A 118,993-nucleotide genomic window follows, 5' to 3' on the forward strand; every position below is an offset into this window, starting at 1 on the left:
TACCTCTTGATAAAACTGGATAGTGGTATCTCTCAATCTTTCCGTTGGAATGGAAATGGACCATGGTAGGCAGATCATATCAGAAGATGAGGGGAAGTAAGTTTTAAACTTACATTTTCTGAAAAAGGAAACCAAATCTCCGCAAAGTGAAGCAGAGTTTATACTGGTCTTGCTATGTATACTGAAATAGGAAGATAGCCTCAAAATTTCATTCTCCCAAAGGAAACTGCTCCTCATTCCTACACAGGAAGGTTTTGTATGGCTGTGCTTGAAAGATGTGGCTCATGTTTCTGCAGTGTGCACAAGTCCTTGGCTTTACCTGTGAGTGGCACGTTTTCCCTGATCTAACAAGCACAGCACCCTGCCAGCTGCATTTCCACTTACACCTGGACGTGTCTCCTTGTGGTCACTCGGCACAAAGCTGCCCTGCCACAGTCTGCTGCTGGCGTGGCACCTGTTTGCAGCCACCACCCACAGCTGTGTGCCTGTGCTCCCGTGCGACCCTGCAAGAACCATGAGAGCAGACACCAGGGTGGTTTTACCACTGGGTCTTTTCCCTCAGCACAACGCATGATCTGTTTTGTGTAAACATAGGCCAAATGCGTTGTACTGTGCTTTGAGAAATGTTTCCCTGCTGCAGTTGGTGAGTTTGTGGTTTTACTGCCAGTTACACTGGCCAGCTGTTAATTCTGGGCTTTGCAATACCTGCCACAAGGCAAAGTTGCTGTGATGTAAGAAGTATGTGTGAGTGGGTTGAGGATAAAAGCTTTGAGTTTGGCCTTTCATAGGGTCTCCAAATACAAAGAAAAAAAATCAAGGAGCCTGGGTCCTGTGTTTTCATGCTCTTTACGTATGAGCATCCCTGAGCACTATGCTACCTTTAGGCTACCTTTTACCACTACATGATTCTACCTTGAATACTGATAGCGTTTCCACTTCTTGAGCTGATCCAAACCCATTATTTTTAAAAGAAATTTTCAGCTGATTATGAGCTGTGCAATCAAATTCAGAATAAAAACCATGCAAGGAATGTTGCTTGAAACAGTGGGACATGGCAAAAAGCAACTTTGGGCCATTGTATTCAAACTTTAAAATTACTTTAGGTAGTATGCCTTAAAGTTACATCATTTGTGCATCAAAGAGAAGCTGTATTGGTTGATTTTTTATGGGTGTTTTTCCTCTCCTTTAAACCTTGAATTAGTGAGACTCTCCAACCAGAAACTTGGAAAGGTTGCCTAACAAATATAAAGCAACCTAATGTAGGAAATGTTTATGCAACACAAAACAGCATCTAAGAAATGTCTGTCTTCTTTTTAATTCATGTGTAAAGCTTACTTTCCCTTTCAGTAAGTGGAAATTCGCCAAACCGCATCTTTCTCCTGTCATTCAAACCTTCAGATTCCCGCAGAAGATCAGAATTTTTGCGTTCAGGAAAAAAGGATTTCTCTACAGACATAAAAAACAGTATCTAGCATGTGATTCACACTCCCTGGGACCTATCACTGGGCATTTACTGGATACCATCACCATTTGGCAAGTTCTTGCAGCAACATGCTTTCAAGTCCATTACTGTAGCACTTAACTGCAGGGGTCAGATACAGAGAGAATCCTGAGCGTTGTACCACACTTTAAATCTGCTTGTCTGTGAGCCTGCAAGCATGTTGCAATATAATGTATTGACAGTCACTGCTGTGCGCTGCTGTGGCCGTTTTACAAGCTCTTGGGTATAAGCCCGTCTGTTGTGCATAACGCATTTACGCCCTGAGAGCTGGTGATTTCATGAGCATTCAGAGGAAGTGTTTGTGTGCTTCCCAGTTTGTAAGCACACTGTCAGCGCTGCGTGCACCAATTCATGTCAATGGGTACTGGCTGACTTAAATAGTCTTTGGAAGGTTAAAGGTTCATGCCAGAATGTCTGGAAAGGTGCAATACAGTGCACTTCATGTGATTCAGAAGGCTTTTGTTTTATCAGAGCCAGCAAACATTTTAGAGCATGGTACAACCCATCCCTGTGGGAGATGAATTTGCATCTTTCTCTATAGGAGAACACGTTGCTGCTGCTGCTGTTGTGAAGAGCCACACATCTCTATGTGTTGAGGGAGAAGGAATTTAGTGCTCTGTGAAGAGCCCTCTCTAGAGGCATTTTCCCAAATCTGCTGAGAAATCAGCAGACTGAAATCCAACCAAGCCTTGTCCTCAACAGGTAAATATAGGAACCAATAGGAACACATTTTTTGTGAGAGTGATTGCCACCAGCATTCAAAGCAGCCAGGTGATGCTGTTAGTCGCTCCGGCATCCCTCAGGCTTTTCTCCACAGAGTGAACTAGTAAAACATTGGTGTGTCCTGCAAGGGAGGAGCACACCCACATCCAACAGTGTCTGTGTCCTCTGCCACCCCTTAATGAAACGCTGCCCATTAGTCAGCACTCAGCATGTCTGCTTCCCCAGCTCCTTCTCTCCTGATTCTTTCACTTCTTATGCATCACAATTTGACTAGGAAAACAGGCCCTATCTTCCCTTCTCCTCTAGTTTCAAATACAGACGATATGCAGTCAGTTTTCTCAGGGATTTTTTTTCAATTTTTCCATTCTCTTACTTAGCTTTATTTTGAATAATCCCCTTGTAGTTTTGCTCTCAGGCCTGTTTACCTGCTGTTGATAAGTTCTGGGTATCTGCAGCTCGCCACCTTGCTTTTTGAACTGCCTCAGTCATTCTCCTCTCTGGGCCTAATTTAACAGGATTCCACATCTGAATATGTGTGTTTATGTGAAACCTGCACATCTCTTCTGACACTGACAATGTGAGCACTGACAATATGTGAGCACCTCATGCCAATGGTTTAAACAAGCTGTAAGGAGTGATACCTCTTAAACTTGTCCCTGATACATTTAATATTGTATTGGGGAATACACAAGTGGAGCAAGAACATGGACAGTGGCAAAATTGGCGTGTATAAGCAAAAGCAATCATTTTTACATGCAAGGGGTGTGAGGAAGAATTAATTCAAAATTAAGTGAAACTGTAATAAAAAATGAGACTTCCCAAGGTGATCTGACACTCTGAAAGCACTGTGATGTAGTTAGAAATTCAGAAGGACACATAGTAATTTTTTCTCTCCTATCCTTTCTCCATTCTCCAGTACATGGCAATTTGAATGTATGTCAGGTCTCTGCTGTATTTAAGACACAGTAAAACATCAGAAAAGGTTATAAAAGACTGTCTGCTGAAGTGTGACTCTCCCTCCTCCATTCTAGTGCACTACAAAGCCTCCAGAGATTTGTAGTTGCTGAGGCAAAAGACAAAGCAAAAGCACTGCATTGTAAACCCAGCTTCTGAAATCTGAGACTAATCAGAAATTTCTTCACATAGGAAAAAAATGTTAAGAAATAATTCAATAACTTTATCCACATCAAATAATTGATTGTCTATCTTTGTGCACACACGCACGTGTGCACACATGCACACATGGACAGAAATCTGCCTTCAGATTTAGCTATTTTGGAAACCCTGCTTGCAGAGCTTATGGGATTTGAGATTGAGGCAACCAGGGATCACTGAAGAAGATAACCCCTGATAACCCCTGAGCTGGTGAGCTGTCAGGAGCCAAAGCCTGGTTTGTTTCTGTAGACTGCAGACTTGTTACTTGCTGCAGTATGAGATTACTTGCTTTTGAAGGGAAAGCAAAGCTGCAGAGCAAGAATTAATTGGAGAAAGAAGCTGCTTGTTAGTTTCCCCCAGAGCCTTGCACTCAAAGCTTGCACGGTTTAGTAGCAGTATCTGCATCCCTCTTTCTCTACACAGGGTTGTACAGAGATGTAACTAGTTATTCCTACTTGAGAAAGCCCTGGCTTTAGAGTTGTGTTTGTGCACTCATCCAGGCACGTTCTTTCAGAGCTGCAGCCATAAACTGGGGTCACTGAGCATGAACCCCATATGTGCTGCTGATTAGAACACATCATGGGATGCTGACCCAAGGTAAGTTTTTCATTCAGTTGAAATGAACTGGTTAAAATGTGAATGAAAACAAATAAAAACTCTAGGAAAACTTCCAAAACCACTTAAGCAGATGGACTGATTCTGATAGTATTAGTGTCTGAAACTTCCTCGAAATGTCAGCAGACTCCACAAGATAGAGTAATAGCAGTCATCGAGTCTTCAGAGCAGGCGCTGAGAGAACGAGCCACATCAGGGCTCAGCTGAAGCAACATCTTTTCATGACACATGGAAACTAGCCATAATCTCCCATCCCTACAATTTTACCCACTAATCTTACTTATCTTTTACCCTCCTTCAATCCCACTTTCTTTCTTATCTCTCTCCTGCTCTTCCTGACAGCCTTAGCTATTTTTTGGAGAGGTAATGAACAGGGAACCCAGTGATACTAGGTTTTTCCAGATTTAATGATGACTGGAGCAGTAAACAGACATTGTCATTGCCCCTATCAAGGAAACTGCCTGTTGTGTAAGCTAACTCCCTATCAGGTGCCAAAGCATCCCATCCAGAAACATGTGCAAAACAACCAAATGTTTGCATCTTGGTTACCAGGGAATCTAGCACCTCCTCCCTGCAACTACAAGAAATCAGACTGTCCCTTTTCCTGCTTAGCTGCTGCTTCTCCATGACATTAATACATTATACTCAGCATGCAGGTGATGAATGCAACTCCCTCCAGTCCTCCTTGCTTGCCTGATATGCCTAGTGCTATAGGGCTTTCTTTATTCACATTGTCTTTATCCGACTGAGAATTTCTCAGGCTGCAGAAATCCTCTCTTCCTGTGTCCCTGCAAGCAATGGTGATGAAAAATTACAACCATGAAGTAGGAAATGTAGCTGCATTCTTCCATGACACATGACTTTACTAAAATAACATTCCTAAAATATCCTAGTAAAGCATTTTTTTATCTTCATAGACTTCTTGCCTCACATCTTTCCCTTCCCTAAGCCAAAACCTTCATTTTTAAGTTATTTACCTGCAGGTGCCAGATGTTCAATGATACTGCCTTTATTTACCTTAGGCCTAGGTATTTTTTACTAGCTAAACACTACACTGTGTTAAAAAATACCAAAACATAACATAAGCACTTCTTGTTTCAGAAACCATCTTCTTCTCTGGCACTTCCTCTTGCAATTGTTTCCAGGACAGAGATCTTTATATGTTGCTTTTCACTGTAGGGAATTGCTGTGCTGTACCAAGCCAGCATCACAAGCCTGCTCATCTTAATGCTCTGACGCTCTTCAACTGTCTGAGCTAAGAAAGCAAAGAGTGAGGGAGGCTGGCAGGCGTTGAGGGTGTGCTTGCTAGCTGAAGTGTGCATTTTGTCAAATTTCACGCTGGATAGCCAAGTCATCGCCAAGAGAAAAGCTGAAACTATGCAAGGAGCCTTAATAAGATGTGTTAGTGGCTGCAGGGAGGTCAGGAAAACAAGACACTGTCAGCTGCTAAATTATCCAAAGCAAAAGTGTCTTTGAGGGGGGAAGAAACAGCAACTTAGCTGTCTTTAGTCACCTAGGGTAATTAATCAGCCTCATCAAGCCCTGGCATCAGCAAATTCTGAAAAAGGTTTTCAAGTGTTTATAGTTTCAGGATAAATCTCTTCCAGTGCTGTGCACCTAGAATGTCTTGCTCTGATAGCTTTATCACAGAGTAACAGCCTGCCATACAGACCTACCCATTTCCTCCCCTGTGGAAAAAGTCTAGCTGCTCCTTCATGGGTCAGTCATCACAGCAGGACCCTCTCTCCTCCATGACCTAAATCAACTAGCTCTTCAAGAGCATTGCTTTTGGGGTTTTCCCAGCTTGCTTCTGCAATGGCAGAGTGGTGTGTTTTCTCAGGAGGGAAGCTGTCAGCTGTTGCCTGCCCTGTGAAGGAGCAAAGAGGATCAGAGGGAACTTGACCTGCCTGAATGGTCACAGGAGGCCAAGCCTGGTGCAGTGTCACCCAAGGGAAGTAAGATGCTGGGACAGACTATCTGCATTACCATATTGCAATTACCTGTGTTCACACCTGACCACTGCAGCCAGGCCAAGAAAACAGTGCCAGACAGAAAAACTGAACCATCTAGGTTTTCCAGAGTTTCCTTTCTTTATATGGCTGGATCTCTTGCTTCCCCCACCCAACTGAGCCAATTACGATGTCTCATGGATTTCTAAGGTCTAATAAGGTAGAATTTTGCTTTAGTGTTTCTCTTATGCCAACTGTGGTCTCCTTCAGTGTTGCGTAGCACCTACTCACACACCCAGGCGAGGTATTTCTACCTCTTATTCTGGTTTGTGCAAAGGAGGGAGCAGGGTGGTAGCCCACGAAAGACTGGCTCCCCAGTCATCAAAACTTTACACGATTTGTACATTTTAATAAACAAACATCAGCATTCATTGCTTACAGATTACGTGACTTTCATTAATTAGTGCTCAACCCCCTATTTGCCATGCTAATTAGTCTGCCGGTGCAGTTCTTCCCTCTGTCTGACTCCGGGGTCTGGTTGGAGTAGGTGGTCACTGAGTTGGTGGCCACTGCTGGAACTACCTCTCCCCCAGTTACTGCTCAGTCCTGAGCTTACTCCTGGTGGCTCTCATCCAGACAGGCCATTCATCTTGGGACTGCCTTTCCTTCTCCCTAAAACAAGCACTAGCCAAGCATATAATGTTCACAATGCAATTGCTTAATCAGAGCTGTCTAGTTATGATCTACATCTACTGATTGACAACAACAACAAAAAATTGTGACATTTGATTCAGCTCTTGAGACGCCCAAATCTTGAGGGGCTCAATATCACTTCCAGCCTTTCATAGGTCCTCTCTACCTTACTCAGCCACCTGTCTGCTCAACTCATGCAACATTGTTGCCTCTCTGCATGCTTCTTTGTACTTGATAAGGGGAATAAAGTGTTAAGATGGACTGACAGTGCCGCACAGAGACATTATAAGCCTGTAAATCCTATTTCTAGAGGAAATAAGTCAAGAACTCCTTACATCTAATTGCAGGCTGTTAACCTTATCTGCACAAGTAAACTGAAAAAGTTTCCTTGTCTGAACTTTTTCTTTTTCATTTCCAAGACAGCTTCTGGCATATCCATCAAATGAGACAAAGCTTAAGCAGGATTTCTTTCTAACTTAGGCTGTTCTCAGTGCCTGTGTTCTCAAAATGTAGATAGAGAATGAGACTTGGGTCTGAGCAACACTGGAACCAGCTGAGCTTTTGGAAGATGTTCAAAGATAACCAGGGCTCCTGACAGTAGAAAAAGAAAAAAACCCAGTAGTTTTGTGTTCATTTTAATAAACTTTGAAAGCTTTCAATGATCACAAGAATTACTATAACCAAGAATCAAAAACTGTCAAGAAGATGAGATTTCTTTCTATTCAGCCCTTAGTAAGAAAGGTTTTCCGCTCCTTGAATGCTTGTGTTATTAGGACAGGTGTCTGCGTATCCTCTTTTATTGAAGTAGGAGTCCTCCTTACACACTCTATTTTAAACTGCAGACTCTGCTGTGAGTTTAATTATCAACATAGGCAGAACACCAAAACCACACAGTGTAATAGGTACAATACCAGGTATAGATTTTTTTTTGGTTTTTTTCCCCCTTCTGGTTTGTTTTTGGAGGAGTCTTTTTGTATTATTTTGCTTGTGACAGTGATTAAGCTCAGTCCCAAAAACCCTACAAGAAAGAATGAACAATGAAAAATCACATCTCTTTTTTTCAAGAAAATGGCACAGGGAAATAGATGAAGGGGCCACATATCATTTTTGTATCGTCTTACATGCTGGCTTCCTTAAACCAGTCACAATCCATGTTGTTGTTATTTGGGCTTCTTAGGTTGTCCAAGAGGATGAATTACAATTACTAGGAAGCTGTGAATTTCCACTGTCAGCATATTGAGGATCCCTTGTTCACATACCAGAATGTCATGTCATCCAGCTTATCTCCTCTCACTCTCAGCAGGTTTTTCATCTCCCTGCACTGGTAACTTTGTCGAGAAAACTGTCACCACACTTTGGCCCGTTTTGGCTGTGCTGCACCCACCTAGGTTATAGTTTCTCACACTGGCCCTCATTTCAATGTTGCAAGTGGCCAGCGCTGCCCGCAATGTTTGGAGAAGGCCTCAGTAGGTCCCAAGTGACCCTGAGAGTCTCTTTCCTCTCTGCTGGCAGTGGCCATGATATATCTGAAGATCTTCTCCCAGCTGTGCCCCACCAGTTCTCTGATCATTTTGTGACTGGCATGCTGTCATGCATTTTGTTCCACCACATGACCTCTGATGTATTTCCAGCTGAACACAAAGATTCTAAGTGCTGGTTCTCAGGACCATAATCTTATCACTTGGGATTCCTGAAGCTCTTGTTGTATCATTGCTCTCATCTCCTTAAATGATCCAGTTCTAATTCTTGTGCCAAAAATCACTAGTAAAAATGTAAACAAGTTACTATCCACAGGACAGCACAGATCAGTCCTGTCTCTAAATGGGCTATTGCAGTCAGCACCTACCACCCCTGGCTTCTATTAATCAGCTATTCCTCAGAATCCCAAGAGGAGTACCTATAAATCTGTCTCCCTCATTTTGTTGTGTTAACACGACTTTACTGAATAGACACATTCTTTGCTTCTGACGCTCATCATTTTCCTTACTAAATGAGGAACTTAATTCTTTCCACCCAAGAACAGGTTTCACTGCCACTATGGATGGCATCCTTCCCCAGATATTTCTGTCCATTGTGCTACCCTGTTTTTATCTGGTTCTGGGTCCCCTTCCTGAGCACTGAATGCAACAAGAAAAATTATTCTTTAGCTTTTTGTCAAACCATAGCAGTAACAATCTTAGTAGTTATTAACAGTTTAAAAGTCCCTTACCAGCTTGAAATTCTGTCTGGAAAAAAATGTATCAAAGTCACCTTGGTTTTCCTATAAGTAGTTGAAGTGTGACTTAACAATGGAAGCAGTCATAAAAAAAGACATTAAAAAAAAGGAAAAAAACATAAACACCCTTGACAGTATAAGTATGGGAATCTGGAGCTGCAAAGAAGGATGGCAGGCTATGAGTATGATGCTTTAGGATATGCCACCTAGCCAAGTAGAGCAGGGCCTTGCTGTCAGCTTCTGGCTGCCTGCAATACTTGAAGAACTTTCTAAGGCAAGAGAGGAGACCTGTCTAGGAAGAAGGGGCTCCTGGAGAGCAGAGAATTGTGGAACACTGACATTCAAAAAGAATGAAGCCATTTCTGAGGGGGAGACTGTAAAAGCAATAAGAAATAAATAATCCCATCATCAAGCTGTGGTTCCTAGGAAGCAGTCCCTTCCTTGTGTATGGAGAGAATCTGTAGCATTTCTTCAAGACTACATTGCATATGAACTTTATAAAAAGCAGACAAGAAATAATCATATTAAATGACCAAACAGTGCCATCTGGGGACTACTCTCATAAGAATAGCATGAGTAAAAGGCAGTAAAGTTAATGAAGGACATGCTTTTTCACTCAGAATGAGCAGAACTTTATTCTGTGGGAAGTTCTGATTATTTGCATGGGGCCAGTCTTGGGGTCAGGCACTGAGTGGCACACAATGCTCTGTTAAGTCAGGACTGCTTGAGGAAAGGAACACCAACACATCTCTAAATTCAAGAGCTGTGGTCAAGCAGCAGCTTTCTTGTATGTTCTTGATAGAAAAAAATTCTTAATTTGAAGTTTGTAGGAAACAGGAGACTACGTGGAAATCAAGGAAAGGACAATATGCTGTAGCACCAATGGGGAAATGCTTTCAGAGCTTCTTGTTTTACTATGCTATACAACAGAAGTTTATTTCACAAAGACTCCAGGGCAGTGATCCCCCATTTAAGGCAGTTCTTTTCACATGAGTGCCTGAGATTTTGCTTAAGGATTGAAGTAAAAACACAGAATCATTTCATCAGAATGGTTTGGATTGAAAGAGACCAGAAAGATCATCTGGCTCCAGGACTGCCATGGGATGCAGTAAGCACTACCATATAGCTGTTTTTACAAGCAGTGGGAATATTTATGGCTTTCCAGGCTGGTGCAGATGATACAAATGGAAGCAGAGATCTCTTGTAAGGACAGCTGTGTCATTTCAGAAGTGGCATGAGGGAAAGTAGGCTGCGAGAACAAAGCACCTGCTGCTGCCTTCAGGCAGGCAGATTCAGTCTGGGCTCCTGCAGGAATGCAAGCTTGATGGTTGCCTAGAAAATGAGGATTTTCAGCAGAATATAGAAAACCCAGAGATGGACCAAATCTGCTGATTTGGGTGTTGTGCAAACAAAAACTAAGAGCAGCTGCTTTTAATCCCAAGCTGCATATACAAAAAGGGAAGTAGGAAAGTAGCAAAGGCAATAAATTTTTGCATTTCTTTCAGAGTCTTAGATTTCTTTGAAGGATTATGAGTATTATGTTAAGACCTTCAGTTTAAGCTGGATCAAAGAGGAAAGAGGAACCAGAGAATATGGTCTTCAGTAAGAAGCTATGGAAGTAATGCAGCCTTTTTTTTTGTTGTTGTTATTGCCCTCAAACTGCCTACAATCCAGACTAGCACTTGTAAAACCAAAGTAAAAAAAATTGAGCTGCATCAGAAGTCTCTGCAATGTTTGGCTACCCATCTGTGGTATTTTAACATTTTCAAGATTTCAAAATGTTCAGTACACAAGTATTCCCTTCTGTTATATTTATAGGATTTAAATCACATGCTATTTATTCTATTTATTATTTATAATGCATTCATTTCAGTTCACCTGCTGCAATGCACAGTTCATTTTTAATACATAGTTTCTAAGTTCAGTTTCTTTGCAAAGTCTGCCTTCTCTTGAGCTAACCCCTGGAACTGAGTTCTTATCCAGAGACCAGTGCCTGGGAAATCTGCTAAAACAGCAGCACATGATCTGCATCCTCATGAAACTGCCTGACATATAGGGTCACCACCATGTTGATATTAAGCCTGCTGAGACTGGAGCGGGAGCAATAGGCACTAACCTCTCTCGTTCTTTCCTATGCAAGGGAAGCAGAGTAAGTCATCCAGCCACTAGGGTGGAGTGACCCGCATTTTTCCACCTTCCTGCTCAGCCTGAACAATCATAAGTGATGTTTTGACCATCTCTCTGTTGTGGCTACCCTCGCTATGGTGTGTGAAGATACCATGAACCTTGCTGGGGACAGATTTTTGTCGGAACAGGCACTGAACAACCTGCTCTGGAGGAAACTCATAATCAGATTAACAGAAATCAAGGCATAGTAAATGAATTCCCTCCAGCTTGTAGCAGTTTCCAGGCAGGATAGTTAGTTCTATGGCACACATGTCATACCAGCACTAACTCCATTCAGCCTCAGCCAGAGTCTCCAAAGGTCCTTAAGAAGGTTTCACTCAGCATCCTTTCTAAGGCACAGCTGTGGGTATGTTCACAGGGGCTCTCAAGCCCATGCTTGAGCCCTCTTGCACTCCCCACTGCTCCTCCTTCTTTCACCAACTCCTTGGACAGTTTGACACCCCTTCCCTCCAGCACAGTGATGCTACCTCCTCCTTTTCACAAAGGAGTGTTGTTTAAAAAGTGTGTTAACCATGGACAAAACAGATGCTATACACCAGTTGACAAAAGATGCTTTTTGCTGGTAGAACTTCTTTGCAGTTATGCCAGGGGAACTAGAATAACAAGAAAGTTTTAGATTGTCCCCAATATACAGTCTCAAAAATCACCCTCTGTTTTATTCAGTTCTTCAGATACAAAAGAAGTATGTATTCAGCTCCTTTAGGAATTGAACTATTGACCTTTCTGAATGCCAGAAAGCCTAGAAGTAGGGTAGAGAGAGAATGATTATCATATTGTTGAGACAGAAGAACTCCCATTCCTACTAACTGTTAGACCTGACACTACCTGAGAAAAAGGAGGAAGACAGGGTGCAGTTGTTAAAGCAGGATCTGTTGGGGGTTGCTTGCACAGATAATACAGGATGGCAAAGGTTTCTCTGATGTTTTGGAGGGCACTTGACTTGTTTCAGGTGGTACACACAAATAAGTCACATCCTTACAATAGATGTTTGCAAGATGCAGAAAGCAGCATTGACCCAAATCAGGGAGGGTCTCTCCTCAGGGGAACCCTCAGAAATGTGTTTCTGGTAGAGGTGCTCAGGCGCATTTTCCTTCCAGGTGCTGAAAGTCCCTGTGATGGTGGGACAGTGGGAGGGGGACATGTACACTTTGTCTCAGGGGGTTGCCTCATCTCCAGGCCAGAGAGTGCATAGCCTCGCTCCAAAAAACCCCAAGTGTCACAGACATCTTTTCATAAAAATCCTTTCTTTAGGATTTTTCTCCCTTCTGAGAAGCTGTGGCCTCAGCAACAAATGTAAACAATGGTTAACTGCTGCTGTGGAATGCAACAGGTGGATCCGTGATTGGTCTCCCGTGGATGTTTGGATTTACTGACCACTCATGGCAGAGCTGTTCTTGCTTTCTGCCTGGACACAGAACTTTTTTATTCATTCCTTTTCTATTCTTAGCTTAGCTAGCCTTCTGAGAACTTTCCTTCTATTTCTTTTTAGTGTAGTTATAATGTAAAATATATCATAAAATAATAAATCAAGCCTTCTGAACATGAGGTCAACATTCTCGTCTCTCTCTTCACCCTGAAGACCTTTGCAAGCTCTGTAACACCCAAGAACCTGTGTTTATACCCAGTGAGGCAACCCAATTCCTTTAGCAGCAATGGTGGGATGTACATATATTTGAAAGAAACTAGAGTGCCTGAATACATTCTTGGCTGTTTCTGTGCTTCCAGGAAGCAGAATGCAGTGTTTTCACCGTGCTTCCTAGGACTTCTGTGAGCACAACTCCCTGTCCAAGCTGCAGCAGGTAATTTGACAGCAGGTGGATGTTCACAATAGGGAGCTGCATTGTCACACTCAAAGGGGCAGAGCTAAGGTTGAATAAATATTCAGACTCCCCCACGTCTGGTTTAACAACTGACTCTTGCTTTGAAAGGAGTTCTCTGAAATACCAGATCCCCTAGAGGAGTCCCTCCAGGTAACAGCTGCCGAATGCCAGGGTTCAAAATGCCTGAACCCCTGGTGTCCAGATTCATTGTCAAGCAGCTTCTCTCTTTCTGAAAGTTGCTTTGATTAGGATTCAGTGACTCTTGCAGTATCACATACACTAAGTGCTCAAACACCAACATAAAGCAGAGATCTGAGAATAGCTTTTGCACTCCTGGGAGAGTTTCTGTGAATCTACTGAGGAGCCACTGTGTCTCACAGCACTGCAATTTGTCTTTATCTCATCTTCTCATTGCCCTCTATTTCCAAGGGAAAAAAAACAAAACCAAGGTAAGTTTGTGATGCAGTCACAAGGGAGAGGTTATCCAGATAATCAGTAAGGTTGCATTTGGGTTGCCAAAGCTGAGGGAATGATGTTCCCACATCCCAGGGTTCATGCAAAAAGCACTCTGCATTTGAGAGCTGTGGTTCAGGCACTTCTGTACATTAACAGAGCAGCTTAAGGAAGGATTGGTGATTACCCTGAGAAGTCTGTTTCCTAAATGAATATCCCTCATTTCTGAGGTCCAGTGGCAGCAACAGCTGAGGGTAAACATCTACCAAGGCATGCTTCAAGGCAGGTTTATGTCTCTGTGCAGCTATAGTGCCTGAGGATGCCCAGGGAGCCTTTACACCTCCCTCCCTCCCTCCTTCCCTCCCTCCTTCCCTCCCTCCTTCCCTCCTCCCAGCTGCGTTTTGCTGAGCCACTCTGTGCTGCAGCTGCCCAGGGAGAGCGTGGGGCGGGTACTGCCTCCTACACCAAAATCAGGCCAGGAAATTGTGTAATTTTTGTTTCTGCACAACTAACTCCTACCCAGAAACCTGCTGAAAAGGGGGAAAAACAAATGCTCTTTATTCCCATCAGCAGAAAGGAGATTTTGTGAGCTAAGTAACAGGTGTGAGGGGATGGTAAGGGGTTACTACCTGCATACAATTATTCTTTTTACAGATGTGTGCTTGTGGCATTGCATAAAACAATCGAACGTGTATGAGCTCTGCCCACTGGGACTCTCAGTGGTTAATCCACAATACAGGGATCCAGAGCACTGCTAAAGATTTGAAGAATGACTTTAGGCTTTTCTTATATGAAGAACAGAACCTATTAGAAAATTCACCTCAGGGGCTACTATGCTACTGGTACAGCTCTAGACAATTTGAGACATGCAAACAGACCTCCACAGCAAGCATCAGAACACCAATTGTGCACACTGGGGGCTCAGAGGAAATGGGCCAAGCTGAGGAGGAACAAGCCTCAATGTTTGTTGGTACTGCTGTCCAGCTCTCCACTGTCCTCCTTTTAGGAATCCCTTCCCAAGAAGAACTGGGTTGTGTTTGATGGATGCAGCAGCTTCTCTTGCCTCAAGCACCATCTCAGATGCTGTGTTTGTGCAGGTCCTCTGCCATTCTGCAACAGCGTTTGAGGCGCGTGGAGAGAAGCTTGCTGCCTTAAGTTAGTCACAGGGAGCAGTCTCCTGTTTGGCTGTAAAGCAAACCCAGGTCCCTGGGACTAATCTTTCATCATACAAGGAAGAGGAGGAATCATTAGATCTCATTGGAGGTTTTTGCTCTGCAGCCTGAGCAGAAACTAGTTCCTAACAGTGCAGGAGCTGGGTCAGGTGCGCTTGAGAGAGAAACATTGCTCTGTAATGTTAATTAGCATAATACTAAAAAATTATACCCTGCCTTCCTTTCCAGCTGAGCTAGACTGAGATACAGCTGATGGAGAAGGGGTACACAGCTCCTAGTGAACCTCTCTGAATGACAGAGGCCCTAGCCCAAGTCATCCAAGGCCCATCATCTCCTTCTATGTACGTGGTGGGGCTGCAAGTGCCACAGATCCAGTGCAGAGGCTGACAGTGGAGCACTTTGAAGACTAGGCCAGGTGGGAGACCCCCTTTCATCACTCTGAGAGCATTTAGAAGAAGAGATTTGGCTCCCAGACTGGTGAGTTTTCAATTAAAGACTCTCACAGTGATGAACTTGGTTTCCTCACTTTCCCAGCCACCCCCCTGTTGTGTCATTTTTGTATGTTCTGTTTATCTGAGAGGGGATGGAGCTGTGAAAGGGAAGGACAAGGACAGCAAAGCAGAGGATCAAGTAACAGGATACTGAGCTATGCAGTCAGGGCTGTCCAAGGACAGCTTCCACACAGCTGCGCACCTAAGCACCACAGCCAAAACATAAAGCAAACCTGAGCAGAAAAATACACCAAGCTTTCTCTCTCATACCACTGTGACTGACTGCAGCCAAGAGGGTGAGGTGGAGTGCAGGGAGCAAGGGAGCCCTCAGGACAGACAGAACAATCATCACCAGACCCATTCCAGACCTGATGGCTTCAATATCTTCCTAATACCAAATAGAGTCCTAGTTTTATCATCTTAAATTTCCATTTTCTTGTGTGGGCACATCTGCAGAAATGCACACATGCTTTACACCTCCCCACAAACACAGAATCCCTTGGCAGCTTCAAATGCATCTGTAGGGAAGAAGGAAGGCCTTCACAGTGTGAGACACTCTTTAGAGATCTCTGGTTAGGTTGATCATGTCAAATGTTGCATTTAAAACCATTTGTCTCAGGTGTAACTTCAAACTGATACTCTAAAAGCAGGTTCAAAAACAAGCAGCCACTGTTATCAACCTCATCAGGAAAGCTGAAGCACAGAGAGGGGAGATTAGCTTGCATTAACCAGGAACAGAAAGAGCAGATGACCAAAAGGAGAGTCAAAACTAGTTGATGAGAGAGGAGAGTGATTATTAAGTCTTTCTTGGATCAAAATACAAGCTGAAACGTTAGCAGCAGCAAGCGCCTCTTTAAGTCAGTATGAAATGTTCCTATTTTCATACACAATTAGCCTCACTAGAGCAGTAAGAGCTGCCTCAAGTCTCCTTAATGTATTCATTGCTAGTGGAAAATTTCCTCTTGCATCTTTGTTACAGTTTCTCCCACAACATATCTCTCTGAATAGGTGATCATTTCAGTCAGAGTGTGAGGAAACATCTGGGCCCATCTGGCTCAATTAAAGTGCCTTGTTCTAAAAGCATAACCCGTCATTTTCTGCTCATCTTGTTGTATTTTTATTTTTGTCTGAAATTAGGACACACTTGGAAACGCTAATTATTTTATGAATCATCTAACATCAGACTCGATACATCTTTTTTTTGTTGTTGCTGTTATGCAGAGCCCTTACTTTCAGTTCTTTTGTCCACTGATACCAACACAACGCTGTCTGGCTTATCTCATTTCACAGGCTCTAAATAAAGCCTTCCTAGCGCTGAAGCTGGCCATGCGTATGGCAACGTGCTCTGCATCCCCAAGGCTTCCTGCTGCTCTCCGGCAGGCTGGGGCTGTGCCCTCTGGAGGAGGCAGAGCCCCGCGCTGTGCGATGGCAGGACCAGGACAGGCTGCGGCCGCCGCCTCCCCTGGCAGCGGCAGCGACCCGGGCTCGGCACCGCCTGCAGCCCGGCGAGCCTTGCGCACAGACACGCTCCAGGACCCCAAGGACACACGCCAAACCTGTCCCGGGGCCAGTGCGCAACCAGCGCTCACTGCTAGGCACAAACCCTGCGGCCAAAGCCCAGCGCCAGGGCAGCTCCTCAGCAGAGGGTGAGAAGCTGTAAGAGGTGTGGTGCCCGGCAGCTCAGCAAGGCTGTCACAGGCTAGGCAGCAGGAGGGAAGCCTGTGGGAAGTGCCTGTCCCTCTGTGGTACCAAGGAAAAAACAGGGTGAGCAGCAGGGCCTCTTGTGCTGTTATTTGACACAGAGGGGGGTCTGTTGCAAAAGGTGTGTAGAAGACTTGAGAAGTGCAACTTTGGACTATAAGGAGAACATTGTGTCCCTTGCCTTGTAGCTGCTGTGACAGAAAGAAGAGCAGGGGCAGGCCTCTCCAAGGCATTTGGACAGGATTTCCTGTCCAGGACTGGAAAGGCAGGTTCCTTTGCCTCCTGGCCAAGCATGAAGTATATCAGGGGGAAACAGCGGGAGAGCATAGAGGGCTGGTTGAAGGCATCCAGTTCCTTTTATTCAGTTCATTGTCCCATGGTACAAAAGGGTTTGTTAGCATGACACCAGTCCCTGCAGAAGGACAGATACCCTCTCTGATGCTGGACTGTTAGACCTCCATTCAGCTGTTCCAATGCTTCAGGCTCCCAACACCACGGACACTGTATGAAGCTTTCCAGAAAATCCAGGATATGATAGCCCTGGAGCCAAAAGAATAACCATTCAAAGACTGACTTCCAGGGGTCTAGACCATATGAGGGAGGGTGGATCTCTTTCAGGATCCCTGAGGAAGCAGTGTGCAGATTCCCAGCTATCGTGTGCGCCTTGTTTCCAAAAGATTTGCTCTGAAGTCAGAGGTCCAAGACCACAGCAGGGGTATCCAGAACCCCGGAGCTGTCCTTCTTCCCGCAGCAGCCTCTGTTAGCCCTGGATGAAGCTCCTGCACACAGTTCCCCTGCAGCAATGCAGAGCCAGCTCCCTTGTCAGCTCCTGGTGTTGAGGCTGCAGCAGCAGGAGCAGCACCAGTTCTGCCTAGCGAGGTATTTCTGCCAGACGTCAGTCCCTGGCCTGGGTAGCTGCATGCTGCCCATGCAGAGCCTCAGGGCTCAACTGGCCAGCAGGGGCTCCCACTGCTCCTGGTCCTGGTGGCTTTGCAAACTACGATATTACAAGTCGAGGAGCAGGGAATGGCTTGTGCCATCTCATCCTCCATGTCCCCAGGGCTGAAATGTCCATATTGAAAGCAAGAAAGATTCTAACTGCATGTGTTATTTGCTAGAGATCAATTACACATCAGTGTAAACAGCTGATCTCCTACTGAAATCACTTCTTTATTGTACAATTTATTAGAGGATTATTCAGACAGCTCAGCTGGACCTTACTAGCATATCAATATTTATTCTGCCCTTTAGCAGGAAGCAGAAATGGAAAGCATAATTTTCTTACTAAACTCTCCTGCTGGGAAGGCTGCACTTTGCTAATGCCACAGAAATCCTCTGTGTCCTCAGTGAAGGCTTGTGGCCTCATGCAGACCCACTCCTGGGCCTGGCTTGGGAGCAGAGCCCAGGCAGCACCAGCAACACGGTGTCCACATGTCCCCAGAGACACCTCTGCCCAAACCAGGGATGCCACAGCACTGGCCAGTCACTGCTGTGGAAACCTGAGTTAAAGCTAAAGAGATAAGTGGAGGCATGACTGCAGCAGTACTTAATGCTAGGGGAACACCTTCAGAATTCAAACAATTCCATTGTGAGAAAAATAGATAAATCAGCACTATTTTGGATTACTCTGACCCTGGAGTTGCAGAGATAGGTAAGCAGATAATTCTGCAAAAGCCACATACCTGAAAACAAAGCTCTGCCTCAGCACACATTTGCCTACAGTGCCAGGCTGCTTTCTTGTTCATGCTCACTGCTCCAAAAATAAATTGCTTCAGCATCGATAACTGGATGTGTAAAACAAGGGCAAACATTACTTCAGACACAGTCAAATATCAGGAAATATGAAATACATAGGCCCGTAGCACCTGTACTAAAAGGTACTAAAATCTGAAAACCTTGGATTTTTTAGAAGCTGCCTAAGTTATCAGAAGTACTGACCTCCCATTGCAAAGACCACAGTACCATAGGTTGTTTCAAGGACTTAACTCCTCATAACTCTTGGAAATTCCTTATAGAATGAAGCGTATGTTTGCTCTCCACAAACAAATCACTGAAAACAGAATTTCTGACATTTCATACCTTTCATATCAAAGAGGCCTTGGATTTGTCTTTTCTCACCTAGAAATTGTAACCTTGTAGTTCAGCCACACTAACAGCAGATCTTGAGCTTCAAAACATTGCTTTATTAGACCTCAAGTTGTCAGGCCTTAAATCTATCTTTGCTTGATTTTGGCCATCCGTGCAAAATGCACGTTGAGATACATCATTTGTAATTTACCTTAGACACTTATTGCCTAGCTTGTCTTAGCTGCAACAGCAAAATTGTCTGATGGTCAGTGCCTGCTCTTGTCCTGTGGCTTAGGGCTTTTTTTTTTTTTTGAGATATTGCCTCAAATGCCTTTTAGTGTAAGTTTTGTTTAGCTTGTGCTAATCGTGTTGTTCTTCCTTCCTAAGAAATTGTGCCTTTTACAAAGAAACAGCAGACCTGAATAATCATGGTATAATTAACCCTCTGGACCCAGAGCAGACAAGAACGTATAACCTACGAGTATGTGCAAGGTTGATATATACAAAGCCTCCTTGGAACTCACTCCCACAGGTCCATATCCTTATGCTGAGGGCTACAGAGATGGACTCAGTCCTACAGGTGCCATCCCAGGAGAGCAATATAGGCGGAAAACTCAAAAGGTAAGGAAAACTTGCTTGATTTTCTTTACCTTGAACTTGAGTGACTTCCTGGAAGAAAATGCAGGGTGGGTCTGGAGGACAAAGCTGGCACAGTAGGCAGGTGTGTGCCTTCTCCTGTGCATTGTCCAGTGGCAGACATTAAAACAGATGCAGCCTTTTTCCTGTTAGGGAATACAGAGGTACACCCCCGCTCTGCAGAACTGGAGCTGCATCTCACAATTCTGGATAAGAGCGTGGTCTTCTAACATCTCCTTCTGTGGATGCTTCTGCAGAAACTGCAAACACTGCCAGGAGACATGTCTTTGGGAAATGTATTTGCATTTCTGTCTGTCTTTGGAAAAGGACATGAAGTATTAAATGCCACCATGTTGCTGTTTCAGCAGATCTTTAGCACAGACTGGAATTCCTGTTGCTGTGACCCAGCCACAGGAATTCCAGTCTGTCCTAAAGATCTGCTGAATTTTTCAGCAGATTGTGATCTTCCAGCATCTGGAGTAATCTTCTAATACTATTTGCATAGCACTGAAACTAAAGAACAGCATTTATAATTTTTCATTTGAAGCAGACACATTACACTTCACAGCAATGGAATTAAAAGTTGAAACTCATCTGATATTATTTACCTTACACAAGATGCTTGATCATATTAAAGATGCAGTTTCCAGTCATTCATCCAGGTAAAACTCAAACTTTGTTTTTGAGGTCTTGTTGGTATTAAATCCTATTGAATTGCTGTCATTTGGGCTGAGTTTTATACCATCCTGCACTGGGATTAATAAATGCATGTAAATTTTCCTTTGAAGCTGTGAACATTTTTTTCAGACAGGAAATATTCCAGGCAGAACTTGATTCAGGAGCTGAGTTTGAGTATTCAAGATACTGACCAGATGAATTTTGTGGCATTCATGGTGGGGCACAGGAACACTGGTGAGAGATGGCCTTTCTATGAGAGCACTTGTGAAAGGTGCTAACCCTGGTCTAGTGCTGGGCCCTGCAGGCAGGTATCCTTTGAGTCACCTGGGAACCTCACACCCAGTCACCTCAACAACCTCCCCACGGGGGAAGCAGCCTGGGAGCTGTCAGGGCCTCATTTTACAGCCTCCTTTACTCAGAGCAGGTGTTAGGACAGTACAGCTGTTTGCACTGTCTAGAATCTTTGGGTTCTTCCTCCTCCCACTGCAGCTGTCTGAGTACCTGCACTCTAAAATACTGTGTGTCTGAGGTCACACCTACCCACCAGAGGCTGAGCACATGCAGGGCACAGCCCTGGGATCCACCTGGATGCTTACTGCCCAGCCCCTTGCTCTCCTACGCTGTTTCCAGTCTGTGTGTCCATCCCCACCTGAAGTTCCAAGACTCCTGTGGTGCATGTCTCCTCTTCATCATTCTCCAGCATGGATTACTTGTTTCTGTCCACTTAGTGGAGCATCTACTCTCATGGGTTGCGAGCTCTGCCCCCGGCATTGTCAGCCTGTGAATTCAGACATCCAAAAGCAGCTCTTTATTGCAACATGCGCAAACTACACAAACACATTCAAAATGCTCAGTATTAAAAAAACCTCTGTGTGCCATGCGTGTGAAATGGTGATGAACACACCATTCTGCCAGCAGATGGCAATCAAAATAAAGAAACATGATTACTGGTGGTAAATAATTCCACATGAAATCAGGTGCATTTTACTCAGGGGAGCAATGCAGCTGCCACCCACCACAAGGCAGCTGGCAGAGAATTATGTCCCTTCTGCCTCTCCCCCTTGCATTAGTTCCTAGAAAGGTTTTATAAGAAACCCCCAAACATCCTTTTATACATCTGGAGATGGTAAGCAATTGCAGTTCAACCCTCCACAGGAGATGTAGTCTTCATTAAGTCCCACACATGGAAAAAGAAATAGAGATCTGACAGAGGCTCATACTTTGCACACGTGGGGCAGCAGCTGCAGCGTGTGCACAGAAGCAGGTGAGGAATTTCCAGGTCTAATAGGTGTTAGGCTCATGGTGGTAGGAGCAGCAGAAAAGCCTAGTGAGAAGTGAGTGAGGGGAGAAAAAGGGAGGGCAGCTCCCACAGTGAAGATAGCTGAGAAAAAACCCCAAATATTGGTAATAAAATGAAAACTAAAAAAACCTTGCATTCATCCCTGGTTCCATGATGAGTCAGTAAAGGCATGAGAGGCAAATTTAGCCACAGTATATAAAAATATCTCAGTGTGAAATGAGATAGAATATACACTGGGTTCAACAGCCTTAATTCAATCAATTGAAAAAACATGAAGGGGTCCAGTTATTGTGGTTCATACATCCCTAGAGCAGAACCTGGCACCTCATCTGCCTCTACGGTGAGCCACCACTAGGATGTGGACGGAGCAGGTGTGCAGCAAGAAAGGGAGAGCTAACTGCTGCAGGTCTGGTTTCTAGTTATAGAACAGTTTCTGGCTCTGCTTTGCTGGAGACCAGTTTCCACATGAAGTCTAGTGAATCCATTGCTTTAGAAACTCCAGAAAGATGACATTTTGGAGCTGTCAACAAGAGAGAAGTGTTCTTCTTTCTCTAACAGCTTCTAGGAATGCTGTCAGCAGTATTTTGGAACTTCATAATGAGACTGACAGTACTAGGCTAGCAGGGATCAGGAGAGGAGCAGACCCAGCAGGAGTACCAAATTCAACCCTTATGGAACACTCAGTGCTTCACAGCACACACAGCAACATCCCTGCAATGCAAACCAAGGCTTGTAATTTAAATCAGCTTCCTGAGCAAGCTGGATGAGCTTTCTTCACATTTCTTCTGGCACGTTAGAAGCATGCAGGACACATTGCATGTGGTCAGAGCTGCAGTGCACTGACAATCCCATCTCCTGCAGAGCAGTTGTGCTGTCCTGCTCCTCACCAGAGCCATGCACAAAGAAACAAGCATTGCAGTTCACCAGTTAATAATGGCTGGGTCTGCCAGCACCATTTTATCCCAGAAAACTTCACAGCCACTATTTTGTGTGTGTGTCCAGAGCTTTGACTAGGAGCTGAAGCCACTCCAGGAGAACAGCCAGCAGCTTTACCGATTAAGGATGAGGAGTTCCTTGTAAGTTTGTACTAGAAGGGATCCTTCTAGATCAAGTCTTCACCTACCTACAGGCTTCATTTTCCCATTTTCAGTGTTTTTGCCCAAAAATCTACCAGAAGTCTTTCTCTTAAGAGAGGCAGTGCTGAGGCAGGGCAAATCATATCCTCTCCAGCATTATAGTAACCAGGTGAGGTATCTACAATTGCAGACTTGGAAGGCTTTGATTGCTACAGGCTGCTCTGCACACTACAGTTCACAGAGCATTTCTGCTGCCTTCTTTTAATCCTCATTCACTTTCTTTTGTGTGCTCTGCTTGATATTGAATTTATGGCCATGCTAACTCTTTGTAATGCATTCTGCTTACCTAGTGTAATTACTGATGCTTGGTAGGTTGACTCTTCAGGATTTCTATTTGCTGGGTTCTCCCAACTCAAGTCTTTCTAAACTCGCATCAGAGTAGCCAGAAGCCTTGCATACGGCATAGAAAGATGCACTTGACTAAAATTATCCTCCTTTGCTGCAGAGGTGAATGACCAGAAGTAGGTATCAATACATTTTCAGCAACTTGCATGTTTGGAATAAACCGATTAGCAGCAGAAGTTGTAGCATGTTTTGTAAGTGATACAAAGAGAAAGGTCTTTAAGCATCTTGGCACTGAGTAATCTATCATAAAGTCTTGTAAACCCATCAGATTATTCAAAGTAGTAAGCAGAATATGAAAAACATTATCCAGTAGCAATGGCCTCTGCCTAAGAGGCCATTGCTACTGGATAATTTGGTCATGCCTGTCCATTCTCTTATTTCCTCCAGTGTTTACCCTTCTCCTTGGGGAGCACCAATGGTATTCCTATACTTTTATGGTTTTAACTTTTAAAGAAACTTTCTCAATGTCACCGAGTGGCTTGTTCCCACCTATGAAAGATCCTGCTGGCCCATTCTTGTTGCAGAGTATGAAGTCAAGATGCTTCTGGACACCTTGTCAGTATGCTCCCAGCAGAAGCTCACCCTTTGCCATGTCACATTCCCTCAGATTCCTGCCATCTGCAGTTCTTCATTACCAGATGTGTCCCTCCACCATCCCTACAGGCTGCTCATATTCCCCTCTCCTGCCCCAGTCGTGTCCATGTGCTCCTGTTCTCTTCCCTTTTGATCACTGCTACACACTTAGGCCAGCGCTTCCCTTGGGCAATGGAAAAGCACTGCAGCAGCTCCTGTGCAAGAACCCCCTCAACCCAACACTGCAACTGGAAAATGCAGCTGCCAAACCCCAGGGCACAGTGCAGCGACCCTCTCCAGCAGAAGAGACACTTCTCAAGAGCCACTCAGCTCCTAACACGTTCAGTCAACCTGAATACAACGAGAACCACTTCTCTAACATTTGCATACTGTTCTGGAAGACACAGTGGAAATACTTCAGGTGTTCAGGCCATTTCTCTCTCGGTAAAGAAGGAAATAGACAAAGTTATTTTGTTTGTTTTAATTGATCATTGGTTAAATTGTAATACATTTCAAAGCAAAATATTCTGTTCAAGGACACTGTACTAAACATTAAATCTACTTTTAAACAAGGCTTAATTTGACTATTTTACCTTATATACATACAGGTATAAGTTTCATTTCACTAGTAGCAAAATTACACATTACATTGCATTTCCTGAAAGATGGCAAAACCAGGAATTGAGTGTCTATTCTGTCCTTCCACACACTCCAAATCAGAAAAAAACACAGATATTGAAAGTACAATCACAACGACAGGTAGATACAATAAGGACCTCAGAGCAAGCCAAGACCTTATGAGAGATGACAATCACTTCTAGAAATCTACATTGCAAATATACAGTACATTCGACTAGAGTTTTGGGAGCTCCCACAATGCCTCTTAATCCCCTTTTGGTAATAAAAGCTTCTATGACAACACGAATCCTTCATAAAAAGTACTGAATTCGTATTTTTGGAGCATATGTTGGAAGCTTAATGCAGTCTAAGCTGCAGTCCACAATAAGCTCACCCAAAGAGAGAGTAAGCAAGCATTGCAAGATTCATCAAGTTCAGAACCAGAGCTCAGCTCCTCATCATCGAGCTTCTGGGTGCAAGAGCTGCTCTGCACCAGGGATAGGCTCAAAGGGTGGGAAATTATACACTCCTTTTACAGCTTTCGCAGGTCAATCATCTGCAAGTTCTTGACAGAAAATGTCAACTGAGTCATACAAGATTAATTTGAACTTATTTACAAAGCAGCTGTTACATTGCAATTGTTAGACAATTAAGGACACAGCTAAGGAGCAAAAAGGTTTCCACATTTATGTTATTCCTGAAAACACTTCTGTGAGCAGCAGTGAGTGCAGAGGCCAGCGAGTATGCAAACACACTGCCACTGCTGGGAAAACCACAGTCTGGCCTCGGGAAGTGGAATGGCGCACAGAACTCAGCAGCCCCAAAGGCCTGATGTGGTTTCTGTAATGCTCAAACTCCTTTGCTTTGGTTTGTGCAAAAAATTGACCTTGTGCATGTAGCTTTCACAAACCAACTGCTGCTCTGTGCTTGGCAAGATAAAATGGGAGGAATTGTCCAGAACTACCAATGAAGGTAAACGAGGCATTTTTCATGAGCACTAATTACCCTCACAAGTACAACACCAAAGACTCTGCCACCATTCCAAGAAAATGTACTTCCTCAGCACTTCTGGAGGTTTTCTGTTCTGTACTTGATGGAGAAGCTACCACTAATTAGCAAAATAGCTGAACTTGACCCAACTAACAATGCTGAGGAAGTTTTCCTTCCAGGCTTTATGTCTAATTAACCACAAACACTCTTTGCTGCTCCTAAGGAACTCTGACAGCACTAGGAAACACCAAAAAGGCAAGCCTGAGGTTGAAGACACCAACTGACTTCGTTCCAGTTAAAATACATCACTTGCTTCTATTAGGCAGACTCCAGCCACACACTCTTAACACCAATTCTCCTTCACAGATATCTGTTTTAAAAGTTATTTTGCTGGACTCCAGATCCAACAGCAATGTAACACAAGTAATTTGTAATTAAAAAAAAACTAGTGGAAACCTGCCCAAACATTTTAAAAACCTGCTTTATATGAACTTTGGGGGGGTGGGGGGGGTGTGGGGAAGCTAAGGACTTGGTACTCCAACTTGTTACAGTCAGTCAGCAGTGTTCTAAAAGGGATGGAAAGGAGGCTGCAAACCAGATTCTCTCTGCTAGTCTACACCTGTTTTTAGCAGAGGTAGGTAGCAATAGGTCAGTGGAGAGAGAATTAGAAAACAATATTTCAGAATTTCAGATGTACTTTAGAGCCCAGGTGTTTTTCTCTACTCTTCCTTTAATCTCTCTTGTGCTGTTTTCTTTTTCTTGCACTAACCATCTCAGCCTACTTAGTTTTGTAAAGTGAGCCCTGGTAGGCTGCAAACAAGATATGACATTAGTCAGATGTTGCTACGAGACAGAAGAACAACCAACACAGGCCAGCAGGTGCCATCACTTGCTGCAAGAGTCAAGGAGGTGCTTCATAAGAGAACCTCAAGTGCCTCATGCATATCCTTGGAGCACATGCATGCATGCAGAGTATCAACCTGCAGGTAACACCTGGTGACCTCATCTTCAAGCTTCACAGCCAGCAGAAGCAGATATAAAATTCAGCTTTCAGGTTGGGGTGTGGCTTCAACATTTCAAAACTTAACTGTGCAATGAACAATTAACATGAATGGAAAATAAACATTTTCAGCAAAGAGAGAATCCAGCTAAGTCTCTGATTAATAATTTTTTTCTGAAGCCTGCTCTATAAAAGCTTTTCAATTTGTGGACACTAAGAATACAACTACAGTGAAATATGTGTGTTCTCATTTGAGTGCACTCCTAGTTCATACAGCAGACAGACAATTAACAACCAAGTACAAATAAAAGGTTGAAAAGCCCTAATTCCCAGATTGTCTACCATTCTTTATTACTGTTTTAAGATGAATTCATAAAAGTGGTGGACTTTTTTCTTCCAAATTACCATCTCGTATAAAAGCAACATTAATACTCAATAACATTTATATGAAATATACTTTAACTTCTCTCTTCCCAGGTTCTTGTACTTAATATATACACCTTACACTAAGAAACACCTTTGGTGGTCATCATGCTGCTTTGTGTTGCACAGAAAACAAAACTTCCATTTATTATGTTCATATTCACCACTTGAATTTCTTTTAATTTCCAAATAACAGTTTGCTTACAGAATCTTAATGAAATCCCCATTGTTTGCACATTCTTGTACGTAACACAGAGAAATGACACAATTACAAAAAACAAAACCAAAATTGAAACATCCCACCCAAAATAGTTTCATTGTCAAGATTTATCAGTTTCCCAAACCAAGCTTCTCCCAGATTCTTAGCAGCAAAATTGAATTACGTAGAAAGGAGCAGGGCAGATAAATCAGCCAGTTCCCCCACAGAACGAGAGCTGACTAAGCCATAAAATAAGCTGAGCAGCTCTGTCAACCCAACTGAAGTTTCAGTAATTATGTAATGGCTCTTGGAAGAATCCACAGCCAAATTTCTTGAATTTCCATAATTTTTAAAAGAGAGAGCTAATTTCAAGAGATCTTCAGTTCCAGGTAAAATACTTGCACTCATGTTTTCCCTGCTAACTTAAAATCACATCTAAGGTTCTTCTCTGGTGTTCCAAGAAAATTTTGCAAGCAAGAGTAGAGAAATTTTAAAAAGCTTAATGTAGACATCATCCAGAAAATGCTACCAGATACACAAAGCAGAGGAAGATATTTTCCTCCCAACTTTCGTGTTTTAATTTTTAAACATATATTTCGAGAAAAGAGCAATTAAAAATGTATGCTTTAAAATAAGTTGCCTATACATGCTGAATGAACATGGGTTTTTAAAGCAGTCCTTCCTTATTCTAAGCAGCCCCCTTAGAAATGCTTTATCTCTCAATTGTATATCGCACTACAGTCAAAGTCATATATATCTGTGTTTGTCTTTTGAAACCTATTCCTAGATAACATTTGCCCTAGAACTGTAAAAAGGTCTCCCACAAACCTATCCTACCAGCACAAGCCTTTAATTTCCATGGTTGCAGAACACATACACAAGGAATTAATGAAGTATCCAAAGGAAAAAAGATTAACTCTTACTTTAAATCAGACAGCAAGTTACATACATTTATGAAGAAATCTACTGAGATTTAAGACTGCTTCAAAGCAGTAACTGAAATACAACAGCAGCTATGAATAATATATAACCTTCCTGATTCATAACTGATCCCAGCTTCACCTTAACAAAAAAAAAAAAAAAAAGAAAAATCACAGCAGCTAAATATATATGCAAATATACACAAACAAAACCTTTGATCAGAGGTTAATAAGTAACTGTGTTATATCAGAGCTAGAGACTAGACATTGCAAGTGTTCAGCAGTCTCTAACCCACCAGCTCTTGGGCTGGTGCAGCAGTGGAAAATCTCATCCAATGCACCTTTCAGGTGGCATTAGAATCTCATGTTTCCTGTTCAGATGTTGCTCAGCTGAACAGTTACCTCTGCTAATAATACGGCTTCCCTCTCAGTTAAGCATGCAAAATGTATAAAAAGGCAAGTGGTCAAAATATCCCCTTGAATGCCCAACTGTCCGGTTTCAGGAGACTGCTGCTGAAGATTTAATAGCTAATTTTCAACATTTTCAAACTTGATATGAAAATTGCATTTTGTTATTTCACAGAGTATAACAGTCATTAGTTGTTTGCATCATCCACCCCAGCACTACTGAAAAAGTGCCTTCTGAACAGGGAATGAGAAAACATGGTAAGTTTTGTTACCAAGCTGTGTCTCTACTCATCTTGCACTAAGCAGCGCATGGAAATAGGTGAGCGGAAAATCAGCAGTATACCAAGACACACCATGTTTTCACATGCACTGATGCCACGCATATCTCAAAAATACACAAGTTCAAACATGCAACAAAATGTTTGTTAATGCACTTTAAATGCTCACCAGATGAAAATGAGTGATTTAATACTCAGACAAATCAAAGTACAGTTAAAAGGTTTGTGTTTACGCTTCAAGTTTCAGAGTAAAATTGTTTCTATCAGAGTATTTGAAGTGCAATGAAAGGAACGTTCCACTGAACTCAGAAACAAAAGACACCATTTAAAGAACTAGGAAAATAAGCACAGGTCAGACTACTGCAATAAATAAACAAAACAGCAGGAACATGCAGACCTCAGAGTCAAAATTTCTTTTTAGATTCATGATATGTTAAAAAAAAAAGTGAAAAGAAAAAAAAATCAAGAACAACCCTGTCTGACTTTCTCACATGTGCTGTCTTTTTGGCTAAACAACTGTTACTCTATTGTAAAGATATTACCAGAAAACATTATTTACAGAATGATTATCAGATTGATTATATAAAATAAAGAAGAAAATATACACCCTTAGGTTTGAGATAAGCCAAGCAAATTCACTGCTGCTAACTAAAGCACTTTGAAGAAGGCGACAGGCACCAAATATCAAAATTGAATCACAAAACTACTCAAAGTAACAGACAAATTTGGGACGGTAGAGGTACAGCAAAGATCATTTAAGTTGGAATGATTTATAACTAATACTAGCCTATCACTTATTACTTAGCTTCATTCAAATTCTATTTTTCTTATACAAAACTGAAGAGAAATCTTTACTCCCTGTGATTTCTTCAATAGATTGTGATTTCTTCAGCAGCTTTTTTCTTAATGCATCTATGTAATGCTTTGTACTCTACATCTTACAAAATACATCCCCACATTTAAGTGCATAACTAGAAACTGTGCTGAAATTGTGGAAAAGCGCTTCATAAATCTCAGGCGCAATAAAGTCATAACAATGATCAGCTCCAGTTCCTGGAAGCAGTTCTGTGAAAGGTGAAGTTTCAGAAAAGGGACTTCGATCCCTGGTTTTCAAACTCTGACCATGCATCATTCAATTCCATGAAGATCATTTTGGCATATTGCTCGTAGGGCTGTCCTGTGGCCTGGAAACAAAGAGAATGCATCATAAGCATAAAAGCATTAGAAATTGGGTCTTTAGAAAAGATCTCATCCCTTTTATATTTGCTGTCTTATTCAACAGCTACAGACTGCTCTGTGAATATAATTTTACAGAGAACTCTCTCTAACCTTATCCATGAGTATTTTTTAAATAAATCCAAATCCTTGGTTTCCTTGTGTTACTTTCAAGCTTTCAGTTCAATTCATAAGTAATTAAAATTTAGCTAAAAACAATTTTCAAAGCTGTTCTTTTCATAAAAAGTTTCACGTACTATTATTTACTGATAAAATTAAGTCATTTTTGGAATTGCTTCCTGAAAGATCCTGCAGTAGTCTACAGGAATAAAATCTGAGTCCTCTTTAAGACAACTTCTTTTGAATGAAATTCCCTGGAAAAAAATCTGTTGCTGGTTGTGAATGGCACTAAGACTCAGCATGACTGGCATAGCTCTTCCTGTGTGTTTGCTTCCATACTCAAGGATACTCCTGATTCCCTGCCTGTTTCACAGCTGCCCTGACTCTGGGCCAACACAATCCAACCCTTGTGGTTAATAAAGTCCAAAAATCCAGTACCAAAAGATGGTTGTCTCCAATAAAAAAGAGAAGCCCCAGAGCCCCCTCCAGGATTCTTCCCCTTCTCCTGCTGCTTAGCTTTTGGCACCTGCAGTACTTTATCAACGCATAACAGGTAAGTGGCAAAATAAAAGAACAAGGAAGACAAATATGCCCTAAACAGAGCTGTGTTCTGACACTGATGCATTAAGGGCCTTACAGATAACACCTAAAATACCACCACAAAGGTGGAAGAAGTCACATACCCAAGAACCCTGAAGGAGAGGGGAAACTAAAAAACCAAAAATTGTCATGTTTGTTATGGACACAAGACAACATAGGATTTAGACTTGCTCCCTAAACCACCAGACAATGCAAACCTGAAAATTCAAACCAGGTATATCCAGTGCTTCTCTTTCTATCTAATACAAGAGCTCAGAACAAGAAGTTATCTTGATACATTGGGATGCATTAAGCATTTTAAAAAAGACAAATGCAATGTAATACTCATTACATATTTTTCATCTGATAACTTGTTTATTCTACAAAGTTTTCTTTTTTTAGTAAAAATGGTTTAGTAAATGGTTTAGTAAATGGTTCAGCAGGTTTTTCCTACCAGTTTTGCTGTGGCAGCCTCTGAGTCTCCACACTAGTTCTAAAAGACTTGAAGTACCAGATCACAGAAATGAAACACATTCCACTAATCAGCATTAAATCTGCCATCTGTCAGTCAGAACCCAGCATGACTGACTCTGGTGCTCAGTACAGCCCTCACTGGATCTTTCATTTGTTAACCCTTCTCTGTTGAATTTTCTGCTGTGTCAGGACAACAAGAATAACCCTGTACTACCTGAATGCAGTAGGACACCATATCCAGAAGACAATGGAAGCACAGTGAAGAACATCTAGGGTGCTGATTGTGAAGCAAGGCATTTGACAGTAACCTGTATGGTATGGTAAAAGCAGTTTGCATTCCTCTTATAATAAAGAAGATCAGAGGAAAACACTCACCTTATCAGGATGAACCACAAGCACTGCTTTCCTGTAGTACTTCTTTACTTGTTCAGGAGTTACTAAATCTGCCATGCTGACTGGTTTCCACTTATTTTCCCCTTCCCAAAGCACTGTATGTAGAGTGGATATTAATGCTCTGATATTTCTCTCCTTTCCTTCAATCCATTCAAGAATCTGGGAAAATCAGAATACATAGAACTGAATGCAGCACTGTAAGCATTCTCAGCCTCCAGAGACACAATCTTCACTCCCTGCAAGACCATATAATCATGACTCAAGTGCAGCTGTCCTATTGCACTCAGTCTCCAAATTCAACTGCCTTAGCCACTCAAAAAGGGATACTTTGCATCTATTACTGGAGACTAGCTCATTGTTACTAGTTTACTGCAGAAATTCAGTCATTGCAAGAGAAATGGTTAAAAACATATGTTATATTAATCTTATCCCTGTCAGGGCCCACGGACAAATTATTATTTGATTTGTACAAAAGCGTAAATATATTTTAAAACTTCCATTACAAGCTTTGTACAACAGATAGTGTCTAATAGTAATTCACGTTTACTTAAGCAACCTGCAGAAGTGCATAGACAAAAGTGCTCTTTGAGATGTCCCCAAAGTCAATTGGGGGATGTTGCTCAGACTTTAACAGAAATATTCAAGCCATAACATAGGGATACAGTGTTTCCCTTGAACCCTTACTATCACCAGTGAGAATGGTAACTAAATATCTGTACTTGTTTCCATTTGTGGTAATTTCTGTTAAAATGTGCCGGGGCACTCTCTCTTCAGCAAGGGCACTTTGTGAAAACAAATTTCAGCATTCCTTCAAAGCTCATTTGCTAACTTTTCTGAAGCACCATGAAGACTAAAGATCTGGAAGTGTATTAATATGTGAAGTTATCATTGACTAACGGGTCAAAAGAATCTGAACAACAAGGAACATATCCCAGACTAGTTATACATCCTGTCTCTGGAACTGCACCTTCTAGTAATTTCTTAGGACAGCAGCAGCACTTGTTAATCAGAAAATGAAAGTACATGATCACCCTGAAGACAGCTATTAATATTTAAGGTGTATTTTTGTATTATCAGCTACATCCATATTTTCTAAACCACGAGCCTTTAGTTTCTCTGTTGGTCATTGTATCCTTCTGCTCTGTTATCAGCAGTTCTAAGCATAAGATCAGATCTTCACTTGAATTAAAATCACTGTTAAACAAACCTTGAGTTTCAAGGGGTCCATATCTTTAGACATCTCTTGTTTTCTCATCTCAGCAATTGTCTTTGGTCCCTTTTTATCAGATTTTGCTGAAAATCCTTGATTAGATAAGAGATCCTCAAAGTCATTTTCTGAAACTTTTGGCTTTTGACCTATGAAAAGAGAAAAAACATTAAATGAGAAGTCTCACTGGAGAATACATTAACAGGGGAAATATACTGCCCTTAGATACACCTGGATGGCATTTATCACTGCCATGATAAATATCCTTCAGTGACACCAAAAGCCACAAAACTAAAAAGGATAAAAATAAAAGGGATCTCTAACAAACTTTCAGTCCAGCAGAGCAGAAAACCTAACATGCTAACCTCTGCCTAATACTTGCATGTCATCCTTTTAGAAAAATGGAGTAGATTTGAGGGAACGCACATCTATCTACAATTTTGGAAATTACTCCATTTTTCCATTGTAAGTTAGTTTCAAATGCCACGCAGCAGTTTTTCAAATAACCATATACTCAACAGTATCACTGAAAGCACGTAGTCAACACCTAAGCATGTTGAAACTTATCCAGAATAATGACCTGATAAAATAGCAACATGAATATTCATTACATAACCAACAAATTTCAGAGAACTCTGAAGAGGCCTCTGGATGTTGTCTAGTCCAATCCTCACTCAAAGCAGGGACAACCAGGTACATTTGTTAGGCCTCTGTCAGGCTGAAGTCCATCTGTTTTTAAGCGAGAGGAATTACAACAACCTGTTTCAGCATTTCATCATGCCAATTGATTTTTTTGCCTTGTTCTACAGATTTTCCTGTGCTGCAACCTACACTCATTGCCTCTGCATCCTGACACCTTTTTCCAGATATGGACCAACAGAATAATTCCAACTTTAAAAAGTACCTGCTGTTCACTTATATGTCAATTTAAGGGAAGAACAATCCTAATATCAACACACCAGAAAATAAAATTTTACAATAAAGTTCATACAGAAGAGACCAAGCCTAACCCTATAACTCCAGGTTTGCCTACTCAGTTGGAATACATTAAAGAACTGTATGATTCCACCTGGTCTGGTCCCCATGTCTCTTTCAAGCACAAGAATTTTCAGTAATTTTACCTTGTCTTTCTCAAGACAAGCTACTCTTCTTCAGTTAGGAAAAACAGTGTATCCCTTTATCTTTGTATCACAAACAGACTAACATGAAGCAACATTATCAACCATCTCTCCTCAGATGGATCAAATTTACCTTTCTAAACTCACTGATACTAAACCAGTTCCCATGTGGGTGAGTAATCACAGCCTTGAGACCTTATGCCCAAACTCATGTACACCTTTGCTATCATCAGCTTGTCTGTTATGTACTGGGATAGGTTTGGAAAGGCAGGATACCAGATTTGGCAAGTGTTTTTCTGTTTTCTATTAGACACAACTTAAATGTGAAGAAAAATATGAAGGTAGAAGAGCTTCTGCAGGTAACAGCACACCCAACTAATTTCACATGGGACATTATAAATAATACACATTCAAAAAACTTACCAAAGCTTGGGGCTCTGACTCCTCTTTCTTCTCGTCCCCCAATAACACTGAAGTTTACTGTGTAGTTGGGCTTAGCTGCTGTGCTGGACTTAGTCTGGGACTGCCATGAAGTAGTTTGTGGTTTGGAGGATTTCTGCCACTGATTTCCTAGCTTCTGAGATGGAGCAGTCTTCTGACTAAATCCACTACCCAAGAGTCCACCAGCAGATGAACCTAACAAAAAAAAATACTCACTTAGTTGCTCAGTTAAGTACCTGTCACCTGTTTAATACAAGTAAGACAGTTTGGTCCTGACATATAACCACACAGCTCACAGTGTAACAGGAAAGCGTGGGTAAAATGGAGTTAAGAGTCTCATTAAGAAGTAACTTGGATAGCAGGAGCTGGAGGCTTTACTGAAAGTCTTTTCTTACAACTCAAGATTTCAAATGTCAGTTTTAGCAAAAACATGCACCCTTATCTGAAGGGTCAGGCACATGTCAGGCTAGGAGATAATATGGCTGAGACAGTAGTTCTGCTTCCCACTTCCGCTAATATGCAGTGCATAATAAACAACTAATTACAAAAAATGGTAACAGACTGAGATGGTTTTCCAATGAATGCTTTCAAAGTCTCTAGTGGTTCCTTGCACTACTGTTTAAGGAAGATGAGGAGACCATTGTTCTATAGAAGCATTACCAGGGAATATACTGCACATGAGTAAGAAAAGCACTGCAGCCTGCAGGAGATCCTGTAACCAGCCTCCTGTGGCATAGGCCAAGCCTGTCTGGGTAAACATAGCAATGCAAACTTGATTTGCTCTTTCAAAAATGGCTCCTCACACTTCAGCTCTCCTGATGCCTCCCTTTGGAAGTGGCTGCTCAGACCTCTAACTCACACAAGAGAATGTCTCCCCAGGGCTGTGACAGGATACCATACTATATCTTGAAATATCACACCTGATAAAACCCAGTAATGCAATATAAGACCCAGTAAAATCTAGGAATGCACTGCTTTTTCATTAAATCACTCAACTGCAGTCAACTCAGTTTTCAGTCATTGACAACTTGTGAAATTTACAGAAAAAAAATTGTTACTAGTCAGAGCAAATCTGCATATTGAAAAATTATTTCTTTCACCTATTCTTTCAAAGCATTCCACGTTTACTATTGCAGTTTTCAAGGCCAACAAATTCTTCCTGTAGGACAAGTCAATGCCTCACTGCTCACAAAAACTTTTCAACACCACACTCCTACTTTCTGACAGAGGACCACTCCTAAAGAAGAGTGTGATAACACCAACCAGCACAGAAAACTATTGGTATCCTACCAGTATGCTAATACACCAGTATTCATTACTTTAGCTGCTATTTTGGGGGGTTTATATAGCATTCATATTTAAGCAGCTTGCACTCTCATAAATTGTCTTTCAGAACAGCATCTTGTATGTGAAAGCCAAAAAACTCCTATGAAAAATACAACAGAATGTGGTATTCCAGTTGTATTCCAGAACTGAATTCCAGTTCTTGTGATGCCTTGAAAATTCATTTCAAGCCTGGGAACATTAACTAGGACAGTGACATCTGGCTACTTCTTAATGCAGTCATTTTTCCTATTGAAAGAGTAATGAATTGACCCAAGTACTGCTAAAATTAGTTTGATTTCTTTAATCTGATTCAGTGTGGGCTATACCTACATCTTCAAGTCAAGAATAAAGTGACTTTTTTTACTGTCACATTATCTGTGCATTTAATAATCCGTGTTAACCTGAATTATTAAACTAGAAAATTTTTAACAATTTTTTTACATCAAAGCAGCCTCATTGGTACTGCTTCAACACCAGAATTTTGCAGTGCTTATGCCCAAGCAACATCAAGAAGTCAAACATTGCATGCTATCTGGTACTTCTACAAGAATTCCACTCAATTCAATACACAGTGCTAACTGCCAAGGCAACAGGGTAAAACCTCCATCAGCTCCAAGCTAAGGGAAAAGCAGGTTTGCTCAATTCAGTGACACTAGACTGTTCTGAATCATTCTGTGTACTCTGGGCAGCTGGTCACATTTGTTATGGCAGTGTGGGTTCTGAAATGCGAGGACTGCAGCTCTCTTGTGAGTGCTACAGGACTGAATTCCTGAGTTTCAGGCCAATAAAACACCTGGGAACAAAAGTTATTCTGCAATGTTTCTTATCTTCCAGAACTCCTTGTGCCCTTCACTGCAAACTGAATGCAAGCATTTATAGTGTTTTTGGTACTGGTTTGCAAAGTATGGCCCTTGATTTGTGCTTATCTTACAAACGGGGTAGATGTGAGTAGCAGAGCTATGAAAGTCTATTGAATTCAAAGGAAAGTACTGAATTAACTGTTACTTTGGAAATAAAAATAATTAACTAATTCAATCCTCCTTTCATTTTAAATCCTTCAAGAACAGTATTAATCAATGCTAGGTAAGAAACCTCATGCTCGGTTACTAAATCAGAGACTCCTGGTTTCTCTTACCATCTCGACTCTATTCTCAAGCATTAATTACTTTTACTGTTTTTATATCACAGCTGTAGTTATCTTCTGAAATACTACTCTGGATGTTTAAAAATATCTGGAAGATTCAATCTTTTCTTGTTACTCACCAGCTCTCAGCAAATATCTCAAGCTTGATGTTGACAGTTAAAAAGAAACACTTCCTTTGATAGGCTGTCAAAACCATTTATAGGTACAAGAAGCAAATCAAACACTAGAGGCCCTAAAAAACATAGCCTATCAAAAGTAAGGTCTTACCTGGAAGACCAGATCCCAGACTGGCAAGATCAGCAAAAGGATCAAAGTTCTGAGCTTTCGCCTGGCTAAAAGACAGACCTGAAGACACACTGGACTGGCTTCCGGTGGTAAAAGCTTGGCCTGTATAATAAGAAGACACATCACATACCTAGTCTGTTTGGAAATTGAGTCAAAGAATAAAAATAGTATCGACACAACACCTCATGCAAACTTCCCCAAAACTCTACTTCACAACACCTTTTCCCATTACAAGAATCACCATTACTGTAGAGAACTGAAACAATTTAATTCCTGTGTCTTGAACTTTAATTACAAGTGTCTTACTAAAGGAGCATTTAAGCAGCAAAGCAAAAATGCACGAAGACACGTTCAGCAGTTTCAGGTGATTAAACTGACCCAGTCTGGAGTATTCCTCTAATGGAAAAAGTTAATATCATAATACCTTCACAAACAGGCTTCAGCTGTGGTGATGCTACACTGCTGGTTGTTGAGGAATCTGCCCAAGAATCCCACCCACTTAAGAGATCTGGGTGGCTTGTAGATGATGATATTTTAGGTGGTTCTGGTGTCAAATTGCCTACAGAAGAAAAAAGAAATGTTTTCATGTTTAAGAAAACCATAATAATAGTATATATATTTGCCAATACCAACAGAATGTGCATCACATTGTCAGCTACACAGCTTGCTTAAATCTCTTGGTAACAATCTCAAACAGGACTCAGAAGGGTTGTATCACTGGAATTCTTCCATTTCTATTTTAAAACATCCCACGCACTGCATAGATAAGATATTTTCATGCACAGGCAATGCTATGAATTCAACAGCTTAGGTCCCCTGACCGAAAGGACTAGCTCAGGTACAGATCTAAGGCATACTGCTGTTCCTGACAACACAGCTGGTAAGCAGAAAGCAGCAGTGCTCCATGAATGGTGCTCTTTATCACTCAGCAGTCTGGGTGCTACACAGGTGAAGCCAGGTCACTTCAAAATGCAGGTTTACCTAACTCAGCCTGCTTGTGACAAAGGGGCCTCTTGGCCAACTAATACACTCTTTGAGGTGTAACACACAAATGAATGCACACAATCGAAGAGCAGGATACAGGAAGAGTGATTTTTTTCTGGGAAGAGGTTAAGAATCTCTAGCTGCATGGATAAAAACCACTTTTCTATACACCATGACATCTAAATGAAATTGTCGTATTTAAAAGCATGCAAGAGTGCTGCCACCAACTCCTGGAAAATGTCATATCCCATTTAAAGGTATTATAACTGACATCCCTGACACTTGCGAATTATTCCCCACTTACACAATCACACAAACTATGAGGTGAGCTATCCTCAGAATGAGAAATGCTATGCATGGAACACTCAAAACTGCATGCCAGCTCGGAGCATTCTCCTTAGCAGAGCTTGTGGATACTCATAGTGAAGCAGGACAGCTTTTGAATGTAACTACTTTAATGCTATAACAACTGTCAGTGCAACAGGGAGAGGGGATATTTCAGTAAAGCACATTTAGTGGTGTTCTAAGACATTTCACAGACATAGGGTCGACCCAGCCATCCTTACAAAAGCAGTAACATTCTGAGGTTTTGAAAATCTCAGCTACTACAGGACAGCCTTTCACTTGTCTCAGCACCTCAGCTTTACATTCTAAATATTAGCATCAAATCCTCTTAATTAAGGAAATAATTAGAAGCAAATTAAACACCCCTATAGTACCTCAAGCTACTAATAAAATTTATAATTAGATCTTACAGCTGCAAAGTGAGCACATCAAATACTGTGCAACAAATATCTGCTGAAAGCCTGTATTACAGCACTACTCTCTGCTGCATGTGAGGGAAAACATCAGAATACAACACAAGAAGTACCCACCATTTCCAGCCCTTTCTCCACACCCAAGCTTCATCTCCCTGCCTCTGAAACCATGGAAGAAACAATACATATTGGTGGCAATACTCGGGACCCCAGCTATCCACTAAACCACAGTGTCGCTGGCTACAAATCAGCACCTGTTCATCGGCTTAGAACTTTGTTGTATCATATTCCACTCCCAAAAGTTAAGCGGGCCTTCAATTACTACCAATATTGATTTTTAGGCCAGAAATTATTTTGTTCTACAGTCTCTGCTATTAAAGGTCTTTTTACAGGAGCATAATAAAATTAACACTATCATATGAAATTAACTACTATGAAAACAAATTGAGAGAAACAAGAACAAATTAAATTACAGATGAATGCATTTGAAGGATTGAGAACATACTATGGGAATGAGCTGTTTTATAACAGTTGGCTTAAGAGAAGTCAAGTTCATTGCCTCCCCCACGCTGAACTAAGCAGGAAGTAGCCTACTGCTACATACACCGGTAAATTCACTATTAATAGTAAAAGCTCATATACAACCACTACACTTAACAGAAAAATCTGAAACAATGCAATGTACAATATACTGAACAGATAACCCATTCCTCCTGAAACTTATGCTATCTTCTTTTTAATTCTACAATGTGGGCATTTTGTTGGATTTTAACATCAAGAAAAAGCATTATCAACTTTTTGACTTTGATATTTTGACTTCTACATATTCTGAAAAGGTATGATAAAACCATGCTGAATCTCTATTTTTGTAGCTGACACACTGCAATTCATACAAGCACACTAAGAGAAAGGAGCAGAACTCCTAAAGAAATGGTAAAACATGAACTATAGCTCAATATTCCAAAAATGGAAGCAATTAAGATGATGAACATGCAGACCCAAACCTGGTTGTCTCATATTAAAAATCCCTAGCCATACAGCAATGAACCACTGGAGGTCTCGGCAAAGAACGCTGTCCTTTACTAGCACTGCTCAAACCAAGCCAGGATGCAAGAATAAGTTCGTGGTAATCAGATCATACTTTCCAGCTTCCCAAAATAAGAGACCTGCATTTTACTACACACAGCTTCACATAAGGTTTTCTTTATTTAACTTGTCATGTCTACAGGAAATCTTTTAATCACAGACAACAGGATTTTCTGTGAACCAAGAGGCTGGTTTAGTATGACGCAAGGTTTTTTTAACCTTATCTAAAGTCTGTCTGAGAACTCAAGTTCACAGAAACTAACTTCTCCTCAGGAGAAAACTACACTGATCACTCAGGTTTCTTTTGACCACCTTCCAAATCTCCTGCTATCTTTGAGGGAAGTATATCTTGACTCAGCCTGTATTAAAGATGATCTGCTACTTAAAAATACAGAAGAAAATTAAGTTACATCGTTAAAACACAGCTGTATAGCAGCAACAGTACAACATTTTCCTATTACAGGATAGAATGACTTAAAAGACCAGATACTGTGTAAGAACTATCTTTCATTTTAAAACTGCTATGATTTTAAATTTTAAGCCAACATCTGAGAAATACAAGGTTAAAGTTCCACGTCTTGAATTTCTGTTCACTGAAACATCTTTTCTCCTGGTACCTATAGTAGTTTAGTAATCATTTACTGACAAATAAACTTATCCATCACTAAAATTTCATTCTAGACACTTACAAGTGCTCCAACAGTAGAGTCATCAAATTTCATTACTGCAGCTTATTTTGAATGGTCACTGCCATTACTACTAATTTATTTTTAGTTTAAGAATTTTCTCCCTTTTAATGATCTTATGTTTTCACATAAGATCACTTCTGCTCACTTAACACAGTTCTTCTGAATATGTCAGTTGAGAACATGTTCTTATTTTTCCTTTTTTCTCCAGTTACTAGTGATCCTGTCCTTTCAGTAGTCAAAAAATCACATTAAGTGCAACATAATCATTAATATGCCTTACTTACTTGATAAAATTGATACCTGTAACTGGATAGAATGCTAAAGGCTCAAATACATACATCCTTCAGCTACACACACATAGCAGCTCTCATTTGAAAGATAAACATAAAGGAGTATGAAATGTTACCCCAGTTCCTCCACTTCCATACAGTTTTTAAAGACTGCATTTCAATAGAGAAATATAGGGAAATCAACGTAAAAGAGCAGGCTGAAGAGAAAATGGGTACATTTTAAGTATCTTTTCCTATGTTGACAGAAAGCTTCGGAAATTACATTAAAATAGCAGGTATCCTAATAAAGTTACCAGGCTGCAAGTTATCAAATAAAATTAGGAGTAAGAACAAAACAATAAGCATTGAAGTCAGATGTAAAAATATTCCTTTTTTTCCTCTACTTGCTCAAATGTTGTTAACAGCTGACTATTGATGGTGATCTCCTTAAGGCTGCAGATAAACATTTAGTGAACAGAAATCCATATTTTATTTTTCCCACTTTAATTTAATACATAAGAGGTTTTTCTGTGTCCTCTCTGATAATAGGGTGTGGTACTATTCAACTTGGAGAAAAGAACCAGGAACATTCTTATAAATATGTAAAAATATTTCATGTGAAGAAACAAAAAAAGACTGAGACACACTCTTCTCTGTGCTGCCCACTGGAAGGACAAGAGGCAATAGGGCACAAACTTAAACACAGGGAACTCCATTAAAAAATACTTTCTTTCCTCTAAGATCTCCCCAAACCTGGCATAGGTTGCCCAGCTGTGGAGTCTATAGTGTTGGAAATGCTAAAAACCAGAAAGGACATGACACAGTCCTGAACAGCCCACTCTACATGACATGCTTTGAGCACATCAGCTAGAGAATCTCCTCTTGAGAGGTCTCGCCCCTCCAGTGAGGCAGATTTTGGCTAAGGTCATAAAATATGCTGAGCTACCAGGGAACCACAAGGATCACAGTGTCTAGCTTCTGGCTCTGCAAAGGACAGCCCCAAGAATCACACCATGTGCCTGAGTGTGTTTTTCAAACATTTCTGGAACTCTTGTCAGGCTGGTGCTGTGAACACTTCCCACTGTTCCAGTGCTCAGCCAGCCTCTGGGTCCTTTTCCTAATATCCAACCTAAATGTTCCCTAACACAACTACCGGCCATTCCCTTGGGTCCTGTCACTGGTCACCACAGAGATCAGATCATTGCAGACCCCTCCTCTTTCCCTCACAAGGAAGTTGATGACTGCAATGAGGTTTGCCCACAGTTTCTTCTTCTCCAGGAGAAACAGACCAAGTGACCTCAGCTGCTCCTCATTAGCCTTCCCCTTAAGGCTCTTCACCATACTCATGGCCCTTCTTTGGACAGTCTCTAATGGCTTAGTGTCTATTTTTATATTGGGGCACCCAAAACTGCCCCCAGCACTCGAGGTGAGGCAGCCCCAGCACAGAGCAGAGTGGGACAATCCCCTCTCTAGCCTAGCTGCTGATGCTGTGCCTGATGCACCTAAGGACATGCTTGGCCCTCCTGGCTGCCGGGGAACTGCTGATTCATTCAAGCTGCCATCAACCAGAACCCCCAGGTTCCTTTCCATGGTGCTCCTCCCCAGCATTTCATTCCCCAGTCTGCCTGCATCCAGGTTTCCCCATCCCAGGTGCAGAATCTGGTGGAAATAATGCTCCACAGATCAGTATTGATCAAATCTACTTTTAAGCAAAATATTTATCTTTGGTAACCTTACACAGGGACAGCAATAGTGGCATAAAGCTGACATTATACAAGTACACAACTGAAACACATGGCTCTTTCTATCTACAGGAAAGAACAAAAACATTGCAAAGGAGGCAGCAAGTGAAATCTCAGCAGAATCAATCACAGCTGGAATATAATGATTAATAATATGATAGAGAGGGCAAGCAGCTGAGTAGCCTTTTATTTCAAAGAGGAAGCCCTTCTCTCAGTCAGACAAATGATGCATTTTTTTCTGTATAGTTTATCTGTATCTAACACTCAGACTGCATCACTCAGATGCAGGGTCAACTAGAGCAACTGCTAAACAAAGAGGGGCAAGTCAAAGCTGCACGCAATAAGCCCTGGGAAGAAATCACTAGATTCAGGAAAAGGTGTGTGATACCACCATTCCTAGCTACTTGCTCATTGTAAGTAGGTGTCTGCATGAGAAGAGACCTGGGCTTTTCTGTGGGACACAGCTAGCTCCAACAGACTGACCACAAGCCACAGCTGAGCTTCCCAAACTAGATGTCTTTGGGAAAACATGTTTTCCCAAAAAATACAGCCCAGTAGCTGTAAGAGAAGGGACAGATATGACAGAAACAGCTCTGCAGACGTTAAGGTAGGTGGAGAAGGAGGGGGAAGAGGTGCTCCAGATGCCAGAGCAGAGATCGCCCTGCAACACATATAAAAAACCATAGAAGAACAAATATTCACACTGCAGCCTGTGGAGTACCCTACACAGGTGGATATGTCCTCAATGAAGCCACAACCATGGAGAGCAGCCCACACAGCAGCAGGTTCCTGGCAGGACCTGCAGTGCCTGGGAGAACCATATCCCTATAGCAATCTCTTCCTAAAGGACTGCATCCTACACAGAGCTGTGCTCTTAAAAGACTGTATCCTATGGGAAGCACCTATACAGAAAGTGGGACTGAGAGTACAGCAGAGAAGAGCCCTCAGACTGATCACAACCCATACCCCTATTAACCCCTATGGAGAGAACCCACACTTTTCTTTGAAAGTCATATTTTTAAAAACTTAAACACTAGTAGCTCTACCACTCCACCATTTCTGCAAATGTCTGTTTCTCCTTAAAGAATGATGGGAACACTGAATATATCACAAAGATTTTTGTTTAAAGATTAACAGATTTTAAAATAAATGCATGAGGAAAAGGCTTCGCCAAGAATATATCAGAGAAATGAAACAAATAAGATTAGAGTATTACATAATGTACTTTGTAAGTATATTAGCAGAATACATTCAGGTCAGGAAGGTGCACATTAGCCTCAGCCTGCACTTTAGAACTGGCTATATTATAACTTGACTTGCTTCCAAGGTTTCCAGAAAATCTTTAAAACCTAAATACAGTCAACACAGCACACTATCCTCTACAAATTAAGTTTCCAGATATTTGGGTATCCTCAGTTATTAGATCATTGAGAGGACACTCCAACTCCTAACATATGGTTAGCAATTCTAGAAATCCTGTCACATCATAAATAATAGCATGACATTATACAGCAAACACCTGCTTCTTGGTGCATTTACATCTGTACTTCCAGAGTACAAAGCTAATTAAAACAGCAATCACAACAAGTGGATCTATCAAGACACTAATCCACTAAGCTGAAAGACAAATGCACAGAAGAGAAGAAACTGTTGAGAAACAGAACACCAGAAGCACACTTACCTAAATTTAAGAAATCTGAGCTGGAAGAAGGTGGAAGTGAACTTTGTGTGGAAGGAACTGTATTAGCTGTAGATGTTGAGGTTGGATGAAGGAAGTCCCCAAAGAGGTCTGGACCAGACAGGGCTTGATTCTCTGAGCTTGATGACATTGTGAATGGATCAAATGGATCGGCTAAAAAATAAGCAGAAAACAAAATTATCTCATGACAAACTGTAGAATAAATGAAGTTGAAAAAGCCTTACTCCTCAGATGGCACAGACAAGAAGCAAAGCTCATGCTAGTACCTGCAGCAGCCTTCAGTCAATTTTGTGTGGCAAAGACTAACCACCCATTCCTTTCTCTAGACAAATGAACTTTCACGTGGTACAAAAAGGGTCCCTCAGCCATACATAATATGAACAGCTACGTCTTCTAAAGCATCAAGACTCCATACAATTCAACAACATTGTTAATTTCATCCATTTAAGACACATCTTAAGTTTGTGTGACCAGTTGACACGCAGAAGAATTACATTCATTAAATACTCAGTTTGAAGAATACTAGGTTTGAAGAAAACGGACTATTACACTATTAAAAAGAATATGAAGTAAAATGTTCATACTACCATTCAGACTTGAAGGCATTGGCGATTCTGGGGCAGAAAACACGTCAACCCAAGAATGAAAACCAACAGAAGTAAGACTTCCGCAGGTCTCTAGTGATCCCAGTGAAGAAAAAACTAACTGGAAGAGTATTTATAGTCAGCATGGAGTAACATGTGACAGTCAGCTGGAATCAGGGCTTTAGATATTCCTGTTTCTGCTGCCCTCTAGGGTCAAAACCCCTGAAGAGCCCAGGGAGTCCTGCCAGATTCACTCAGAAGCTGAAGAGAAGGAATAATCCTGCTGTAATACCCCAACACATCCTCAGCTAATGACCACATTGTACAGGACTCAACAACATTTCAAGCAAATTTACTACAGCATCATACATAAACAAAACCTCAAGTTTGTTGTGCAAGCCAAAATACAACAGTGGCCAAATATTCTCACTTCTGCAAGTATCTCTCTTAATACAATTCAATGAAATACACTGAATGAGAATGACTACAAGAATGCAATATACACATGACTACTGATAAAATGTTTCACACAACACCCGTGGCTAAAGAAAGATAACGTAATCAAGGTTTTGTTTGATAGAATTCTACCTATGTAAAAACGGTAAATTACAATTATTCTTCCCTGACCACAGTAACAAAGTTCAATAGTGAAGTGCCTCAAAATAAAAAAACATCTTGAACCATCTAAATGCTCTGTGGAAAATACTTCTAGTTGTCTATAGATTAAAGCTTTTAGTACCTATGAATTATCTTTGTGCAAACAAACAAAACCTTGTAATGGTTTCCTAGATTATGTGAGTAATATTCCCAGAAATCTCACCATTAACTTTAGGCAGAGAATTGTTATTCCCAAAAAGTGACAAAGAGATGAGCATCCACTGGTGAGAGGAACAGAATCTCTGAACTAAAGCACCCTGCTTAAATACCAAATAGACAGCACTACATAGCATTCTCTTTAAGAATACAGACTTGCCAACAACATCATTAAAACCAGCAAGAAAATGTCTTTTAGCAGTATCATTATCCTACTGATTTGAACAATAATCTACAGGATTTACAGTTGCTCAGCAGTCTCATGTGATTAACGCTTAAAAATCCCACGCAGACATTTGACCTAAGCAGCATAGTTCTGTACATCTAATGCCATTGCTTTACATAAAGTTCAAGTTATGAGAAGTCTATGCCTTAATAAGGAAAGTTATGGATTTAGAAAAGGATCGAGCATGCAACATTCATATGGGAAAGCTAAGAATTCCTTAAGATACTGAGTTCCTTTGAAATGGAAAATTCATTAGTTTTCCATTTACAAAAGTTTAAAGTTAACAGGATACTGGCAACATAACAGAATATCTGGGTAACGTACAGGAACTTCTTCATGCAGAAGTAACACCTGTTCTATTCATAGTCTTGCTACAGACTGACATGTCTTCACCATTCACCATCTTGAAACACAGTACTTATTTTCTAAGCACAATGCAAGCAGCAGTTTTCATGTGTTGCCCATGTGACAAGTGCTGTTATTAAACTCACATACCTGAAGACACAGCTGCTGCTGAAGATGAACCCTGAGTAGCAGCTGGACGCTGACTGCTGAAAAAGAAATCTGTTCCTTGTCCAAGAAGATCTCCAGTGGGCTCATTTGAAACCTGTGACACACTGCTCACAAACAGATTGTTCAACAAGTCAGCATTACTTGATGAAGAGTTTATTTCTGAGATAGGTTGTTTCTGTTCTGCTGAAATGTCAGAATCTAGTCCCAGCAAGTCTACATTCTCTTCAGGAAGAGATTTTTGTAATGGTGCAGATGGAGATTCAAAACTGGCTTCAAAAAGCAACTCTCCTTCTGGAGTAGAGTCTTTCTCATCAACTGCACTTCCTTCATCTGGAAATGTTGGGAACTCCTCATCTGAAGGATCACTCTCTTCCCTGTCATCAGACAGCTGAACACAATCATTTTTAGATGAGCTGTCTTCTATTCCACTTTCTGGAGTTTTTCCTTCTTGAATAGGAAAAAAAAAAAAAAGAGTAACATCTTTAAATAACCAGCATTATTCTTTTGACTCAGGTAAGAGAAACTTTCATGGTGACAGCATACGAAGTTAATTCCTAACTAACCAAAACTCATATAAGAACTGATGAAAAAGGAACTACATGCTCCTGCTACCTCTTTGTACAGGACAGACAAAGGAGCAGCTGACTACCATATCTGACACTCCACAGATAGGTATTACAAATTTTTTCAAAAAAAGACTGACTTGGACATTCACCTCAGATCACTATGTCTCTTAGAGCTGACAAGATTTCTCAGTAACTGATGAACTCAATAAAAGCATAAGGAGCTGCTGACATTTTTAACAACAAAGCAGCAACCAGAAAAGAGAGTTACACGTGTGCGATAAAATTACATTTTCTTAGTCCTACTTACTGATATGGACCCCACTGGCTAATCTACTTTGTTTCCTCTGTTCCTCAGCCAAAGTGGAGCTGTGTGAGTGAAAAGCTTCCTTGCAGATCTTTAAGGTTAAGATTTTTACAGAAAAAGAAAAATTTAGCTCACCAAACCCCTTTACTTGGTGTTTATCCAAAGGAAGGAGAATAACCGCTTGTTACTCTATAGAGCTCACTCTTTAAATAGCTCTCCTTGTGGTTAGTGAATTAGAGACTTTTACTGCCTAAGAAGGCTTAAGCATTCACTGGAAGGCATACAAGACAAACATAAACCACACAGTACTTCAGAGGAAAACCTGTACCTTTCCAGTCCAGAGAGTGAAAGAAGTTGTTTGCATCAGTACTACCGCTGTGAGGGGATTCTGTATCAGTAGGTGCACTTTCTGAAGACTGCTCCAACTGGGATGCCTCTGCTTCATACTGTGCAGTTGAACCTGGCTGTCTAGGCAACTCTGGTTTCCCTATAAAACAGAATTTAAGGCAGAGCCCATAGAGAGAAACTTCTCAATCCTCCACATGGCAGCTGATACTTGTCTTTCAAGCTGACTGCTGTAGGAAGACAATTATTATCTCCAATCTATTGCTCGGCAATTGCAAATTCCTGCCCCCACCATCTCTGAAATTAGCATTAACTTCTTTTCAGCTGCAAAAACTGGTAAAACCCAGTTTTGAACTAGGACATTAAATCAGAATCATAAAATAAATCTCAAGCATTCTATTTACATTTGTAGGAAAATGTAATTAACACCTCACTTGTACCAAGCATCCCCTAGAACATTCAAGAGCTATGAACAGTATCTGCAATAAGAGACAGAAAAACACAAATGCAGCTATGGAAAAACCCAGAATATGCAAAGCCAGTGAAGAACATGGACTAAAGACAACTAAAGAAGAATATGGATAAAAAAGGGGCGGTACACTGTATGATGCTATTAACTGCTTCTTATATTTCTTATTTTACTGAAATCAGGTATCAAGTGATTCTTGTGTAATATTCAGTTGTGCTGTTACCTACTGCTGTATGACCTCTAAAAACCCCAAGTTTCTTCAAGACAAATGAAGAAGACTTCCTAAATTAGTTAATATTCATCCACTGTTTGAAAAAAATGGATGGACAGCTGGGATAAACCTATTTGTCTAAATTTAAATACACAACTGGGAGAGCACTTTTTCACTCTCCTTCTACATTCTCAGCAGTAGCTTAGAGATACTGAAAACATATATGAAAGATCATAATTAATGGAAGAGTAAATTCAATTTTAATGGCAAGTATATTTAAAATCAGTTCACAGCACTTACTTTTGTCCTATTCCCTTTCCACCAATCTTAAGAAATACTTTCAGTGTAATTTGAAATCCTTACATTTCCTGTATCAATCAGAAAATGGAAGCGACTTAAGAAAATAAGAGTAACTTTACAGAACCCCATCATCAATGATGATGTAAAGTTAAACACCTTAGCTTTAGAGATCTGATAATTGTGTTCACAGTAGGATTAAGCTAAGTTAAATAGAAAATTGCCTAAATCATAATACAAACAACACATATCCTGCTTGAAAGAAATAAAGGCCAGCAGCAACTATCTTGTATGAAAAAAATGTACTTGAGATGTACCATATTAACAGCACAGGGTGAGATCTCGTATCACTAAAATCACCACAGTAATCTTTGTCATGCTTCTTTATCCTCAAAACACAGAGAAGGCTTAAGAGCCTGAATGAAAATGTCAAAGCTAATCACTGATACCAGAAGAAGAAGAAAGATACTGAACAGCATTAACTGCAACTAATGCAGGCGTCTACAGATAAAGACAAATACAGATAATAAAATAGTGTCTGCTGGAACATATTAGGAAAAGTGCAGGAAACTAATTACAACATTACATGGCTATGCATAAGAATGTTGATAAAAACATTCTTACCTAAAACCATTTGTGAGGAATGCTCACATAATTTTAAGTGAAATGATACTGGTGCCAGTTTAGCCAAATAAACCCTCTTCAAGACATTGTGCCTACAAATACTGACTGTTACAATCCCATTTGCTAAAAGTCCCTCCTGCAAATGGCCTATTCATAGCTCTGTAAGCTATGAAACCAAGCACATGTAAGCACAGTAGAATTAAGACAAGCATAATTACAATCCTCATTACTGGAGGATAACTTAAGCTCCTCCATACAATGCATATTTTTAACTGATATTTACAAAAAAAACCCTTTCTGATTTCTTTCAATTAATGGATCATCAAAAATTAAACAAAAGCTTCAAACACTAAGTACATTGAAAACCTTCTCACATTCTCTAGTTTTTCAATGGATTCATTACCAAATTTTGATAAAATCTCTTGCTGTTCCTCTCGGGTGGAGAAGAGGATCTTGGGATTCAGTCCTTTTATATTCATGTTATCCCAAGGTGGCTGTTCACAGCTGGGCCTATCTCTGGGCTCCACCTCTACTTCCAGATTGACTTGAAACAAATCAGGGTATTTCTCTTGTATGTCACAGGCATCCAGATCATATCTGTAAAGACACAGACAAGAAGTTTCTTGACACTGAAGGCTAACTGGATTAGATCTACTACAGTCCAAAACAAAACTCCAAAGCAATTAATATAAGACATTAAAAATGCTGTGTTTGTTTACTTTTCCCATCTTAAACAGGTGGTATTTTTGTACATTGTTTGTATAATGAACAATACATCTCGTTTCCTTAAGGTGAGTAAAAAAAGACTCTTATTGCAATCAAAGTCATCTACTTCCTCAACTGACTATATTTCCTCTCCCAGTATATGTTGATGTTTGGCAGGTTAAGCAGTTTCAAAGACAATTTCTTCCAGTCTCCTACAAAAAGATGTCAACATACTTGGCAAATTTCACTGTAGTGGCATTTCGGGGCACAAAGCCTGTATGGAACTGAATCTGAAACATCTTCATTGAAGCCATCTGTTGAAAACAAGAAACAGGAAACTGTATAAATCCACACGAACAGTATGTACAGTGTTCTGCCTTTAACATAATGCAAAGTATTATCAGTATTAAAATATTTTGACGTACTTGCTTTGCTACAAAAAATTCCATTTAATTACAAGTATACTTTATCTTGAAAGATTTAAATGCATTTGAGATAGAACATAAATAGATCTATTACCAGCATTAACAAACCAAAAGACCTTCAGTCAGGTATGTCTCATCACTAACCTCAAAACAGACTATCAAAGTCTAAAGTATTTACAGATCCTGTTGTGGAGGCTAAAACTGTATAATCCTTGTTCCTTTTCTGAACAGCATATGCTCAGGAAAATCCATTGTGCAATATGCCAGCCAAGAAATACATGTACATCACATACAAAGGAATAGATTTAAAACAGTTTTAAATGTACCACATTTAAAAGGACACTTCAGAAAGCATTCAAGGAGGTTTTTTTGTACAACTTCAAGTCAGCCATTCATTCCAGACAGAATTGTAGGGCTTTTGTCAACTGACTCATTTTAATCACTCAACTGTTTACAGATAAACCACTTTCCCATGCCTGATGGGAATATGAGTGTCCAGAAATATGCTACTATAGAATATTCAGGTAGCTCCTGATCTTGCACAAATCCAAATTACAGCTCACTGATCAATGCAGCCTGTATTTGTTTCCTAGCCTTAGTCGCGACATCTGTGATATAGCATTGCCAGTCCTTACAAAGAAGTCACGCAGTAGTAGTCCAGAAAATGTTATAACAATACTGAATTATGAAAGCTTTCCTCATAAATGAGTATTTCCTGAACATCATAACCAGAAACGAAATAATAGAAAAAGCATTGCCACAGATTAAGGACGATGATTCTTCCCCTCTATTCAGAACCAGTGAAGCCTCAGCTGTAATTGCAATGCCCAGTTCTGGGCTCCTTAGTACAGGAGAGACATGGACATACTGGAGAGAGCTCCTCTGATTCATCCATCCCTACCATCACTTTCCTAGAAGTTAAACTGAACTCTCTCTCTCTCTCTAATTAGCTGTGAGAAAGTAGAAGACATTCATAACACCCAACTCTAAATATAGTAGAAATCTTGAAATGTGGTGGTTAATCTCTGAAAGAGATCGGCAGAGAACTTTAGGGGGCGACTTACGGCACATAAAACTAAGGACACATTGAATATTGTTCCATCAAACCTCCAAACCCAGATCATCACACACACTGTTGATGCATCATTTGTTACAGCTGACAGCTGAGAAAATTCTAGTCTTTTCTATCAGCGAATAAATGCCAGAGAAACCACATCAAAGAAACTCTATCATGAATAAAAGTGAGATGGTACAAGAAGTATAACCTAGCCTTGGCTAAATTTGGTCAGTTTTATGCCTTTCTCCTGATGACCTTGAACAATACAGTAGTTATTTTTGCGCATTAAGGAATCATTTCACTGATTTTAAGTCAGTGAAAGTCATTAATAATAATTTCATTTTAGTTTTAAGGTATTTTGGAAGATCTTGTTGAACATGACAAGATTCGATACCTTCCTACTCACAAAGCAGACAGAAAAAACCAGGAGGAAACCAATTTCAGTGAACACTAACTATGTATGAATACACATGTATGTCCCACATGTACCAAAACTGGCTGAAAAATTGTCTTGTCAATTTCCAGAAACCTCCAAGCTCTAAACTTTGTGCTATCTGTCCTTATCTTTTACATGGATTTCTAAGTTTAATTGGTTACTTATCTGGAAAAAAAAGAACATGGTTGTCTTTTAAAAAATTTGAAGACAGGCTTCATTAACAAGATTTTTGTGATCTTGCAATACAGTTGCATCCATAGTTGAATTAAAAAAGGAAATATGCATTCTCCCTAGTAGAACAAAGACAAGTAAGAAAATCAGCTACAAAAATGGAACCTGACTTTAGAAATAGCCTATAAAACCACATGGATTTTTCTGCCTGTTCTGTACCGGCAGTCTCTGGAATCCCACTTTTCTGCTGAGTGGTATATTTCCTTTGTTTGCAGTTTGTGTGCACAGAATTAAAAAGTTCTGGCTTGTTGTGCAACTTAACAGATAATAATTCCTGCCTCAAAAAAAACTGGCTGGGGAGTTTCCCTAGAAATATAACAATTATCAGTATTGAAGTACTTTCTGGAAATGCTTATAAAAGCATCTACATGTACAACATTGGGAGTGGACAGTCTCAGAAGGCTTGAAAAGGTTGAATTCACAAGTGAATGAAAACCTCAAACATTTTTCTGAACAAAGAATAGTAAATAAAGCAAAGTACTCAGTAGATAACTAGTAGGTTACAAAACTGCAACCAAAAAAACCCCACATCTTCCATTCAGGCTCTTAAATTCATCATTACCTTGGCTTGTAGTCGTCCTCCTAGAGTTGACCTGGCGTGATAGATCACAATGAGAACATCTCCTTGGACTGTTATACCCAATGGGATTACCGCTTTCCCATCTTCAATTTTAAACTCCCTAAAGGAGAAAAAAACCATAATCATAGCCAATTTAGTTTAAAAAGAGATTAAATAGTGTATTGCTTTAGCCTGCTTTCTCTAAGGCCTTCAGTAGGTGGAAAGCTACAAGGACTTCAGTATTCTCTCATTTTTCTTGTCTATGATTACCCACATCCAGCAGTGTTAGTACGATTTACAACTGTGCAGACACCAGAGCTGTACAGGGGCTTATAAGCAGTCACCTTGCAGCTGACATGCCTGGGGGATCCTTAAAGTTTCCATGACTGAGACATGATGTTATGCTCAGCACAAGTACATTACGGATCAATGTTCCCAGTCTTGCATCACATGGAGTGAGAAGAGAGTCTGGCTCAGTGCCTTGCAGTGCCCAGTGTGCCACCCCAGCATCAGCCCCACTGTTCTGCAGGACCAGCTGCTCTAAAAAGCACATTCATGATTCACTTTCGAGACCAGCTAAAAGGGTACACGGGAATCTAGAAACACGTAAATGCTAGAATCCAGAAAAACATAACTTGCTGTTTCAGAGCAAGTCATAGCCTGTACTTACTTCATTTTGTCATATTCCTGGGAGGTAGTGGCTACTCTCTCATCTCCCACATAAACCTCACAAAAAGGCCTGCAGCCATTACGCTGCTTACTGAAAAGCGGAACGGGAGTCATGACAATTGATCTGACAAGGATGGGCTTGCTGTGAGGAATAATGGGTTCTTCAGCCATCATGTCACACATGTACTCAATGTATCTGCCAAAACCAGAGGATACTCATTTAGTCAGAGCACAAAATTCTAAGAAATGGGTGAACACATAAGCAAGTTACATCTTACTCAGCCACTAAGCATTGTTAACAGTGAAACAGTGGTAACATTCACCACCACCTCCAGCAAACAGATTTTCAAATCTGAAAAAGGTTCTGTAGCTTTACATATAATGACTTGTAAAATAAACTAGTCACTATTTCAAAAGGTCTTAAAATGCTAATCTAGGAGAACTATTTATTTTGTATCTTATACATAATAGATCACTTAAATCTCCCTAAAGGGTTTAAATTTGTCCTGATTATTATATCTTATTTTGTGGAGAACCCCTTAAGTATACATTAAGTAAATGTGTACAAAAACATAAGCTGTCCTTTATACTGAATTAATACTTTATTTCCCATCCTTCAAAATCTAATTGTTTTTTTTAGGAAACAACCTTACTACCACTGTCACTTGTTATTCATACTTTACAGTTATAAGATCTATCAAATTAAGTAAAATAAACAGTTTAAAACATTTGCCAAAGTATGTGCAAGTTGCCTCTGCATGCACTCCCAAAAAAAAGGCACACTAGGCATTTTTACTGCATTGACAAAAATAATTTCTGGTATTCCCTCAGAGCTTGCAGTGCTGTGACATAATAAAACCTATTGTAATAAACTAGGAAACATGAAATAAGTCTTACACATGTGGAAGAGGATTTTATAATTAAGAAAGCATTCAAAAGCTCTGCACACCCATGTTTTCACTCTTAACATTTCTTCTCCACAGGGTATATTTGACCTATTTCTGATGGGTACTTACAGGCTAAGAAAATTCAGAACTCCCTTTAATTCATGATACAGCAAAGTACTTGGAAACACGTTTGAACACAGACATTATTGAAATAATTTATCTTTCTAAAGACATCCTATACCATATTCAGAATTGAATAACTACTTGCTTCATGAGTCTCTTACAGTACCTTTTATGAGAAGGCCAAATGCCAGGTGGACAGCGTTTCATACTGAACATATAAACAGCAGCTTCAGCAGTAGTGAAGAGACGACAAAAACACAGAAAAGAACAGACTACAACAGCAGATGCTGCTCTTCCATCCTAGTAAAAAAAAAAAAAGTAGCTTTGTTAGTAAATCTAGTGGAAAAAGCATTATCCAAGTTACTGAAGAACATCCCACTATGTATCCCATATCCTATCATTATTCAATGTCATGATGTCCTAAGTCTAGTGCTGTTATTTGATTTGAAGTTTGTAGCTGAGTGTGAAAGGTTTTCATTTAACTTCCACACCATACAAAAGATGTTATGTAATACTTTCTTGTTCAAATGTGAATAACTACTTTAGCTTAACACTATTTGAAATTTTCAGTTTATATTCTTTACCCTACTGTCACTAATACCCATTTTTTAGGTTTGTTTCCTGGCTGCTATCTGAAATCCCAGAACACTGCTATTTTTGACTGATAGACATGGACTACTGCTACAAGAAAAGTACAAAGGCTCAGAAGAACTAAACCACACTAAACTCTTTAGACTGCTGTCTAAAATTGTTAAGAAACAAAGAGAAAGAGATTAAAACTAGCTTCTTTCTGCAGGAATCCCCGCTACACACATATCCCAGATACATCCCTGTATTATAAAAGGCAGAAGATTTTTGGAAGAGATAATGGTTGACAGAAGAGGCCTTCTCCAGGTTCGTTGGCTAGCATCATGGAACAGAATTTTTATCATTCATTTCTTAAAGTTCTGGTGTACACTTTACATCACATCTGGCACAAAGCCATGTATATATATAAAAGTTTGCCTCACATGTGAGGAAAAGAAATGAGTTAAGTACCTTGAACAAAACAACTCAAGGGAAAGATGTTACAGAAACTGGTGCTAGATCATCACACTTCTTCTTATCTACTCGACCAGCAATCGTGTGACACCGAGGTATCACATTACTACAGAATTAGATGCCTAACCTCACAGCAGCACTGAAAATTATACTGACTTTCAGGAGCTGACATCAACTGGCTTTTTACTTTCAGAACACTAGAAAACTCACAAATATGGTTTGTCAGATTAACAAATCCTGGGTTTGACTCTGATAGTGATATTCCCTATTGATGGCTATACAGAATCACAGAATTTCTAGGTTGGAAGAGACCTTCAAGATCATTGAGTCCAACCCATGTTCTAACACCTCAACTAGATCATGGCACCAAGTGCCCCATCTAGTCTTTTTTTAAACACATCGAGGGATGGTGACTCCACCACCTCCCTGGGTAGATGATTCCAGCATTTGGCCACTCTTTCTGTAAAATACTTCCTCCTTAATTCTACCCTGTATCTCCCTTGGCACAGCTTGAGACTGTGTCCTCTTGTTCTGTCTGTTGTTGCCCAGAGAAAGAGACCGACCCCCAGCTCACCACAGCCACCCTTCAGGAAGTTCAAGAGGGTGATAAGGTCACCTCTGAGTCTCCTTTTCTCCAAGCTGAACAACCCTACCTTCCTCAGTCGTTGCTCATATGGCTTGTGCTCCAAGCCCCTCACCAGCCTCGTTGCCTCCTCTGGACACGCTCAAGCATCTCAGCATCCCTCCTAAACTGAGGGCCCAGAGCTGGACACAGCACTCAGGGTGTGCCCTCACCAGTGCTGAGAACAGGGGCAGAATGACCTCCCTGCTCCTGCTGGCCACACCGTTCCTGACACTGGCCAGGATGCCCTTGGCCTTCTTGGCCCCCAGGGCACACTGCTGGCTCATGTCCAGCTGGCTGTGGACCAGCACCCCCAGGTCCCTTTCCACCTGAGCACTGTCCAGCCACACCGTTCCTAGCTTATATCGTTGCAGGGGGTTATTGTGGCCAAAGTGCAGGACTCGGCACTTGGACTTATTGAACTTCATCCCATTAGATTCTGCCCATCCATCCAACGATTCCAAGTCCCTCTGCAAAGCCCTCTGTCCCTCTAACAGATCAACACACACTCCCAACTTAGTGTCATCTGCAAATTTGCTAATAAAGGACTCTAAACCCTCATCCATGTCATCAATAAAAATATTAAACAGAACTGGCCCCAGCACAGACCCCTGAGGGATACCACTGGTGACTGGCTGCCAGCTGGATGCAGCACCATTCACCAGCACTCTCTGGGCCCGGCCATGCAGCCAGAGAGGTTTTGAATGCTTTTCAGCAGCATTGCAAGTATTGCCACATAGCCACATTTTGTTTTTTACTCTGCAGCAAAAGAAGAAGGTCAAAATTTCACCTGCAATTCTCTTAAACAAATGCAAGAGTGACCTAATTTTCAAATTCTGAGCAAAGCATTCTTTAAATTTATTCCTCCCCCTACCATGTTTAACATGAGAAGGCTCTATAGACAGTTTTATTGCTTTTTTTAGTTATATCAAAATTAATAATATTTTGGAGAATAGTGAAATCTACAGAGCAATCTGCTGCCAGCAAAAGCAGGTAGACCAGAAGTCTTACAGTCAGTTTCTGAAATTCTGTAGGTACAGATTACATTCTAAATGGACAATAATGGGATATGCAGTGTACACCCATCTATCACACAGAAAACAAAAAATGGAGCAAATACTGAAACACATAGAGTGGATTTTTTTTTTCTTCCAAAGGATACTTTCCCTTAATACTGCCTGTATACTGCCTTCCACTCTAAATGCAAGTAAGCAATGGCTACATTAACATACCAATTTCCCTAAGGAGAAAATTGACGCAAGTAACTTCCCTACGAACACAGCAGGAAGGAGTTGACCCTGGGGCATCCAGTAAAGAAAGCCAGTAGCAATCACAAACTGAATGAATACCAGGATCCTTCTTCACAATTTAAAGCTCTATTGAATAAAGCACTTCAGACATAAACCAATTTCTTACAAGGCAATGCACAATGCAAACATTTTTCTGGTCTTGTTTCAGCCATAAATGCATGTTCTTGCATATGCTATAGAGATTCTGAAGATTTGGTGCTCGTCTTGCTGGCCAGCCACATTCAGAAACCTGCAGTGAGAGAGACAAGAGATGTGAGAAACAGTATAATATTGACACATATACAGAACCTGGGTTATGCAAATGTCTACAAGGCAATTTTACACTTGAATGCCACCTTCATGATGAAATTAAGAAAGACACTCGAGAAAAGCAGTGTTACAAAGTGTAAACATCACAAAGAAGTGCAATAAAACTTCAGTTCCGTCTACAAATCTGCTGCACAAGAAGTATAAAGAACTCAGATCACTACCTGAAATATTCTCAGAGCAAGGAGTAAAATAAAACAGCTTTCAACTTAATTTGTGCACATACACTTAAGCAAATAAAAAGCAAAAAAAACCAACCAGCCAACCAAAACAAAAACAAAAAAAAAAAAAAAACCAAAACCAAAAATCCCACCAAACCAACAACGAAAAAAACCACCAAAGACCAAAAAAAAACCCAACAACAGAAAGATTAGGCTTCTTTTAATATTTGTCCTTTGTTCAAAGAGCTTGAGTGGTTCATTAATATTCCATTTACAATTACTGCTTCAAAACACTAATAAAAAATCAGCTTCACTGCTAAGAATCTATATCCTTAAAACCAACTGTCCAGTAAGGATATAGGATATGAAACTTGATTCTTGGGGCACTTGAAACACCTAAAGAGTTAGATATATTAAGAATTGAAAAGCAAGTTACAAATGAAGCCTTTTGTATTTGTTTTTAGTCTCAACCGCAATTGTCAGATATTGAAGACCAAGTTTTCCTATCAGCAGTATGTCTTCCTATCTAGATAAAGAGTTCAAGGGTTATTCTGATATAAATTACCTGAACTGATTATCACAAAAAACTGTGTTTGTGCCAAGCACAGGAAAAAGGACTGCAATAAACAGTGTAAGTGTCTTCATTGTACCCTTGTATTTAAATTTAAAAATAAGGCCATTTCAGAAAGAATCCCTTTGCAACTGATTTAAATTGCACATTCCTTTTTTAGTGCAAGTTTATGCAAAGTCACCAGTAAACAAAGAAAAGCTAAGGCAAAAAGTCCTTTATATCCCTGTTCACCACAGGATTCAATGTGGGCTTCAGTACATCTCAAATATTACAACAGTAGTGTGTGCAGGTTTCAGCTGGAGTAATTTTGTCCATAGCAACTAAATGAGGCTGTGTTTTGCGAGGGAACCAATTTGTATTTGTGACGGAACCTAGTGTTGATAACACAGGGATTTTTTTTTTTATTGGTAAGCACAGCTTAGATAGAGCTAATGTCGTGTCTGCCTCTCACATCAGCTCACCAACAAGCAGGCTTGGCATGCACAAGAGGGAGGGGACACAGCCAGGACAAGTGACCCCAGCTAACCAAAGGAATATTCCATAACATAGGACATCATGCTCAACCCATAAATCTGTGGGAAAAAGAATGGAAGGGGAAACATTCAGAGTGACGGCATTTGTCTTCTGAAGGAATTATAATGCATGATGGAGCCCTGTGTTCCTGTACACCTGCCTGCCCATGGAAAAAGGTGGATAAATTCCTTGTTTTGCTTTGCTTGTACCTGAGGGTTTTGCTTTACTTTTAAACTGCTTTTATTTCAACCCATGAGTTCTTACTTTCACCTTGTGATTCCCTCCCCATTTCTACCAGGGAGGAATAAGCAAGCAGCTTGGTTGCTGGCTCAAGTTAAATCACAACACTCCAAAAGAATCAAATTGAAGTGTTGCAGCTTCAGATCAGAACACAGCCTAAAATAAGTGTATTCAAAATGCAAAAAGTACTGACTTTTTTCCTTGTAATCTACCATTTACTTTCCACTCAAACACTAGGTTTCCTACAAGATGTAACAAAAACAACATTACCTTCTGTTTTTTAGCTGTGTTTACAGCTCTAAATGTCCTGACAATTAGCAGAATTATGGATAGTGCCCAAACTCTCAGAGCAATCCATTCCAAAAAGGACTCAAAACTATCAGAGAAGCTAGTTTCAAAAGTACCATTAATTTTAACTAAGATTAAAGAAAATTGTAGAAGATCCATACAGATAGAAAACAGCAAGAAACTAGTAATATGTAATTTCATAAATACCTTCTAAGCAAAGTGTCATAATTAAGAATTTTAGAAGCTGCTCTCCTCTGATCACGTTTAAAGGCTTGCCATAATCATCTTTTGCCAGCATTAAAGTAAACCTAAGCTTCTTTAGGTTCCTACATGGCTGCTATCATCCAGCATTGAACAATTAAGTTAGTCAGCGTTGCTAAACATCTCGATTTCAATAGGCAGGTAATAGTTCCAAATACAATTAGAGTTTGTTTCCAAGTAAAATAACTGCCTTCCTAAATACTCCTAGACAATAAAGTGATCATGAACCTGTAATCTTTCAACTAATTATGACCTACTATGACTTCTGAACAAAACCAAGATCATATTACCATTCTTAGTATCAACACATCAGAAATACCAGGTGTACAGACACCTCAGACTTGCATAACTAAAAAAATCCATTGGTAAGCAAATTCCCAGTCACAGAATTTATCATTCCATAAGCAGAGACTGATCACTTTGCAGGATGTGGAATAAATCAGTTCACCACACCAGTTCTCTGACTTTCCAGCAATCTAGTGCTAAAAAGAATTGCTGTACATTTTGCTTTGAGGTACCTGCTACAAAAAATCATGCAGTAGATTTCCTGTGTAATCAAGTTTTTTTGCCTTCCATCTTGAATAGCCTCTACCTGAACTTCATATTGAACCAGATACACATAAAGAAAATGATTGCATTCATCCAAAGAGGCAGTAATGGTTTCTTTCAGGTGTGACAATACTTTATCTTGTTTACAAGGAAACAAAAGAAAGTGATAGCACTAGGAAGAATACTTTAAATATACCTCACCCCAACATTTTAAGTCAGCTCTGGTAATTGAAACAATGCTAAGGATGGCTCTGTATAATAAGGCCCAAAAAGCTTTATTACTCTGTAACTAATAATGGTTCTAGACTCTCTTCTTGGCAGACAGTATTGTGTGGAAGGGGCATGATCACTACAGACAGTTAAGGCACTGGACAACTCCCTACACAGTAACAGTCCCAACTGTTGAGCCAGGACAGTCAAGTTTTACTTAGGGGCAAACACTGAAGCCCAGAATCTTGGCACCAGACAAGATGTTCTCAATACCTTGTTGCTGAATGAGGCAAATGCCTTCATATTAGTATCAGAGAAATTGCCAGGAAGGATAATGGAGGCTCAGCTAAATTACAATACTGAAGATGGTGGGAATAATCAGTCAGCTATGTCTGAGTCATATGGGAGTCAAATAGTATGTAATGGGGCAAAGAGAAACTCCAGTGAACAGGTTATGCAAATCACTATGTCCTTGACAGAGGAAAATGGTAGAATATAGGAGAGATTGAAATTTTAGTAAGACTTTCATTACTTTAAGTATTCTCTACTTAAAGTACTTAAATGTGAAACACATAATGTACATGAGGCATGTTTTCAAAGATATTACTATCCTAGAAAAAACAGACTTTAGTCTGTTTAAGATTAGTAAGATTTTTTAAGATTAAAGATTAGTCTGCTATCAGTTAAGTTTGGTTTTAAAGCAAGGACAAGGAAAACACAGGTAACTCTTTGACCTTGTGTTTGTACTTACTCTTTTGTCATCTTTTTGATTAACCTACTTTAACCTATTTTACAATAAAAATCTAAAGGTATAATGAAAACATTATGTTTCAAGGCCTTTTAGAGAAATACACAAAACTATACAAACCCTGTTATGGAATCTTGAAGGTCTGTATGTTCTTGGAGAGAGATTGTACACAGCATAATGGCCAGGATGTTTAGAGTCCAGACACAACCGCACATCTTCTATATTATTTTTGATGGCAGATTCCACACCTTCAGCTGGAAAGGACATCACTGAAGACAGAACAAACAGCGAGTGAATTTTTTCATGTATTAAGAGCAAAGAAAAATTATGTTTAACAAAGATATAGATATCATACCAGCAATTCTGGAAGTGATATATGATATATCCAAGTCTCCTTTTGCATAACTGAAAGAAAACACATTGGTTTTAATACCGGGACATATAACCATTCAAGCCGAAAGTTAAAAGTCAGAGCTCTCCAGTGGCACCCACCACTATGAACAATGTTTCAATTCTTCCATCTGAGGCTCCTTACATTCACATTTCTAGAGTTTCATAACAGAGCTTTCAGAACAGATACTGTGTTTAAGCAGTTGCTCATTTAAATTAGTTGCACCAAAACCATCTGTGGGTTTTCGTACAGATACCCTTAATCTTTAACTCACTCCTCTAGCCCCTGCTCTCACTGATAAAAATGCACTGAAGGATGTCAGTTTGAAAACCTAATGATACATTCATGTCTTTAATGAAGAATATCTCAACACCTAAAAGAAAGACTACTAGCTGAACATCTAAGTTTAAATTACATAATGCTGGCATGTTACTATCTATCACAGATGGCCATGCTGCCCAATATCCAAATTCCATATGGGCAGTGTTAAGAACACTTCCCTGTCTAGCCATTCAGGAAGGACTCTGGCAGTCACACTTCAGCCACCACCAGACCTGTCACTGCCAGGACTGAAGCCCCTTTGCAGCTGGAGAGCCAATGGGTGTCCCGCTGGACTCCCTGCACACCCCGCACTCACACAGGCAGACCAGGTCTCCTTACCAGTCGGACCCCAGGCTTCCCATAGCAGAGTCCCAGATCTATGGCTGCCTAAAGTCATTTAATGCTCCTGCAGCAACAGAGTAAGAGCTGGAGCTGCTGCCTCCCAGGAGGAACTCCCAAGAAAGGAAATACTGAGCGTTTACACTCTCACAGTTTATGGGTGCCAAAGTCTGGGCTCTTCCTGCTGAGTCCTTGGCTCCTGCAGTGCCTCAGTGTCCGGTCACCCGTCTGGGTCACAGGCCCCTGTGTCCTTTGCCTTTCCAAACATTGGCAATTCCTGACCTCTTGCCTCAGACTCCCAGCCAGAGCTCAACCTGCAGCTCCCACTGCAGCTGCATCCCGAGCTACCTGCACTCAACACAAAGAGTACAGAATCTCTTTCCTTGTTTAAATAATTCTTACAAAAATTCACTTCCAGAGCTCCCATAAGTGAGCAAGGCATTAGTCATTACTCATCTCTCTCTCATACAACTGTGCACCATTTAAAAGTGCAGGCTTTTCAAAAAAAACCTCCCAGTATACTTAGGTCAATTCCCTGCACCTTTACTTAATCATCCACACTATATCAACAATTAACTAATTTAAGACCACTATTACATTTGTTTCCATGGTATCTGCTATGTAGCAGAATGAAATAGCAAGAGAAAAAAACTGAAGAGAGTCAGTGTAGGCCAACAACCTCGAGTATAACTACACAAGTCTGCACTCCTGGACTGGAAAAAAAAAGAACAAAACTCATCAACAGAATTTGATTTAGACTAATGGATGAATTTGATTTACATTACCTTAAATATCTCAGTAGCCTATTAACTCCAGAATATTAAAATGTCATTAAAACACTGTGATGCATATTTAATTAATTCAGAGGCACTAACAAAACTTCTGTATCACAACAAAATTTCAAGACACTGCTTAGAAGAGCAAACCTAGGATACTACACCCAAATTTTGAAATATCAAGAAAGAACACGAAGTTTTGATTCTTTACTGCTTGTTAGCAATGGTGGAGGTTAGAGGTACTGATTAAAAATACATATTGTATATATAAATATATATTTAATATTCAAGGATTGTAAGGAAGATTTTGAGATTGGAGAAGAAAAATCTTCTGTATGCAATGCCATTTAACAGTATTTATGCAGAATGGCATAATCAGTGTCCTAGCAATGATAACAACTCACTGTCTCAAACTAAAACCACAAGGGAGTTTGAGTCTCACTAGACATAGCACTAAAAAAAAAAATCAACAAAACCCTCAGCCTTGAGAAACCTTGCATAAGGACGTAGACAAATGGGCACAATTTCAAAATTTTTTGCACCTTTGGAAGGACATATTTCATCATGTAAGCTCAGGTGGTAATCCTGCTGCAGCCAAACCAATTAAGGCAGAAATTTACATTCAGAGCTAATAACGACTGCTTACTAAAATTTGTGATGGCTGTAGCCCTTTACAGAGATGAGAAGAGTCAAATGCTATTTCTGGATTACATCCAACAGTTTCAAGTAAGAAAACATGTAATCATTCTAATATCAATTTTTTTTGGCATCAAGGTAAAGGGCCAACTAATACTGCAGCTGTAGAACACAGAACAATTATCCCTTCAACACTGTAACACCAAGGTTAAGCAGCAACTTGTAACATGGGCACAAAATTATTCAGAGCAAAAAACCAACAGTACTGACACCCATTCCCTTGGGAAGACTTTCAGATAATGACTTCTTACTAACAACACCACTCAACTGAGCTTTGGTTTTCACATTTGTCTAAATTAAAAAGCAACATTAGGAGCATAGATCTCATCATACACACATAGATGTAAGAGTGCAATTTAGTATGTCAACAACAGAGCACAGTATAGTCAACTTAAGCTCTATATTTAGCAGGAGTATTCCAAGTATGTGACTATTACACTGAAAAAGCTTCAGAATTTCTGCATAATTTTAATTAAAATGAAGCTTCTTAACTGTAAAATTAACACAAGTCTCAAAAAAATCACTATATCCTTGAATTCACTGAACTTTATTCTGAAGATTTCACAGCTATTTCCGTAGTAAGACCTGAACACAAGGTACTCCGTTTTCAGCAGAGTGTTGTATGTCATAATGGTAACTGAGATTTCTTTAAACAGTAAGAAGGTGAAAAAAGCATGTATTCTTCACATTGTTTAAACATTCCTATGCATTTCAAGATAAAATTCTCTGACTAAAAATCACAAATAAGGTCTTTCCTTTCATATCCTTAACAGCAAAAATTTCATTTAGATAGCAGTTTTGCTGGCAGGTTATAACAGAAGAAAAGCATGCAAACATAGACATACATGAAGTGTTTTCAGCCTGTGGTTCAATATGGGAAAACTCTCTGTGTTTTTAAGGGTCTAATTAAACTCAAAAAAAAAAAAGTATGATATGACTCCAACATTTAGTACTTATTTGATGATACAGACTTCTTCAAAACTGGGTGTACTTCACTGTGGGACAGGACTAGACTAGTCTAGTCTCTGTAGGGAGGCAGGGGGTTATGTCCTTACCAATAAATGATAGAGGCCTCCAAGAAAGCTGGAGAGGGACTTTTTGCAAGGGCATGTAATGACAGCAGGATATGAAGGAATGGCATTAAACTGAAAGAGAGCAGATGGATACTAGTCTGGTCTAGTTGAAGGTGTGCTTCCCCACTGCTCAGGGGTTAGAATCAGATGCTGCTTTCACTCAAAACTACTGTTTGATTCTATGAAATGAAGCAAGTAAGACATGAATTCTGATTTTGCAGAATAAATATCAAAGCAAAAATAACAAGTTCTAACCACATGTTAAAAACTTCTCACTGTGTAAATGGTTGGCATTATCATTCTTGCCAGAGACTAGATGCACCTAAAGACCATAAGTAATAAACAAAAGACCATATTCCAACAAATTAAAAACAATGGAAATAAATTAGCAACTAAATTTACAAAATAAACAAGATAACATACAGAACAAAATTCTACAATAGTACCATCTCTTTACTAACAACTGAAGATGATACTGAATTAATCATGCAACTACCTAGTGCAATGCAAATATCCATGAAATAAAATATTAAACAAGAAACAAAATCACCTTAAAAGCCAAGAAAGCAAGCATAAAAGGCAGCTAATTGTTCCTAGATTGCTACATTATAATCTTTCCAGCAAAAGAGATTGTTCTGACAAAGGAAATGAATACTGATCACAAGTTTTGCCTGCTGTTTTCAATACCAGTGAAGATTTGATCCTTAAAACATTTAGCTATATTTTTGTAACCTGTATGGATGCAGACCTCAATAAGCATAAAAACTGGTACCCAAAAAAAGAGCACAGAAGCTCCACAAGTGAGGAAAAAAAGTTCTCTGAACTTAACAGAGAAATGCTGTGGCTGCACAGCTGCAGGCTGAGCTTTCAGGCACATATGGGCACATCAGCTGGATCGAGGCTCCTGTCTGTGCAGATGCTGCCACTTCACAAAGAAATGCATATCTTCTCCATCTCCACCCTGGTGCTTGCTTTTAAGGCAGTTTGTAACAAGAGGGCTGAACCTCCATTGCTCTTTGTCCTCTCGCCTGTATCTATAAGCTGCTGCATCTGCCTGACCTGAACCTGCAACAGAGGTTGTGACACTTGCAACTGAGGTGGACTATGGGACAGTGAAGATAGTCCTTATTTACTCTCCTGTTCCAAGCACCCTGTAATGTGTTTCAGTTCTCAGATTTTATCATTTATTAGGACTAATAAGAGACCAAAATCAGAATCAAGCTAAAGACAGCTACAGAAAAGAAAAAAATAAGTTTTTTTCTCACACCAACAAAATACTTAAATCTTACACTGTAGTTTGGATTCAGCAAGATAGAAGTCTGTCTGCAGACAAAGGAAGTAACCCTGTAATTCAAAAAAGCAATGATAAGTAGGAAGGAGAGAGCCTACCTAATGAATGATAGAATCCAAAAGTGAGTAAGTGGGATGAGGAAAATGCATGACAAAGAAGAGACATTTTAATTTTTCCAGAATGTCTGCTTCTTATGTTGGTTGAAGAGTTTTGGAAAGGCAGTCAAAGATGCAACAGCAGAAGAAGTATTCTCACATCGCCGATTGTATCAGCTATATCCGCAACACAAGTTTGTGAAGGCAGAGAATGAATATGACAGAAACAGACATGCCCTATAGCAGATGCAAACAAAGAATTAACAATTCAGCTTGATTAACACACAGTTTAAAAATGCACAAGCCCAGTGGTGGGACTCTCAGTAGAACAGTGAATGTCAAATGCTAGCAATGTTAAAATACTAAAGGACTTAAGTCTACCTTAGGCTCTACAGAACAGTAAGTATTGGTCATGTTAGTTCATATTTTACCATTTCACTGTTAAATACAGCAAGGATTCAAAATAAAAGGCAATACAAAGAAGGAAAACTACACAACTCAAGGCTGTTAAATAATATTGGTAAATTACAAGTGGAGAGAGTTTGTCTTTCAGTCACTGGAAAAATAAGTATTAAAGTAACTGATTCTCACTAGCAGAACTACATGCTTGGAGCATTTCCTCTTTTCTTCCCATTCCTCAGCCCAATGACTAAATCCACTCAGATAACACAGGAAAAGAACCGAGTTGTATGGAGACAGAGGGTGCTCCACAAAACCAAGATTTGCTTATGATAGTACAGAACTTAAACAAAAATTTGACCGTTTCACATATTGTGTCAAAGGTGATGGTCAATAGTCACCTAAACAAAACCCTAATTCAACCGAGTCCAAAACATCTGAGAGGGACTGACCTCCTCATGATCAATCTTGGGACATAGCTTACGCTGTCTGACAGCCCTCTGTCAACCCACCATAGTCCACGCAAATGTGTATTCCTCAGTAGCTTGAAAAGGTCTCTGGCTAATTGATCTTATTTGGATATGACAAAAGGCTATGTACCCTCCCATTAAAAGCTACAAACTAGTATGAGATCAAACAATTACATTTTCAAGATATTCAGTTCTAGTAAACGTCCATATGTGACTTACTGTAATTTCAACAAATGAGGTAAAAGTAGTGAGTTCTCCTTTCACTAATATTTAGTAAGTTCCACAAGCCATGCAGTAAGCTGTTGTGTTCAGCCACAGAACACTAACTAGCAACTGAGAAGAGGCATACTAAGTCTCAACAATAAGACAGATGCAAGACTTATTTTGGGCAGTCACCATAATCTAAACAAACAGTTGTAGAGAAGAGTATGAAAACTGAACAGAATGTTTTCAGACAGCAAGTACTCACTGTCCAGTACTTCAGAAGTTGCTAGATGAGCTCTGCAGATGTGGCTGGATGTACAGTTACTGTTTTATTCCTTGCCCACTACACTTACTATGGAAGCAAAGGAAATCACACAAAGCAAAAAGCTACACACATCTGTAAGGTAAGAGAAATAAAAATAAGGTGTAGGCACAGCATAAGCCACTCCACATTAAAAAGACAATTTTAGACAGTCCTAATCCATTGCTAGAAAAGGGAAAAACTGCACAGGATGAAATTCAAAAAAGTGACTAAACTTACAGCCTTTAAGGAAGAAACCACTTGCAAGAGCAGGAAGAGAAAACTGCTTCAAACATAACTAAGTGATGAAGGTGCACCCAGAAAGTCATGTGGAGGCAAGAGAATAAGAAAGTGAAGTGTAGTAGTACTTCAGATGGATGTAGTGTACAATAAAAATACAGTAAGATCTAACAGACAGCCATGGGAAAGTAAGGCTTGTAACTTTGTCAAAACTGCTTTTCATCATGCAACAGCTTGTTCTCCTTGTACACCTCCCTGCCCTGTGTCTGTCCATGTGGTTTTTCCAGGGAGAAAAGTTTAATGCCACTGTCCCAGTTACTTCTATAGAATGCTTAAGGACAAACCAAAGCAGTGCAGCTTTTGCAACTTTTACAAAATAGAGGACCTGGCCTTCCTAAGCCATATTTAGAAGTTTTAACAGACTAAGCATAAGAGCCAACAGCTAAAAACACACTTGAAGTGGATACAGAGGTGCAGTATCTACAAATCTAACTTACCTGACCATTATAAATACTTTAGTGCAGTATTATGCACAAGTAACACTTGAATTCTGAAAAAAACCTACATATGTAATCATATGAATAATGAATAATATATGAAGAAACATATTTCACAAGCTGTAACACAATATCTAAAGGAATACAAAGCCTACAGTGAGACTTAGCGTTCAGTATTCTTTTGGAGGGTCTAATTCAAAGTATTCAGTAGTGACTTACCTGCTCTTACTTAGAATTCTTAGTTTCTTAAAACTAAGAAAATTTAGCTCTTAATTTCTTAGAACTAAGAAAACTCTTTAACACTGCATAGAATTTTATTATGAGCTAAAATGTATAAATTGTACAGACTGGTTAATATTGGTCATAAGGAGGTAATAGAATTACTTGAAATGGGACTGATAACCTGATCAGAAAAAAAAAAAATCACACAATACGAATCTGAAAACATATACCTCTAAACATGAGAGTATTCATACATGCAATACAGGGCACAGGAGACAAAGAGTGCCTCTCACACTGTCTTGAAGACATAGAATTCCACCTGGAAACCAAACTGATGAGCTTATTTCCCTGCAGGTATTTTCCCCTTCTCACATCTATTCTCTTAATTTGTACATTTCACCATTCCATCTTTTTAATTCCTCTTTTATTCATGAAGGCCCTATCTAATAATTCAATTCTCCATGCTGCTTCAGCCCCCACCTGCTAATGTTTCAAAAGTTTTCAGTATTTACAGTAGGGCAAGTAGTACTTACAGACAGGCTCTTTACTGCAACATTCTCAATTCTAGTACATGACTGTTGAAGTAACTTTTGTATTAATATCATACATAAAATCTCAGGGGGTAGCTATCAGTTATAACAGCTCAAACTTGGACAAATATGCTGAATATACCATTTCTGGAGTAAACTCCGTGCCTTCATTTAGAACTCTTATCAGCACAATTTTTTATTTTTTGTATTTTTTTTTACTCACTTGGCCACAGACTGGATAACTTTAGAAGATGTATCCTTAATATTAGTGAAAAATCGCTCTGTTCCACCCCTCAGAATATCAAAGAACCCTCCATAAGTCTGGTCACATTCCGCAACGGTCAGGCCTAGAGTAGTTGAATAAAAATAATTGTACTTTATTATGGAGCCCATTTCAGGATATGACTTAAACTATGTTGCCTATAAAGCTGGAAGGAAGTGAATGCACATACAGGCTACACCTTGCTGTAAGGCTCGCAGTTCTGAAGTTCTCCTTAACTATGACCTATGCAAAAAAACAGTACTTCCAGCAGTCAGGAAGTACCAGTGATATACCTAACACATTGCTTAATTTGCTGTCTGTAGTTATGAGAAAACATGGTAGAAAATTCTGGAAGTAAGGCATATGTTCCATAGCGTCAATGCAAACATTGCCTTTCTTTAGTACCAGTTTCTAAAGTGCAGCTTATCATAAGCAGATCTACTTAATCTTCTCCAGTAGACACATTTTAATACAGGGCTGCAGAAGCAGCTGGCAGAGTTAAGCTTAAGTTTTAAGCACAACATCCCAGATAGCACAACATCACAGCACAATATACCTATTAATATGATTGTATACAACAAACAGTAGGCATTCTTGCACAAAACAGATGACCAGACAGACTTCTGATTTTAATTGCATTAGGATGTTGGATTCTATCCCAGAAATTGATATACATGTAACTAGTGCAACAAAGGCTACCCAATTTTAACATTTCCCCTGGAAAATTAATATCCCTTGTCTCATTGACAGTTCATCATAATTAATATCAAGTAAGAAATATGAAGCTAGAAGGAAAACTGAATACAATATAGTTCCTTGATATCTTCTACACTAATTGAAGTGCTCCATATTCAGATATAATAGTTAATACGGGTGCAGAAAAAATAGTACAAAACCAGATCTAAATAAGACTATTAAGCTTATTTTCTTTACTGTATTAAGTATTTTCAACTGAACATACTCTAGATTACCTATTTCTACAGACTAAGTATGACAGCTTTGAATTGTATCATTTTGGAGACCTTTTTTTGATTCCATTTAGTTATGCTAATCCAACAACTGTTTTTCTCAGATGGAACCCCATCTCTTCCTCTTCACCACTGACATCCTACAGTGCAACCCTCTCCTGAAGTCTGGCCTGGATAGTATTTCCATAATTAGCTGGATTCACGGCAGCACCAGCTACAGCTGTTCCTGAAAGTACTGACTGGATACCCATTAGACTAAATGCTGCCTTTTTCCTTTGAGGCTGTCATACATGGTTCTTCTGGAAGTGAAAAACTAAATAGCTTTAGACTACTGTCACTGTCAGATGCACTTCAAAATATCATGGGGGCTTCAAGGTCTTTTTGGGCAGGAGAGAAAACAAGACAGGTAGACCCAGGTACTTATGGAAGTATTTCTTCCTCATACAGGCTTTTTGCAGCCTAAAATAAAGACATACGAGGTCAGCAAGTTCCAAGCATTACTGAACTACTATGGTCCATAGCCAGAATATCCCTACAATTTCTTCTGCATTTCCTTATTAAGCTCTCTGTATTCAGCCACACATTAAGCCCATTTTAACATAAAGTGATAAGAACACACCGCAAATAGCTGCTATCTTTTTATGTTATAACACGTCTGATGTTAAATAGTTCCTCTTGAAAAGCAGAGGCAACTGTCGCTTTTTTTACCTCAGAAATTCAGTGTAAAACACAAACTCAGGCTATGTCCTGATTTCAGTACCTTCTGCCACAAGGTAACAACATTTCAATTAAAATACAGAACCAAAGGATTTTTAACAGTTTAAATTCAAACTCCTATTAAACGCGGCTCTTTAGAGAATGCACTTTCAAATATCTTTACCTCATTTAATAAAAAAATTTCAGGGTATAAAATAAGCTATTTTCGCCTGTTTGTCATAACCTGAAGACTCTTCCTCTACAGCTCTTATTTGTTAGATCATTACTGCTTCTCCTAACCACACTTTCATCAAGTTTTAGTTCGCTTATGTCAACATTCCTGCCTCTACGGGTCAATAGTGCACTTTAAATTGTTTTCCATAGGAAACATAATTTTTATATTGCACAGCAATGAACTTGAGAAATTCATACTTGCATATCAACATAAAACAAACCTTGAAAAAAAAATACAAGGCTAGAAGCAATGATATAAATACCAAATAGCTAGAACTAGAGCAAAATATCTAAAATCCCCAAATTACTTTTTTTCCCCCATGGAAGATATGCAATTGTCTTTATACTAAAATGACATCTCTTTTTGAACATACCTGCATTGTACATATTGTTGAGCTGCCCTGCAGGCTTGGAGCTCTGCGAAACAGATGTCACGGATGTCCGAGGCTGAGCATTGTTTCCATAGCCTCCATTCTGCTCCAGGAGCTGAGGAGAATAACACTCCAGATGAGAATTTTCTTGCTAATTTAGCCATCTTGCTATGCTTGGCAAATTACTGCTCCTTGGCGAGAACAAGCAAACTAAACCTCAGGACAAAGCCAAAGAAAGTTAAGATACACTAATTAATGCAAATTAAGCATTAAACAGGAAAGGCCTAAGTGGTTTCAAGTTAGTGTAAGAGGAGTCCTCATATACAAAACTTTTCTGTGCAAGTTAATTATGATAGAACACAGCATGTCAAACAGAATGCTAGCGTACTAAAGATTAAACCAAGAGGATGAAAAGATTTTCAAAAAGCAGTAAGAAATACTAAATTTCTTTTAAGGTCTCTGTGCTTTAAAGGGCATATTTTCAAAGATCCTACAAGTGATACTGACCAATTCAAGTGAACTTCAAAATAAATCAGTGCAAAATTTTCAAAATATGAACAAACAGGGGACCTGCTTGAAATCTTTTACTAAATGCACATACACTGCAGAGGACAAAAAGGAGGCCTAATCAATTATACTCCTTAGACATTTTACCTCTGTGATGGGGGATTTAGGATTGACATTCCTAGCTGCTGCAATCTCCTGCAGTTGGTTCACAAGTTCAGTGATTGACAATCTCTCCTCTGGATTCACTTTCAGAGTAGAGCCTAAAAAAAGGAGATCCAGACAATGTATCAGACCATGAAAAGCTTTTCTCTCAGCTAATAATAATTTTCAATACATTCCAGTGCAATAAGCAAACACCTGAACAGAGTGGAGAAACTACCAAATCAATATCCAAATGTATTTCTCATAATAGTATTCATGAGAAAAAAAACAACACTACATAGAATCAATAATATTTCAAAGAATACACTTTGGGATCAGTTAATAAAGAACATCAGAGGTAACTTAGTGTCTAATACTATTGCAGTCAGATACATTTCTGGAACAATAATTAATATTTCCAGTAACCTATCTGAAACCTGAAGCAAACAATTTTCTAATCAAGTTCAAAGAAACCAAATCAAAACACCAGTTGTTTCAATAGACTAATTCAGATATCAGGCAAGACACTTAAAGGAAACTAAAAAATAACTTTCATATAAAATTTCATAATTTTTCTATAATCAATTAGGATTATTAGTAAAATAAGAAGTTGATGCAGTTTACCTTTTTCATCTTCACATATCAATAACATTTAACTATCAGTAAAACAACTGTTAATAACAACATGTATCCACAAAGACAATGAATAAAGTAACACTGTAAACTTACGAATGAGATCATGAAACACAGAGTAGCGGGTGTCATTTTGTGGGATGACATATTTCCCATTGACTATGCGAAGTTTAGCTCCATCTTCAAATGGATGTTGCCTAAAGCATAGCAAGTACAGGATACAGCCCAGAGCCTACAGAGGTAAATAGAAATACTGCATAGGATCATGGGGACCTTTAGGCTGGAGAATATCTTTACAATCCTCAATTGCAGAGGTTAACTCAGCACTGCCAAATCCACCACTGAACCATGTCTCTCAGTACCTTATCTACACATCTTTTAAATGCCTCCATGGATGGCAACTCAACCACTCAACCACTGCACTGGACAGCCTCTTCCAGTGCACAATAACCCTTACAGTAAAGAAATCTTTTCTAACATCCGACCTCAACATCCCCTTTGCAACTTGAGGCCATTTCCTCTTGTCCTATCACTTGTCATTTGGGAAAACTATTCTTGTCAATTTTTAAAAAATCATTTAGAAATCATTACAAGAAATTCATTTTATGAATTTCAAAGCATACAAAAATGAGTAGTCTTGCCATACTGAACATGTTCAAGAGCAGGATTATTCTTTCAAAAAAAGTTTCACCAGTTTTATTTCCTATCTCCATCCTGTGCTGCAAGGAGACACATTTTATTTGTCAAGACAGAATTTATTCTAACTTAGACATGTTGTTATGCAATACAGCCAGATGTAAAAAAGCTAGATGATTATGTAAGTGTTAAGCAAATTGCTTAAATAACTCTAGGGAGACACACAACACTCTCTCTAAAACGCATCTTCTGATAAAGGTCTGAGGAAAATAAGCCAAAATGACAGTCCCTTTATTCCCTACAGTCAGATGGCTATTCAACTCTTGGAACAAATAAAATTTAAGATCATTTTATGACAAGTTTATTTAAGCCTCAAAAATCACAAAACCTGGACTACTACATCCTGGGGACTTCCAAGTTCCTTCCTGTGTCCAACTTGAGATTTTTTTGTAACCTGAGAAGACAACAACTAACAAAGACAGAAGTCAGCTCTGAATTTTAATCTCTGAAAAATCCAGGTGTTAAGAATTGGCTAGCGTAACTGAAACTGTTACTGAAGTAAGTGTAAATTGATACATGTGTTTTCAGATCAATTAGAATCAAATCAATTAGATATTTAAGATATTAAATATGCTGGCAGAATTGTAATATCATAACAGAAACATGTTCCATTTGACCTATAAAAGTTTGATTATAAAGCACCCAATGCCTCCACGTAACTGTTGGCACAATGAGTTGAAAAATTCCTCCTCTAAGTTTCTTCTGAACCTCAGTATGAATAGTTACTTAAGCATTTGAGCCTTTATAGCCCTCACAAATGAAGCAATCCATTGAAGATGTTCCCTAAGAAAACTGCCCAGTACCTCTAGCCCTCTGTGTGCACCATCTCCAACTGCCTTTGGTTCTCAATTTATCCCAAGAGCTTCTAAGGTCTGAAAGTTATTGAAGTCTCTGAGGTGTAGGGATTTAGTTAATCCAAAATACTTTGAGGACCAGGACCAGAAATAAATTACATATGTTAATTCTGTATATTCTTGCACATTTCTGTCAGGCTGTGGAAAAAAACTCTGTAATGTGTAGCATCATACAGTCCACACTAACTAATCAAGCAGGGCAGTACAGAACATACCATCTACTCTTCCACAAAACACTTGCTCACAAAGTAGATCATCATTCAGGTATAGGAATGAAAGTACTCCCTGTACAGTCAAAGACACTCTGCACATCAGGAGAGAGCACCCACAGCCACACAGGAGAGAAAAGCTCCAAGGCAACCAGCTGAACACACAGGAAACAGGCCACTCAGATTTGATTTTTGCTTCAATTGCTGGAGAATGTTTTTCATTTCCTCTGTTCTACCTGTAACTTAGGATTGTAACTGTGATAAATTTTGGCTGTTTTAAACACTGTCATTCAATTTGGATAGAAGGTAATCTCAGTTACAGCATTACAAGTCCTCAAAGCCAACATCATCCACACAGCCTCAGCACTGCTACACTTGACATAAGAGCCCATCCCCTTGGAACGTTGTCCCAAAGCTGCATAGTCCTTCTACAGAAGTTACCCAGATCCATCTGAACACTCATATGCCAGAAGGTAAAAAAGCAGAACAAGAAAGCAATCAAAAATAGCTAGGAGTAATTTTTTGACCTGCTACTGGTCCTTTACCAGCAACTAATTTCAATCTTCCTTAAGGTGAGAGTGGGGTTTTTAAAAATTTCAGATAGTGTTTGGGGATTGAGGGGACAAGGAAGGGGTGGGATTGTTTGGAACAAATGAAAATATTGTTATTTTTCCCCTGACTAGCTTCAGGCAACAAGCAGCACACTAAAGTTCTACAGTACAGCTGCAGGATGACACAGATATTAGACCAAAGTAAAATTAAGTCAAATTAAACTAAATGAAACCTGAAGAGATTGTTCAGCTCACATTGAATTAAAAGCTGCAGGATGCCTCGCATGGACCATTAAAAATTTTTAATTAGATATTGGTTAGGAGAACCCAGCTTTGAAATTTTGCTCCTTAACAAACATTTCCAAAGTCCACTCCTTTGCTTTTTCAGAAATCTTTGAGAGTGAGAGGATATGAAGGGCCTTCTAGCATGGAGAAAAATCACTTGACAAGAAACAGCCTGTCACTTAGTTGAATTTGAGTTTAGGAATTCACATTAATTTTGAAAACAAGTAGCTAAAACATTTGGATTTAGTGTTTATTTTCTGATCTTTAGACTTGGGTGGGAAATGTACAGAAACCAGTCAGCCAAGTCTAAGAAAGTCTGGACTTATAATGACACCTCATCACATTCCCATTGTGGAGTCAGTGTTGTTGATAATAACTTTTCATCAGTGCTGCTGTTTTAAGACAGCATTACTTCCTTTGTTTTTAAGCTCACGCAGTGATAAACACACAGACTCAAGAGTGTTAATCACTCTACTTGCTTTCTTTGAAAAAAATACAAATCATTTATGCTTCCACAGACAGGACCATATTCTACTGCCAAATACTTTTATATTTTTATTGAATCCAAAGCATAAAGGAAAAAATACAGAACAGTACGTTCCAACTCAGGTATGGTAAATGAAACAGGTCTTGCCAAAACAGGAGACCACCATGTTAACACTAACATATACAGAGTTATTTTAAACAAAAAATAAACTGCAATTACCCTTTTGAGTGAGGCTTTTATTAAACACATTTCTAGTTTTGTTTTTGACTGGACATTAGTAAGACAAACCTGAATGGACAACAAGGTTTGGAAGGAACTTATGAATGAAAAGAGGATGTATCATCTTTGGAAGGAGGGTCAGGTGTCTCAGCAAGTATTTTAGGGTGTTGCTAGAGCATGTAGAAAAAAAGTTAGGGAGGGAAAAGTTCAGTTCGAAATTAGTTTGGCAACCACTACAAAGGATAATAAAAAATGTTTTTATAAATATATTAATGGCAAAAGGAAGGGTAAGATCAATCTTTGTTATCTACTGGATGTGGGAGGGAACTCAGTAACTGCAGATGAGGAGAAGGTGGAAGTGCTTAACACCCTCCTTGCTTCCATCTTTACAGGGAATATGGCTTGTCCTCAGGACAACTGTCCCCCTGGGTTGGCAGATGGTGTCAGGGAGCAGAATGGTCCCCCTGTTGTCCATGAGAGAACTGCTGAGCCACTGATGTTCATAAATCTATGGGCCCAGATGGGCCATCCCAGGGTGAGGAAGGAGCTGGCAGATGGGTTTGCAAAGCCAGTCTCCATCATTTACCATCAGTCCTGGCTCACTGGGGAGGTTCCAGATGGCTGGAAGCTGGCCAGTGTGACGCCCAATCACAAAAAAGGGTGGGAAGGAGGATCCTGGTAATTATAGGCCAGTTAGCCTGACCTCAGTACCTGGCAAGGTAATGGAACAGTTTATACTGAGTGTCATCGTGCAGCATCTACAGGATGGCCAGGATATCAGACCCAGCCACATGTAGGGGTCATGTTTGACCAGCCTGGTCTCCTTTTATGACCAGGTGACCTGCCTGGTGGATGCAGGGAAAGCTGTGGATGTTGTCTGTTTGAACTTCAGCAAGGCCTTTGACACTGTGTCCCAGAGCACACTCCTGGGACAGCTGGCAGCCCAGGGCTTGGACAGGAGCACTCCTTGCTGGGTTAGGAACTGGCTGGATGGCCGGGCCCAGAGAGTGCTGGGGAATGGTGCTGCATCCAGCTGGGGCCAGTCACCAGGGGTGTCCCTCAGGGGTCTGTGCTGGGGCCAGTTCTGTTCAATACTTTTATTGACAACATGGATGAGGGTGTTGAGTCTTTCATTAGCAAATTTGCAGATGACACTAAGCTGGGAGTGTGTGTGTATCCACTGGAAGGTGGGAGGGCTCTGCAGAGAGACCTGGAATGGTTGGATGGATGGGCAGAGTCCAATAACACAAAGTTCAATAAGTCCAAGTGCCAAGTCCTGCACTTTGGCCACAATAACCCCCTGCACCATTATAGGCTGGGGATGGTGTGGCTGGACAGGGCCCAGGCAGAAAGGGACCTGGGGGTGCTGGTCCACAGCCAGCTGGACATGAGCCAGCAGTGTGCCCTGGGGGCCAAGAAGGCCAATGGCTCCTGGCCTGTGACAGGAATAGTGTGGCCAGCAGGAGCAGGGAGGTCATTCTGCCCCTGTACTCAGCACTGGTGAGGCCACACCTCGAGTGCTGTGTCCAGGTCTGGGCCCTCAGTTTGGGAGGGACCTTGAGACACTTGAGCGTGTCCAGAGGAGGCAACAAGGCTGGTGTGGGGCCTGGAACAGGCCTATGAAGAATGGCTGAGGGAGCTGGGGTTATTTCATCTGGAGAAAAGGAGATTCAGAGATGACCTTACAACTTCTCTACAACTCCCTGAAAGGTGGCTGTAGGCAGGTGGGGGTTGGTCTCTTTCTCCTGGCAGGAGCTGACAGAATCAGAGGACACAGTCTCAAGCTGCACCAAGCGCAGAAATGGTCTGCCCAGGGAGGTGGTGGAGTCACAATCCCTGGATGTGTTTAAAAAAAACTGGATGTGGCACTCAGTGCCATGGTTTAGTTGAGGTGTTAGGGCATGGGTTAGTTTTGATGATCTTGAAGGTCTCTTCCAGCCTAGTGATTCTGTAATCCTGGCTCAGGCTGACAGTATTTAATGCACATTAAGAGACCAAACAGTCAGAAAAAATGTGTTTTATTTTTGTTTCTTCACATACCACAAGGACATCACCAACAGCTGTAGAAACTGAACAAGAGTTTCCACAACATCTTGCAACCAATTTAATATACTGAATGAAGTTCCAAGATTCCATAAATTTTTTTTTAAAGCACAAGAATTACATTTTCTCAATTTGTCTTTTGATACATTGCTGATACAGGTAAGAACTGAACAGCTTGACATCTGCCTCTGCAAACTGAGTTGTTAAGCACAGCAGTACTGGGGAGTACTTCAGTACTGCAACATTATGCAGCTGAGGATTTAACATTTGCCTCTAATTCTCACAACAGATTTTTTAGTGAATGTGAACAGCTTATCATCCATTCTGCAGAAAGCATGAATGATGCTTTCTGCAGAATGGATGATTGTTCTCATTCTTGATATCTGTCAGTATTTTAGCTACCTTCCATACCTGGACATAACCATTTTGAACTCAGCCATAGGCTGTCCCAGGATTATATGCATGGCAGGGCACAAAAGGCAATTTGAATCTAAGGACCCTAAGTATTCTGGATTTATGGCGGCAAGCTCCACCTAGGCAACAGTTCTACCAAATGGGAGAGAGTTCAGCATTGTCTCTCAAATAGAAGTCAAGTTTGATCCGGGAAAAATCCTTGCACAGTACATCTCATTCGTTTAACATTTAAATACAGAATCCATACTAAAGTTTATTTTGATCTAAGACATCTAATCAACAAACTAACAAACTAACAGAATGCCTGCAAAATCAGTTTCACTGTGACATGAGCAACTATGATGAAGCAAGAAAAAAGACTTCTTACCCAAATGTCCTGCTTTTCACCAATTGGGAAATTTGAATACAAGTCTATCATTTCTGGTGTCCTGTACATTGGTGTTGTATTCCTTGTGATCTGGAGAAGACAGAATTTATTGAAACAATATTGAACAATGAGCTTTAACTGCATTCAACCAAGGAAACACCCCTCCATGTAGAATGGACAGTACATTTTTAAAAATTATGTAAATGGACATCATTTTTAAAACTCATTTCAGAAACACTTGTCATGGAAAAAACCATCAATTGAATCCCTCAATAGCCGCAACAGCTTTGACATAAGGTCACATGAAGAGTAGGACTCAAATAACATTGCAATCATCAAGAGTCTTTCCAAACAGCAAAGCACATAAAGTGACTGTTCTACATGAGGCAAAAATGGACAGGAACATTAATGCCAAAAATAACAATAAGTCAATAAGTGAATTCACACTCCAGCGCATCTTTCTCACTTTCTCTGCACACTTAATCACAGTGCAGACACATCCAAAGAGAAACTCTGGTCATAAAAATATCTGGGAAGACCTTTTCTACCATCTTTTTGCACAGACTATACAAGACAGTGGTACGACATCATCATTTCATCAGTGCAATGCTTTCCAAGAATACCAAATTGCAAAACAGGGGCTTGTGATGTCAGAAGCTGTACATATGAACTTAAGTGCATTTCTCCCGCTGACGTACTACACCAGATTTACTAGCATTACTCTCAAGTCTAAACTAACAACAAGTGCACTTTGCAAAAGCACATTGCAAGCTAGATTTGGTTACTGTAGTCCAAGGCACTGTAATACTGCCCATTGCTATTCTGCAGAGCAGACTTGCCTCTCATTTACAGATCATTCAACTGAGGAAAAACAGATCAGAAGATGGACATCAGTGTGGCACAACCAATTTCTTGTCCAGTGCCATTAGAAGAAGCCCTAGCAACCATTTTAACTTTCACAGCAGATTGCAGAATGGGCACTGACTGTGCTGAAGTGTTTCCACATGTAGCTACTGAACACAAGCTATGACTGTAACTGCAGAGGGCTTTTGAACTCTTGCAAAACAAATACAAAACCAAAACTTAATAAAAACACTCTAACTGAAAAAATCTTCAGTTGTCTTAGATGTCTCATGTATTGATACTAGATTAATAGTAACAGTTAAATTATTCCACTGTTGATATTAGAATTAAATCACATTAAAATAGTCTCACCTCTTCTTCAACCACTGCTCTCTTCTGTGCAGACCAGTTGTAGTCAGGATAGTAAGCTATAGTTGTAGCACTACCAAAGTCACAAAGTTTAATTGTCCCCTGATTGCTAATAAGCAAATTTTCCACCTTCAAAAAGATGTAGAGAAATAGATTAAAATACATGTCTTTTTTGCCCTAACACACATGCTTTTATACATATCATCTTACTTGTGCGTACATATAAAAACTAATGACCTCAGCCCAAAAAATCAGTTACAGGAAAACAAAGATTTCAGACATTACTGTAGTTTTATATGGTAGCAATATAGTCAAGTTTTGAAAGGAAGCACCAAGCACACCATGAACAAGAAACATTCCAGAGATCAAAAAATAAACCCCAGGGGAAAAAAAAACAAGTAATTTCATTAGAGTCTAAGAAAAGGCCAGTTTTTCAGATGAAAACTTGTAGAAATGGTGTCTTAGAATCCAAACGTTTTCAGGCATAAAACCAAGTACTGTTAGCTCAGCTGCAGTGGGATGAAGGCTAGGACTCCTACAGGCAAAAACAAGGAGGTTCTAGTAGAGAAGGAGGCTGCCAGGAGACACCCATAAAGAAGCAGCTGTGACCCTGTGCAGAGAGAGAAAACAGCTACTTGAGAAACATGTGCTCCCTGGATAGCTCATCATCCATTATCCCTGCCTTTTTCTTCTTCATAAATTCCAACTGTCCTATATTGTTAACTGAAATGTGGAAGAAACTTGAGGAAAGAGTAGAAGTATTGGGAAGATGTACTTGGAGTCTTAATCACAAAAGGACCAAAAATAAAATTGGTACGTCTGTATAAAGTTACGAAAAGGTGTCAAAGTTAATTGGCCCAAAACTCTGACTTACAGTTTTGTATGCTGCTGACCTTAGCTTAGACTGCTAAAAAGGGTAGCACAGTTAAATGATCCCTACTTGGCTCCTGGCTGTAGTAAGGCCACTGCCCCCTGCAGCACAACAATCATTTAATCTTGTTCTTCAGCCTCTGCAACATGAGACCAGCATAAACCAAATTCCTGTCTTTTCCCATGTTTTAGCTCTGTCAGGAAGATACATTCCTCGAGAATAAAAAAAGTGGTTCTGAACTACAGCATCAGCTCAATGTCTATGCAGCTGGCTATGAAAGAAATGGTGTATTTATTTGTAAATAGGTTTTTTACTTTTTTTTTTCAGAAGAGAGATGCACCTTTTCTACAAAAGCTAGGGGCTGGCATATAGAAATTTCAGTGAAGAATGGTTAACATGTCTTTGACAGAACCTAAAAGCCTGTTCAATGGTACCAAGTGAAAAAAACAGAAAGGGAGTGCTGTCACCAACGCCAGGTTTATATTTATGAGCTATACTAATAGCTAACATCAAAGCGTTCATCAAGAGTGTTGAAAATAATTAACACACTTACTTCTAGAAGCGGTCTTATTTTCCTTTCCCCAAAGTAATTGAGTACATGAAAAAATTTTCCTATTTTTATATCAAATGAAATCACATCAGGCTGGATAGACATGTGTGAAATTTAGACACTATTCCAAGAATAAGAATCTCCTCTGTCTTATTTTTTTATGCTAAGGAAAATTCAAATATATTCATAGCACAGCAGAATCTCACTGATGATGAGGGCTTCTTCATCTAAGGCATATTGGGCAGGTAAAGGTGAACCCCTGTCTTGAAAATACAAAATTCAAACCCAGGTAACCTTTCAAACCTCCAAAGCTCCTAAAGGTAGAACACTTTCTACAGCATAAGCCTATAGATTCCAGGTAAAGGCTAATTAATTAAAAAAAAAAACCCAACAAAAAACAAAACAAAACAAAAAAAAAACACCAAAAAAAAAAAAAAACCCACAACACCCAACCAAACAATCCCCTAATAAACAAAATCTAACCTGAATTATGCCTACCAAATTTTACAATTCAAATTAAAAACAAGCACTAAAGTACAATGCAAGTTACCAATTCTAAAACTAACAGGTTACTACACATTCTCAAAGGCAATGTAATCCCTCACAAATAATTCAAAATTCTTCTCCTTCAAGCTTTACCTATTCTATTAAGGCACCTACTTAACCAGAACTGCACTTCATTAGTTGTAACTGAAGATTTTATCAAAAACAAAATACTTAGGCTAACTCAATAAGCAAAACATGATACACTTCTTTTCTGCCAGCTTGTTTCAGATAGACTACAAGCAGTTTCTAAACAGCAAGCACAAGTAGAAGAAGTTGTTTGAAGAGGTGTAAGTATTTCAGTGATGACCTTCGCACTCAACACTTATGGCAAGGCAATAGATCTAAGCACTATGCTCAAGAATCGTTTTTAACATTGATCCATCCCAACAGGCTCCTCTGCTGTTCAGAAGTTCGGCCTTTATTTAAATATTGTAACATACCTTTAAGTCTCTATGAATAATAGGAGGCTTCTGCTTATGCATATGCTGCACTGCTCTGCAGGTCTGATAAAAGATCTTCAAAACTGTGTCACAAGAGATAGGTCCTTTGGATTCTACTTTCTTTAAGAATTCCACCAGCTGTCCTGCAGGAAGTGAGAGAAATTCGCATAAGCACACAGAGAACACTGCAAATTCTGAAAGCTTGACACAAATAGACCCTTCTCAAAAAAGGCTTACAATCTTGAGTTGTATTAAATAGATTTTCTGAAAATGGCAAGTCCACACTGACTGCAATGACAAAAGAAAGAGTGCTCTAAGGAACTACTCCTACACTCTTTCCTTCTCTGATTAGTCTCAAACACAAAAAACTTAATCATTACCTCGTATTTAAGACAAGGTTAAACTGTAGTCTAAAAAAACCATGATCTTTATCCTAGAAAAGATAAGTTTGAACTCTAGCTCCACTGAACCATGCTATCTACTACAATCATTTCAAGCTTTTAAGTTAACGAGCAACCTGCACAAAACAGCTGCCAGAAGGAGTGTGCACTAGTTGGAAAAGAAATAAAGTTTACCTTTACACAGCTCTGTAAGCAGAAGAAACTCTCCCTGCCCTGTGTCTGATTCTTCTTTTCCTATAGATGCTGCAGAGCAAAACTGAACAATGTTGGGATGACCTGAAAGTTTTTTCTGGAGACAACACATTCAAGGAAGATGACTCCCAAGTTCATTGATACTATTGCCTCCAGTAGTTCATTTGAAATATTAGATTAAAACCACAGAAAGCATAGTAGCTGCAATCAATACCCTAAGTAACACAGGGAAATACATGCCTCAGTTGTAAGAAATCCGAGAAAAGAATCTAAGGTAATGTAATAAAAAGAAAAAAATACTTAGAAATCTTTATGATTATGGTTCAGAAGAAACTGGACTCAGTAACAAGGCTAGTTCTTTTTGTCTTTTGACAATGGCTGCCTAGCAGGAGTAGCAGCGACATCTTCTAATTATCAGCTGCTTCTCTAGATGGGTGATCAAGAAAGGGCTGTTGTATCCTCACATATCATTCCCAAAGAAGTATTAAGTATGCCATGCTTCAATTTTAAGTAATTAAGTTCAAAACAATTAGAGGTCTAAAAGGGCAAGGAACTCCCACCATTAGTAAAAATTTTTCATGCTAAAACCTTTATCATGTTTCACTCTCAGTTCAAAAAGTTGAGGCATCATTTTTGAGCTATGTAAAGGGGAGTGCAGTGTAAGTGATCCCAGCTCCTGCCAACGGAAGTTATGCTGCATTATGTCTGTCTGTGCATACACTGAGACTTGTGCCTGTGAGACAATCTATTTACAGGATTCATTCACCAAGTCTGAAGAGAGAAAAGCAAAGACTTTGTAAGTAGAACAAAGCTATTAAAAAGGGGAATTAGACCCACCCAATTCACATTAATCTGATCTTATGCATCTCTCCACAACCCTCTATTCAAAGCTGCAGGAATTAATTGCATTTCACAGGCTTATCTCAGAACGTTAGCAACAAGCAACCCTTCATCATGTTGTACACTTGTTGTACACTACAAACCGTGTTAGTGACCCTAAGCTGTGAAAAACATCCAAAAAACACTGAGCTCTTTATCTTGCCAAGAGTAGATAGAAAATGTATGGTGCTATGGTACTCTGTCTTGGAAGTGTACTTCTCATAAGTGGTGTTTAAGCTAAGATTTTGCCAAACATATCAGCAATCATAAAAAGAAATGTTTGGGTAGCTTAAATTAGGTTCAGTGGGTTTGCCTGCTAATTCAAAATGAGGCTGAACACTTAGAAGGGAACACATCAGCATACCACAGCTGAATAGCTGACTCTTGAAACAAACTGAGGGTTCAAGACAAGCCAGGCCAGGGAGAAAATATTGAATTTACTAAAATCAAGGATTTAAAGAGATTACAGTATACCCTACTATCTGACATCACTGAAAATAAAGAGGATGGCAAGGACACTGAGAAACATCTGCTTGTTTCTGATGCACATAGTCTACTGAAATGTCTTCCTTAAAAGCTAACACTACTTCTTAGAGCCAGATGCATCCAAAGCAGAAATTATTAAACACTGAGAGTAAAAGCAAAGAGCAAACAATCCAGTGCATGTGGAATTCCATTTAAAATCTAAGTATCATGTGAAATCAAAAGGTCTCTTGACGACATTCACAGACTGCAAGAAAGCCCAAGTAACAATCTCACTTCTTGTTAGAAGTACGTGGCAAATTCTACACTAGCTACAAAAATTATTTGCACACACTGTATTACTGTAATTTTTGAAGAACTGAACTTTCTGCGTGATTCATGATACCAATTCATGACAAACCACGAACCCAGACCTGCAGAATGTCAGTCCTCCTAGGTAGCGTATGGCAGTGTATGAAGAAAAACAGAATCCGTTTTTCAGATTCAGCAATCTTTTGTGACTCAGAAATCTCAGGCAGTTAAACATGTTACAGAAAAGGATACCATAAAACAAACTTCCTGAATGATGGCTTTGTTCTTCTCCTCTTCATTAGACAACAATCGCTGTTAGAAGAACCAAAACAATTGAGAAGATATAGTTACTGAGACTTACAGAATAACAATGCATAGATTTTTTTTCCACAGAATATGAAGGATAAACTACAGTCAAAAACCTAAGGAACTGTAATGAGGCACTAAACAAAACTGGCTTATTGTACGTTTTGACATTCTGTCATAATACCCAGTTTTCCAGTTACCTGGACTATTCAGGTTTAGCGCTAATTGAGCAGCTGTAACTTTTGACACACTTTAAAGTAACTGTTCCGATAGTTCTGATATATAAAGCACTAAAGTCTCCTGGCTGCAGCATTGTGGCCTAACAAGGAAAGATTCACCTTCTGTCTGAAATATTCAGCAACAACCTTCAACTTATTCCAGACTAACTCCTCCAGATTATGTAGCCAGGCCTTTTAAATGGTACTTGTATAATCAGTAACAAAATTAAGCATTACTGTTTCCAGTATTACCTGTAGTCAACATTTGACTACAAGTAGCCTGAGCCTTCTCTACAAAAGTACCAGTTTTACAGAACAGAAGAAGTATAGTAATGGTTCACCTTTCACCTGTTATTTTTTCATGGGGCTACTTCTAGAGGACCTTTTGAACACATACAGTATACGGCTTTAGTCACATATTTTGTTACTGTAGGATGTGGAATTAAATGGAAAAAGCCAAAGTTATTACTGGTGGTATAATGCCAACTTACCTCTCCCACCCCTCCTACAAATACCCTGCTTACAGCTGATTACTAGAAGCCTCTAGAAACCAAGAATACAGAGAAGTGTCTCTAAGAAGTACCAGGCCAAATTTTTAAACAATGAGTCAAAGTGTGGAACATTGTTGTATTCATATTGTTGCTATCATATTTCTAGAGCCCCATACCTTCTGAGTGGTTTTCTCACACGCAGCTCTTCGCAGCAGTGTTGTTCCTGCTTCTACGTCAGGGCTCCTCCAAGGCTCTCCCTGACTGCCCAACCCACCCTCTTTTATCCCAGTTATCATCATTAGCCACAGCTGCCACCCAATTAAGGACATCACAGCTGCAGCCCATTTAAAACAACTAGGATCAGGGCAAGGCCACTTATACAACACATGTATTTTACTAGGACTCCTACTATAGAACATTGTTTTTAATACTAAGGAAATTTACTCTTAAAGTAAGAAGATAGGCTAAATCTGCTTCTGATGAGTGAAAAAGATTCCTGTACTCCACTTCAGGTAACTATGAAATATTCTTTTTACCCATGCATCAAAATGTTTTGGACTGGATCATGATTCTCTACACCAAATAAAAAAAACAAAGACCAGCAGCACCTAAAAGACCAATTCCCCTGTTTGTCACCTAAGTATGAAGTGTAGGGCTCTAACTGGAATAACCATTCTATATAGTGGCCTACAAACACCACTAATAATTTATATTACCTTCAAAGCATAATCTTTGCCACTTCCAAGATCTTGAGCTTCATAGACAAAAGCAAAACCCCCTACAAGAAGAAGGCACAATAAATCAGTTTTAATTTCAATATTCAGGTACACCATTCTTTTTAGTCTAAGATAATCAATACATGAATTTACATACCTTTCTAAATGTACCAAGCACACATTTTTCAGCATCTGGTCAAGACTGCTGATATTCAGCAAGAGGTCAGATATTCTATTCCTTTCTTGTACATTAGCAAAGAGCACACTGATTTTGTTACTTTCCTGTATTTTGTTAAGTCTGCCTATGCAGATTTCTCATGAAGCCATTTTTTTAAAAGGTTCTTATAAAACCAAAATGCAGTACAGCAAATATTACCTGATAAATTCAATAAAATGTTTTGGTATTACACTGCTAACACTTTGTGTAAAAAACAACAATAACTAAGGAAGATAACTGCTAAACATACACCTCCTGTTTTTAAGATAACTGCTATATTAGAAAGCATTTTCAAGCACTGAAGCACACATAAAAATAATGATAATATTGTTACCAAATTGCAACATGTTATTTCATAAAATATTTCTCTTCCAACTCCTTTTGTCAAGCTATTTTCTCAAGAGCACTGTGCAGACCTCACTGAGATAGCAGAAGTTTGAGAGTAAATAACTAGCTTAAAATATGCGTTTCTACTTCAGTGATTGCACCTTATTATCAAGTACTGAAATGCTAAACAGAACAGAGTTCATTAAACTTTCCAGATCTTCAGAGAAAAGCCAGTGGTATCATGCCTGGTTAATTCCTACTTCATTGCATCTGCCTCATAGAGAATCCAACTACTGTGGCCTACAAGCTCACCTTTTATAACTATGTCCCTCTCAAAACATCAGCTTCCAGTAAGTTTCCCATTCTGTCATTTTCACTCTTTCACCTGAACACATTTCAGCTCCATACAACTCAGATCATTACATGTAGTGTTTGGTTTACTACTATTGCAGCTCCATAGCAGAAACCATGTTTAATTCCATGGGTTGTCTGGGATACCAAAGGAGTTAGAGCATGTTGTAAAGGTACTTCTAATTTTTTTTAAAGCCATCTGCTGTTATTGAAAACAATTCTTAAACAAAAAGTAAAACTAGTCCTACTGTGTCATTCTTAAAAGTAGTTTCATTTACAGTTTGATGCTGGCTCCCTTGAAAAAGTTTTAATAAAAGTATTAAAGCAGTTTTAATATACCCTCAGCAGGGTCAAGTTTACTGGCAAAACTTTTCCTCTGCTATAACAGTTTACTCCAAGCCACCCAAACAAAATATTCTGCAAACATTCAGAAAAAATAATTTCAAAAGCACTTTCAACAAACACCCATACAGCAGATTCAACCAAGGCAAATGGTAAAATGGAAGTTAAGTGAAGAACAACTTCTAGGGGTGTCTAAAGAATGTTTGGGGTGTTTTCACTCATTTTTTTAAACTCATGTAAATGCTTGTACATGTTTTTAAGACAGTTTTTTGAGGATTTCTGTATCAGTGAAATCATCTTAGTATTCCCCCATACTGATCACTAGTGTAGAGATATGTACACACCCACCCCAGTTATTGCCCAGTGAGACAGGTTTTGCATTGCAGAGGCATTCCAGAGCCCCATTCTCAGAAGACAGCCCAAGCCCTCCAAGGTCATCTCAGGTAGTATTTTCAAGTTCAGAAATTACAGCAGAAGAAAACTGGGTTTACTTCTTTTCCACAGACAAGAAGCTCTCACACATCAAGGTTCACTACAGAGCACTACACCATCTCATGAAAATCAGGAACTAATTCTACCTCATTTGCTTTATTTATTAGCAAGCACTCTAAACTTATCCTTGCACCACCACAGGCCTCAGGCAGTGCTCCTGTCAGTACTTCATCACTCTCTTGCAGAGATTTGAAGACACTTGCTTTTCCAACCAAGAGATCTGGATTCTCCCTCGAGTCAAACCTAAGGATCACATAATACTGAAGAACTTCACTGTATTTACACAAAAAGTTGGATTTTAAACTGCTTTATCATATCCCTGTTTTACACATCTTCACAAATTATTTTTTCAGATAAGCAGCTTCAGTAAAATGACAGCTAGAGAAGTATCAAAATAAGAGACATCAAGCACATCATAACAGTGCTTGCTACTGTAATTCACTCACTATTAACTAGTCATGAGAAAGTGAGGGCGTGAGTAGCTTCCTGTTTGTAACTATTTGATAAGACTTGCCTACTCCCCTCCCAAATACTGACCAAATTCGTTTCCACAGCAACTTTCAGTGGTTTATGTTTCAACCATAGTTTGATTGAAACAGTATAATTCTAGCCTGGAATGTAAGTTACAATGCATTTTAACTGAAAGCTTTTCTATCAGAGTATCAAAACAGAAAAGATGCTCTGTTAATTATTGCCAAGCATTGATTCACAAGGTTGTTTTGTTTTTTTTTTGAAGTCCAGTCATGTATTTCTGTCCACTGCAAGTCCTAGTAACATGCTGAAATTGCCTCAAGAATGAAGGATGGCCCAAACTTAAAGATCTGTACATTTTCCCACACCCTTGAGAGGCAGACACCCTTGAGAGGCAGAGAGGTATAATGACTTCAAACTTTGAGAGCTCCCCTGCAAGCAGGAATTGCTACAGCCAAGAAACAACAGCTTTACAAAACAGAACTGTTCTGCACCATGTTGAAAACATTGTCTATGTTTACAGTAAAGAGAATGGAAGCTGGACAGCCGCTAGGTCAGGTGGTTTAGTTGTTCTTTAGGAATCATCTTTTTTCCCCTATCTGTCAGCAAATAAAACTAACAATGTTCACAGAAACTTGGCATTAAGCATTCAGAAGGCCTCTGTAACAAGTCACTGACCTATGCAGCTTCAAGTTATGACATCTATTTTTAAACTCAAAAAAAATACTAATGTCTGCACCCATTTAAGTCTGTAGCCTACTGCTATCTTTCTGACTAAGGAATTATTTTTTCATTATTTTAAAAGCTTTAGATTTAGATCAAACAGATTGAATAATGAATTCTTTTTGTCATCATGTTCCTCCTCTTGTGCGCTTTTTTGTCAATGTTTGTTACTCAAAGGAAGCATAAGATTTCAGTACATGTGAAGAATGGCTGTTAAACGTGTGCTACAGAACTTGCTTGTTCCCGGTTTTTCCACACAGTCTGGTTTATTGTAAATTGTTCGGTCTCATATACAAAGAAGCAACAGTATTAGGAAGGAAATCTGTGACTATTTTATTGAAGTAAAATTGTGTGGGGGTCTGTGCACTTAAGAGGAGGATCCAAGAGAGCCATGACACCTGAAGCCACCCTCATAACAATAGCAAGTACAGATAATATGCAAAGGCCCCCACCAAAGTCCTCTAAAATCTTATCTGCAGTGAGCTACTAAAATGTCCAAGCAGGGAAAAAAACAGGATACCATATTCCAGAAGTGCTCAGTCCAGTGACACTGTGACACACTTGGTCTGTTCTTGCATTTAGAGGTAGTATCAGCCAAAGAGATCATCACCAGCTCATGCCCCACTGGTTGCTGTCAGCCTCCTGCAGCAGCACACTATATTATCAATCAGACCAGTGCTACCCCAGCATGACACCTCTGTGAAACAACCAGGAAATTGCATCCAAGCAACCTGTGCAACAAGTCTCAGCCTAGAGCACAGCCTAACATGGCACCAGCACTGGCGCACACTACAGAGATGGAAGGAGCTGTGGGCTGGGGAACAACTGAACCTGCGGTACCACATGACAGCGTGCAATGTTAACCCACAGGCACTGTTCACTCCAGCTACAAAGCCGAGCGCACGAGCCCACAGAAAAGACTGCACTGGCCGATGACACACAGCTCACTATGGATTTGAAATCCAGACTCAGAAAGCAGCACTTGACTTTCCAGAAGGGAATCTGGCATGAAAGAACTGATAAAACAGATCCCATATTTGTAACCACGGAAGGGAATACATGTAAGCCACAGTTGTGGATCTATGTATCAGAAGGTATCACAACATGTCCAGAGTTGAAATATAAATGCAATTTGAGCAGCAAAATAAACTATACACTACAGACAAATTCAAGTCTGAAGACTGCAGGAGAGGCTGGGATTTCTGTATTTCACATCTATTTTACCTTTGTATTCAATACACTGCAAGGGCTCTTTTAGATGGGCTACATTGGCTAGAAAATTATATTTTCCAGAAAAAGCAAGCATCTAGCCCAACTTCAGTAAGCAAAATAAGGAAAGAAAACACCATAAAATAAAACCATAACACTGAGATCAACATGGAACACAAAGCAATGATTACAGAGAAATTGTAAAGAACTGTAGAGTTAAAGCATGTCTCCATTTGCTTTAAGTCATCTAACTTGGCATCTTTCCCCTGACATTTTACAATGCCTGTCTCATATTCTGGAAAACAGCAGGCTGGTGTCAAAGTAAAGCATTAAAATACCTGCTCCAGAACCAAGAATCAAATAGTACATATGCCTCAAAAATAGCTTCCTGCCCTAACTTTGCTTTGTCCTTCAGTAACTGCTGTGGTCACTGCTGGCAAGAATTTTACAGTATCAGCAGCCCAGACAGGTCTTTTAGCATTGACATCCTACTCAGTGCTTACATTTCAGTCACAACACTGACCGTAAAGAAGCTGTAAGTCAAGGCTGAAAGCAGAACAGGAGGACATGACATCTAGTACTGTTTAAAATGTAACTTACTACATAAGAAACTGCCAGGTTTTCTCTAAGATCATACGCTGAAAGTGCTTGAGCTTTCAAGTAACAAATGATTACCCTTAAGAAGATAAACCAGTGAAGACCTAGTTGTTGTTGTTTTACAGCTCAAAAATTTTGTAAGTAGATTGCAAGTGTTTTGAATTAGCTAATTTTAACCAAATTTTTCTTCTATGCTGATCAGCAAGATCTCAACAGAAAACTACTTAGTATCAGATAATTACAACAAGAAACTACAGAAAGAAACTCCAACAATCAAAAGGAGCTCTAAATAGAGTTTTGAAGTATTTAAAATAAATAACATCAACCATCTCTACAAAGCTATCAGAACATTTAACTGCAATAGTATATAGAAAAGTCCACATTTTAGTCTTCTGAGAGTAGCCTTCAATGGTTCCTCTACTGGAGGAATAAAGTATTTTCTCTGATCACAAGCATTAAGACAATCCAAATTTCTTCTAATATCTAAGTAATTTGCATCTATCAAACATGTATTTTCTAAAACAGATTAACAAGCCGTGTGCCAGGCTACCTACCCAAAGTTTTACTGAAACTAGAAACTGCACAGATATTTAACTCCCTGTACTCTACCAAAGTTTATGCGCACAGCAACACCAGCCTCCTGACACACGTGTTTGATGCAAACACATTTCCTGCATTCCTTAGTCTTCCAATCAACCCCAAACAACAGAGACAACCTTGCATGTTTGGCATAATATTATACATTGTCACTTAAAGAAAGAAAAAAACCCCAACAAACAAACAAAAAAAAAAAAAAACCGCAAACCAGCATTTTCATTAGGTCCTTGGTAGGTTATAAAGACCGTGACAGACAACAAACTCCTCTGAGTTCTGTTATGTGGTGAAGGCATTTTAAACCACGAAGCAAGCGAAGAAACGGCCACACAGCACAGCGGCACTCCCCGGCTATTCCTGAGGCGGGACAGTAACACCAAGCACAGCTGCGACCCCCGGGCCTGGGGACACGGTCTCGGCTCGTCGCGGAGCGGGCGGCACGGGCATCGCCAGCCCTTCTCCAGAGGCCGGAACCGCCGCCCCGGCCGCCGCCCGCCCGCCCCCACCCGGGCGCGGCCTGCCAAGGAGGAAACCCTCCCGGTGCAGGAATAGGAGACGGGGAAAAACGGGAGCGGGAGGCCCGTGGGGAAGCCGATCCCAGCCCCGCAGCGCCGGGGTCCTCCCCGCACGGCCCGGCCCTGTCGCCCGCTCTTACCCTCGGCGATGACCCGCTTGATGCGCAGCTTCATGTCGCCCATCTCCACCGTCTGCCCCACGAAATCGTTCTGATCACGGCTGGCGGCTCCCAGCGAGCCGGGGCCCGCCAGGAAGTCCAGGGCGGACTGGAAGAGCGACATAGCTCCCAACAAGCAATGCAATTGACTGGGACGGGAAGGGATGCAAGCAGAGTGGGATGGAGCTGGTGGGCTCCGCCGAGCCTCCGACAACCGCGGCGAGAGCCCGCCTGCCTCCCCTACCGTCTGCTCAGCCGCTCTTCCCTCAGCTCCGGGTAGCTTCCGGGAACGCTGCGTCACTTACGCGCCCCCGGCGCGGCCCGCCCGCCGCAGCCCTGCCGGCCGCGGCCCCGCCCCGCGGGAGGAGCTCCGGCTCCCGCCCGGCTCCGTTCCTGAAACGTCCCCTCACCGACCGACTCCTGCTCCCGGCTCCCGCCCGGCTCCGCTCCTGCAGCGTCCCTTCACCGACTCCTGCTCCGGGCTCCCGCCCGGCTCCGCTCCTGCAGCGTCCCTTCACCGACTCCTGCTCCCGGCTCCCGCCCGGCTTCGCTCTTGCAGCGTCCCTTCACCGACTCCTGCTCCCGGCTCCCGCCCGGCTTCGCTCTTGCAGCGTCCCTTCACCGACTTTGCTCTCGCCCGTGCTCCCGCTCCTGCTGGCCGCGGGGCACGCGCGGCGCTTTCCCCATTGAAGGGTCGCCATTCCCCAAGCAGCGGTGTGTTTCCACAGTTTAACACTTTGGTTGGCAGCCGGCGAGAGATAAATGTTCTCCTGTCCGCCGGCACCGCTGGCGCTTGGGCAGCACCTGCGCTTTTCTCGCAGAGCATTGCTGCCATCCTTTCCCTGTTCCGTCTGCCCTCGGGATCTCCCCACGCCTGTCGCTTTTCCCCGCAACCCCCGTGACGGGCCCTCCGCCGCCCTCCCTGCACCCCCACTGCCAGCCCCGGTGGGGGAGCGGTGGGGAGCGCTCTCCATGTGTCGCACTGTCGTGGTTCAACACCGTGGGTGCCAAGTGCCAGGCGCTCACCAGAGCCGCTCACTCACCCTCCTCTGCTACGGCTGGGCAGAGGAGAGAAAAATTTAACGTAGGGTTCATGATCTGAGATAAGAACCAAGAGAAAATACTCCAAGGGCAAAACAGGCTCAACTTAGAGATACAAAGTGAGTTTATTACTAACAAAATCAGAGGAGGATAACGAGAAGTAAAATAAGCCCTTAAAAATAAGCCCCTTCCTTCCCCCAACCCCTCCCTCCTCTCTACTGACAGCAGGGAGACAGGGCACAGGGGCTTTGGTCAGTTCATCACCCGAGGTTTTCTTCTGCTGCACAGGGAGAGGAATCCTTCCCCTGTGAGACCATGGGGTCCCTTCCCACGGGAGACAGTTCTCCGTGAACTTCTGCAGCATGGCTCCGAATCTCAAGAGCAGCAGTCCTCCCAAAACTGCAACGTGACTCCCTCCCAGAACTGCTGTGCATGGGTCACTCTTCCACGGGGTGCAGTTCTCCAAGGACAGGCTGCTCCAGCCTGGAATCAGGGACCCCTCTCTCCACTGGGTCTCCCTCAGCCTCCTCCAGGGATCCGATCACTCTGGTATCGGCATCTCCCGTGGGCTGTGGGTGGATCTGTGCATCCCCCGTGGATCCTCATGGGCTGCAGGGGCACAGCTGCTTCACCGTGGTCTCCCCACAGCCTGCAGGGGAATCTCGGCTCCAGTGCCTGGAGCAGCTCCTGCCCCTCCTTCTCCATGTTCTCACCTCTTTTTCCCTGGCTAGAATTAAAACTGCACCCCTACTTTTAATGTCTTCTTAAATATGTTATCACAGAGGCATTACCATCATCTCTAGTTGGCTCAGCCTTGTCCAGCAGCATGTCCATCTTCAGAGCCATCAGGGATTGGCTCTGCCAGATATGGTGGAAGGTTCTAGAAGCTTCTCACAGAAGTCATCTCCATGCCCCCTGCTGCTACCAAAGACCAGGCCATGCAAAACCAGCACACACACAAATGTTGGGAATAGCCATATCCACAGATAGTGTCAGCATGTGTTTTTACAGGCCAGGGTGACTCCTCCTTGTGTGTTTGGCAGATCCCAAACTAGTCAGTCCATTTCCAGAATACTACCTATGACCTGAGACAGCAGATCACTAGAAAAAAGGCTTGCCTCCAAACCTTATGCTTCAGAAATAACACCAATCGTCAAGATTCTCTTTCAGAAGTTTAGTCTGTACTGACTCCACCTTGCCAGCAGCCATCCTTTTGAGACAATCCCAGACATCTCCAAATTCTGTAAGATTACAGGTGGCCATGGCTACTTTCTCCTGCACAGATGACTGGTTCAGTTTTTTGAAGTTATATTTGTCAGTCAGCTTCCATAAACTAAGAACTTGCTCTTCTTCATGCAGTGTGTAGATTACAGGGGCGTGGCCTCTTGTGATTCCCGCACTGTTTTGTAATGCTTGATCAGTCAAGAAGTGTGGTCTTAAAGGCAAGTAGATTTATATGAAGATCCCACATTTTCATACCTTTAATTTTAAAAAAATTATCAAATATTATAATAGAGAAACTTCTATCTGCAGCAGAGGCCAGCTGCTATTTTTCTTTCAATTCTCCCTGTGAGAAAACTTCTTTTGTTACAGTGATTCACACCAGGATAACTTCCTTGCAAGAGCATCTTACCTTCAGTCCTGCTTTGGTTTCTGACTTTCCTGATTATTTTTGTTCAGGCAAATGCTGTAATTATATTTTTACAATCACACACTGCTAGTTAGGCTTGCTACACCATATTGTTCTACTCACTATCCCTTGTATCATTCACCTGCACCTTCCCTTTCAAAGACCCATTAATAAAAGGCCACTGGAAAAAGGACAGGAATTTCTGTAAGGAACCACAGAAGCAATCTTTCTGGTTTTGAAGGTCTAGGTTTTATTTCAGTAGCTTTCTTGTTCCCAAATGGAAGACTCTGATGTAGAAGGAATATGAGGCAACTGCTTCATATTTGTTCAGCAGAAATGAAGACTAAGGTTTCTGATGTAACTTCAGTAACACACTGAGTGACCTGGGCTAAAATAACCTCTTTTGGATGTTTAGGTTTTTGTGGGTTTTTTTGCAAACCAGCTTAAATGCCATGCTAAAATTCCCTGACTATTCCACTGCTAAGCCTCACATTTATCTCAGCTCAGACGAGATGTCCCAAAGTCAGAAGAAACAGATAAGGATGACATGGCAGCAGGACTACGTTTCAGCAGCAGCATGCCTGATTGAAATGCCATAAAATGTGTTTCTGAGAATCTTGTTTCTCTATCAATGTGCACCTTTTTAATGTATAGAAATTAATAAATAAAATTCCATCCATGAAAACTGATTATATTTAAAACTTTATGGTTTTCCTGCTTATGCAAGAGATGAACTGTTGGGAAAGATTCTTTACAGAAATAATCAAAATTCCAGTTCAAAAATTATATGCAGGTAGGCACCAAGTGTGAGGTTTGATAATAAAATCTCAACCAATTGTTGCTTGAAATTGCTCAGATAGATCAGTCATAGCTTACAGTGGGAGCTTGTTCTCAGAAAGATTGCATGAGGAGTAACTATGTTAAACATGAAGGAGGTATAAGAAAAAATGTAGGATAGTCAGCAGGAATGTTACACTTGAAAAAATCAGGATGAATTTGTCACTGCAACTTACTGCAAGTAAGATAGAAAAGCCTTAATATGATTGCAGCTTTTCTGGATTAAAAAAGTTTACAAGAATACTTGGGTAATATTTTACTGACCTGTGGTTTTAAATACCCAACATAATACTGGAGAGGTCAAGCAGATCATTCAGTGAGTCCAGAAGGCTCTGCAGTGGTGGGAGCTGACCCCATTTTCATTTATTGCTGAGGCAAAAGTGGGATAAAATGCTACCAAGTTTTTAAGAATACTTGGTCAGAAAAAAGTATTCTTTTTATTTATGCAGCTTGAGAGGCCTATGGGGTTTTTTTTAATTGCTAAAGGTGGTAAGGCTTATCCATTTATATGTTGGCACAGTTCCTGTTGAAAAGCAGAGGAAAACAAGGTTGTGCCATCTGTTACTAGTCTGCATCCCAGTTCTGACAACCACACTGTACTTCCAGTGGGATGCTTGAGCTTCTGATTAAAATGCTCTCCTCAAGACTTCCCCTTACAGCTCTCACATAGTCTTCTTTCTTCTACAGGATCACCCAGAAAGTACCACAAATCATTCTGGCCAAAAATCTTGGGTGGGGGAGGTGGTAAGGAAGAATTTCCTCTTGTGTCATAAGGTCAAAGCAGGGTAGAACCATAAATTCAGGAATTCTTAAATGAAAAGTTCCTTTTTTCTATTATCATGTAGTAAAGATAGCACTTTAATTTTCATTCCAGTAATTGCTTTCAGCTTCTTAGGGATTAAATTAATTAAACAGCAATGAATTAGCATTCTACTTTGCATTTCTCTATATAACCCTTAATCAAATATAACTAGAAAATAGCACACCTAATAATGTCTCTGTAGATCTAGATAGGGTTCATTAGGTTCAGCACAGCTGAAAATCTATTTTAGAAGAACATCTCAGAAGAAAGATTAAATACTTCTCAATGTTTGTACTTTTTATTGCAATTGCTCTTGTGATGTAGTCCAAAAGAATGAGTCATAAAACTAATCCTCACACAAAGCAAACACAAGGGGCTTGACCCTTCTTAATTTAATATCTTTGATTTGCATGCAGAGAACCTCCGTTTCTTCTCAGATCACAAATATACCAAAGGCCCACTTAAAGCCAAGCTGGCCCTTCTGACCAGTCATTTTCTTTCCTAATTGGCTAGCCTAGGTTTGAGTGAAACTGCACCCTTTTGAAAGATTTAGGCTTAGTTCTGCCTCACACAATCCAGCAAAAATCAGCAGATTTGGGAAGTGAACAGCCAGTAGTACCTCTGTGTTACACCCAGGTAATTTTGTGCAGCACACATTTTTTGTTCATGTTACTTTTTGTATTTGTTGCAATACAAGTGAAGTGTTGTGTTCTTCTGATGTACTTTTTTTTCTTATGCAGATTATCACCTGCTATATGTTGGGAGATTTTTATAATGTGCTCTAGCCGCATATTTCAAATAAGAGTCTGTTCATTTGATATTAAAGTAATGAAGTTAATAAAGCAGTATTTGAAACATTTGGAAATAGAGATATTTCAGTTTATCTCTATGTATGAATGCTACATTCTAATTTCACTAAATAACTGCTGTTATTGATTTGGGAACCCTTCCTTTATAGCTGAATTTCCAGTTTAAGTTATTCTTTTCTGATAACAGGAAAATATGCCAATGATTAAAAAAAAATTTCTTCACTGGTTTTATGGAGCAATAGTTTTGTCTCTAGCTTTGGAACAGACAAATTAAGCAGATGTATCTTTTCTCTGTTTGCTGGCTTCAAACAAGGCATCTTTATCTTTTTGCTCTTCTTTAGAAAAATTTTATATAGGGCAAATTAGCTACCCTGTATACATAAAATTAATTTACTGGTTATTAGAAAACTTGCTGAAATTTATGGATATGGTCTTTGGAGATTGAATGTACACTATACCTGTTCCAGTCTATAGTTAGGGATTTCTTCTACAGTTGGTGCTTCTGACTTCCTTAAAACACCAAGTAATGACAAGGGAAAGAAAGATTTGGAGTATATCCAATTCCTTGAAGAAAAGGTCTTTAACTTTGAAGCCAGAAAGGAAAGTGAAAGAAGTATTTCAGGCATGTGTTCTTACTGCCTGAAATACACTGTTGGTTTTTTGGGTGGTGTTGCTTTACTTGTTTGTTTGTTTGATGATAAGCCATGATTAACAGATATCTCAATTGAACAAATAATTTCTTTATGAAATTTAACATAAGACTTTTAATCAAAATGGTCTTCTTGTATGAGAACCAAAGCATCACTGTTTCACTTTGGAAGGGTGAAGTATTATGACAGTAAAATTGATACTAGCTGTAATTGAGACAGCTGTAAAATTGAGACTATAAGCCCATTTACTGAACTCTCTTTCAAAAGGTCATTATAGTCATTTTACTGTGCGGTCATTTCTGCAATCCCGTGCCATTTAAACATTGTACCCCTACATTACTAAAAGTAGAAGTTACTCTGACATTTCAGAATTACCTAGCTACATTACCATTTCTTAGGCAATACCATTTTGAACAAATTTTAATTAAGGTTAATTATAGATTTTTATGCCAATGTGGTCATATGCAAAATAAACTAGATTATTTTCAGACAATTATAGGGTCCAGGGTCCTGTGATGAAAAGCAAAACTTGTAATTAAATTTTAAAAAATGCAAAATTGCCCGCAAAAGAATTACAGAAATTAGTTTTGTGAAACTAAAGAAAAATGTGCCTCATGTATAGGTCACAAGGACTGACTGCAGCACTCCTGTGCTAGATCAAGTTAACTGTACCAGGACAGGAAAGGTGCAAGTACAGATGTATGGTGACCTCACTTGAGCTCTGGTCTGTCAAGGGAGCAGGAGATTGATCAGTTTTTGCAAAGGAAGAAGCTTTTAAAAACTTGCTTGAGACTAAGAATATAATCAGCTACTTGCATTTGATTAGACTTACCACTGGATCCTGTGATACATCGTGTAGTTAGCTTTAATCAGCTGGTGGGATGTCACTGGGGCCAAGTACGAAAAATCACACCCGATAATCTTAACAAAATTACAAATACAGAAATTAGAATGATTTCTACTAGACAGAATAAAACCATTGCTATCAATTTTTACAGCAGCGCAGGAGCACAGGCAGCTCTCAGACATATCCTAATGCCAGTAGAGATTACTATAAAGGCTGCTTCAATTTTGTTAGGCTACCTGCTGCAGTGCCAGTTTATTCATCAGTATTTCTGAATCAATTCCATTTAAAACTCCTAATCTTGTCCCTAACATGCCAGTTAGATGTTTGTTATGGGGAACAGGAACTGCTTTCTGTCCATGACCATCCCTCCCTGCCAGAGGGATGTGCTGGGCTCACACTGCAAATTCAGACACACTTCACAAGCGTATCTGACAGAGGTTTACGTCATACTCGAGGCAGATGTTTGTTCTGAAATGTAGAGACCTCAGGGAATCTAACCTCTCCTTCCCCCTCCAGAGCACCTGATTTCCCAGATGTGTGGCAAGCAGGAATGTCTCTCTGGTCTACAAAACCTCACCCACCTTGCCCCTAGCTAAGATCAAGCTGTGGACTGTGTTCGGGGCAGAAGATAACAGTATTTGTCAAACAGATGAGAATAAAACTGGCTGGAACATATGGGATTTGGGTAGAAAGATTTCAGGTCCAAGCCTCAAGTAAATAATGAAGGGGAAATCTGAGAGAAGAGCCTAAATTCATTGCAGTGCCTCAGAAGAAACTGGGATCAGGTTTCTGCTACTTGAAACACTCCGCATAAAAGTGATGCTCAAAATCCTGCAGCCTGCTGCTGAGCTCCGAGGGGGGGTCTCTCTCTACCTCTTTTAAGCAGAATCCAACTGCCTCAGACTGGGACAATCACTGATCCAGATCTCAGTAGGAAAAGGGATAGCTATAAATAAAGAAAATCACCTTCCTTGCTTGGGTTAATTCACACCTGCAGTTCAGCACCCTTTACCAGCCATTGCCGGGGTGTTCAGCCAACCAGCTTGGAAAATGACCTAAGGAAACTGATTAGGTTATCACAGACTTCCTGGTGTTCATATACACCGGGGAGGTTCAGACACTAATTACATCTGGTCTCTCATAAGCTACCCTATTGATGACCTGGTACCCTACTTTGATTTCTTCTCCTCTGATTCCTTGAAGTGTCTGCAGTTCCTGTTCCTGCCATTCCTGCTCCTCACATACCTGATTCTCGTGAATTACTACAGTAGATATGTTTAAATCTTTTATCTCAGAAGGTTTTCCCATGGATCCAGTATACTGATTAAATGCCTGGGACCAAGGCCATTCAGCATTGCTTTGGGTAGAGGTACTCTCTAGTTCTAAAACTTCAGTTATAATTCCATACAAAACAATCCTGTAAACTAAAGTATGAACTACTCCCGACTGCAATGTACTCATTTTGCCCGAGTAAGTTTTAGTCTCAGTTCATTGTCTCCTGGTGTCACTCCTGAAGGGGCCTCTGGGCCTTCTTCACCCGAGAGTGATGGATCCAGGCATTCTGCTCCTTGATTTTGATTGCAGTGAAGGTGGTGAGAAGTACTTGCAGTGGTCTCTCCCACTGTGGTTCCGAAGTCTTCTCTGTAAGAGACTTAACATATACATCATCCCCAGGCTATCTAACTCCCTGCTCCAGATGGCTACTAATCTGTTGTACTATTTTGGAAATGAAATGTGATTCTTTATCTGAGGATATGGTGGCTGGAACTCTGAAGCGTGGTATTATTTCTTGTGAAAATAATCTGGTCACCTCTTGAGCTTTGACAGTTCTGGTGGGAAATGTTTCTGGCCACCCTGAAAATGTATCTATCAATACCAGTAAATACTGATACCCCCCTTTCCTTGGGAGTTCTGAAAAGTTGATTTGCCACTGCTCTACAGGCCCATGGCCTCTCCCAGTCTGACCGAGTTTTGGCCGGGGGGTATTTTGGGGTTAGTCTGGAGGCAAGGATCACATTATCAGCTCACCTGAGTGATAGTGGCATATAAATTCCTGACAACGATACAACGATTCTTTCAATCAGATGTGTGTTCTAGAAAGCCTGTGGAAATTACTACTTCAAAGTCAACACTTCATTTCAATGCACTCTGTATCACTCGCAGCCTTGGTCATTTCGAGAAAGGAGCCACACTCTATAAAAGGCTTTTAAGTAGTTAGGCCCTAGTGTGTTTTCTAGTGCCCTTCCTTCACTAGTAACCATGAAAATGGGAAGGGATTACTAGCTCTCTTTCAATGGTAGCCCACCCCTTGCAGTTGTACGTCTCTTTTGATTAGTATTATTGTATTATGGCTTACCTTTGAGGAAAATCTGTACCTCACCCTTTACTGCTTTCTTTGCCTCTCCATCTGCCAGCTCATTTCTTTCCTCCAATTTTAAGCTCACTCTCTGGTGTGCCTTAATATGCTTTTCCAGGTAGCTGAACTGTTTCCAACAGCTGGATTGTCTCTTCTTTCCCTGTGAGGTCAGCAGTCCCCTCTCCTTCCAGATGGCTCCATGTGCATGTATGACTCCAAATGCGTACCTCGAGTCTGTGCAGATGGTTATTCTCCTCCCTTTTGCCCTTTCCAGGGTCAGGGCAATTATCTCAGCCTTCTGCGCAGAGGTCCCTGTTGGTAAGGGTCCAGACTCGATTACCTCTCTGTAGGTGGTCACTGCATACCCAGCATGTCGCTTCCCATTGGCAACGTAGCTGCTCCCGTCAGTGAACCAGGTCTCTGCATCGTCTAGAGGAGTGTCCTTTAAGTCTGGGCAGCTGGAGTAGGTAGCTTCAATCGTCTCTAGGCAATCATGGTGTACTGCTTCTCCTTGATTTCTGCTGAGAAAGGAAGCTGGGTTGACAATATTAGTCACCACTATCTCTACATCATCTTGCTCTACCATGATGGCCTGGTATTTCAGAAATCTCTGCGGTGAGAGCCAGTGGCCACCCTTTACTTCCAGTACTGTGGACACTGTATGGGACACTAGCACAGTCATTTTTGTCCCAGGGTAAACTTGCGTGCCTCTTGAATATTCAGCACAACTGCTGCTACAGCTCTGAGGCAACCTGGCCAGCCCTTCGCTGTTGCACCTAGTTGCTTAGAGAAGTAAGCAACTACCCTTTCAGTATGGATCCAAGTCCTGAGCCAATATTCCCAGGGCAATTCCTTGCATGGAAAAATAGAAAGAATGGTTCACTTACATCTGGAAGTTTCAGAGCTGGAGCCAAAATGAGGGCACTCTCTCTAGCTGGCGAAAGGCCCGTGTGGCGTCTTTTGTCCACTGGAGATCTCTGTTTCCATTGGCAATAAGAGCATAGAGGGGTATGGCGAACAGTCCATAATTATAAACCCACAGCTGGCACCACCCTGCCACGCCTAAGAAGGTTCTGAGTTCCTTCGTTGTCTGGGGTTTCAGGGTTTGGCATATGGCTTCCCTGCCTTAAAGTCTGCTGCTCAGCACTCATTTCTTACCCCAGGTAGATTACCTTCTGTTTCACTACCTGTGCCTTTTCTTTGAGACTCTGCATCCTTGGAGTCCTAGGAAATTCAAAAGGCTTACCGTCCAGACTTCTCTCGCTTCCCTTGTCCAAGTGGCTACTAGAAGATCGTCAACGTACTACAACAGCCTCCTTTCCTCTTGTGGAGCTTCCCGGGACTCTGGGTCTTTGCAGGCTGTTCTCCAATCGGAGTGGGGAATTTTGAAGCCTTCAGGCACACGGACTATGTGAGCTGTGTTTGAATGCAAAAATTTTCTGGCTGGCTTCATGGATAGGGAGGCAAAAGAAGGCATCTCTTAGGCCTAAAACAGTGAACCAGGTTAGCTCAGGTGTTAAACAAGTTAGTAAAGTATATGGATTTGCTACCACAGTGTATAAATTCTGTGTTATCTTATTGACAGCCCTTAATCCAGTACTATCAGTTATTGGGCTGATTCCTTCCTTATCTTCCTTTTGAGGGTACTACTCAGTTCTCACTAGTTGTGTTCTTTCCTTAAGCTTGATGCTCATGGGGGAGCATCTTTCACTCTCCCTGGTACAGCAGAGGCCCATACCCTTGAAAACAATTATTTACTTATTCTAATATCTCCTTACTAATGTCTTTCTTAATTTCAGTGTCTGTTAATGTTAAACCTAACATCTTTATATTATTTGCCTCCAGAGTAACCTTTCTCATTTGAGAATGTTTAGCAAATTGAGCGAATTGTACAAAAGCTTTTAGGTACACATAGTACACATATTACTTTAAAGGTTTGCACAAGTATGCCTTCTCAGACTGGCCAGTTGTTCATTCCCCACACTACAACATAAACATTCTCCACAGGTACTAAAGCTTTATTTAAAACTGAATATATGACCCTTGTGTCGACAAAAATTCTTCCCTTTTGGGGAGGTCATCTTTACCCTTCCTCCCTTACCTTGGGAGGAGCCTCCTTCAAATCATATGTACTCATTTTGCAAACTGTGATTGCTTTGCATTTCAGCATGATAATCTTTGCTTGATTTCATACGTTGCTATCTTATGCTGCATGCTGAACAACATGTTTGATTTGCTTTCTCTTTGCCTTGTTTTCCTTTTCAAGGGCCAAGACCAGAGGGCGGTCTGATCTTACAGTCTCTTTGCCATTCTGGGTGATTTCTTAAAACAAAAAGACATTTCAGCATACAAAAACCCCATCCCATTTATCTTCCTATTTTAAAACAGTACTAACTGCAATGAAGTATTATAAATCTTTTTATTTTCTGAGCTGCTCCTACTGGCAGCCTTCTCCCAGTGAGCCCCTCCCAAAAGGGGCTAATTTAGGAACGTGTTTGCTCTGGTCAGTTCTCATTACCTCTTTCTCCCTGCCCTATCTCGCTTCCACTCAAACCTCTTTTCACAGACCTTCACAGTAATTTCTCAGTTTTCCTCCTACACACACGGCTCCAGGTGGCAGGTATCAGATGTGATTCCCACACACAAGCTCTAAAACCTTAGGTTCTGAATCCGCTTGATCAGAAACCTCTAATTTGCACTCGGGGCATGTGCCCTGACGCTTATTAGAACTAGCGTTTCTCACAAACACCGCGCTGCAATAATACCTGCACATCCAGCTTTTGCCCACAGGTCATTCCCGTGTTCCCTGGGGAGACAGGGCAGCCAGAGCTGTCACTGTGCCCAGTGCGGGGGACGGGACAGGTATAAGTCCAATGGTGTCAGGAACCCACGCCTTAAAAAAGGAACCCACTAGGCCACGGCAAAATATCCAAATATGGATAACATTGTAACCAGACCAGTGAAGAGATTTTTGCTTTTATTTCCAGCACATCAGTCTCAAAATACAAAATGGAGACATGACAGCTCACTGATCCACACCAAAAAAATGTCTCCCCCAACAGCGCTGGTACAGCACTACATAAAATCATCTCAGACTAGAATTCAGCCAATCAGACACAGAAAACACATATTGACAAGCATTCTATCCAATCTTATAAAACATACGTAATCGTAGCTAAAACAAAGACTAGTTCATAAGAGACAAAGAACAGAGTTCTATTCATGCCAACCTTCTAAAGATATACATTAAATAACCTTGTTGCCATCCTAAAGCCAATTCCACAAAGACCTATTGTGGTTTGTCACGTCTACTGCTTGGGAAACTTTTCTGCTTGCATGGGAAACTTTTCTGCTGTATTTGCAATGCTAACAAAACTTCAGTCTGAGGCCTATACTTTTTTAACCATTTCCTAAAAACCCTCTAACCTTAAGGATTCCAACACCCAGGGGACAGCCACTGTCACCTCATGCAGCGTGCCAGCCTCTTGATGCACCAAAGGCTCCCCGAAATTGCCCGCAAAGGCAGGCTCTTCTGTTTGTTACAGAGAACTTTAAATCCCTACAGCAGATTGTTTCCAGTCCAGACTTACTGCAGTACCAACTGAAGTCTCATAAATCTCATAAGTCTCATTAACTAATTCATCTCATTCATCTCTTCTATATAAACTCTGTTTTACAAAATATCATTCTTTTCTAGTTCTCTTCTTGCACAATCTAATTAAGCACTGTGTCTACTTACACTTGTTATACTGCTTTGCAAAAAGGCTGTGCTAGTCACAGCCGAAACTCTGATATGCCCACAGACACACGCATACCCCCCCCCCTTTATCTCAAATTCACTAGAGCCAAGGCTTGAATTGCTGTTTCCTTTAACTCGCTTTATCGTAGTTAAGCATAAATCACTGTACTATAGTTCTCCTGTGTAAAATGCTACTCTTGTTGCAACAAAATCTTAAAATCTCCACAAACACCACTATACAATCTGAGAATCAAATTACCACAATGCAGCGGAAGAAAATCACCACACAAAATCACTGGGAAAGGGCATATTTCTCAAAGTGCTCACTTTTCTCAACACAACAAAGCATACCATAATTCGGCATTTACTCACATCAATTTTTCCTGGACACAATCAAAGTAACAGCACACAGTCTAGAGATGAAGTCCAAACATCCAAGGCAAAGGAACTCTCTGAGCTCATACTCACTGTTAAAATGTACCAAATCTACACAAATCACTACATTTAAACACAATAAATACCATCACTGACATTCCTCCACTCGCTTCTCCACAGGGCACTTCTCTCCCTGCCCCCGCAGCCTGCTGCAGCCTCAGGCCTCACTCGGCTGCTTCAAACACGGGCAGTACTGACCCACGCCGCACTGTAGGGCACTGTAGATCTACTCTCTTTTATACACCATACACTTATACACTTGCACGATTAGAAACACAGTGCACCGACCACACAATGCATTGACCATACAGCGACACAGTGTCCGGACATCACCCACACACACAAACAAAACGCACACAGGCTCAGCAGTTCCGCTCTATCAGAACGATGAACCCCCAATACACATATACACGGGTTCACCCGACTCACACCCAGAGCCACTAGCGGTTCTGCTCTATCAGAACGATGAACCCCGTCTCTAATACAGCTGCTCCATCAGCTGAACCCAGACGTCTCTGGGTGGTTTACTCCCTTGCACTCCTTTCCCTCCCCCGGGGGCCCCTCAGTACATACCGTATCTTCCTCCGCAGGCCAGCAGGTCGTTGTTTGTCTCCACAGGTGGCAAGCGAGATGAGCGGAGCCCCACCAGGAAAAAAAATCCTAGGGCGCACCTTGGAGGTCCATCTATCTCCCCTGCCCCTGCGGGGACAGAGAACTCCTGGCTGGCTCGCCATAATGTTTTGCGGAGAAAAGAAGAAACCTCACAACTTCATAAAAGTTGTAAAGCTCGATATGTTTATTTATGGCGCCGGACGCATACGGAGAAAATTCTCCTCAAAAGGCATGCGTGTCCCTGAAGACCTCAGGTCTCCTTTTATCCCCCCTTCCAAATGCATATGCATACAGTTTCACAATAGGTTCATACATATTCATTCCGCGTGACATTTATCGCCAGTTCTCCTTTATCAAAGGAATTCTTAGGTCGGGGGCAAATGACCTTGTGGTCATTTCTGTTTTTCTTTCTCTGTCGTCTTGCTGTCTCCAGCATCTGACTTTTCCTTCAGCTTTGGCCTCACAGACTTTTCACCTCTCTTAGACACTTCACCTAATTCAGAATGGATCTCTACTCTGTCTCACCCAATCAAAGCTGATTTAATTGTGAATATCTCCTAGATAGAGCTGCATGCATTAAAACTGTAAGGAGACAGTAAGGAAAGTTAAAAATCAAATACAAGTACTTTTCACAATGTGGTTGCTCCCTTAAAAGTGGAAAGAGATAGTGTTTCTCTTCGTTACTCAAGTATTTCAAAAAATGTCTAAGAGGTCCAGGTCTATCGGGTTTGGTGAAAATCAGCAAAGAGATTAGGAAGTTACTCAGGACGGAGAAGATGAACCTGTACCCTTAGGTCTCAGGAAGCCATGCTACAAAAAGACAAGAAGTTCTGTTGCCTTGAAGTTTACATTAAAATTCATACGTTAGTTACAAATGAGAGAAAAATAGTGAAAAATTCTAGGGTCAAATTACAGCTCACTGGATTGTAAGTTGGTAGCTGCTGATAAGGACAGGTACTGATCTGCTCTTTGCCTCCAGTCCTTTCTTCTCTCAAAGAAAAGAGTAATTCCCATGCTATTTGAAATGTAAGGGTTGTATTTGTCTAAAAGACCTGCTATTTCAGGCCCAGAAGTATTCCAGAAATGGTGGGCTGCAAAAGGCAGTGTTAATAAGTTTGGGATCGCATGTTCTGTCTTGTTGCATGGTAGCCTCAGTGAAACTTCTGATCACAAGTGAATTTTGACTTCAAGAACATTCATTTCATGGCTGACCTTGTTCTGGTTTTTAAATTTATACAGTAGCTCAATTACAATAGTTTCATTACAGTGGTCTAGACCTTAAGAGAGCATTTAAGAAACATGGATTCCTTTTTAGTTAAGTTTTGTTGACTCCAAACTGTGACACGAAGCACCAAAGCCTTTCAGCTCTCTCACAAGTTGTTTCCACCTGAATTTCAAAGGTGCAGAGCCCAACATTTCTTTCATCAAGAGCCAATGTTTCTGTTGCACTTCACATAAGGCAGAGATTTGGAGCCTTACACACCCTGTAAACAGACTGGAAAGCCTAACTATGTTTAATGTTAAATTTGAATTCTTCTTCACCAGGCTCACTACCACCTGGCTAATGAAATGCAACAGCTCACTACTAGGGTTACTGGTAGATATACATGGTGTAATTTAGGCTGGTCCTAACTTACTTAAGTTACTTAGAGCACTTTGTGACCCAATTTATCAATTGGTTCTTGTATATTGTACTGGGTGCATGAATGAGGGAAGACCAAAAATTATATCAATTAGAGATTTATGATGAAGGTGACTTTCTTGAGGTTATAAGCCAGATAACTAAACTGTAACAGAGAGCATTAAAAATTATTCCATACAGCAAATAACATTACACAAACCTTATCATAGCTCCAAGGTATAGATCAATGTTTTTATGGACAATTTCAAGCAGTTCTTTTTCAGATTTACCTGCTGATTATGTTTTCCACACAGCCTGGTCAAATATCAGACATAGGTGATACTCCTTTAAAACAAAACAGAGACTTTCTGTCATCCTCAGTTACTGCTACTCTTCATCCCTCAGTTTCATCTAGACACAAGGATTTAATGCCTTAAAGATTGGAGACTCTGAATTCTACAAATATTTATGGCTTGGTTTTGGTTTTTTCCTTTTGTTTTGGTTTACAGAAACTGTTCTAATTGTGATTATCTTCCCCTTAGCTGATTGTGAGATTACGACATCCATTTGCCATTAACAAATAAGCTGACAATTCTTTGCAACACTAAATAATATTGTGTTAATATACATCTAATTAGACAACAGTTAGCTCAGTTATCAATTTTTTTCTTTTGTTGTGAGAGATGCTTAATATGGAAATAACATCCATAGGACAGCCAGCTTAGTTGTCAGCCTCAGTGAAGGCTGGCAAGGTTTCAGTGTAGCACACAAATAGTAATGGGCTGAAGTAAATTTTACATTTCCATTTCACACATTATTCCTTCTGTTAATCTTTTATCTGGCCTTTGAAGACTTCAAGGGACATTGGCTTTTTTGGTCTCCTGTCTTCCCATTTATCTTCTTTGCTAGTATCTGAGATCTCCATAATTTGCTGTTAAAAATATCACTCGTTTCTTATCTAGAGACGGGTTCAGATATTTAAAGAGAGACTTTGAGAATTACTGGAATAACAACATTCCCACCTAACTCAAAAATAAGTGATGTAGGTGTTAAAAAATTACTCTCAAAATGTGCATACAAAGAGATCAGAAGCTTGTATTCTTTCCCTTGGAAAAAAAAATTGTCAAAAATTTGATAACCAAAACTCATTTGTGCTTGATTTATTCCCAATCTACCCTTTTATTGACTAACTGCAAACTATCAGGTGTCAAACACATGCACAACATCTGAAGCAAGAAGGCTTGTTGCTAATTGAAATATCTGGATACTACATTGTGGATCATAATCACATGCAGTGGTTATGAGAAAGCAAAAAGATTTAAACACACCACTGCAGCAAAACATTGGCTAGATTGCTGCTACATTTTACTAACTTAGGATATAGCAGCTACTCAGAACAAGTATTTATAGAAACTAGTATTACAAACTGCCTAGACAAATGTCGCTTTAATAGTCACATTCTGTTCATGTGAAAGTGTCAAAGTGTCAGTAAAATATCTCTTTCTACTTCTTTGACTTAGTTATCAAAAATTTCATGCACAAGGAAGTGCACTGGTTTTTGTCTGAGCATATAGGACTAATGGAAGTTGTTCTTGTCTTAAACTCTAAAACAGTTGAATTTTGCTCCTAGTCACACCCTGTACCAGAGGAGAATACTAGGAACAAATTAAGGTAATTGCAAGTGCACCTTAAAACAGATTAGTTACATCCAATATTACCATACTGCAAGTTGCAAGTTGAACAGCTACATCTAGGAAGTTCTCCCATGACTGCAATGTGCTGTGCAGCCAGGCTGGGGTGCTGGGCATGCAGGTGTGTGCAGAACAGCTAAAATGCAAGGATGATGCAAAGAAGTACCTGGACCTGGGATGACAAAGGAGTTGGAGAAAGAACATTACTGAGAACACAGTCTTTGTTTCAGGACCATCCTGACCCATGTCTTTGGCTTCCCTCATAAGGCTCCTAAAAAATTCCAGGAGCCTCATTCTATTACGAGAAAAGATTTCTGAAACTGGAGAGAGGCTGTGATGGTAACATATACTCTGAGACAGAATGTGTGTTTCAGAAATTTGGTGTATTGCTTTTACAGTTGCTCTTATCTGGGTTAATACTCTTCGACAGAGACCAGCTTTGTCCAGAGATTTTGCAATCCAGCAGGCTGCATATGCTGCCGAACTATCAACTTGGAAGGGATCTTTTCCAGAGAATGCGCCTCCACCATGGACTCCCAGCATCCATACCTATCAAGAATGAGCTTCTGGTCAGTCAGTCCAGCATCAGCCTGATGGACAAATAACTAAATTTATTCACAAGACAAACAGCTCATCCAATCCCATACTAGGTTATTAAGATTTATGATAAAGATGACTTCATCTCAATCTCAATAACAGCTTTCTTTTCTATTTGTCATGTATATGAGTCTGTTCACAATGTTCACATTCCCATGCAACTGCTTAATGAAAGAGTTCACTAGGTGGCTGGAGTACTCTTCAGAAATATACTGAGTCATCTGTGCTGCAGTCACTTTTGAAAACTTTTAACAAGCTGCACAACTGTAAAAAATGACAAAAAGAATGTTCCCTTCAAATCAGCAATGATGAAATGCTCTCTCTGGGTTATTGGTCAATGTCTTCACTCAGCAACATTTTGATGAAGGCCAAGAGCTTAGAGAGACAAAAACAGATCACATACAATCTAGAAGTTGAAAAAACTTCACCTAGATACACATACTAAATGGGAAGCAGGGGCTTAATGAAACTGCAGCTCAATGTTTTCAGCCCAAGAGTACTGAGAAATTCTAGCTTAGTTCACATCAATGGATCCGTGGTGACACAAGTGATACTAGACTTCTTTCTTCTTTCTTCCTTCCTGTGCTCCTGATAATGGTCCCAAATTCTTATATAGGTTTCGTCTGCCTCCTACAACTTTATGGGTTGATCCAACTTACTCAACCAAGAGAAATATACTGCCTCTCTGTCAGATTAGTAAAGCTGACAACTGCATGCTGATAAATGAACTCTAGAGTGCTGAGATATTCCATCCTGAAAGAGGATAAATGTCATTAATCCATTATTTTAAAATCTCCAAGTAAGCAACATGGGAGCAAAGCCAACATTTATTTCTCATTTAATGTGGTATCCCTTCATTATTTCAGTGTGATTAAAAGCACACCTCATAGTTTTAATCCTTTTTAACTCTTTACACAAACAGTTTTGTGTAACATAACTTTTTACAATTTCATAGCAGTGGCTTTCTTATCTAATGCCAACACCTGGAAAGCAGAACATATGTTAAATTCTAGTGACTATTGATACTTATTATGTTAAGTATCCCTTGAAATTCATTCAGCTTTGTGAGTAATTTTAGTATAGATATCAGATTGATTGTTATTTCTGGTTTTGATTTTTATTGTGGAAGTGAAGGGACGCTGCCAGACAGCCACTTTAGCACAAAACTTAACAATTGGGTTTTCCTTATTTAAAATACTTTCTGGAAGCAAGACAAAGATCCAGGAATGTGTACATGTGGCTCTCCAAGCAGGTATAGCTTCAGTTTAGGTGACAACTGTCCAGTAGGAAAGCTCCAGTAGAAATAACTGAAGCTTCCTTAAAAATGCAAAGACTTTTTGGTTAAACATCATACATTTCAAGAGAACATTTACAAGCATGTGGTGGAGTCCAAGTCTGCATAGGCTGTTGTTTATCAAAGTACCATATCTTAGGACCACCTTCTACAAATTTTCACTTGGAAGGGCCTAGTGAGGAAAAAAAAAAAGGACAATGAACACTCAGGGCCAAAAGCACCTTTCTGCAAGGTGAACCTCATAGTTATTTTCTGCAGCTAAATGTAAATAGATGAAAGGACATGGGCTGAAAAATGATGGATTGTTGTCAATGCTTAAACTCACTGTGGGAAAGTAAAAACACTTCCAAAGGGTTAACAACAGGTTATTGCATGCATTGCCACAGAGAAGTAAAATAACAACATGAAAGCTACAAAATCCTTTGATTTTAGCAGCTGATGCTAATCAATCTGTTTTGCTATGTTAACATAACTTCAAAGTGTGAATTAGCAATAAATTTTGGAGAGCCCTGCTAAAATGAACAACTGTAGATCATATGATAGGCTGTACCCTTTGCTACATGGTTTTTATGCACATGCAAGTATAAACTGGCATTGCTCCATCCTTAGTACCCGTTTTCTTACAAACTAAAGTGGTCTCTCTATTTTCCTATTTTTCAAACATGCTTGAATAGATATATCCTATATCTAACAATTGAACATTTACAATCTAACAATTAAACTATTAAACATCACCAGACCCAATACCAACCTCTGACGAACACCACTTGTCACCAGGCTGTTGACCACAACTATTTGAGTGCAACCATCCAACCAGCTCTTTAAACGCTTACTGATTAATCCATCTATTAAACCCATGTCTTCAGCTTAGAGACAAAGATGTCTTGAGGGAGAGTGTCAAATTTTTTGTACAAGTTTAAGTAGATGACCTCAACTGCTTTTCCCTTGTCCACCATTGCTGTAATCCCATTGTGGAAGGACACCACATTTAGTACAAGTTTAAGTAGATGCCTGTTGGCTTGTTCTGTGGAATCCTAACAAGAGGCAGGGTCACAATCCATGTGGTATTGCAACAACAGCAGCAATACATTAAGTGCACTTGTTGAACTCAATCCACACTAAATTACAGAAATTAGGAGTAGAACACTTTGCTGTTCTGGAAACAGCACATGTATGCTTTGCCTTTCCAGTCCTGCAGGTTTCACAGCCCAGAAAACAGAGAACTTACTGTCTTTGAAACAGCTGAGGTGCATCACTCTTACAGTAGGCTCGGTGACTAATCCACTGAGTGCAGCAACGCAGCTGGTAATTATTCAGAAAAAAACCCAAACCTGATTATTGGTAATTTGTTAATGTTCCTTATCTCCAGGGGAAGACAAGGCAAATAGAAGTATTGTTTTGAAGAGACCTGCTCAGACAGTGATAGAGTAAACAAACATATCTGCTATATACAAACATACCTTATGAAACTCACATCACCTTGGAACACAAGAATGATCCCACCATTTTTGACAAACATAAATTCTAATATAGTAGCAGACAGGGTAAATTACTTCTCACCTTTACAACATGAGTTGTAATATGCATACGGTACAAACCTGTGTTTTCCCATCTGGTCTGGCCCATGTTCCATTCCATTCCAGAGCCCTTATGCTTGCAATCCGTTTGTGTGCCCGGAGACTGCTAAAGACATACATTACCTCAGTTTCATCAGTGGCATAGCCTAACATCAAACCCTGCATTAAAAATTGGGGAACTGCATGGAAAAATGGGGAAATAAGCCACCTATTTCCATGTTCTCTTTCCATTCTGCACCTGTCTTTGTCTCATAGTACTTCAGAATCACCCAAGCCTAGCAAGAGACAGCAGTAATATCCAGAGTTAATATCTTTCACATTCAACCAGCTCAAAATTACATTTATGTGCAAAAATTACAGCCAAAACAGGGGCTGGTTCCCCAGAATGGCTGTGCCTTACACATCTGTAAGATCCCACTGCAAAGGCTTCATTAATATAAAGCTCATCAAGGCTGCTCTGTCTTATGCCCACAAATGACATAGAAATTTTTGCCAGGCTTAAGGACCTGAAAGATCAGAAACTTACTGTCTGACCTTAATTGTAGCTCTGTCCTGTTAAGGCCACTGAATATGGGAAAGCCACTTGCCTTGACACTGGTGAAAGATGTGTTCACACTTCTGATGATTAAGAGAGTGCACAGTGCTCAACTGCTGATCCTTGCAATTTGCACAGTAGTTTTTAAAGAAAGGCTCCAGTCCATTGCAATTTTAACTCCTTGTGCTTAAACTAGATGTAAGTACCTGGAATTACCGGGTGCCCTGCTCCAAATGTCATCATTAGTCTTGCCATGGGAGACAGCTTTCTTGATTTCTTTACACTGTTGTTCTAGGGTCACTAAAACTGTGCAAGACTTACAGCCCAGTAAAGTTAGCTCATATATTCCTGAGAGTTCCCAAATTGCTAGAGAAGTTTTTAAGTAATATCTTGCTGTCTTGGCTAAAACTTTTAAAATTCTATGCATGTAAGTTTCCTATACTACATTTTTATTGCTAACAGAAGCAATCAGCACATTTATTTAACAGTTTTAGGGTGTGGCTAGGTTAGTGCTATTAAGCCAAACTTGAATTTTTAAAACTGATAGGATACATGTAATTCTACAAGATACCTGCCAAAGCTTGTTATGCTTATTAGGCTATTGTTAGTTATGACATTGCTTATTTTGACTAGGGTTCAAACCCTTTGGTTACTAAACCTGGGAGAGGAGTTTGGAAAATATTACCAGAAACTGGTATTCGGTTTTTCTTGTACTATGTTGTAGAATTCAATTGAATTAGAGGAAAAAGTACACATCATACATGAAAAGGGAAGACTGAAGGGGAGTAGTGATGTAAGTAGTTCTGCTGCTAGAGGGAAACTCCTTCAGGATGTATATAAATAATAGATGAAGAATTCCTTTGGTGTGAACTTCCAATGTCACAGGCTTGTGCACCTCAAGCACAAGGAACGTCAGTGTTAAAGTTTTCATTGTACAAAGCTACAGATGTAACCACCTTCTGACATTTGGCCAAATACTAGCTCTTCTGCATCACAAAAGCAAGAGATACCTGACGCTTTCAAGAATAAGTCTTCTACAAACATGCCACCTTAAAATAGCTCCATCGATATCATCAGTGAGAAATACATATCAACAACAGTTGTGAGTCTTCTCCCAGGCCTGAATACACATATCATTTTGTTCTTCAGAAGACCATAAAAACAATACTTTGGCCACATACAGAACAGACCCATGGATGAGCACATGCAGAATCCCATTGGGGAATCACAGAGAATCACAGAATATTCTGAGTTCGAAGTGACCCGTAAGGATCATTAAGTCCAATTCTTAAGTGAATGGTCCATTAAAATACTAATTTTAATCCACAGTTAGTATTATCAGCACCATGCTTCTCACTCACCTTTGGAAGAGTCATGATATGCTATCCTCTTAAGGGTCCTTCTTACAATTTGTTGATAATCTACTATAGCCTGGGATGTGATCCCTCCACAGAGCAAAATCATTCCAGTTTTTGCCACACACTCTGGAGAAAATATGTCAGTAAAATCTCAGAATTTAATGTATGCTATTTTACAGAGAGATCCTGAAGATTATGCTGGGAACAAAGGATTAATCACAGGGGAAACTCAAAGTAAAGCCTTAGCACACTTATGGGTCTTTGTGCAATGACTCCTCTCTTTAGGTGATATGAACATTTAAAAGCTGCATGCATTCAGGGTCTGTCATAGCCAATTATCCTATCTTCACATTGGCCAGAAGCAGATGTCTATAAGAGCAGATCAAGTATGTAGGGCTTTTTCTCCAAATACAAGAATTTCAGCTCAGTGTTTTCCTGAAGCCAAAGGAACATAATTTATTAACAGATGGTGTTACCAGTCTTTGATATATTTTTATTGCAGTAATTCACCCAGTTGTCCTTGGCAACCACAAAAACTTTTAGCTTTGTCAAGATCCTGGAGGAAGAAGCTATGCAACTTCATTAGAGATTTGTGCAGAATCATTTAATATTTTATTTTGTTGTTTGTTTCAGGAGTCCATCTGGTGCGCAAACCTTTCTGTTTTATGTAAAAACATATAGCAGACAATAACAAACAAAGCTGGTACAACAATATGATCTACTAGGTCTATGTCATCATGTCACACCTGTTTCTCACATCTCTTACACAATTTTTTCCTTGACGTTTTTGCAGCATTCCTCTGTTACCATCTTCAACTTTTCAGCAGTTTTAGAAGCATAACTGCCTGAAGTAGTGAAATACAAACTTCATCAAGTCTAACACATGATAAACCCTCTCCTCACATCTCACTTCTCACACCTGTGCACCAACATGAGATGTTTCAGATGAAAAATATTAGATCATTGTGCTCATGAAATGCAGCTAGTCCTCTGTGCTGTAACTATGGCCTTGGTGACTTGTTCTAGAAATAAAATCACTGCATTTGGAAAGCTCTTTAGGTACATTCCCTTTCTATGTTTATTTTCTCTGGCAATCAGCTCATTCCAATTTGGCAACATGTTCATAGCTTCTATTGCAAGTGACAACACCCGTGCATAGTCCTCATGGAAAGTCGCACAAAATAGCAAGCCACCTTGATCAGAATCCCATTCAAATGATCTTATCCTTCTGTAAACAAAGGGCTGTGCCCCAGCTACTCGTTGAAGACATGCGCTTTGGCATACATCCTTCCACACTTCACTTTTCCCCTGATTTTCTTAGATTCCTGAGTAACATCCACCCTGACAAATCTACTTGTCCGTGATATCACCTAGTGTACTTCTTACATTTCATAATTTTTAGTTTGCACTGGAGTACTATGTCTTTCCTTTACTCTGTTTATTTTTTGCAGTTTTGTCCTCCTTTTCCTTCTCTTCTGAATCAGAGTGCCACAGCTGAGTTCTTTACTGGCTGTGAAAGTCTTGACTGGCAGTCAGCTATTGGAGGAATTCTGGAACAAAAAACATTATATCAACATTTATTACATGTTGTACTTCATTAATCTGTTTTTCTGTCTGTATTGTACTTACCACAGGCAACCTTGTCATCTGGATCAATTCTGAGATGAGCACCTAGAACAGCATCATTTATCTGATAAAATAGCTCATCTAGAAGATAAGAATAAGACAGATATCACATTTCTTTCTTGTGATCAAAAAAAAAAAAAAAAGTTCTTAATAAAATGTAATTTCCTATGATTTAGAGACTTCTGGTTTTTGGACATCAGCCAAGAAGCAATTTTATCAACTTACATTTTGAAAGGTAAGTCTTACCCTGTTGTCATTTCTCGCCTTAAGTCAGTTCTGACATTTTACTATCACCTGCACAGGCCAGCAGCCTCCTTGGTGAGGGGACAATGAAAAATACCTGCAAAGGCATCTGAAATAATCAGGATAATTTCAAGAGAATGAAATACTCTTGCAGTAATTTTGCAAGAAGTATTTAAGATAAGACCTTTCTTTTGCAGTTTTGCATTCTTCTCCTCTTTTATTTTAAACTTTGTGTTGCATTTTTGGTGTGCATTACCTGTTTTCATCTGCATCTTATAACTGTCAGATGTCTGCACTTCTGCAGGTGTTTATCCCTTCTGTACCTACAGTGTGGACCTCTGAAATACCATGTGTCAGTTTTTGTGGATGACAAGAGGAATTGCTACCCCTACAAAAGGGTACATTATATTGAAGTCTGCTCCTGCAATTATGCAATGCTATCTGGCTCATTCAGGTTCAGAAAAGCTTCTGCAAACATTTTCTCAGGGTCAAGCATTGCCCCCTCATCATGTTTTAGTTACATTTCTGAAGTGCTGGTCTTTCTGTTTTGGGAAAAAAAAACACGGGAGAAAAAAGGTTTTACCCATACATCTTTAGCACCTATGACCTATTTTCCACATGAGACCTGAGTATATCAAATGCTTTTGGTTTGTTAAAAGTTAATTAACAATTTCGGGGACCAATTTGGATTGTCTCATCAGGATGACTGAACCAGTACAAGCAATCCATGTTATTACTTCAAAATTACAAGTTGAGAGAGGCAGCATATCTGCAAAACCCACATGAGGTATACGAATTAATTTTCACTCACGATTATTACAAAAAAAGCCATCCAAAATATGTTCAGCCACACAGGCACACAGCTGGATCTGCAGCTGGATCTCTGTATTAGTGAGCCAGATGCCCACATAGTTGGTAACAGTCATATTATTACACATGTAATTGCCAGTTGAAAATAGCATGTCTTGAGGGCCTACAGAGAACATTATTGAAGAGGCATAACTGAATATCCACTTTAAACTACTTATTTACTTTTACAGATAATCTGGCCCAGGAAGCACACAAACATCAGGATGAAATTATAAATCAAGAGTAGAGTTATTCTGCATTCCAAAAGATCTGTAATTCAATGCAGGGTTTAAATATAAATAGAAGTTTAGTATGAGAATGGTAATTATCATTCATCACAATCTAAAAGCAAGGAAATGCTAGCAGGTAGTTTTGATGAACCATTTTGCCATACATACCACCACACACACTCAAGTACAAAGTATAACCAGAAGCAAAGCCTGAGTGCTAAAAATAAATGAGGTCCTTTCATTCACATAGGCTACAGTGGTCTCAATGTCTTCACGAGATTTCCTTATGGAAATGCACAGGTTGCTTCTTCACTGACATAATTTTCACAACATGAATCAGCAATTTCTGTAATTTTTACATTTTATTTCTAGCATTTTTCCCAAGAAAGTTAATGGTAAGCATGCAACTGCATTTCTTAAACATTTGCAAAGTTAGTCCAACCATTTAGATGCTTGGAAATGAGCAAAACAAAAACCCCACCATCTTGATAGCTGTAAATCCTGTATTCAGCTCTTTGTGCTGCATTATTTCCCACCTAGAGCATTATCTTCCTGGAATTTATTGCTACTCAAAGGTTAAGAATTGTGATCAGTTCCATAAGTTATATTTCACCTTCACTGATAAAAATGCTTCCCTGCTTGAAGAAACAAGGACATAAGATGAAAGGCAGAAACAACATGTAGTCATAATTTCAGACCCAGAAGTCATTTGAGCAAGCAAGCATAAAATCAGGAATGCCACGTCATCTGGCCAGGTTGATACCCTGAGGTAAGCTGAGTTCTGAAGACTGAGAAGCTCATTCCCACCAAAGGGTGCAAGGCTCAAGCAGGAACGGCATAACCTTTAACCACAGGTAAGTTTTATTGCCCATGTGCACCATTACAACATGCAGTGCGCTGTTTTACAGCAAACGAGGGCTAGCTCAAGATATAGACATGGTGCCATGTGCTGCAGAAGTCTCAGAGCTAGGAGGCTGTTCATCAGGGGCAGGGCAGACCAGCTAATATAGCTGGTCTCACATTGTACCATTCCCCTCTAATGAATAAGAATATGGATACACAAGAAGAAGTCACCACAAACCTTCAGTGTTTGATACCTTGATACCACTCTCTGTTTATCACTAATTATCTTTTTTTTTTTTTTTTTTTTTTGCATTTCTTCTATTATGGAAAAAGTAAGATGTTATGTTAGCTTTACTCTTAACATTAAAATGCTCAATTTGAAAGCACTACCTTTGCTATAAATTTGAGTCATTACCATGTGTTTTGGAGGCCCAAACTTCCTCCAGTGACTCAGTTACCACAGCTTCTAGATAAATATTATTGCAAACAAAGCTGTATGACAGATAGCTGAATTTAGTGAGCAACAAGAGTTCAAGACCTGGAAAATACAATGGTTTTATACATCCTAAACTTGTTGTAAACTTGTGTTACCAAAAACATGACAAATAGACATACGCAGTATTATAACAATATCTGGAATGCAGTTCTGATGTGAATTAATGCTTAATATTCCAAACATTCCAGAGAATCAAAAATCACGTATAATATACTTGAGTATAAAATACTTTTTTTTTTCATTAAGTGATTATTTTATTACA

At 40.1% G+C, this 118,993-nt stretch overlaps 2 protein-coding genes across 2 annotated transcripts; one reads left to right on the forward strand and one right to left on the reverse strand.

The window, feature by feature from the left end:
• Positions 1-23,910: 23,910 nt before the first annotated feature.
• On the reverse strand, positions 23,911-92,283 carry GAK (cyclin G associated kinase). Its single transcript, XM_058823451.1, has 28 exons — positions 91,996-92,283; positions 86,018-86,079; positions 84,539-84,598; positions 82,616-82,730; positions 82,041-82,183; positions 79,637-79,762; positions 78,422-78,511; positions 72,393-72,528; positions 71,670-71,782; positions 71,019-71,130; positions 68,708-68,831; positions 60,995-61,044; positions 60,760-60,908; positions 56,899-57,021; positions 53,986-54,119; positions 52,811-53,005; positions 52,144-52,261; positions 49,667-49,746; positions 49,131-49,324; positions 47,110-47,268; positions 45,894-46,358; positions 43,758-43,928; positions 36,973-37,107; positions 36,531-36,650; positions 33,776-33,988; positions 32,235-32,383; positions 31,010-31,186; positions 23,911-29,430 (listed from the first exon to the last, which is right to left on the reverse strand). The coding sequence occupies exons 1-28, from the start codon at positions 92,135-92,137 to the stop codon at positions 29,329-29,331; spliced, it is 3,957 nt and encodes a 1,318-aa protein (XP_058679434.1). The 5' UTR covers positions 92,138-92,283; the 3' UTR covers positions 23,911-29,328.
• LOC131571613 (uncharacterized) lies at positions 92,178-92,915 on the forward strand. Its single transcript, XM_058824392.1, has one exon. It carries the CDS (start codon positions 92,178-92,180, stop codon positions 92,913-92,915), a length of 738 nt encoding a protein of 245 aa, XP_058680375.1.
• Positions 92,916-118,993: the final 26,078 nt, after the last annotated feature.

This window comes from Ammospiza caudacuta, chromosome Z (genome assembly GCF_027887145.1).
Source record: "Ammospiza caudacuta isolate bAmmCau1 chromosome Z, bAmmCau1.pri, whole genome shotgun sequence".
Taxonomy (NCBI): Eukaryota; Metazoa; Chordata; class Aves; order Passeriformes; family Passerellidae; genus Ammospiza; species Ammospiza caudacuta.

Coding starts and splice junctions, on each gene's coding strand:
- GAK (XM_058823451.1), bottom strand. CDS start 92,137: ATGTCGCTCTTCCAGTCCGCCCTGGACTTCCTGGCGGGCCCCGGCTCG. Junction 61,045..68,707: donor GTTATCCAGTCTGTGGCCAA/GTGAGTAAAAAA, acceptor GTTTTCTTTCAG/TTATGCAAAAGGAGACTTGG. Junction 37,108..43,757: donor CTCAGATTTCTTAAATTTAG/GTAAGTGTGCTT, acceptor TTTCTTCTGTAG/GCAATTTGACACCAGAACCA.
- LOC131571613 (XM_058824392.1), top strand. CDS start 92,178: ATGCAAGCAGAGTGGGATGGAGCTGGTGGGCTCCGCCGAGCCTCCGAC.